Raw genomic sequence first — 144,179 nt, 5'->3', positions numbered from 1 at the left:
CTGAGGTCTCCAGGGGAGTGGATCTCATTTTTTATATTGTTCTTTATGTTGCGACTTCCTCAAAGTCACACAGATTTGTATTTTGAGACTGCTCCAGATATTGAATCGCATGACTGTCAAGAAAGGATTCTAGATCTAGGTTCACAGATATATTTCCAAATATTTATTAAAACTTTGGATGGGAAGTTATTTCTTTTTTGGGTGTGAGCCTCTGAAAGAGTTAATATTCTGAAGCAAAATATCCTTCATTCCCTGGGGTATCCGATATTTATTCATATCCTGATATGCAGAGGCAAATCAATGTAGGATGAACTAAAACTCCAAGATTACAATGTCACCCCATCATCTACCATCTTTTTAAATTTATGACTCCATGGAGGATCTTCTGGATCGAGCAAGCAAAAGGGTGCAGGGGGTGTTACTGGATCGAGTCTTCCCAAAGGACCAACATTGAATCAAGGAGCTTCGTCTTTCAAAGATATCCTAAATGGAAAACTGACTACCTCCCCAAATCCAGAATAGTCACACAATATCCCCAACCCCTATATTATGGAGTAGTTGAATCACATTCCAGCATTGCCTATAGATCTACCAAAAACAAACGATCTGCTCACAACATATGAAGCTCAAGTTGTTATATGCAGATTCAATAGTTTTTGGCCAAAACCAATGGATCTTTTTCACTGGATCTTCACAAATTGGTCAATAAACTATGAGATCCACCTCTGCTCCAAAGGCTTCTTCATAGTTAAGTTTGCATCATCAGAGGAACGAGAATATATTCTACAAGAAGGCCCATGGTTTTGGGAATCTATGAGACTTTTTGTTACTCCATGGTTCCCAGATTTTGACGCAAATGCCATGGTTGTTCAAGAATGTAAGTTTGGATTAGACTGCATAATTTACCACTACATTTCTGGCATCATAATGTACTAGAAGGTATTGGGAATCTCTTAGGGCAATACATAAAGACAGATACACAAAGAGTTGAAGAACAAATCTACACCTTCGTCAGAATTTGTATGGAGGTGGATCTCAACAAAGGATTCTTGGATTGCATCCTCCTGACTCATAACAAGCAATGTTGGACACAGGTTCTAGATTTTGAAAACATGGCTTTCATATGCTGAATATGTAGATAGATAGGAAATATACAAAATATATGTCGAGAGGCCAAAAAAGACCCACAAAGGAAGAATAAATCAAGGAAACAACCCAAAGGATGGAAATTTCCTTAGCATCTGCCCGATGATGAAGTGCATAAAGAAGAGATGGAGCCCTACCAATGAAGAAATCCAGAATTCGCAAGAAAATGTAGAAAATAAGGAAACAAAACATGAAGAGTCAATAATCCCCGCCACTGCAGCGCAGAAGGAAGGAAGACCTAAGTCTAAGGATCTGGGAGGATACAAACAACAACACGTTTTAGATAGCTCAGACTCAGGTAAGGAAGTTCCGAAAATGGATGAGGAGAACCAACTAGCTCTTGTATCAACTACTCCATCTCAAGGAGAATGGCAGAAAGTAGAAAATAAGAAATGGAGGAAAGGGTAACCTATTTCTCTATAGTTTATTTATTTTGGCTTTGTGATCACCAGTCTACTAACTTGATGAATGATTTTCAAGCATCTACAACATGTAATTTTGTTTTCATTAATAAAATTATGATTTTTCCTGGGGCAATATATATATATATATATATATATATATATATATATATATATATACACACTCTTTTTTGTTGATAATGGATCATATACTCTTTTTCTTGCATAGATTTTGATTTCAATGCAACAATGTAGTTTGATCAAATGTTGGCATTCTCAATATAGAACCAATTTGATGGCTTTCTTCATGATAGAATTTGACTTAGCATTGTGCTTTGGCTTTATATCTAACTTTGATTGATTTATTTATTGATATCTCTGCAAAATAATTATTTACAATAGTATTGTGATAGTTTAGATGCTAGATGGAACCTAGATGTCTTCATATGAATACAAACTCAAGCATATATATGTCTTCATTTAGAAATTGCAAATAATATGGTTCATATGTCTGTCATATGGTACTTCATGATGAAGGATTCTAGAAACCAGACAGAAAGATGTATAAAATTTTCTTCTCTAGGCTTGATGTTAGCACATGTGCTTGCACTTTATATATTAGAAGAAATCTCTAGTTCTGATTTATTCATAGTCCAACTGTTATCAATTGAGTACGTGAGTAATATAATATATTTTGATGCATATGTCATAAATATCTAGATAACAAATACTGAAGAAATTTGAAAAGTTCTAATGATGTACAAATATACTATGAACTAGGATCATATTCAAAATGTTTTGACTAGATATGCAAATATGACACTGTAATTTTGAAAATGCTTATTTACTTGTCATATATATACACTTTTGCACAAAACTTGAATCAAATAATAAACCTTCGAATGATGAACTTAGTTGAAGATGGTCTGGTTTTGCAAATATAAGCTGGTATTTTCGTGTTGCTTCTCTAGTTGCCTCAAAGTCTTAACACTTAAACATTGTTGCTATTCATATACTTTTTGTGTCTAATCATATGCTTCTTGTTGCTCTTATTTACTTCTTATTTATTCATGACAGGTTTTTAAAAAAGTTGTATCTAAAAAATTATACACATATAAATATTGTTTCAAAATGACAACATGATGATACCCAGCAATAAAATCACAGTGTTGATGTACTATATCAGAGAAAAATATGGATAGAGTTGTTGCATGTATAGTGCCAAAGAACCTGTCATATGATGAATGGAGGTTTTTCTGAAACCCGAGTCCCCCCATCTATGGTCTCTTGAATTTTCCATTTGCCCATAACTTGTTGAAGACCCTCTTTAGATAAGATATATGCTTGAGTGTTATGTTCCTTGTATATGTGGCAAACAGAGATGGAGTCAAAAGCCTACCCAATTAAGGACTAATTCTCACCAACTCCATTATGAAACGAGGCACTAGAAAAGGCCAAAAGAAGTGTGGGAGAAAAGAGTATGTATTTTTTGCTCTTCTGGAAAAGTGGAAAGAGAAAAGCATTTCATTTTAGAATGTGAGCCCTTCAAGACAATAGGAAAAGTTATGCAAGCATTCTTGCATCTAGCTCTCGGGATAATCTATTCATAAAATGTTTGTTGAAAAACTAAGAGCGTCTATTGTGAAACTTTACAAAAAAAACCGAATACCATAACTAGATAGAAAAACAATATGTCCTATAGACTATTTTTAACGTGATAAACATTAAAATAATTTCACTTCATAATTAAAATTTCTTTAAAAATATATATCCAAAAATAAACACATACAACAAAAACATTTTATAAAATTAAAATATATGATGTGTCATTGTCAACATACACCTACAATTAAAATATATCATGTGTCATTGTCATTATACACCTACTATGTTAAGAATTTTCGTGGTCAAAAATAGCACGGTCCCCGACTCTCAACTATTTCACGGCTTTTGGGGCCGCAAGAACTGGAATATTAAAAACAAATTGTATATTTTTAATGTTTCTTATAGATGTGTATGCTATTATGCCACTTTTAATTTTAAAATTATATTATTATTCTTTATTTCTTATTATTTTGTAATTATTATATTTTATTTTTATTATTTTAAAATGATTATATTTATTATATGATATTATTATTTTATAATTATTATAGGTATTAGGTTAATATTATATTATAATCATGGGAATCTTTATATTTATGTTAATAATATATATTGATTTATTATATTTGCTATTGGAGGTATGGTATTATATATTTGTTTTCTTTTTTGGGTATTATTTTATTTTTTATTTAAAAATAAATAAATTTATTTGTATTTTAACATTATTACAAAGCATTATGTTATGTGGATAATTATTTTTCGTAATTTTTGGATACATTGTATGAATTTTAGATATTTTTTAAATTTTTATTGTTAAGTTTTATAAGAAACTATAAAAAATGAAAACACTTGAAAATAGCTCATATTTAAGTAAATGATATACTTACCATCAAATACTACCTACATAATTTAAGCAAGTAAATAACTACAAAATCTAAATAAATAAACTTAAACTTACTAGGAGTTGTTACTACTCACCATTATTTATGTTTTTTTTAACACTTTAATAAAAGCAAAAATATAAATGTGTAGATTTTTTAGTGATTAGTACCCACCAAATTTTATGCAAGTCTTTGCCCTTTAGTAGACAATTATTTTTTTAGTTTCATATATCAATTTGCAATTTTTTTGAAAGCATAATTTCCACTTAAATGGGGGACTACAATGCTTGCAACACTTGTTCTTATCCATTATTGTGTTGGGAAGCAATTGGTGGTAAATGTGCCATTTACTTCCTTCAAAGCTTAAGAATAAAAAATCACTACTTAAATATCTAAAAATAATGCATGAATATTGCAACTATACCCATAAATTATGGCATTAAATATGTGAGATAGGTATCCACATGGCATTATTTTATGCAAAGGTTGCACTAAGATCTTCAAGTAATGGTCAAATCAAATGCTTGAAAATTATTTTTTAAATAATATTGAAAAATAAAGTTAAGTATTAAAAGTTGCATTGGTCAATGCTAAACTAATAGTCATCATCAAGACTAATAATAACAAAATGAAATCTTATTAACCATTAATTAATTAAAATATAACTTAATTATTTTAGGCCTAGTCTAAATTATAGACGAAATAGCTTTTTTCATCGGAATCTAGTGATACAATTTCAAGCAAGAATGTGATTTTTTGTTGTTTAAAATACAGTTTTTAATGCATAAACAAATTCACCATGAAAAACCCATATGGCACTCAACTTTTATAGACAAACTCAAGTTTTTTTAAATCTTCTCTAGATTTTGGTTAAAATTAACCAGAAAAAAATGTCGTGAAAATGATCATTTCGTTTATAAGTTAGACTACGCCAATTTTATAATATTTAAACTAGCAATTGCACCAGATGTTGCAAAGGGAATGTCATAAGACGGGAGCATACGAAAGAGTGGCAGCGAAGATAGGAGTGAGAATTTTACGTAGTTTTATTTATTTATTAGTGTTTTTGTGAGATAGAGTTTGAAATTGGAATTTTACAGAATTGATTTATATCATTAATTGTAATTTACATAATCAAATTTTAAACTATTTGAGGAAAAAAAGAGAAAGGGAAAAGAAGGAAGAAGATGAGATATTTGCATAATGTATAATTATATGAGGAAGAAGATGAGATATAATTGTAGTTTGGTTTAGGAGGGATTTCATTGTCCCAAGATGCCACGTGCTCAACTAATCAGTGTTGGTGTCAAGAGATAACCTTGGGCAACAGACTGCACCATTGCACTATCTGCATTGAATCTCTTACTAAGAATAATATATCTTACTTTTATACTCTCCTGGCATTATCTGTTGACTGCTACTGTGTGCTTCTCTATGTAAGGGTGTTGTAAATTGCTAATGTTGGGCCTCTTGTAAATAAGATCTCTATTGGGAAATAAGGGCAACAAAAATCTAAAGAGGGCAGGGCTTGGAAGGTGTCTTGTTGTAACTGCCTATCCACTTGTCTTTGCTACTTATATTTTGCTATTAAAAAAGATAGAAAAGTTTGTATATGTACGTAATTATGCAAGATACTTTATATGTGTAATTATGTATTGGTGGAGTTTTCCTGACTTATTATCATTAGCACTAATTCTAGTTCTCTCTCTAGCGTTGATATGACTTACAAGGTCAATTCATCTATATGGTCTGCCAATATGGTTGGCGAGGTTAGTCAGCAGGGTCGGTTCATCATAATGTTGAAGAAATTGTTTTTGAAAACAATGCAAGTGAAGACATTTGTGTTGGACAAACCAAATAGAAGCTTACAAAAGCTAAAAGAAGAAAAGAGTTGAAGCAAGCAAAACAACAGGCCAAGATACAAGCAAAAGCAGAAAGACAATATGTCAAAGAAAGCAAAGAACCAAAGTGAGCAATGCTAGAGGAACTGGAGAAGGACCTTTCTATTGACAAATTGTTTGCTCAACAAAAAGGTCTAGATAACAGAGATTGGAACTGGGCTACTTTTTGATCCAGAGAAACTTTGAAGGAACTAGTAGGGATGTGTAGTGACAAGGACAAAAACATTTTGCAACTTGCACTGCTTTCATCTGTGGCTGTTTTCAAGGAATTTATCCCAAGTCACGGAGTGAGGCTTCCCATAGAAAAGGACATGGAGATGAAATTTTCTATAGACAGAAAGTTAAAAGCCAATATGTCAAATAAAGCAAAGAACCAAAGTGAGCAATGCTAGAGGAACTCAAGGACCTTTCTATTGAGGAATTGTTCTCTCAACGAAAAGGTCCAGATATTAGAGATTGGAACTGGGCTACTTTTTGATCCACAGAAAGATATTTCAACTTTGAAGGAATTAGTAGATATGTGTAGTGATAAGGATAAAAACATTTCGTAACTTGTACTACTTTCATCTGTGGCCATTTTCAAGGACTTTATCCCAGGTCACGGAGAGAGGCTTCCAACATAAAGGGATATGGACATGAAATTTTCTATAGAAAAAAGAAAAAAAAAAAGAATAATTATTATGAATCCACTCGTCTACAATGTTAATAAACATTTCTACAGAAGTTGATGACCTTAGGAAAGGTTTCTTCCTTGCACCAAATTGCAGTTCGATGTATCTATATTTTACTAGAATCCATTCCACACTTTAATTGTCAGAACAACTTTCTAGCTGCGATTATCCTGCACATGAGCTCCATTGAGAATTAAAGAGGAGATTGAGTTGTGATGTCGTAGGATAACTTTTTTTGACTGAGGGAAAGCATTCAAGACTCAAGGGATTATCAAAGAATTAAAATGCAAATTTATGTTAAAAATTGTTTTTTATATAATAATAGGTCTCAACCATGTTGTATGAATGTACATTTCAAATCTTGTGATTTAACATGTTATTCACCTGTTAAGAATAAAACATATTTATGATGCATATTTGGTCAAGCCCATTGGAGATACCTGGTAAGCATTGGCATAAAAAATAAAATGTGGATATTCACAACTCTAAATGTGTTTACATAAGTGAAATTGTTTAAATATGTAAGAGGTAATCTAAAAGGATCATTTACATTCGAAATTTGGTAAATGTAATAATAAAATAGAGGAAAACTATGAATGCATACTGCTTTGATGTACAATTTGTTAATATATAAAAACTAAAAAATGTTTTCTTACGAGCTAGGACAAATTGTGTGGAAATGATATACCTATACCTTTCTAGGAATAAGCGAGCAATCAACTGCAAAACCAACACTTTTATGTTTTGGGGGAGCTTTATTCACATGATAAGTTTAAGGTGAGTTTACAACATGGTATTTAGCTAAGTCTTGCCCAAAATTAGAAGATATAATTTGATGACATTAGGAAAGCGTTATTCCTTGCACCAAATTGCAATTCCATGTATGTGTATTTACTGAATCCATTCCACACTTTAATTGTCGAAACAACTTGATCCATTGGGAATTTAAAGAGGAGATTGAGTTGTGCTACCATAAGATCACTTTTTTTGGCTGAGGGAAAGAATTCACAACTCAAGGGATTATCAAGGGATTAAAATGCAAATTTATGTTAAAATTTGTTTTTTATATAATAATATGTCTCAACGCTGAAATTTTCAAGCCCAAAAAAATTGTGGGACAACCATGATGTATGAATGTACATTTCAAATCTTGTGATTTAACATGTTATTCACCTCTCAAGAATAAAACATATTTGGTCAAGCCCATTGGAGATACTTGGTAAGCATGGGTATAAAAAACAAAATGAGGATTTTTACAACTTTAAATACATTTAGATAAGAGGAAAATAAATATAAACTAAAAAACATTTCTTGCGAGCTAGGACAAATTGTGTGGAAATGATAAGCCTAGACCTTGCCAAGCATCCTTGGAAGCAAGCAATTAACTGCAAAACCAACCTTATTTATGTTTTGGGAGAGATTTGTTCATGGGATAATTATAAGGCATAGTTACCAAGTTCAGTCGTATTGGCCGAAAAAAAATAAAAAATTCGTTAGTACGGTTCAATTCGCATGACAATACATTACTTTTAATACGGTACGACATTTTTTGTTTACGAAATCAATTCAAGTTTACAATGAGCGTGGTTACCTGGTTCCAATTGAACTTCGAGCCACCTATTGCGATTTTGAGCAACAAGGCTCAGCAGGGGCAAGGCTCTTTGAAAGAGTTTATGATTCTCTGGGCTCAACAAGGACATTGCTATCTTAAATAGTGATATGATTCTCCTCTGATTGATGAGTAAACAACCATAGTAGAATAGTCACAATTTTATATTTAGAAAATTATAGTTGCAAAAAATTAGCAAGTTTCTTATTAAAAGATTGTGACTTTTTTATTAAAAAATTATAGAAAAAAGTTACTATATTTAAAAAATGCAAAAACTTTAAAATATATTTTTCACATTTACATGATTTTATTGGATTATAGCCATTAGATTCATTGTAAATTGATGTCTAGAATTCAATTAAAAGGGTTTTTTTTATCCACCACAAATATTAATTTACACACTTCAAATTTGCAAACATTTCGGACAATGTTGAGTGCCAAATAGCTTTATGTGCACACAAAATCCCTTCCTTCTCTTTGGAGTATGTGAGTCACTTCCCAGTGCGATGATTTTACAAGGGTCGTCAATTCATTTATTATATCTAAATATTATCTTGGAAAATTGTAGAAACTCCTAGCCATAATATCTGATCAATCTCATCCATTACAGGTCCCAATCGGCACCTATAGCAAACAATTGAATTTTTAACAAGAAATTTGAGCAGAAAGTGAGACAATCCAAAAATGTCTGAATATTATTTAACATCAACAATATCTAAGATCATGATTTAAATATCCTAGATACTTGATCATGTTGCACAAATAAGATAAGTTTAAGGCTATATTTAGAGAAACAAAGAACACTGACATGGGGTCCTCAATTTTTTTTCTTCACTTGTCAAACAAAAATAAAATGCACAAATGATCTGAATGTCGCTTTAGACTAAAAGGAAATTTTAGAACCCTCAAAACCCTCAGTGTTAGATGCACCAAAATATTTTAAACAAAATCAATACAACTGCATTATTGAATGCAGAGACGCACATGAAACTGACATCACCAACAATACCAATAGCCATTCCTGTAGTAAGAACCGAGATCCTGCATCCTAGTCCCAATGAAAGATGTGCATAGCCATCAAATATATAATATGACTTTTCCTTGGAGTAAATTCTTGTGTTGGTAATCACATCAATAATCAAACCATAAATACCCAACACTCCAGCCATGACAAATGGAAAAATCGATTTCATCACAAGGTCTGGCCTCATTACACCCATGGAGGCCACATTGACACCACTCTTAGCAGTTCCATATGCAGCTCCCATGCCTACAAAATTTACAATAAATCGGTACCTTCAGATCAAATATGTACCGTGATTCGAACATCCGACCCCCCACAAATAATTCCATCATAAAAACTAAAGACGAGAAGAAAAAAAGGTCTATGAAGATTTTAGAAAGGGTGAATTTAAAAGGTTGGGGGGTTTACATGAGAACATGAGCATTGCGGCAACCACAAGGAAGTCAAAGGATGGAGCAGTATCAACTCCCCGAATACGTCCACCATTTTAACTGAAATTTGGGACGAGATTCTCATCAGAACATCGAAAGTTTTTCAGAGTTTTAGAGCCTCCAAAAGAGATCGAACCTCGAAGCTCGAACATGCAAGTGTCTTGCCCGATCCAGATGCAATCTTAGAGCATTAAAGCAGAGTTGATCACGTAACTATTAATCATGATATGCCATTAACGTCTACAAAATTGGTTTTAAGTAATTTATTGATCCCTTTTAGGCATGATAGTCACCCTCTTCGCATGAATGGTGGACAAGTTTGTATCCTCGAACAGACCCACAAGATAGGCCTCTGCAACCTCCTGAAGTGCCAAAACTACATGACTTTGGAATTGCAGATCCGTCCACAAAAAGACGAAAGAAACTAATTAGATAGATCAAGATATTGTTAACCACCATCAACCTTTCCCTAACACCTGTTTTTCTTCCTCCTCTAATCGGCTGCCCCTCGCACCACATTAAATCGATTGCTCAACTTGACTTTCCTTCATCTTTCGTATCAATGACCCTCCTCTTTTTATGTTAGCAATCAATGACATAACACAAAATATTGTGCAGCAACGGTTGAGATGATAATAATCTAATGGATCTTAGTAGTTTGATCGTTTAACACAATGATCCGATGGCTCACGACCGCACACAATGGCATGGGAGGGGAGTTCTTCTCAGAGGGAATGCCTTACAACGTAATTACAGAGGGAATGCCTTACAACATAATTACTTTTATAATAAATATTGTTAACTAACAAGTTCAAAATTAATAAATATTTTTTTTTTCCCAATGTGGTTCACGGACAACTGAGTGGTCACTACATCCATAAAAAATCCAAGTAGATCAACTCGAAGGGGTCTACCTGCCAGCGAAACTAGAAATGCCTAACCTCAAGGGTGTCAAGGAGATTTGACCCTGTGACCTCCCAAATGACGAGGTACTTAGCAAAGTGAACTCAACCAACTAAGCTATACCTTAGGGCTTAAAATTAATAAATACTAGCAATTGCACCAAATGTTGCAAAGGAAACGCCGTAAGGCATCAAGTGTAGAAGAATTGTGACATATATAAGATCATTGAATATAAAAGTTAGTAAAGAAAATGCCATTTAAAGCTAGAAGATAAAGATAAATCACTTACATTATGTTAAATTTAAAAATTCTATAACCTTTCCAACATAAATTGCCTCTCAATCTTTAAAGATGCTCTTTGAAGTTCCAATAGTAAACAGTTGATAAAGAAGATGCTCTTTTTCAATATTGAACCGTCTCAATTGATCAAAAGCTTACATTCCTTTACCACTTTCTCTTAAGGTGATTAGATTTTCCTTTGTTCACTTATTTTGGGCATTTTTATTGGTTTGTGACACAAGGTTATATTCAATAGCACTGGATGAACTAGTTTAAAGAAAATCTATGAAATAGATATATCAATAAAGCGAGTCACTTGCATAACAACTTTACATTGTTCGATAGGAAATAAATGGATATTTTATTGAGAATTGATTAAATAAGTATTTTATCTGACATAGCAAATTTAATTCACTATTTAGAGGTACCATGGTGAAATCTTATGGTAGCATCCATTAGCGTTCCTTTATATTTATTCAGCATGATATTCTGGGAGACTTGGCTATGTATTTGACCACAAAGGGCCTATAAATAAATGTGAAAATATTTTTATGACTCAAAAAGAAAACTATATTCCCAAAAAGTGAAAAAAGTTTGCAAAGTGTACATTTGACGTTGATATTATTTACTTCCACACAGGTTTGGTGCATATCTCTTTCTCCTCTCATAGTCATTTCTCACCATTTTTCAATATTGAACTAACTCACTTCCAAAAGATTGCAGTCTTTTACATTCTACCTACACATAATTTGATTTTGAATGTGTTGATTTTTGCATTATTGTATGTCAAGGTACAATGGAGGAGAATGATTGGTGTCATATAAAAATTTCATAATTATCATTAAGTTAATCAAACAAAATGTCTGATGCATGGAAAAATATAAAAATAAAAACATAAATGCACATGTGCATTTTCGTATCTTCTAAGAAAATATTTTTCAATTTTTGCTTCACATTGTTCAATCCACATTCTTTGGAAAAGTTATGAGCTTGCACCATGCTACATGGGGATCCATCTAAGCTAAGACAAGGGAGTCAATCTCACGAATATGCTTTGCAATTTTTTTTATTTGTAGGTTCTAATGCTTTGAAATGCCCACTGTAGGGTGGGTATATCTACTAAGAACAAACAATTGTCAAACAAAGAAATATAGATTGATTAGTGCTTCTGTAATAAGACAAGACACCTCTGCCTCATAAGAGGAATGTCTTGACATCCTCAATCTTGGCATGCATTAAACTGCATTGGGGTAGTCATGGCAGAAATCACCCCGGTAGCCTAGTTGTCTTGCTAAGCATCCCCATGAATAATATATTGATTAGTGCTTCTGCAAGACAAGACACCTTTGCCTCATAAGAGGAATGTCTTGACATCCTCAATGTTGCCATGCATTAAACTGCATGGGGGTAGTCATGCCGATAATTAATGCATTCATTGTTATGGGGTGGCAAAAATCACCCCCTATCCTATTTGTCTTGATAAGCATCCTCGTGAGGGAATTTTTTATTAATATTATTTATTTGGGTTTTGTTTATTTATTTTAATTTATTGGTTTATTGATTTATTTATAATTTTTATGATCATGTCTATGTGTAAGTTATAGTTTTTAAAATGTTATGATTTTTAATTTAAGAAAGGAGTATTAGTGATAGTATTTTTGTTTGATTCTATTATTGTTTTTAATATTTTGGTTTAAAATGTTTTATTTAATTTTTTTAATTTAAAAGGTGTTATCCATAGAATATTATGGATTTACTATTTGCCAATCACTTTCAAAGTTGAGAGTCAATTTTAAGGCTACTTTCAATACTTAGTTGTAATAGTAGTGATTGTTAAAAAATTGTACTAACATTACTAACACTTTTTTATTTGTGAGTTAATTTTAAAGTTTTTGTCAACAACATTGTGAAATTATTAATGCCATTAACAATTAAATTAAATTTATTACACCAATTAAATTTAAATAACTTACATAATTGAAGTTTAATAAATAAAATCTATGAAATATATATATCAATAAAGCTAGTTGACGTTTTTAACAACACTATTGTTTAGATATTCATTTATAAAGAAGTAAGAAAATGGAGGAAAATAGACATGAATGGGAGGTAATTATCAAAGGCACCAAACATGTGTTCACATGTCTTGTTGGTGGTTGTGTGAGGATCTTGAGTCGATCTAAACAACTTTACATTGTTTGATAGGAGAGAAGTAGATTCTTTTGTTGAGAATTGATTAACTAAGTATTTTAGCTAACATAGCAACTTTAATTCACTATTTAGAGGTACCATGGTGAACTCTCATGGTAGCATCCATGTGCATTCCTTTATTCTGGGAGACTTGGCTATGTATTTGACCACGAAGGGGCCTATAAATAAATGCAAAAGACTTTTTATGACTAAAAAAGAAAAATTATTTGCAAAAAGTGAAAAAGGTTGCAAAGTGTACATTTGATACTAATATGCTAAGATTATTTCCTTCCAGGCAGGTTTAGTGCATATCTATTTCTGCTCTCATAGTCATTTTTGACCATTTTTCAATATTGAACTATCTCACTTGACCAAAAGCTTATGGACTTTTACATTCTACCTTCACATAATTTGATTCTAAATGTGTTGATTTCTGCATTATTGTATGTCAAGATACAATGGAGGAGAAGGATTGGTGTCATATATCTATTTCATAATTACAATTAAGTTAATCAAACAAAATAAAATATATGATAGATGAAAAAATAAAATAAAATTGTACATGTGAATTTTTGTACCTTCTAAGCAAACAATTTTCAATTTTTGCTTTACATTGTTCAATCTACATTCTTTGGAAAAGTTATGAGCTTGCACCATTCTACATGAGGATCCATCTACAAGGGATTCAATCTCACTTATGAGCTTGCACCATTCTACATGGGGATCCATCGACAAGGGATTCAATCTCATGAATCTGCTTTGCAATTTTATTATATGTAGGTTCTAATGCTTGAAAATGCTCACATCATAGTGGATATATCTACTAAGAACAAAAAATTTTCAATCAAAGAAATATAGGTTGATCGGTGCTTCTGCAAAAAAAACACCTATGCCTCATAAGAAGAATGTCCTGACATCCTCAATCTTGGCATGCATTAAACTGCATGGGGGTAGTCATCCCACATCGATAATTAATGCATTCATTGTTATGGGGTGGCAAGAATCACATCGATAATGCAATTATATTATATGTAGGCTCTAATGCTTGACAATGCCCACACCACAGTGGATATATCTACTAAGAACAAAAAATTGTCAAACAAAGAAATATAGATTGATTGGTGCTTATGCAAAAAGACATCTCTGCCTCATAAGAAGAATGTCCTAACATCCTCAATCTTGGCATGCATTAAACTGCATGGGGGCAGTCATGCCACGTTGATAATTAATGCATTCATTGTTATGGGGTGGCAAGAGTCACCCCCTAAACTGCATTCAATCTTGGCATGCATTAAACTGCATGGGGGCAGTCATGCTACGTTGATAATTAATGCATTCATTCTTATGGGGTGGCAATAATCTGCTTGATATCTTTCAATCAAGTATATTGTATAATAACAAAACATTTTTTAGTTAAAGGTCTCTTTATTGATAAGAAAATTTAAGTCATTTAAACACATTATAAGTTCACATTAACATATTTTCTTATTACAAAGGGAGTCTTTTTGTTGGCCTTCACATTTAATTGAAAAAATTAGTTTTGGTATCACTTATATTTATTGCATGATATTGATTTTGGCACATATTAACAATTAGATGAGGTGATTAAAGTTGAGAATTATTCAGCCACTCACTTGAAGTTTTAGTCCACAAATCCTTTAGGATTTTGGGATCCTCCATGAGGAAATTCTTTGAACCTCACTTCACTCTATCATTAGTATAAAAATGAATTTGATTTCTTTCATAGAAAATATTGTTTTAGTATAAGTGGGATGTAAAAATGAATCTCATTCATTTCAGGAAAACAAATATCTGATGTCAACGATGGTGATTCTTTACTTAATATACAAGCATAAAGTGTCATTGTTTTCTAGTTATGATATTTGTTTTCTTGATGTGTTGATTCCATGTTGGGCCTACATAAAGTGTCATTGTTTTCTAGTTATGATATTTGTTTTCTTGATGTGTTGATTCCATGTTGGGCCTACTATGGAATTTGGAGCTTAAACTGTAATGAAGTTTGATATTTTATTAGGTGTTTATGTAAATTTCACAGTCAAGGAAAAGTATATCCAAATTTGACGGAAGAAGTATGAAGTTTGTTATTTGTAGACTATGGCTAGTTTAGTTAACTAATCTAGAAGCTTTTAAAAATCTCTTAAGAACTTCCTGTCATATTGACAAAGATTAAGATTTTACCAATTCCTCAACTAATCTAGGAGTTTTTAAAAATCTCTTAATGTCAAGATCTTCCTATCATATTGACAATATACATGAGATCGATGTCAATATGCCAAGAAGATCTAGCCATTAACATATTTTTACTGAACAACGAAGTATTTTATCAAAATGCAGGTTGGAGATATCCGATATTTCATGATTGGATTCAAAATAATAATAATAATAAAAAAATTATCACACAAACAATCTCTATTTTTATAATGAAATATTTGTGAGATAACTAAATCTCTGTGTAAAATTTAAACTGAAAAGAAAAAATAAAATAAAATAAAATAAAAAATAATAAAAATAAAAATAAATAAATAAATAATCACACAAATCTCTGTGTAAAATTTAAACTGAAAAGAAAAATAAAATAAAATAAAATAATAAATAATAAAAATAAAAATAAATAAATAATCACAGAAACAATCTCTACTTTCTCTGTGTAAAATTTAAACTGAAAAGAAAAAATAAAATAAAATAAATAAATAAATAAATAATCACACAAACAATCTCTATTTTTATAATGAAATATTTTTCAGAGAACAAATCTCATTTTCCATCTCATTCTCCTTATACATTCAGTATATTTTAAATAAAAATTTATACAAAAATATTTTGATTCATAGTTAGAATTTGATGTTTGTTGTGAACATGGAATGAATTTTATTATCGTAAAGGTAATTATTATGTGAATTGGTTAATTGTTAATTAGTCAGATTAGGTCAATTAAAATAACTTTACTTTAGTGTTTGGTTGAGATACATTCAATTAAAATAACTTTTACTTTAGTGTATATTTTAAATAAAAATTTATACAAAAATATTTTGATTCATAGTTAGAATTTGATGTTTGTTGTGAACATGGAATGAATCTTATTATCATAAAGGTAATTATTATGTGAATTGGTTAATTGTCAGATTAGGTCAATTAAAATAACTTTTACTTTAGTGTTTGGTTGAGATACATTCAGTATATTTAAAATAAAAATTTATACAAAAATATTTTGATTCATAGTTAGAATTTGATGTTTGTTGTGAACATGGAATGGATTTTATTATCATAAAGGCAATTATTATGTGAATTGGTTAATTGTTAATTAGTCGGATTAGGTCAATCAAAATAACAATAACTTTTACTTTAGTGTTCGATTGAGATACATTCAATTAAAATAACTTTTACTTTAGTGTTTGGTCGAGATACATTCAGTATATTTTAAATAAAAATTTATACAAAAATATTTTGATTCATAGTTAGAATTTGATGTTTGTTGTGAACATGGAATGAATTTTATTATCATAAAGGTAATTATTATGTGAACTTTTACTTTAGTGTGAAAGGCTTAAATCTTCTTGGAATTAAAAGATTATGTGAAAATTTGTGAAAAAAATTCAAGCATAAAGCGTCATTGAAATTAAACGAGATTTGACCCTGTGACCTCCCAAATGACGAGGTACTTAGCAAAGTGAACTCAACCAACTAAGCTATACCTTAGGGCTTAAAATTAATAAATATTATTAATTAACATGTTTAAAATTTTATTAGCCAAATTAAATAACTTTATTAATAAACAAATACATTGTGATAAACTCATTAATAATTAAGTGAAAATTAATTCAAACCATAATTTTTTAATATATATTAAAACTAATTAAACACTTAAAAATTAATATAAAAATAAAAACCATTTATTTATATTATCTAGGTATTTATTTTTTATTAAAAAATTTGGTTTAAGCGCAACATAATCTAACGAGGCTTCAAATTTTCCTATAAATTAATGGAATTTTCGGCAAGATTTTTACAAAATCCAATAGAAATTTTGGGAATGATTTTGGGTGCACCATGGGTTTCAATGGTGTTGAATCCATTTCCATTATCAAAACAAGATTCAAGCACTCCTATTAGATTTGTTGAGAAAAAAATGGCCAGATTCAAACGATTTTTTGACCTCTAGGCAAATTTGCTGTCTCTGCCAAAATGAGATGAATTTCAACAACTAAATTAAATTTTAGTAAAGTTTTTTTTATAATTTTACTTAATATCAATAAGAAATTAATAATAAATTGAAATGGTTATCAATTCAAACAGCAAATAACTATAAAGCAACTCCATTTTTAATATTTATATTTTTAAAGGAATATATTCAACATATATATATATATCTGGTAAGAACAAGTACCTTTTAAAATATCTCTATCTATAATTTATAGAGAAAATGTAGAACCATCTAGAAAACCTTCTTAACAAAAACATTAGACACTTACAATAAGACATTATTATTGTCGTTAGGTTGGATTGTATTCTCCATTGTCACAATGCAAAATTACAATTAACAGAATACCACAATTTACCAATGAGTAAAACATAAATTGATTGGACTCTAAACCTTAACACTAACTTGAATTCAATACTTTTACTTGAATTTAGCTATATTTAACCTAACCTGCAGGTACTAGCTACTATGTAGCACCAATGAGTAAAGCCTAAATTGACTGGACTCTAAACCTTAACCTTAACACTAACTTGAACTCAATATTTTTACTTGAATTTAGCTATATTTAACCTAACCTACGAGTACTAGATACTATATAGCACTTATAACATTATAGGTTCAACGCCATTATATTGAAGTTTATCATGTCACTTGTTGAAATTGAATCAACGTGGGGAGGATCCCAATCTTTCCTCCCACCATGTCACTTGTTGAAATTGAATCAAGGTGGAGAGCATCCCAATCTTTCCTCCCACCACTTGCTAGAATTATATCTATTTTATATAATATAGGGTAAATTTTTTAACGTGTTAACTATAATTTTCCCTTTTTTTTTTTAACTGAGGAATATGATTTAAAGTTAGATTTTTGCGATCCATAATGTAAATGAAAATGTCTTTCGGATTAATCACATCCTTAGGATTTGGTCAACGTTTCGAACCAACTAATGTGGTTCATCCTCAAGATAAAGGTTCAAAACATCCTTTATCCTGAGGATGAACCACATCATCCTCAAGATAAAGGTTCAAAACATCCTTTATCCCGAGGATGAACCACATCATCCTCAAGATAAAGGTTCAAAACATCCTTTATCCTGAGGATGAACCACATTAGTTGGTTCGAACCGTCCACCAAATCCTAATGATGTGGTTAATTCGAAAGACATTCTCATTTACAATATAACTTAATTTTAATTTATTTATCAATATTTATTGGGTGGACAATAGGGAGTTAACCTCAATAATTATTTATTAAAGGTTGAGATTTATGTTAAAGTAGTTATACCATTTCAAAAGGATAGTGTGTAAAGTTTTAATTTAAATATTAACCACTCTATGTCCATCTTAACTCCGAGGGATCAAATCTCTTTTCACTCTTTCAGAGGTTCCTCCTTGAGAGGTTCCCGCTTTAGAGATTTGATCCATCTTGGAGCTCGAGTTAAGATAAATTTAGGCTACTTTAATTATTAATTATAAATATAAATATACATAATTATTTTATTTTTATTTTTATTTTTATGTAAATTAAAAGAGTCAAAATGTTTAATAGAACAAAAACATTACAACATCTCATTCATACTGGCTTGGAGAGCCCGAGGGCTCAATAATTATTAGGTGGATGGTAGGATACATAAATCAATGGTTGAGATTTATCTCCAAAGTAGTTATGCCATTTTCACTCTTTTAATTAAATTGATTAATTAAAAAAATGTCATATGAACAAATGTCAAGCGAGTTATGGTTTTTTGGGCATGTGCTATCGATAAGCCATGGTATTGGCCCATGGTCTTGTAATAAAACTTATTTATCAAGAATCTCCATGGTAAAATGTGGGTAAATATCCATGGTTAATAATATTTTTCTATGTTTATTTATTTATTTTCTTATTCTTATTATTATTTTTCTTTAGTCTAAGCCCCTATATTGGATGGAAGAAGTATGAACATCCACAATGAGATGCTTATCACCAAGATTGTGTAAGACTACATTATTGTTTTGATGCTTATTATGGATTGATGACTACATTTACAAACAATTTAATTTATATGGCTACATTGGTTAAATAAATGTCATATGAAAATGAGTTATGGTTTTTTGGACATGTGTTATTAGTGAGGCATGGTATTGCTCAAACTTATTGTGTTCATAGGTGCTCTCCAGCCAATATGGAAGAGATGTTGTAATGTCATGTTATGTTATGTAAACATTTTGACTTGGTCAAATAAAAAAAATAATACTAATTTACCTTTGGTGATTTTTGGCCTCTAGGTTTTTACAACCCATGGTTTTACATGGTATTTGTCTATGGTATTTGTTATTGTGAAACTTGTTTAAAGGCTTGAAAAAATCTATAATGGAATGTAAGAGTATGAGTTTAGTTCCATCTTAACTTCAAACTTGATCCCTCTCAAGCTTGGTAGATTTGTATTTAAGATGGACTAGGATGATTTATAAGTTAGGAATCTTCATGGTAAAGTGGGGTGAATCTCCATAACTAAAAATGTTGTCATTTATTTTTTAATGCATATAGTAGTTCTTTTTATAATATTAATAATAATTTAAAGTAAAGTTATAATTTAGTTAATTTTTATATTTTTTAAGTATTGGCAATGTGAGATGTGAGATAAGTGTTTTGATACATTTAAATTATATGGTTGGGTTTGTTTTTATGACACTAAAAGGATTTTGTATCAAAGAATTGTTATACTATTGATTTGTTTAACTTCTCAACTCATCATAACTATGGTGATTTAGCAATGTTTCACTTAAAACTTTTAAAACTAAAAACTAAAATTTCAAAAGAAATCAAGTAATCTATTACCTTTTTAAGGTTTAATAAATCAAAGTAGATCTTAGGGAACTCTAAGAATCACCAGTATCAGATATAACTATGTAGTGAATTTAAAATTTAATATAAACCAATTTTCATTTAAAAATATATTTTAATTTCAATATCAATGTTTATTCAAAGTTAAAGTTGGATATTAGGGGAGGTAGTGTGAAGGCACTTATCTTCACCCTGGAGGAGTAATTGAAGGCAAATATACATGGAAAATTGGAGTGCAATCGAATAATGCAATATGTTCTCTTTTAGGATGAGGACACCCGAGCCAACAAGGCTATAACAATGAATAGAATTGGGGTTTTTCTTTCAAGGGAATATATGTTGTCCATTAAGTACTCATAATCGTACCAATTGGGGCCACTAAAGAACACTATATGTCATGTGCAACAATCATTCACCTCCCCCTGCCCTGATGGAGGAGTATGTCATCCGCAAAGGCTATATCACCCCAAGTCTCTTCTCACACTTGCTTTGTGTGATAAATTCAAGTCGATAAATGGATTTTTATATCAAGAAATTGGCTCGCAAGGGCAACATGTGCCCTGGCAGAGTAGATGTTGTTTAAGATTTATTCCAACTTTCCTATGTTTGATTTGGTCTCATTCTTCATCCTAGGCACAATCATGGATTTCAGAGAGCTTCACACCACCCACAATATCTTTAGGCAACATGATTCAACACTCAAATAATTACATATTGGTTTGGAGGTTGTCTTAGATAGGATGAAAACAATGGAGATTTCCCTTGACAAAGAATTATACATGTCGCCAAACATCCTACTTCTTCTCAATACTAGGATTGATGCTTTGGAATAAAGGGTTAGTAAATTAGAAAGTTTACAATATGTATAGGATACAAAACGAAAGGCCAATGCTTCCCTAAGTGATGGTGTATCAAACACCTCTCCTTCAGAAATAATGGCTCTTCTTTCAACAAATTCAAGTATATCCTTAGTAACTATTTATCTTAGCAACATAAAATTTGATTCCACTATGTGTTATTTTTCCTAAATTGTCTTGTATACTCAAGAAGTTCAAGCTACAACTAGTCACATGTTTTTTGTCCTGCATAATTCAATTGCATCTTTTCTATAGGTTAGTCACATGTTTTTTGTCCGGCATAATTCAATTGCATATTTTCTATAGGTTAGGCTTGGATTATTAGTCTTTAAAGCCATTAATTTTGCATATTCTACTGATTGTAGAAGTTGGGCAATCCCTATCATCGTCACTATCAAATCCCTAAGAGGTTATCTGGTATGTATGTAACCAATGGTCAAAGAATTCTCTCTTGAATTCAATAGAAGAAATTTTGGAACATCCCTGTGTGCTTTGGCCACAACCTTTATTAATATAAATATTTTTCAATGTTTGAAAAAAAGTTAAAGTTGGATACCAATGTTTATCAAAAGTTAAATTTAATTTAAAAATTTGTGAAAAATATAATATAAAAACACTCTATTAAATAGGTTTGATAGACCAATTAGGATCTCAATTGATGTCAATCAACATTGTCAATAAAAGAAAGTAAACATATGTAGATTTTCATGTAGATTCACAAGCTCATGCAATGTACTAAAGCATAGGACAAGAATCTACTTCTACTTTCAACCAGCGGAAGCCAATAGATTGATGAAAACAATATGAACAAGAAGAAGATAAATTATTGGCACATAACACAATAAGTTTCTATAGGGAAATCCATTGCTCAAAACCCTGCCTATCTATATTGCATTAATCAGAAATATGAGTGAAGATACAAAGCGTGTTCTCACAAGAACAATTCCACACAAGTATTCTCAACTCTCTGCCTCACAAGCCCATTCTTAGCCAACACTTAGCCAATTTCCACTGCCTGCCAAGTCCCTATTCTCTTGCACAATTCAGGATGAATAGGTTGTATTTAAATGGAATTCATGCTTCCAAAACTGCACAATCCTAAATTAGGTCCTTTTCCTAATTGCATGCATGATACTTACAACTCAGTAAATCATACAATAGATAGTACATTGTCCCTGCACTCTAGTCTCAACTGTGCCTTTCTCAGAACTAACATGCATGAGTTTCTCATGAGGGAATCTTTAGTTAACTGGAGTAACTCTTGTGGATGCACCAGTGCACCAACTAATTTCCAATCAAACAATCAGAACTAATTTAACCGACCATAACTCAATCAAACTGAGTTATCTAATTACAACTCAAATAAACTCATTCTGGACCCCTAAAACTTAAGGAGAACATATACATGACTACAAAAAGACTTCCAACTCAAAATTCCTAAGCTAATTAAGTTAATTAAACTTAATTAACTATTTACAAGTTACTATGAGAATAGAATTCGATTTTAATTCTCAATTTAATTCAAGGACAAATTAAACTGGAATTTCTTGTTTCCATTTCTCAACACTCCCTCTCAACAAGAAAGGGATTATCAGCTATCCTGATCCTGTCTCTGTGAAACTTGAATTTACATATTGACAATGCCTTTGTCAAAATGGCAGCATCTTGTTCCTCTGTGGGAATGTACTCTAACAACATAATCTGCCTCATTACACAATCTCTGAGATGATGATATCAGATATCAATATGCTCGGACCGATCATGAAAAATTGGATTTTCAGATAGTTTGATACAACTCTGATTATCGTTGTAAATCATAGTTGGATCCATCTGCTGACCAAACAAACCAACTAGGATCTTCCTCATCCATATGGCCTCACATGTTGCCTAAGTTGCAGCCATGTCCTCTGCCTCTGCCGAACTGAGTGCAACTGATCTCTGTTTCTTGATGTACCAAGAAACTACGACTGACCCGATACTGAAGATCCCTCTTGATGTGCTCTTCCTGTTGGATGGACTCCTTGCCCAATCTGCATTGGTGAAGCCTTGAAGCTTCACTCCCTCTATTTGTTTGTACCACAATCCATATTGATAAGTGCCCCCAAGGTATCTCAACACATGCTTTATTGCCTTCCAATACAACTTGGTAGGCCTAACCATGGCTTGACTAAGTTGGTTAACTACATAGCACATATCCGGTCGTGTGTTCACCAAGTACATGAGTGAAACCACAAGCTGCCTGTAAGCAATAGCTTCCACTGCTTCCCTTGACGTATCATCCTCCTTCCACCAGTTACCTGCTAAAGGAGTCTCTATGGGTTTGCTGCTCTCCATGTGAAATCTTCTGAGTATCTCATTGCCATACTTGCCCTGAGACACAAACAACTCCCCATCAACCTGCCATACCTCCATGCCCAAAAAGTAATGCATGAGCCCCATGTCCTTCATCTAAAACTCTCTTGCAAGGTCCTCCTTGCAAGACTTGATCAACTGATCATCACCTGTCAGTATGAGACCATCAACATAAAGTACAATGATCAACAATTTACCTTCCACCACTATGTGGTACATGTTTGCATCCGCTTCACTCTTTGTGAAGCCCTACCCGGTGAAGTAGTTATCTATCTTGGTGTACCAAGCACGAGGTGCTTGCTTCAACTAATACAACGCTCTCTTGAACCGACACACATGCGACTCACGGTTGAAGGTCTCAAAACCTTCAGGCTGCTCTATGTACACCTCTTCCTCAATCATGCCATTAAGGAAGGTTGTCTTTACATCCATCTGATGTATCTTCCAACCCATCTGCACTGATAGTGCCAATATATATCTGATCGATGAGTACCTTGCAACAGGAGCAAAAGTATCATCATAGTCAATCCCCTCTACCTATGAAAAGCCAGGGGCCACAATTATGGCCTTATGCTTCTCCACACTACCATCTTCAGCTTGCTTTACCTTGTAAAGCCATCAAGAGCTCACCACTGACTTGTCCTCTGGTCTCGGGACCACATCCCAAACATTGTTACGAACTATGGAGTCATACTCCTCCACCATGGCATCAACCCAAACTAGCTGCTGCACTGCTTCCTTAAAGGAAGATGGCTCTATCACAACACATCCGCTCATAAGATCCATGTATCCAGTGTACCTCTCAGGTGACCTCCTCTGCCTATGCTGAGATGTGGGTGCTCCCACATTCTCCCGTGCATCATGCAATAATTTGTCAGCCTCTCTGGTGTGCTTTTTCCCATCTCTAAAAGACTCTGCCTGAGTGGATGTCTCCACTCTCGAATCCTTTGCATGTGGCTGCTCCACATCAATTTGAGGCACCTCAATCTTAGGAACCAAAAGTTCCTCAACTGCATATAGTTGCAGCTCCCTCTTAAGGGAAACTCGCATGGCCTTCTGCTCATCAAACTTGACATCCCTGCGAACCACTATCGTGTTGTTGATCGACAAGTACACCTGATAGTTGTGAGGTGTATCAATGTACCCCACAAATATCCCCAACTCTGTTGTTGGCTCAAGCTTCTTCCATGCATCTTTGGTCACATGGTAATATACTGATGAGCCAAAAGTCCAGAAGTGGCCAACATTTGACCTCTTACCAGAGCAAGCCTCCTCTGGTGTCCTCATCCCAAGTATCCGATGAAAGCTTCTATTATGCAAATAAATCGTCATGTTGCATTCCTCAGCCCACAAGTGTAGTGGTAGGCCCTGATCATGCAACATCGCCCATGCTGCCCCTACAACGCTTATGTCCTTCCTCTTAGCCACCCCATTCTGTTGTGGGTTATGGGGTGTCTTCAACTCCCGTTTAAACCCTTCTGCTGCACAAAAGTTCTTAAACTCATTTGAGACATACTCACCACCATTATCAATCCTCAAAGCTTTAACCTTCTTTCCCATCTCTTTCTCAACCAATGATTTAAATTCACAAAACTTTTTGAAAGTTTGATCCTTCTCCTGCATGAAAAATATCCAGCATTTACGAGAAAATTCATCAACAAAAATAACATAATACCTATGTTTGGCCGTGGATGCTGTCAAGAATGGTCCACACACATCTGAATGGACTTGCTCTAGAATAGCCTCTGCTCAACTGTCTCTGTCATGAAATGAAGACTTGGTGTATTTAACCAAAGTACACCCCTTGCATGTATCAACTTGCTCAAGTGTACCTTTGGGAAGCCCAATAGAGATCTACTGCATGATCTTCAAAGCCCCATTATACAAGTGGCCCAATTGCTTGTGCTACAACTCACCAATGTCTCAGTCCTGCACCATCTTTGATTTTGTGCTCAAAGTAGCACAATCCTCTACCTCCAACTTATAGAGATTCTTCACCCGAATCCCAATCTTCTTTACCTGACCTGTGGCTATGTGTCTAAGGAATGCCTTTCCTTTGCTAAAGACCACATCATAGCCTCTGTCCTCCAACATGGCTACTGATACTAAGTTCTTCTTCAACCCGGGCACATACACAATATCCCTTAAGGTGAGAGGAGCACCATGCTTCCTCTGAAAAGTAATTGTGCCCAATACTATAGCACCATACCTCCCATCATCGCCCATCTCAATATGCATATGGAGTTCCTTCTCCTCCAGGTCACTGAACAAATCCTTGTCACCAATCATGTGGAATGAAGATCCATTATCAAGGTACCATACACTACCCATCATTGATGACACCATGCATGCAATGAGAGTAAAGTCCAATTAGAAGTGAGAGGCCAAAGCCTCACTCACCGCTCCTCCTGAGGACTTTTTGTTGGACTTCTTGAGTGGAAAATGGCCCAACTCATGACAATGAGAGCACTTAACTTTTGACATGTCTGTCTTCTTACCTCCATGGCAAGAATCCGATTTGAAATGGGAAGCCTTCCCTTTCCCCTTCCTTTCCTTATCTGCCAAGGTACAATTTTACTCATCATCAGTCTTTCCTGCATCAAATCCAACCACAGTCGTTCCTAATCTAGTAGCTTTTCCCTTCCATTCACAGAGTCCTGTTAGCTATTCCAACTCTTAGGAAGGCCTAAGAGAGCTAGGGTCACCATATCATCCTCAGAAATTGTTATTGTAACACTTCCAAGTTCATCTCTATAGGTTGTGAATTTGGTGAAGTATTTTGGAATGGTCTCGCCTTTCTCCATCTTGAATTTTTGAAGTTTATCTTTCAGTGCCAACTTCCTATGGTCACTGTTGTTCTGGAAAAGGTCTATCAATTCTTTCCACATAGCATACATAATTTCCTTACCATGGAGACTCGAGACAATGTGGTCTCGAACTCCCTCAAGGATTATCTGCCTCGCCTTTGCCACACACTTCTTACATTCGGTCAGATGTAGAGCATCTGATGCTGGTGGATTAGGAATGTCTTAATCAATGAATTCCTTCAAGCCATTATCCTTCAACATGACCTCCATCCTGTCCTTCTAGGCTATATAATATGAGTTTCCTTCCAAGGCATACTCAAGCTACAAACTGTAGAACGCCATCTGTCGATCTTGAAGTATGTAATGCAAATTCGAATTTCAACTGTAACCCTGAACTCAAAAATTTCAAAATATGCTCCATTATACTGTCTTTAGCTCCGATACCATGTAGATTTTCCTGTAGATTCACAAGCTCATGCAATGTACTAAAGCATAGGACAAGAATCTACTTCTACTTTCAACCAGCAGAAGCCAATAGATCGATGAAAACAATGTGAACAAGAAGAAGATAAATCAATGGCACATAATACAATAAGTTTCTTTGGGGAAAGCCACTGCTCAAAACCCCTCCTACAATATTGCATTAATCAGAAATATGAGTGAAGATACAAAGCTTGTTCTCACAAGAACAATTCCACACAACTATGCTCAATTCTCTGCCTCACAAGCTCGCTCTTAGCCAACACTTAGCCAATTTCCACTGCCTGCCAAGTCCCTATTCTCTTGCACAATGCCTAGGATGAATAACCCGTATTTAAAGGGAAATCATGCTTCCAAAACAACACAATCCTAAATTAGGTCATTTTCCTGATTGCATGCATGATATTTACAACTCAGTAAATCATACAACTGATAGTACACTGTCCCTACACTCTAGTCTCAACTGGGTCTTTCTCAGAACTGACATGCATGAGTTTCTCACGAGGGAATCTTCAGTTAACTAGAGTAACACTTGTGGATGCACCAGTGCACTAACTGACTGCTAATCAAATAGTTAGAACTAATTTAATTGACCATAACTCAGTCGAGCTAAGTTATCTAATTACAACTCAAATAAACTCATCTTGGACCCCTAAAACTTAGGGAGAACATATACATGACTACATAAAGACTTTCAACTCGAAATCCCTAAGCTAATTAAGTTAATTAACTATTTACAAGTTGCTATGAGAATAAAATTTGATTTTTTCTCAGTTTAATTCAAGGAAAAATTAAGCTGGAATTTCTTGTTGTCATTTCTCAACAACATATATTTTAAATAATATATAAAAAATGGAAATCAATTAAGGGAAAAATGGAAAATTAATTGCAAAGCATCAATATGATCAAATGGAAAGCAATGGTGAAACTCAAAAAGGAAATTATTTCACTCAAAACTTTATTTTGAAGAAGCTTTTCTATCATTTAAGGTGATAAAAAACTGTGTGATAAGTGTGATATTATGGGAGTTATTTAATCTATGATGCATTGTAGGTTAGTTATATGAGCTTGGATGTTGGTCATGAGACTTTTTTCTTCTAGTATCCAAAAGTAAGAGGGAATTAACCTCATGCATATTAGTTTTGGGAACTAGCATATGGTAAGCTATTGATAAACACTAAAAATTTATTAAAGCCAAAAGACTAAACACCTATGGTCTTCATACGTAAATCTTTGAAAAGACAAAAAGCCATCCCATGAGAGCTTTTAAATACAAATTGATCCTTAATCATAGGGTTTAAGGCACAATTTTAGCAAATATAATGATCTTAGAGTACGATGATTTGTTTCAAATGCCAAGGTGGTTGAGAGGGGCCTTATAACTATAAGGTCACTAGAGTCAAGGATGTCTCAAACATTGAATGAACCCATCACTACATTAAAAATATATATTTGATTAGAAATATTAAAAATATGCATCTAAGCAACTAAAATTTAGAAGAAATCAATATTCTAGCATATCTTAATGTCATAAAAAAATTAAAACTTATCAATATTCCAATGCATAAATATGTTTATCCACTGTTTTATAAATAAAATGAATAGTCTAAACATGTTACAAATTGGTCATTTTTCAATAATTTCAAATAATGAAATGAATTTTTTCTATATTATCTAAATTTTAATAAAAACATTTTATATTATCTAACTTTTAATAAAAGTCTTTTAAATTAATGAATTTTCAAGTAGTAAGCATTAACATTGTACAATTTAGTATTAAGGACATATTTACTTAATCAAATTCAAATAACAATAAACTTCATTCACAAAAATAGAAGTAACAAAAATTTATGATTTTCCCATTTAAAAAAGTTGTAATCTAGAATCTCTCGTAAACTTGATATGGATCACAAAAGCCTCAATACAACAAAAGTTGTAATCTAATTGTTCTATTTGTAAAGATTTTTGCATAATTTTTTTGAGCTAAATTTGTTTAAAATTTGGTAGAATTTGTTGGAATGAGATACCAACTTGACATAATACAAACACCTAATTTTTTTCAAAACCACAAAACCATTTATACATTTAAAAAAACAAATTTTAAATAATGAAAAATCAAATTTTTAGCGAAAAAAAAATATTTCACCATTTTCCCATAAAAACTCCAAACCTACCACCTTTTTCAAAAACAAATTTTATATTTATATGTAAATTTTATTAATATTTCAATACATCATTAATCTTTTTCCCCACATTTCCCCATCGTTTTACATTTGAAACCACATTCTCGCTTTTCGATTATATAAATATTAATTATTAGTTGGTTGATTACGACTTAGGCAAGTTCATTAACGATTCGATAAGCCAAGCAGGTGGGAGGTTGGGCCAACATACTCGGATTTAATATTTAGTGGACCTTGAACCACGTGTCAACTCTACAGAAAATCCAAAACGACGGTTCGTCTGCTTAGGTCCAACAAAAAAAATATGGGTTCACTAGAAATTAAGAATGTGTTCAGTTATGATGAGGTGCCACGTCTGCTAATGTCTAAATCTACATGTCCGGTATTGGCTATACAAAGCGAGACTTTATTCCACTTTGCCTTTGGCCAAAATGCAATTGTCAGAGAGGCGAATATCAGGGAAAGCATTCCTCCTTTTATTTTGTTAATGTTGGTCTTCTATGATTTGCTAGTTACAGAAGAGGAAATCGGAGGAAGTTGAACAGAAAAACAAATCACAATGAATACAGCAGCTGCAAAGAAGGGAGTTGGATTACTGTTCAATGCCACTAAGAGTGGATTATCCAGCCTTTCTAGTGGGATAAACAAAACAAAGAAGGCCTATAGTAGCAAGCATGAGGCTGATGTGCTGGCAGAGTTGAAGAACAGTGGCGCAAGCCCTTCAGAGCTTATTTTTAAAGGTATGCTAATGTTCTATTTGTCCCTTGTATTTGTGCTGATTTTGATTGAAATGGGTGTTTGGGATTTTGATTAATGTCGGTTCTGTGGATTTTGGTTGATGCTGATCAGAGTGGGTGCTTTTGTTGTTTTGATCAATGTATAACTTTTATGCTTTATATTTCAAGGTATTTAATGTTTTTTTCTTTTTATCTTGAAAAAATTATTGACATTGGTAATAGTGGATATGGTGGTTTTTTAATCCCCCTCTGTACTGGTTTTGATTGAAATGGGTGTTTTTGGACTTGGATCAAAGCTGATGATGATGGGTGCTTGTGATTTTTTTGGATCAGTGTGGGTTCTTGGGGTTTTGATTAATGTTATCAATTTGGGTGCTTTCGAAAAATTGGTCAATATATATACAGCTTTTTGAGTTTTTGGATGGTTGTTAATCAAGCCGAGTGGTTGTGGATTTTGATGAATGCTGCTTATGATGGGTGTTTTGGGATTTTAAGCAGTTTGTTCTTTCTGTTTTCACTTTGTGGAGTATGATAAGTTCTTTTTGTTTCTGATTAGTGTTGATTAGGATAGGTGTTTAGGTTTTTGATCAATGTTGTTTTTTTGTGATTATGCCAACTGTTTTTTCTTTATTTTTTGTATTGATATAGTAGAAAAGGAGTATATGCATAATGCATATATACAAAACTTCTTGGCTGCAGTTTAAAACGGTTCAAAGAAGATCATAACTGCCAAGGCAAACAAAAACCTGACAACAACGCGTTGCCGGTTCAGAACTGATAACAAACCATCAAAAAATTATTAACTAAACCAAAATCTGTCTGCTACATAATAGGGCATTTAGCCTCTCTAGGGATGGTAACAGCATAATTAGGAGAGTGCTGCAAGAATGATAGCGGAAGTGATTCAGAGCAATTGCTTTTCAGCTTGAGAATTTGGTGCTATACCCTGTATGTGCTGATTCACGAGAGGTGCATGAGAGTTGACGTCATGAGCAGGTACTACATTAGTACGGAAATAGATTAACTGTCTGGATTATCTCTTCAGCCATAAACAGGTTGCCCTTGTGTTAAAAATAATCCACCTGGTGTCCCCTATTGAAACGAGGGGCCTACTCCCATTGCCTTCTTTAGCTTGATTTATACCAATCTGCCATCCCTGTGCTGTCCTGGAATCTGCTTGAATTGTCCTGGTATCCTTGCTGATTTGGCCAACTGTTGATTGAGCTGGGAATACTTGATTTCTGATTTATGTCAGCCGAAGCTTTTCAGGATTTTAGTCAATTGGGATTTTGATTAATTATGATCAAGCTGTTTGTCTTTTTGACTTTTTCAACAATATGTTTGTGTTTGATTGAGGTGTGGGTGATTTTGGCTTCTAATGGATGTTGAAGCAGAGTGATCTCAGCAAGGCAGTTAAATTTAGGTTATTTGGGGAAAAATATGGAATATTAATTACATTAATATTAGAAAATAGACATTGCTTATGGTGCTTATGGTGTGTGTTATTGCTTCCTATGTAAGAGATGGTTATGGTGTCACTTCTATGTTCTCACTCATTGTTAGTAGAAGTAAATTTTTTGAACTTTGATAATGTTGATGCAATATGTGTTCATATTTTGATCAATGCAGGCTTTCGATCTAATCATTTTTTAATTCAATTCAAATACTGACGAAAGATAGCCAATGGGTTTGTAAAAATTACATGATATGAATGAACGTTAAAATAAAGAGAACAAGAGATGAAATAAAGCAGGTTCAAATACTTAGTACTGCAATGAAGCACAAAATAGTCCAAATGGGAAGAAAGTGGTGAGGGTTTGAAGGAGGGAACCATGATGGAAGAGTCCTAGATCACTAATAGCCAATGAAAATGAGTCCAGTACAATATCAGTTAGAAACTCTCATAATATTCAGGACCGGGAAAATGTTAGTGATGAGATTCGTTCTGGTAAATGTTTGGGGCCTGGCTATTTTTTAGTCTCTATCTGGTCCATCTCCTTGTGCAAACCTGATCATAAGGCCTTTTGGGATTTGCTAATTGTCTTTTTAAGTTAAAATATTTATATTGACATATTATACAAAAAGGATATATATGGCTTTTCTTTATATTTCCACAATGGCAAGGATTGCAAAAACTATCAGCATCCATTTTGTGATTAAACAACATGGCAGTTGCCTCATTTCTTGCCTGATTAGAAAGCTGAATTCTCTTAACCAATAATTAAACTTCTAAGTAACTTGAAATGCCAAAATGGGGTTCTATAGAAAACAGAGCCTTCGTTTTTTTATTACTTAGTGTACCTCTTTTGGCTGTTAACCCTTGTTTTAACTTTTGTTCATCAGCTGGTGTATCACTTTTAGCTTTTAAAGCCCTGATTTCCCTTTTGCAGTCCATGCTAATCTTCCCCATGTGCATATCCTTCCAGTAATTTTGGATTGCATTTTGGAGGAGGGGGAATTTACATTTGTAGTTCTGTAAAATAGATCTGTGAAAGATTGTCATCTTTTTTCCCGAAGAATCTAATTCGACTACATTTGCATCTGTTTATGACAAGTCATAGCTGTAGGAACTTGGAAGACAAGGTACTCCTTAAAGCACCAGTCTGGGAAGTTTTTATGAACATTTCAAAGTTATTACATAGTGTGATATGCCAATTATAGATGGGAAACGTGGCTCCATGGTATTATAGAGGGTGCATGGCAACCTTATAAATCTCTAATGCAATGAGAAATGGAGGAATAAATCTCCATATGCTAAGAAGAACTCATTATGTTATAATTTAATTATATGTCTTTGAGAGACTCTTGATATATGGTAATTTATCCAACATTTCTCATGTAGGCGCTAACCCAGGTTGACATTCCAGTTGAGTATTTACTTTTAATCATTGATCTGTAAATGGTAGGCTTATGGTCTGTCCATTTTGTCAACACGGATCTCTGCAGAAATAAGTGATGTTCTCTGCTGCTAATGACCAAGAGGCATAGTAAAGTAATGGCTCTATGAATACAACATTCTATACAATTTTGCACAAAACCAATTATAAATTTGTTCATTCTTCCAGTTGGCCGCTTCATAAAAAGTTCCCAATAAATTAATGGCTCACCCTCTTCCTTTGTGGAAGGAATTTGAATCATGGCTGTAGGGTATGATTACTCAGGCATCATCAAATTAACTGGTGACAAAGCAACTGCCAATTTGGTTTTATAATGTGGTGTACCCAACAGGTTTCACATTGGAAACTTAGCAAACCAACAAACAAGAGGATGCTATAGAATGTGGCTAGTGATTACTCACACACATGGTCAAGCAGCCCACAATATGAAGTGTCCAATTAATTAAGCAGGTTTGTAATATTACTATGAAACAATTTTTCAGTGTTGTAGGGAACGGAACATATGGCTGTAAGTAGTCATTCAATGCATGGCTAGCATTGTGGGTTGAGCTGTGGGTGTATCAAACAATAGACAACTATTTTGTGCTAGAGAATGAATTGGTGATTTGCTAAGTCACCTCACACGATGACACGGGACACAAAAGACATGGAAATACAAGTATTCGACACCTCACGAAGACCCACAGAATAGGACACAAAGGGCAGGTTATATATATATATATATATAACAAATTAGTGAATTACACATAAAAAATGAAATATATACGAAGATTCAATTTAGAAACTAATACATTTACATGATGATTATACATATTCAATCATGTATACAACTAGTACTACATCATTGATGATAAATTGACAAACACACAAGAAATAAAAACCACTAAACTGCAATTTTCTCACTAAGTCATCAAAATCATTATGTATTACATAGATACTGACTCACTGAGTCACTGCTACTATAGGTGGGAATGCCAATGGCAAATACAAAACAGAGTAGATACTAGAACTGTAGATCAAGATGGACGAATCTCATAGCTCATAAGTAGTTCCCCATGTCATCATCATCACTACCATTGCTCTTTCCTCCATCCTCATCCTCTATATCCAATCTAACCTCTGCATTTGCTGATGTGTAGGATGACCCTTGAAGATGATCACCATCATCAAAAGCGATTGGCTCTAGCACTCGTTCATTAAGATCCAAGTTGGCCAATGCCAACTCAACACTGTTGTCCAAACCCATATCGTCAGGAAACACATCTCATGTCTTTGTCTTTCCCTTCAACCACAACTCCCTCTTCTTGTAAATAAGACGAGGGTTGGTGTGCACATACACCATTGTCTTTGCCTTGGACTGCTCAAGTTTGTTTTTCTTCAAGCTATATGGATTCCCACATGTGCTTCAATTCCTTTTGCAACAAGAGGATGAAGTAACTTGAGAGAGGATACTCATGGCTAACTGCTGTAGAAGAAGGCATGTTGCACCATGAGTTGGCCATGAAGGATAGGGCTTCTTAGCCCCGTTGTCTCTAAGCACATCATAACCTCCAAATCTCCTAGTGCCAATGGAAAACTCTACGAAGGCCTCCTCCACCTCATTAAAGGATGCTCTATCCTGATATAACAATCTAAATGCATCCTTCCTCCCCTGTGAAATGTCACCATCCATGTGAGGAGGGAATTCGTATCAAGGCCGAAATTGCGCCAATCATTGTTGTAGTATTGGGATTTAATGAGTGAGCCAATCAATGCAAAGGTATGCAATTCTTATCCCACATACTACCAATAATATTTTGTATGGTGGTGAAAAATGTCTACAGTGATGTCTTATACTCAAGGAACTCATTTTGTAAAATACTAAAATAATGGTCTTCGCAGGCTCAATCATGGTATCCCACCCCTTGTAAACCTTTTTAAGGATGGGCTGGTCTTAGTTTGCAAATTAAAGCAAAGCAATGATAGGGTCCATGATCTTAATGGTAAGATCTACCTTCTCCCACCAACCATCATCGAACACTGAATCCTTGACCCTTTTTGAAGTTGCTTGATCTGTCTTTCAAGTTTCTCCAAAACGACACAAACTTTGAAATAACTATGGCCCAAGAGTGTCTTGACCTCCTCAACCTCTTAAGCATGATGAATGAGGAGGCAAACATTTGCAATCTTCAACAATGATAGATGTACATACTCTTTATATTGTGAGAGCCTTGGTATGGTTTTGTACAAAATTGTCGATATGGCATTGTTATCACGCAAATTTGTGTCGACAAACCTGCATGACACTTTTAGACATTCAATCTTGTCACAATTGAAAGTCTCTCCATTCAGATTGGTGTTTTCCATTCTCACGGGGGTGCCCCTAGATGATGTATGATGTTATGCACTTAATATTCCTATGTCAAAATTCAATTTAATCAGCAACAACAAAGTTTTATTTTTGACTTGTCGATGAGCAATCAAAAGTGAAGTAAGTTTTGAAATGAAATTTGTAATGGTTGAAACTTGAAATCAGATTTCTAAAAGTAATAGTAGCAACGAAATTGAAAGTGATGCAAGAAATGAATGTGCACCTCAAGTGAAATATTTCAAAACAAATGCATCTAAAGTTCAATATAACATCACACTGCATAAGAAATTATTCAATGGCTAACAATACACTCAAAGAGTTAGAATCAAACATAATTGAATGAAATCATAAATTACCCAAGAAGTTGGTTACACCATAATGAGTATTGGGTGACAAGCTACCATGAATTTGTTCACTTGCAGTGGAGGTAGCAGTCTAAAACACTAGAGCATGGAAAAGTGAGATCTCCGTTGCAACCAAAGCATCTATAAGAAAAATTGTCCAACCCTTGTACCGCTGCTCCAACATGCATATATGGAAGAAATATTTTGTCCCTCAAGCTGGTTGATCCAATGTCTCTCTTCTAGTCTCTTCTAGTCTGTGGTCACCCCATAGGTCCTTGGCCTCTTGTTCGACAGACCTTGACGCCCTTACGTCTGCTGTGAATTGTCACCAGGCCTGCAGCTAGGGCACAGGCCTGAAGCTAGGGCACAACCCTTGCCCTTGCCTTTTCTTCTGTGATTTGCTGCCTTACACAGACCCTAAACTCATCAACAGCAATCCTGGCAACCTTCTTTTCCCAATGGCCAAGCTGGTTGATCCAATGTCTCTCTTCTAGTCTCTTCTAGCCTGTGGTCACTCCATAGGTTCTTGGCCTCTTGTTTGACAGACCTTGACCCCCTTACCTCTGCTGTGAATTGTCGCCAGGCCTGCAGCTAGGGCACCGGCCTGAAGCTAGGGCACAACCCTTGCCCTTGCCTTTTTCTTCTGTGATTTGCTGCCTTACACAGGCCCTAAACTCGTCAACAGCAATCCTGGCAACCTTCTTTTCCCAGCGGCCTGTCCAACAGACCTTCCACAGATGCTCAGATGGCTTCCTTTGACTGCGATTTCCTTTCAGCAGTCACCAAAACAGTCAGTGGTTACCCTAGACAAAATCCGGCCTATCATTTGGCCTCTTATCTCCTGCGGCTAGGGCACTTCCTTTAGCCCAGCCTTTCCTTGATCTTTTCACCTGCAAGCAGCACAAAAACACAAACCCAAAATTCTCCTAATATAGCATCATTCTTCTTGCCTTAGGAGATCCAAAATCCTTGGTCCTTTCACCATAGAGAAAATGCCCTAAACGAAAACCGTGCTGCCTTAAATGCAGGTCTGTGATTTCCCCATCAAGAAAGATGCTACATTATTCTCCTCTATTGCTTTTAAGCCTCTCCATTGGCTTCTTATTTATATTTTTCCATACGCTGCAATACCATGGGTCATCAGAATATCGTGGGTTTAAACCCACACACTCATAAAATCTCTTATGAGTGTTTCTCTCTCACAAACCTAGCACCAAGGGCAAGTGAGACTACTCGATGCTACCAAATGTCAACATTATATTGCTTGCTTTTGGTTGGGCAAGAGGAAGGCATCCATATTGATGATTGATCTATGCTTTTGCATTAGCTATTTTAACTTCTATGATTTTGTTTCCTATATCCTGAAATATGTGTTACGAATTATGAACATTGAATACTGATTTCAAATTTTAATTTGCAATGGAAGTGTTTTTAGCTATGCATTGGGATTCAAATTATAATTCACTATTATAACTTCTATGATTTTGTTTCCTATATCCTGAAATATGTGTTACGAATTATGAACATTGAATACTGATTTCAAATTTTAATTTGGCAATGGAAGTGTTTTTAGCTATGCATTGGGATTCAAATTATAATTCGTGATTTATAATCGTACTGCTTCATGTCTAAATCAAATAATAAATTGTAAGTGATAAATTTTAATTGATTTTTTTTTCTCATTATTAGAAGCCACTTTGTAGCATTTCTCCATTTCCAATGGTTTTGCAAGGAGTGAACCCTACATCTCTGGTACTTGTCAACTCTTCCTACCATTTCTTATTTCCCGCCTCTGATGCTGGGGGACACATAGTTAATAAACAATTCATGCAGACATATCTAACGTGAAAAGACAACTATAAATGAAGAGCATTCTTGCAGCAATTACAACCCCTCACTATGCACCTTTATAAGTCAAAGAAAGAGTTTCTTCCTATTGAATATCTAGTATCTTTGTCCATGTTTGGCACATCTACCAAACATGGCTTTGTTGAACGCATCTATACTAGACAAGGGACTAACTGCAAGCAATGTATGATTTTGCTAGGCACATCTACTAAGCATGCCAAGGAACCTTCTCCAATCAGTATTATAAAATCCTTTTGTATTCCTTTAACTAGGATTTTTTTTTATGGAAGATGTCGTGGCATTGGGTAAATTCTTCCTCGTACAAATGCATACTTGAAGAAGATAGAGAGAGATCTTAGTGGAGAAATTTACAAGGAACGAGAAAATACAATTCCAATAGTAGTAAATGTATACTCAATTAAATGTTGATGGGATAGTGTCATGTTGCTTGTAGATTGAATCAGATTTCCTGATTTGAAGGTGGTTCTCTCTCTTTTTGTATAAAGTCGTATTAAGGTGTATGCTTTATTTGACTTCTTTTCTATCTAATTTACTATAAGTTATAATATGTGAAATAAGGCAATTTCTCTTAATAAAGGTCACACATCATATTCTTTATGTCAACTTTCCGTGTTTGTGTCTCCAAGTTAATGTTAAGGGAGGATCCTGGCTATGTTTTTCTTGTGCCCCGACGGCCCTTATATTTTATGTACTGACCACATTGGTGTGAATGCCATCTCGGCTTACGTCCCACATAAGTAACCATAACACCTAGTTACAAAAGAAACCTAAGCCTCATTGTATTTGACTCACTTGAGTAAACATATCATTACTGATATAATCTTAAGGGGTGCTTAGTATACCCTGACAATTCTTGTGTATTGGATTATCATTATATGTGATGATTATTTAGTGAATAAGGTCTAGTATGCTTAATCACACATTAATTAACATTACCCGACCATTCTTAGCAGAACCATGGTCCATCTTGTTGTTCCTAAAGTCACTTAGAAGACATGTCCCATGATTTGTTTTTTTGCATTAGAGGACTGTCCTATAACACTTCATTTATTTTGTAAAAGTTGAAAGTGATTGATAACTTCTCTGTGAGCTAAAATATGACAGCTACTGTTTCTTGTGGAGTCTACTTGCAGTATTCCAGCGTTTATACTTTTTGTACATGGCTGGATACAAGCACGAGTTAGTCGCTGCAGCTCAAATGGCTGGAAAACGCTTAGTAAGTTTATGTTTATATTTTGAATTTCCTTTTTTGTTAGATAGGAATTAAAGAAATAAGAAGAAATTGATTGCTTTGTCTTGACCCTCTGGTTGCTGAGTTATGTTTGGAATCCAACAGGCAGACCCTGCAAAAAGTAGCGTGCCTTTGGATGCAGTCATGATCCTGGGAAACTCAGTATGCAATGAATGCTCAAAATATGGAGATTTTGAGAAGGGAAGCTTTTATCAGAGCATGCAGGACTTTCTAGCAAAATCAAGAATGTCGAAAGATCACTATGACAGAGAGTCAATTATCCATGATATTTATTATGCAGTATTGATTGCAGCTGAGGTGAATAAATTTGACATGACCAAGTCTGGGGCAACTATTGTATAGAAGCACGTCTTCCCTTCTAGCATATGCAAACAACATATTCCATTCACAGATCTTCTCTTGTTTGCAATTGACTGCCTCTTGACAATAAATGTCGGAGCATATGTTGGATTTTTAAGAAGAAATGGAAAAACATAATTTATAGACTTAAGTAATTGTTAAATTGTGATGATTATAGTTGATTATGCTCCATGTAGTACAGTTATAAGCTGTGTAATGTGATTTAGTAATGTTATCTTATTTGTAATCAGAAATTTGGAACAGAGGGGCAGGCATTAGAGGAAACATTCAAGGACGCTGCCTCTCGTATAATTGGAAGTGCGATACATATAACCGATGCCAAAATTGACCCCAGGTAATTCTCATTTTAAATTCCTGTATACTGTCCTGAATGAAGTGAATATCAGCTGTAGTATTGTAGTCTTTTATAGAAATTTAATATATGTAATTATACATTATATATATGTTGTCTTATTAATTAGATTTGGGTGAGGTTTCAATTCTTGCAAAACTTGTGCTTTTAGAAAAGCAACCTGGCCTATGAGTTGCAGGTTGTAAACATTCCTCTTCTTTCCAGCTTAAGAAGATAGAAGGATAGAGAGGCATAGACTGCATTATTGGGTCAGAATTTTTTTAATTGTTTAACTGAAATTGCATGTTGTTTCCTATATTGGTTAGGGCCTGGGGGACTTTATTTGTTGTTTTGGGATCTGCTTATACATAAAAGGAAGTAGTAGTTAAATTCTTAAGCCCTTTTGTGTTTTTTTGGGCACCTGTCACTCAATGAAGTTCTTGCAACATACATCTAACCATTTTCTTAGGCATGAACATGTAATTTTGATATTGCCCTGTTGCAAACTTTACTAAATAGGGTTCCAAGAACTCCCCCTGAGGCCTAACTTGTTGTGCCGAGAGGCGCTATACAGCCCAGTATTAAGAGAGATGTGTAGGTATTAGGTGTGTAATGTAAGAAAGATCGTATGTCAACAATTTTTTAAATATTTATAAATATTTTAGTTTAATTTATTTTTCTAACACTTTTTAAATTAAATCTAAAAGCAAAAAGGTATTTGGTAGATGTAGTAGTGTAAAAAAATTAATAAGAACATAAAAACTTAATTCTTACAATAAACTTATAATATAACAAGATTCTTAACTATGTATTTTTACCCAATTTTACCATGGATATTATTAACTGGAAAATGTTTTTTTTACAATACCATGGGCCAATACCATGGCTTATTAATACTACATACTCAAAAACCATAACTCATTTCAAAATCAAATATTTTATATATATTTTATTTTATTTTTATCTTATATCTTCTAAATTAAAATCTAAAAGCAAATATGTATGGGGAGATGTTGGAATGCCTGCAAACATTTTGGCTTGGTCGAATTGCATAAAACTAAAATTAAAAATAAAATAAAAAACATTTTGACTAAGTCAAATTACATAAAAATAAAATAAAATAAAATAAAAAGAATAAAATAAAATAAACTAAAATAAATAAATAATAATTATAATTATCAATATAACATTTTGACATGGTCAAATTGCATAAAACTAAAACAAAAAATAAAATATTTTTTTTTGACTAAGTCAAATTACATAAAAATAAAAATAAAATTAAAAAAATTAAATTAAATAAAAATATTAATATAATGTAATGTAAACATTTTATCTACTTCAAAATAAAATAAAAAATAAAAATAACAAAATAAAAGTAACCCTATAAAAATAAAATAATAACAAAAATAAAAATGGCCCATGGTATTGAGAACCTATGGTATTCGTGTCGAATATAGCCTATTTAAAGGGTGAAATTAAACCAGCCTAGATCCGTCTTAACTCCGGATCTACCAAGTGCCTAGATGGATCAAATCTCTTGATATACAATTTTTTTAGAGTTACAAAGTTTTTTTTAGAGTGAAAAGAGATTTGATCCCTTTCGGCGCTTGGTAGATCTAAAGTTAATATGGATCTAGGCTGGTACTCATTGGGTTGTCAACTTCAAAATTTCTTCTTTCATCACCACTGGTTTTACCAGCGAATCACAATTTGGCTTGGGAAGAAAATAAATGATTTACTGATACATACTACGGTGGAAAATGCACAGTAAATACTGATTACATTCATAATTACATTTTTTTGCAGAATTCATTCTTTACTTCCATTTATACATCCTTTCTCATGCAACATGCCTACTATACAACTAATTCAAGAGAGTATATATGTGTGTGTATTTTCTAGGCATCCTAGAAATTACTGGTAAACCTTACAAATCTTGTCTAATTTATCCATTGCATTCAGATACTTCATAGAGATTATGATGAAAATGGTTTATGGGGATCTGCCATTTCGAGTTTTTAATGAATATGAGCCTAGGACCTGTGGGTAATGGCCCATGTCTAGTTACTCTTCATCTAGCTCATCAGTCAAACAGATTGTTCACAAAGCGTGACAAAGGAAATTGACGCAAAACCAGGGGTAGGCGGGTCCTTTATGGCTGTGGGCCACAGAGCCATACCAGGCCGAGACAGCTAGTCGATCTGACAGCTGAGGTTGGGCTGAGATAGTTGTCGTAAACCACTGTTCAAAGCCCCCCTCTCCAAATAAATAGAGGGAAACAACACTTAACAAAGGTTCATAATTTTTGGAAAGAAACACCTGAGTGGATCCTTTTCTTGTTTCACAAAGGCATTGTATGAACATTGATGTATGCACTCTACCAGAGAATTTAATGGAAGAATTGTGGTGATTCCAATTCCTTGATTTGCAGTATGTTTTTCTCTCTTAGTATTTCCATATGTGTTTGACATTTTCCTCAGATTGCATTTAAGTAGCAGCTAGATATATTTCCATTATATGTAGATTCATTTCAGTCAAGTCTTTGATAAAGAATGCCTGTATTGATATAGTGATAAGGTCTTTAAAAGGCGCTCCATGCATCTCAGCATCTCATAAACCTTTCATTGCTCTTGTTTTCCTCTAAATCCAGAGATACAAAATTCTTAAAGTCTAAGCTTTGTTTTGATGGATTTTCTCTCTATTGTCTTCTACTATTCCATCTCCATTAACAATTGATTTGCTGCGAGTTTCAATCTGCTTTGGCCACCATTGTTTGAGTATTACTCCCTGTGGAATTCTGCACACATGTTATTTCTTACATTGTGCTTTCATGAGCGGTTCTGAACCAACCCTTTTCAAACTATTTGTGACAGAAAACTATTAGTGCTGCAAGCTCTCAAGATAAATCTGCTAGCACTACTTAAGATGTCCTAGGCACTGGTCTATAATCAACCCAGAGGCTGTCTCTAGGAGGATTTTCTTATCCCCTGAAGCACTGCTGCTAGAATTAGCCACAACATCTTTTTGGCGCTGTTGCCGGGGACGGATTAGAATATTTTTGCCTGGATACGACAATTCTTTACATTCCCTCTCTCGGGTGAGCAAGGGAAGTGAGGGTTGAAGATCTCTCACCTTGGTGACTCCACTAGTTGTATTTTTATCTCATCATTCTGGCTCCTACGAGGCCCCATACTCGTGCAAACTCCTCCCAACAAAAACCCCAGCTGTCTTTGACCCAGAGAAGCCTATATCCAGAAAGACTAGCAGGGAAAAAATCCCTAATATTGATGCTGCTATGTCCTTGTGTCCTGAAAAACCCTTATCCAGTTCACAGAAGGTTGTAATCCATTGTTCTGAATTTCCTCCTAGAGTTCTGGTATATCCTCTCGAGAGTGGTCAACCCCTCAGTGCCGCCTCCATAGAGGACAAAGAAGAAGTTGAGGAGATAAAAGATAAACCCCAAAGCAACCTTACCCACAGTGTGAACAGTCCCTCATTCCATTGTCAGTCAGTTGTCTTACTAGTAATAATACCTCAAGTTCCTTCAGGAGTTCAAGCACCACTGCCCCTGATCCAAATGGCTGTCCTAGGTTTCTTGCTCAACAAGATTGCCCCCCTAAACCTAATTCAGCCTCCAAATGATATGCCACAGGACTACCTCAAGCTCCTGCCCAGGTATAATGAAGAAGCTAATGTAACAACCCAGAAACACATAGAAATTTTCTGTGCCTTTGCAGAGGCTCTAAATGTTGAGCATCAGGACGTAGTGTTGAGGCTTTTCGTCCAATATTTGGACGGGGAGGTCAGGAAATGGTTTAAATCTTTGCCAAATGCTTCCATTAACACTTGGGAAGAAATGGAGAACTCCTTTTTGCAGAAATGGGGTGAGAAGAGAGACCAGGGGTACATCCTCACTGAGTTCAATGCTATCAAGAAGAAACCTGGCGAGGATATCTCTGATTTTATTAAAAGATTTAATAAATTGTACAATAATATGCCTGCTGAAATCAAACCTCCACAGGCCGCTGCCCGAGTAGTCTTTGTTGGGGCATTTGATTTAGAATTCGGCTTTACTCTTAGAGAAAGAAGGTCTCCTACCTTGGATCAGATCCAAATCGATGCCCTTGAGGTAGAAGCAAATTTTACCTCCACAGGGAAGTCACGGAGCATATTTTATCCTAGAGAGAAGAAAAAGGGAAAAGAGGAGGTAGCTTCCCCAAGTGGAAGAGACTTTCAAGAACAAAGGATAGAGGAGATGGATAGGCTAATAAGGAGCTTATCCAACAAATTGACAAAGATGGAGCTGGAGAATAAAAGCCCTTAGAGACAGAACCTCCCAGCTGCCAATTGGGGTTTCAATCCCTAGTATAGAAGGCCTCCCCTATAGTTGATGCAAAGGGAAAGGAAAGAACAACAAGATCACGTCCATCCCCCACTATATATAGAAGACGATCTAGAGGAGCAGATGCCAGATGCCAATGAAGTCCAGGGGAATGTGTATGCCTCTATCTTCGATGAAGAGCAAGAGGTCAGATTACAAGAAGAGGAAGAGGAGGAGCTTGTTGCAACGATGAGTGACGATGAGATCGTCAATTACTGCAAACGGGTCACTGATCTCATGCATGCTCAACTACACAAGAGGTACGATCTTCGGTCGTCAAAAAAGAGATCGAGGGCACAAGACCAAGATGACGGTGCTTCTTCCCAAGAGCCTCCCAAGCTGGCAGACAAGGGGAAAGGATAGTTAGATCCAAACATTCAAAGAAAAAAGGAGTCCTTAGATTTGAGTTGCCATAAGCCCGAAGTTCACAAAGAAGAGAAATGACCTCCTCCTCCTAGACCCATCCATGAGAAGAGGAAGGAACCGATGGAGGTTAACTCTATAGAAAGAGTCCATGCTATCTTTAATCTGCACCTCCTCCTCCTAGACCCATCCATGAGAAGAGGAAGGAACCGATGGAGGTTAACTCTATAGAAAGGGGCCATGCTATCTTTAATCTTCAAATGAGCTGGAAAAAGTAAAAATCTCGGTGCCTTTATCAGAGCTCTTGAAACAACCCACCTATAGGGCTCAAGCTTCCCAGTTTATGTTTCCATTCGTTCCTGATCAATCACCCAATAGCTTGAACCTCCAAGAAGAAAGGCCAATGGTTGTCTTTGGGCCCCATGTTGAACAACACGATCCCTCCATGCCACCTTTTTATGTCACTCTGGTAGTACACGACCTCCTGCTTCACAATTGCATGTTAGACTCCAGAGCTTCTCATAATTTGATGCCATTATCCATAATGGAGCAATTGGGTCTAGAGATAACTAGACCCTATAAGGATCTCTATTCCTTTGACTCTAAGAGGGTCAGGTGCTTGGGGATGATCAAGGACATGGTGGTTAATTTGGCCCAGATCCCAGCAAAAAGTGTGGTAATGGATATTGTAGTTGCTGACATCCCAACGAGGTTTGGTATGCTTTTGTCCAGGTCTTGGGGATCTAAGATTGGAGGGTCCATCAAGCTAGATCTGACTTATGCTACCATTCCTACCTTTGGTGGAGAGGAAAGGAGACTGTACAGGGAATCCAGATTCGTCAAAACAATCACTAGAGTTGATTGTTCAGACAATGCTCTTGTGTATAGAACATAAAGAGACATCTCCTGCTTTATGCTAGAAGAAGACGAATTCATCCTAGAAGAAACATAGATACAACCTGCAGTCCAATTGGACCGACAACTCAAAGAGTGTAGCAAGGTATGGAAGCTGTATTTTGATGGGGCAAATTCAAAAGAAGGAAACGGGGCAGGAGTATTGCTGATATCTCTAGAAGGTAACTTAATTCCTCTATCCTTCAAATTGGAGTTTGAGGCCACCAACAATGTGGCAGAATATGAGGCACTGCTACTGGGCCTGCAAGTGACAAAGAATCTAAATATTGATTGCCTGGCCGTATTTGGAGATTCTAAACTGGTAGTCAAGCAGATCAAGGACCAATGCCAAACCAAACACCCTCGACTGAGGGCCTACAGAAATGAGGTTTGGGACTTGATCGACAACTTCTTCTCAGCTTTTAACATACAATTCCTGCCAAGAGAAGGAAATCGAATGGCCAATTCTTTAGCCATTGCTGCCAACAACTTCAAGCCACCACAAAATCCTCTGCTCAGGTACGAAATTGAAGTCAAATATAGACCCTCAGTGCCGGACAATGTGAAACATTGGCAAGTATTTGAGGATGATGAGCAGATCAAGCGTTTCATGGAGGTCATCAGGGAATTCTCAAACTCCGTGATTGATCGAGAAGAGGAAGAAATAATAGAAGAGCAGCCGACTACATGGGAGGAAAGCATTGCAGGACAAAAGGTTCTGCAGTTGAAGGGAAATACCATTCCACGGGGTCTAGTTCCTTTGGAAAGGATATTCAAACCAAACGACATAGCTTCAAAGCTTGTTGAACAGGGAGTTGAGGAACACGTGGAGGACTGCAACATAGGCTCAGAGGATGAACCCCGATTGATCAAGTTATCAACCAAGATCCCCCAACACTACAAACAAAGGTACTTAAATCTCCTGAAAGCTTATAAAGATGTTTTTGCTTGGTCTTATGATCACTTGAAAACCTTTGATGTAAATATTATGCAACATAAGATTCCCCTAAAGAATGATGTGAAGCCTTGTAAGCAAAAACTCAGACAGATCAATCCACTTCTCCTCCCATCCATCGAGAAGGAAGTGAAGAAGTTGCTTCAAGCGAAGATCATTGTACCCCTGAGGTACTCAGAATGGGTGGCAAATCTAGTTCCTATTAGGAAGAAGAGCAGAGAAATTAGACTATGCGTGGACTTCAGGAACCTGAACAAAGCTTCTTTGAAGGACAACTACCCATTGCCTAAAATGGACCACATTTTACAGAAGGTAGTTGGCTCTGCCAGGATGTCAATGATGGATGGCTTTTCTGGATATAACCAAGTGGCTGTGCAACCTGAAGATCAAAAGAAAACTGCATTCACGACTCCTTGGGGGACTTTCATGTACGCTAGGATGCCATTCGGCTTAATAAACGTAGGAGCAACATTCCAGAGGGCGATGGACATAATGTTTGTGGGAGAGAAAGATAAGTTTGTGGTGGTATACCTGGATGACATCACTGTTTTCTCCAAAACAGATGAAGAACACATTGAACACCTGAATCTTACCTTTGAAAAGTGCAGAAAGTATGGGCTCTCCCTGAACCCCAAGAAATCTCAGTTCGCTTTGAGCGAAGGCAAGCTGTTGGGGCACATTGTAACGCAGGAAGGGGTCAGGATCGATCCTAAGCAGGTGGAGGCTATCAGTCATATTTCCCTACCGAGGAATAAGAAAGAGGTCCAAATCTTCTTGGGGAGGATTAATTTCTTGAGAAGGTTTGTGCCTAACTACGCAGAAATGGTGAAAGGCATTACTGTTGAAAAAGGAAAATGAAGTAAAGTGGGGCCCAGATTCCCAAGAATCCTTCTCTAGAATCAAAAGAGATTTTGCAGAGGCTCCGGTGCTAGTTAGCCCAGACTATTCGAGGCCATTTTATATCTTTTCTTTTGCCTCCCCCCATACTATCGTTGTTGTATTACTTCAGAAAAATAAGGAAGGCCATGAGCAACCCATAGCTTTTTTCAGCCAGGTGCTGCGGGATGCTGAACTAAAATATAATATATTGGAAAAACAAGCATATGCTCTAGTCAAAGCTTTGAAGGCTTTCAGAGTCTATGTGCTACATTCGAGCATCGTGGCTTATGTCCCAACAACAACGGTGAAGGACATCCTAGTACAAGGAGACAACGAGGGTAAAAGGGGTAAGTGGATTGCAAGAATCTAGGAGTATGACATGGAGGCAAGACCCACAAAGCTCATCAAAGGACAAGGACTGGCTAAAATCCTATCAGAGTCAAATTGTCAGGCATTGGGGATAAATCTATTAGCAGAAGAGGGTGAAGAGGGTACACAACCCATGATCCAAACCATAGTCCAAAAGATTCATATCAAATATGAAACTTTGGCCTGGTACCAAAATATCATCCACTATTTACTATTTCTGAGATGCCCAACAAAGGTGGAGAGATCCAAGTACAGAGCATTGAGGGCTCAAGCCCAAAAGTTTGTTATATATAATGGGCAACTATACTGGAAAGACTCGGTGGGAGTGCTGCTGCTGTGTTTGGTTGATAGAAACGCAAAGAGCGATGGATGAGTTCCATAATGGCGTTTGTGGGGGGCCACTACATCTGGAAGACCACTGCACATAAGATACTTAAAGCAGGGTTCTATTGGCCCACGCTATTTGGAGATGTCCATTCTTATGTTAGGGCCTGCCAGAAGTGTCAAATATTTGTTGAGAAGCAAAAATTGGCTCCACTCCCTTTGATCCTTCTTATTATAGAAAAACCCCTCAGACAATGGGGACTAGACTTCATTGAGGAAATACATCCTCCTTCCAGTGGCCAACACAAGTCGATCGTCATTGCCAGATACTACACCAAATCTATTAGCAGAAGAGGGTGAAGAGGGTACACAACCCATATGATCCAGACTGCAGTCCAAAAGATTCATATCAAATATGAAACTTCGGCCTGGTATCAAAATAGCATCCACTATTTACTATTTATGAGATGCCCAACAAAGGTGGAGAAATCCAAGTATAGAGCATTGAGGGCGTGAGCCCAAAAGTTTGTTATATCTAATGGGCAACTGTACTGGAAAGACCTGGTGGGAGTGCTGCTGTTGTGTTTGGTTGAAACAGAAATGCTAAGAGCGATGTATGAATTCCATAATGGCATTTGTGGGGGCACTACATCTGGAAGACCACTGCACATAAGATACTTAAACCAGGGTTCGATTGGTCCATGCTATTTGGAGATGGCCATTCTTATGTTAGGGCTTGTTAGCAGTGTCAAGCATTTGCTGAGAAGCAAAAATTGGCTCAAGTCCCTTTGATCCCTGTTATTATAAAAGAACCCTTCAGATAATGGGGACTAGACTTCATCGGGGAAATACATCCTCCTTCCAGTGGCCAACACAAGTGGATCCTCACTGCCACAGACTACTTCACCAAATGGGTAGAAGCAGTCCCAACCAAGAATGCAACTGACAATGTGGTTATGAAATTTCTGGAGGAGAATATCTTGGCCAGGTTTGGGTGCCCTATAAAGATTGTGACTCACAACGCCCAAGCTTTCAAGTCTGCAAAGTTTAACACCTTTTGTCAGAAATATAACATCATAGCTGGCCATTCCACCACTTACTATCCCCAAGGAAATGGGCTGGATGAGTCTTCCAACAAAACAATGGTGAGAATCCTCAAGAAGAAAATTGCAAAAAGTCAGAGGAATTAGGATTCTCAGCTGAAATTCGCACTATGGGCAAATCGGGTCACTCCGAAAAGATCCACAGGTAAATCCCCTTTTGAGTTGGTTTATGGGAAAAGCTGCTGTATTCCCCATTCAACTTGCTATGCCAGTGGCTAAGATGCTACAAGATGTAAAAGAGGAACCCAATTCTCTAACTAGAAAGATATATCAATTGGTGGAGCTCCAAGAGATCTGAGAAAAGGTGAATCACACGCTGGATAACTACCAACAAAAGGTGAAGTCCCTGTTTGATAGGAAGGCCAAAGACAGACCTCTTCAACCAAGAGATCTAGTTTTAAGGTGGGATGCAAGAAGAGAAGATAAAGGCAAACATGGAAAATTTGACCCCTTGTGGTTTGGGCCCTTCAAGATTGCTGAGACAAAGGGAAACAATGCTTTCTTACTGGAGAACTTGGAGGGTGAAATGCTTGAGTTGCTTGTAAATGGGCAGTTCCTCAAATTATACTTCCAACACTAAAAGGTCCATCCCTCACCCATTGTACATACCGGTGAGACATTGTAAAAATTCAGTTATACTTTCAGTCCTTTACATTTCTGTTTTTTCTTTTATATACTTGAATAAAATAACTCCATGCCCAATGGATAAAAGCCACCAGTTTGCAGGTTCTCACCGCCTTTCCAACAAGGCACTGCCCCCTGGTGGAGCCAATGTTGTCACCCTTTGCAAAACTTGTCTTCAGTTGTTAAAAAGGTGTAATTGGGTAGAAAAGTTTGCAGCCATCTGCAGGGTCACAAAAGTAGTCAAAGATTGATCAGACCTCCTCCAATGGGTAAAGCTTGGAATTAGCTTTCCAATGACATATGGAACTCCTCAAATGGACCCTGGAATCAGAAGTTATAACAAATCGGAGCTGCCCTTGAAAACTGGAAGCCAAGGAGAAAATGTCTTAAGGAGGAATCTCGTAAATCAAGAAGGACCCATCGGTCCGCAAAAGACCACCCTAAAGAAATAGTCGGGAAAAGAACCAATAGTGTAAAGTGCCAGGGAGCACCTCAGAAAGTGTGACAAAGGAAATCGACGCAAAACCAAGGGCAGGCGGGCCCTTTCTCTCTCTAGGGGGGCCACGTGGTGGAATATTATTGGATCTGATAAAGACATGGTGGTGCTGACATCACCATGACGTGGCAGTACGGAGGACACGTGGCATGTTGATTTGGCACTTTCAGGGGTCCTATGGGGGCATATCCAGGTGACATGTGTCACCCCTCAGGAAGCGACACGTGGCATTGATGACGTCACCAATCGACGATCGACGATCGGGGGTAGCAGCACATTGTGCATCAAAATGGAATTCACCGATAACGAACCTCCGACTGGGGGGCTCTGATACAGGGGCTAGCCCATAGTCACAGGAGGAGCAAGAAATCGAGGGCTAAGTGTTAAGGAGGGATCCCGCAATCGACGATCGCAAGTTATGGAGGTCACACCAGTGGCACGATTCGGGAATCGCCGATGTTGGTTGCGATATCCAGGTGGGCCCAATCGACGATCGATGTTTGCAATGCTGCGAAGGTTGTCCAGTGTAAAGGTTGAGGATTCTGCCGATATGCAGGATTTTACTTAACAAAGGAATGAGCCCCCCAGACACGCATCTAAAGGCCTCAGCGCCTGGTCATAGACCTCGGTCATATGATGAAAATGGGGAAAGGGGCTAAAGTAGATCGAAAGGCGCCGTTCTGTGAGGTATTTTAATATAAAATCTTGATGGAATAATGCCGCGCTAAGGTAATGCAGAGCTTTAAAGAGGTATTGGGTTGGCAGCTGAGACATTTAAGAAGGATATGGAGCATTCAGAAATCGGCATGAGCAATGTTTTACAACTCCGACTCCGACTCCGACTCGGCCGAGGATCAACTCCGACTCTGACTCCGACTCGGTAATGACTCGGCCGGCTCGATTTCAATGACTCGGTCGTTGTAAAAAATACATTAAATATTTATTTTTTTTTATAAAAAAACATAATTTTAAATATTTTAAACATAATTTTAAAGATTTTCATTCATGTTTCCAAACACACAGCATTATAATATAGATGGAAGACAACATATGATCAAAGTAGGCTCATGGAGCTTCAATTTCCAAGAGGTGAAATACCTTCCATCTCTTCCACGGAAGGTCACAAACTTGGTATCTAGAGATTTACCATTGATCCTCTATGCAATGATTAAAGTCATTCAAAAATTCAAACCACAGCTGGCACTCAGACACAAATGACCTAAAAACCAGGTCAAGTCAAGACATATGTGGTCTGACCCACAGACCACTGTCAACTGGACACTCTCCAGTAGAATGCCAAAGTTGTCCATTTCAGCTCTTTTTCTGTTTTTGTGAAGGGATTTTTGATTGGTGAGACCAAACTCCAACAAGCAGCTAGGACACAACTACAACATACCTCTACTATTTTTAGGGTAAACTAAATACTGCAGATTTTCAACAGCAATAGCATCTCAGGCACATTTTGTGATTTTTGTTGAACTAATTTGGGGAGCTAGGGCACAAATTTGCACTTCTCAGGCTGTTTTCACCAGCTAGCTGTTAAGGCAAAACTTTATGATCTGATTTTCAAAGAATCAAGCTTCATCTTGTCACTTCAATGGCAGCTAGAGCACACTTTCAGACCTGATTTTTCACTAGAAAGCACAGCTATAGAACACTTTAAGCATATTTTCAGCGTTGGTTTCTTCACAACCAAGTTTTTCATTGCTAGGGCAGCATTTTTGTTAAGTTTCCGAGATCATTTTGAGTTGAAATAACTCATTTTCAGATCCAATATTCTGAGCAGGAGAAGGGCATTCAACTGGCCCTCAGTCCTGATATATTTCGAAAATATCAACTTCAGATTTGACATTTCTCAGACATGGCTCGTAAGATTTATAATTATCATTTTCCCATTATTGCTTCATACCATGGTTCATGGCATACTTTATGCATTGTGTACTTCATAATAAAATTACAGACATCCAAACAGATTAATTTCACACCACAAATCCAAAAAAAAATGAATAAAATTTATTTTTTACGCTGCCCAGCCGTTTTCCAATGACTAGGCCTGGTCAATACGGACTCGGCCTGGTTGACCGAGTCATTGATGACTAGGCCGAGTCATTGGATGACTCGGTCAACCGAGCCGGTTTGCTGGCCTGGTCACACATTTTTTTACCGGCTCGGTTTGACTCGGCCGTTTCCGAGTTGAGCCGGCCTGGTTGTAAAACAATGGGCATGAGTTGACCCTATAAAGCCCCTTGTGACAAGAAATCAGGGTCAACATAGACAGAGTAAATGAATGTATGGAAGCTTGGGAGGACTTAATGATTCAACATGGAGCTCCATGCAGAGGGAAGACGAAGTACTGCTCAGATGACCTTTGCTTCTATACTATGGCATTAAAATTGATAGTTTATCACTCCCAGCTCTAGAGAACAAACGATTCAAGCAGTAAAGGTAGAAGTGACGGGAACCAGTTGAGTACCAGAGGAGGCAGATCGTGGCCAAGCAGTGACCTGAGCAAAGGTGATCCCAGGGATGGGCATGGAGATATTTTGCTGAAGTTTTCATCTGTTATTGACTTGTTTTGTTATCATGTACTGTGTCACAATTTAATGAGGCAATTAATCTTTTGTAGTCTTTTTGGGCCACAGAGCCATCCTAGGCCGAGACAACTAGTCAATCTGACAGCTGAGGTTGGGCTGAGATATTTGTTGTAAACCATTGTTCAAAGCTCCCCTCTCCAAATAAATAGAGGGAAACAACACTTAACAAAGGTTCAAAATTTTTGGAAAGAAACTCTTGAGTGGATCCTTTTCTTGTTTCACAAAGGCATTGTATGAACATTGATGTATGCACTCTATCAGAGAATTTAATGGAAGAATTGTGGTGATTCCAACTCCTTGATTTGCAGTATGTTTTTCTCTCTTAGTATTTCCATATGTGTTTGACATTCTCCTCAGATTGCATGTAAGTAGCAGCTAGATATATTTCCATTATATGCAGATTCATTTAAGTCAAGTCTTTGATAAAGAATGCCTGTATTGATATGGTGATAAGGTCTTTAAAAGGTGCTCCATGCATCTCAGCATCTCATAAACCTTTCATTGCTCTCATTTTCCTCTAAATCCAGAGATACAAAATTCTTAAAGTCTAAGCTCTGTTTTGATGGATTTTCTCTCTATTGTCTTCTACTATTCCATCTCCATTAACAATTGATTTGTTGCGAGTTTCAATCTGCTTTGGCCACCATTGTTTGAGTATTACTCCCTGTGGAATTTTGCACACATGTTATTTCTTACATTGTGCTTTCATGAGTGGTTTTGAACCAACCCTTTTCAAACTATTCGTGACAGAAAACTATTAGTGCTGTAAGCTCAAGAAAATTTTGCTAGCACTACTTAAGATGTCCTAGGCACTGGTCTATAATCAAACTAGAGGCTATCTCTAGGAGGCTTTTCTTGTCCCCTGAAGCACTGCAATTACAAGTGCTAGAATTAGCCACAACCAGTGTTGTGAAAAGCGCGATCGGGAATAAATCGGCGAGGGGAACGAATCGGGAAAAATCAGAAAAATTGGGAAAAAATCGGAAAAATCGGAAAAAATCGTTTGGTACAAAAATATTCATTTTTTTCATTTTTTTTTTCAATTTTTTTAATATCTAAACCATCTACAACATAAAATAAATACATTGACACATAAATATGATAAAAAAACTAATATATAAGATGTTTAATATCATTTCTAGCGCTAAAATCACACATAACATTGAATCATGTCCTGAATAGTAAGTCCTGACTCCTGAGTCCCAACTCAGCCTCAAAATATCAACAAAAAATATGATAATGTATCTCATCATGTCATAATGTCATATACAATAAAATGAAAGTCTAATCCTATTGATTTCCTCTGCCCCTCTTGCGAGAAAATGCCACAGCTTTCCCTTTCCCTCTAGATGTAGATGCTGGTGCCCGTGCTGGTGGAAATGGCAGTGGAGTTTGATGTGCTCTAGAAGCTGAAGAACTAGAAGTAGGAGCTATAGGAGGTAGACCACGTCCTCTACTGGTGGCAGTGGTAGCCCGGGCAGGCAGTGTCACCTCCTCCTCCACCTGCTCCTCCTCTTGCTCCTCCTCCACCTGCTCCTCCTCTTGCTCCTCCTCCTCCTGCCCCTCCACTACATCCTGCACTAACCAATCATCAGTAGAATCCATGAGAGGCCTCTTGGCCTCAACCCTCCATGCAGCAGTGGTGTCAATCCCATCCAATGAGATGGCATCCACATCAGGTGTCCTCTCAAGTTGCCTCACCCACAATCGAAGATTGTAGTAGACGTAGACCATGTCATTAAGTCGCTGGGACTCCAACCTGTACAAAGATCATGAAATAATAATTAATAATTAATATTATAAAAAAATATTGTTTAATGAATTCAAAAATTTATTTGGAAATTTGCAATATTTTAAATGTTTAAGTGTTAACCTGTTGCGCTTCTTATTGTGTATTTTTTCAAATACACTCCAGTTGCGCTTCTTGTTGTGTATTTTTTCAAATATACTCCAGTTGCGCTCACATCCTGAGGCGCTGCATGTTTGGCTGAGGATGCGAATGGCAAGCTTTTGCAAAAGGGGTACCCTGCCACCATACATTTTCCACCATGCATCTACAACAAAATTACAAATAAAATTTTAAATAAACATAAGAAGAAAATGGAATTTGAAGAGACAATGAAATTTGAAACAAAGTTACAAACTAAAAAATACCTGGCATTTTAATCGTCCTATCAGTGATAGCCATCTCAAAGCCCAATGTGCCACCTGCCATCTTATATGTCTCAATTTGTTTAGAGATCTCTATACGTTGTTTTGGAGATCGCACCATCTTCTGGACATAGGATAAGAATCCATCCATGATCTCAGCATCAAAATCAAACCCACATGCATAAGAAAATGCAGGGTTCAGGAAAAGCCCAGCAGCATGAATGGGACAATGGAGTGTGTTGTTCCATCGCTCATCAATCACTCCCCATAGAAGGAGTTGTTTCTGAAACCCATCATCTCCCTTATCATCATAGTAGGCCCGGATGGCTTCTTTGGCCCTGTCCATGGCTTCATACAAATAGCCCATTGCGGGCTTCTCACCATCAACCAACCGAAGAACCTTTACCAAAGGTTCAGTAACGGCGCACACCTCCTGCACTCCCACCCAGAAGTCTTCTTGGTATGAAACTAGTCTGCATACGGTCTCTCCTTCTGGTTTTCAGCTCATTGACAAAGCACACCACTCCTCTGGAAGAAACATTCTCTTCACATCCCACATAGAATTCAAGAGGGATTGAAGAGATATGAAACTCGTGGCAAACCGTGTAATGGCGGGGCGCACCAACTCTTTGTTGTTGGTGAATCTTCTCATCAAGCTAAGCACAAATGTATGATTATATATAAATTTTGTGATGCTTTTTGATGAGTCAACAATATCTTTGACAAAGGGATTTTTCCCTATGTCCTCTAACATCAAATCAATACAATGGGCAGCACAAGGTGTCCAAAATAAAGTAGGATGCCTGTCCATTAGCATTCTACCAGCAGCAACATAATTTGCAGCATTGCCCGTTATGACTTGGACAACATGTTGTTCACCCACCTCCAAAATAAACACATCCCGCAAATCACATAAAGTTCTTGCATCTTTGATTTGATGAGATGCATCAACAGATTTGATAAACATAGTCCCCTTGGGACAACTAACCAAGAAGTTTATAAGGGTTCTCCCCTTTTGGTCAGTCCAACCATCTGACATAACAGTGCATCATGTTTGTGCCCATGATGCCCTAAAATCCTCCAATCTTTGGGTGCAGTCACGCTTTTCATTTTGAAGAATCCGGTCTCTGAAATCATGATAAGAAGGGATTTTGTACCTCGGGCCAACACTGGCAATAACATCAACAGTAGGTTGGAAAAATGTGTTATTCCTTACAACGCTGAAAGGAATATCACTCTAGAGGAGAAATTTTGCCTTCAACCTGTCAGCTTGTTCTTTATCAGTTCTTTTTAGCATTGAACCGATAGATGGTTGTGAACCAGGTGTGGTTCGAGGAACAAAAAAAGATGATGCAACTACCGGATTGACTGATGCTGCAGTAGAACCAGTGCCACTTGGCCCACTTCCTTCAGCTGACCTTTTTAGTTGCCTTTTGAGTTCTTTTTTGGCCTCTCTAGTGTGCTCTAATTCTTCCAATGCTCTCATGGCTCTTTGGATAATTTCAGCATTTGTATTTATACAGGGCCCCACATCATGTCTAGGGATTTGTGTAAGGTGAAACTTCAACCTGTACACCCCCCGTATATCTCCTTTCCACACAACTTGCAACTCAAGTTTTGTCTATCATTCGGAGCTTTAGGTTCACCATATTCTCAGAAAGGATCCAATTTCCTTGGCATGTTTGTTTTTGAACTTTGAATTTGCAAACTTAAAGTCTTGAATGGTGTTTTGGTGCAGTTGTGAACCTATGGGAAAATAAGGATTAGAATTACAACTTAGCATTTACAAAATTACAAGTTACAAATTTACAAATTACAATTTAGTATTTTAATTTTTAATTTTTACATTGATGATTGTACAATGAAAATCCAAGTTACCCATAACCCAACCTAAAACAACCATTCCAAAGTTCAAAGTTTCAAACACAAATTACCCAACCATTCCAGAATCCAAACCCAAGTTACCCAACCAAATGGCAAATGCCAAAAACAATGAAAAAAACATAAACAATGTTTAAAAAAAATGAAAACAAAAAAAAAAAATTGGTTCCCATAGTCATACCAAGTTACCCATCCCAAATCAATGAAGAAATACAATTTTTTTTTTAAAAACAATGAAAAGTTGAAAACAAAAGAAAAATGGTGCCCATACCAAGTTTCCCAACCAAAAACAATGAAAAACATACAAAAACAATGTTTTTAAACAATGAAAACAAAAAAAAAATAATCCTCATACTGTTTCTATGGAGAAATCGGTGGTCTCCTCTTGATTTTCTCCTCTAAGCACTTAGATTTGGCTAAATAGTAAAAACCCTCTTCTCCAAGAGCTCCTCTTCCCTCCGCGCGCGCCACTGTCCAAATGAGCAACTGAAAAACCAAAAAAAAGTTTATAAAATCGTGCTGCTCCGACCCCGCACGATTTTTTCAATAAAAATCGCGATTTTTTCAGTAAAAATCGGCAAAAAAGAAAGTAGGCGATTTTTTCGTATAAAAATCGCGATTTGATCGGCAAGCTGAAAAAATCGCGATTTTCACAACACTGATATTGTGCAATGAGATGGCTTCCACATCAGTAGGTGTTTGAAGCTCTCTCACCCACAATCGAAGATTGTAGTAGACGTAGACCATGTCATTGAGGCGTTGGGACTCTAATATGTATTAGGGTCATAGAATGTAAATTAGTACTTAGAAAATTTAAATATTAAAAATAATCAAATGAATTCAAAAAATTTAATTTGAAATTTTTTTACCTGTTGCGCTTTTTGCTGTGTATTTTGTCAAATACACTCCAGTTGCGCTCACACCTAGAGGAACTGCATGTTTGGCTGAGCACTCGAATTGAAAGCTTTTGGAGATGGGGTACTCTGACACCATAGCTTGTCCACCAAGCATCTATAAGTTAAAAGAAAAATGAGAAACATAAAAAAAAAACATTGAAATTCTAAACTTGAAAGTTTGAAACAAACTGAAGCTTACCTGGCATTTTGGTCGTCCTATTCTTAATAGCCATGGTAAAACCAAATGTGCCACCTCCCATCCTATAGACCTCCATTTCTTTAGAAATATCTTCACGTTCTTGCTCAGATGACACCATCCTCTCGACACAAGTGAAGAATCCATCCATCACCTCGGCATCAAATCTGAAACCACAGGCGTAAGAAAATGCAGGGTTGAGGTAGATACTTGCAGCATGAATGGGGCGATGGAGGGTATTGTTCCATCGCTCATCAATCACTCTCCATATGACCTGTTGTTTCTCTAACCCCTCATCTCCCTTATCTTCATAATAATCACGAATGGCTTCTTTGGCACTATCCATGGCCTCATACAAGTAGCCCATTGCGGGCTTGTCTCCATCAACCAACCAAAGAACCCTTACCAAATGTTCTGAAATGGCACACACCTCCTCTACTTCTGCCCAACCAACCAAAGAACCCTTACCAAATGTTCTGAAATGGCACACACCTCCTCTACTCCTGCCTAAAAGCTCTGATCATATGAAACTAGTCTGCATATGCCCTCTCCCTCTGGTTTGCGGCTAATAGATAAAGAACGCCAATCCGTTGAAAGAAACATGCTCTTCACATCCCACATAGAATTCAACAGAGAGTGAAGAGATATGAAAGTAGTGGCAAATCGTGTAATGGCAGGACACACCAACTCTTTGTTTTTGGTGTATTTTCTCATCAAGCTAAGCACAGATGCATGATTATAGATAAATTTTGCTATGCTCCTAGATGATTCAACAATATCCCTCACAATAGGAATCTTACCTATATCCTCCAACATCAAGTCAATGCAATGAGCAGCACAAGGTGTCCAAAACAAGTTAGGATACCTCTCCATAAGCAACTTGCCAGCTGCAACGTAATTTGCAGCGTTGTCTGTTATGACTTGGACAACATTGCTTGGGCCTACTTCCTGAATGAAGATGTCCAACAACTCACATAATGTACGCGCATCTTTAATGTGTGCAGATGCATCAACAGATTTCATAAACATTCTCCCCTTGGGACAACTAACCAAGAAGTTAAGAAGGGTCCTACCCTTTTGGTCAATCCAACCATGTGACATGACTGTGCATCCAGTTTGTTCCCATGATGCCCTAAACTCCTCCAATCTAGAAGTGCAATCAGTGTTTTCATCTTGAAGAAGAGGCCCTCTCAATTCTGCAAAGGTGGGGGCTTTGTACCCCGGGCCAACGACAGCAACAACATCAAACATAGGCTGGTAGAATGGGTTTGTCTTGGCAATGTTGAAAGGAACATCACTCCATAGAAGACACTTACTGACCAACCTGTCAGCTTCTGCCTTTTCCTTTTTTTTAATTGCTGATTTGATGCCAGGTTGTGCACCAGCTGTGGTTCTAGGAACAAAAAAAGATGAGATAGATGAGGGGTTGGGACCTATGGGTGAGGAAGGTGATGCTGAAGAAGCACTGCCACTCTCAATTCCCCCCACTCTTGAGGCCCCTACAAGTTGGATTTTTAGTGCTGCCCTGGTGTCCTTTTTGTCCTCTTTATCCATCAATGATTGAATGGCTCGTCGGATGATTTCTGGAGTTGTATTTGGGCAAAGGTCAACATTTTGCCCCGGAATTTGCCCCAAATGGAATTTTAATTTGTTGATACCTCCTGACATATGCTTGCCACACAACTTGCAAGTCAAATACATTCTATTGATCCCCCCAGATTCGTGTATAGTATCAGGTTCACCATATTCCCACATAGCGTCCAAAATCCTTGGCATTTTGTTTTAAACTTTGAACTTGAATTTAAACCTGGGCACAAAAAAAATTGAAACAAATTAAAAATTTCCCATCACATAAAAAGCAAACACAAATGCAATAGTTGATTTTAGATTTTAAATGCCTCTTCTCAGTCACTTGAAAACACTCAGATTCAGTAAACAAGGGTTTGAAATTTGAATTTTTGTCATTTAAAAATTTAATCTTGAAAGTTGAAGTTTTGCTTCAATCTAGAATCTAGATTCTAGGCAAAAATATGACATAAACAAACTAATATAATTTTAGAGAAATATAGAAAGATTTAAGAAATCATGTGTAAAAAAAATTATGAGAGAAATTAAAATACATACCTGGCACTGGGCAGCAGTAATTCGGCACTTTGAAGTTTGAATCTCCCACGATGAGCAGTGGAAAAATCTCCAAATCTCCACCTCAAAACTCACAAATATTCTTCTCTAACGCAATGGCAAACCCCTATGTATCTCCACAATGCCGAATGGAAGAGAAAACAACGAAAAATAAGACCATTTTCACCTTTGTGGGCTCTTTATCTGTGGCCTGGGAAGGGAGGCCAACTTTTTGGGTCGACTCCCGATTAAATTGGGAGTATAACGAAAAAATCGCGATTTTTTCCTTTGTGAAAAAGTCGCCAAAAAGTTGTGCGATTAAATTGTTTAGTTCAAAAAATCGCGTTTTTAGGATTAAATCGTGATTTTTTACGGACTTTTTCCACACTGCTCTAGATCTCTATCTCGGTCAATTCTTCTTGGACTTCGGATGTTGAATGCCTTCTACCTTTGTTGCATATTTTCACGATCTCTTCCTTTCTTTTCGCACACTTCATTCCTAGGAGCTTCTAAATATAGTTCTTCAATTGTAGTAAGCTTTCCTCATGATTCATATGAGAACACATTATGTTGATTTCATCCAGTGCGACTTATGCTTTTTTGCAATCTTTAGCAGGAGGAGATCCCTTCTTCTTTTGATCATCTTTCCCAAGATGGAAATAGTGATCCATATTATCTGCAACTATTTGATATGACTTTTCATAATATCCTATGTAAGCATACATACCTCATCTTTCCTTTCAGTCATCCAGACTTCCTGTAGCAGCTTCATTTGAGCGAAAGAATCCTTTAGACCTGCTTTCCTGATATGCCATCATACCATCATCTCTTGAATCCCACGAGTTGGAATACCTGATGAAACCCTTTCTTTCTTTCTAGATCCATGAATCCTTTGATGAGGATTCCATCAAACAAGCTTTGAGGATCTTTCATATCCTCATCCGACAAATGTTTCCTTATTGACTATTATATGATGATCCCAGTCGATGATGACCTTTACTTCTTTCTATAAGTATTAATGAGGTTTCCAAGAGCTCTCATTCTTTGTAAGTAATAGAACTTGATCCAGTCATCCTTTCTGATTTCCATGTTAAGAGCTCTTACTTCTAATGCTTCTATCACAATGCTATTTTCTAATTTGATGCATTCTATTTTACATTGCTTCCCATCTATAAATTACAAGTGAAAAGTACCTTCTAGTGAAGAAGATCATCTCAGTCATAGTAGAGATCTTTTACTTCTTCATTAAAGTGGGCTTCTTCCCTACCCCTCTTGTCCTTATTGCGTTTAGGACAATCTCTTCTATGGTGCCCAATTTTTTGACTTCGATAGCGTCTTACCTTATCCATGTTCTTCCTTTTCTTTTGAGGACCAAATTTTCCAAATTTCCCTTTTCTTCTTGCCTTAGTAGCATATGCTTGATTCTGCGCATTTGGTCCAACATCAACCTTTGCCTTCAGTTTGGTTTCTTCGATCTTAGAGAGTGACCATATATCTTGAAATGGAGTAGTCTCTTTCTTTCCATATAAACTTGAAGTGAAGTTACCCCGTTCTTCCGGTAGTGCATTTAGTACCCCACTGTGGTCATCTCTCTATCAGACATGACTTCTCCTAGCTCTTGTAGTTGATCTTGAATTTCTGATATCCTCATAAAGTATGAGGCTATTCCATCTTCCCTGGATATCTTCAGTTTGTAGAGTTCCTGCCTTAATGAGATTACTTCTCCTGCAGTACCTACGGACAACAAATCTACTAATTTGTCATATATAGATTTTGTAGTCTCCAACTTAGATACATATGGGATTAGAGAGTCTTTCATAGATTCTATAAGAATTCTTCAGGCTCTCACTTCTCCCTTCATGAATCTAGCATGTGCTTGAGTATCTTCTTTTGGAGGCTGGGTTATTGATCCCTTGATGTGATCCATGACCTCATTCTCAATAAGATTTAGGTTTGTCCCTTTCTTCCATGCAAGGAAATTGCAACCCCAACCAATTTATTGCTTTCCTTGCAAAAAGACATTTTGTTATTATCAGATATAGTCATAGACTTAATTGAGAGGTTGATGCTTGCTTCCTCCTTAATCTTGATGTTGATAGAGGATGATGCTTCTTGAGAGATTAATAAGAGAGAGCTTGATTCACGATCCTCCTTAAATGATTTAATCTACCTTCTTTCTTGAGGATGGTTTCTAGACTCTTGAAGGTGTAGATTTCTTCGATCTAGGGTTTTGAAGATCTTGACCTTGGTAGCCCTTGAATCTGCTATGATCCTTCTTCGATGCTTGATGTTTTCTTGATTGGATGGCTTGGAGTTCTTTGACTTGGTTTGATTCTTCTATGAAGCTTGATTCTCGTGTGTCAACTTGCTTTGAATGCCCCTTTCTGACTTCAACACCTAAGCTCTGATACCATGTTGAGAAATCTAGGGCATGAATAGTTAAAAGATTTCTTTGCTTGATAATTGCTTGTGATATACTTTTACTTCTTAGCTTATAGTCTTTTCTTCGTTATGTTATTATTGTATTCTTTCCATCAAGACAAATGCCAATATGCATAATAAAAGACAAGTGACACAGTATGTAGGCTTGTCAGCCAGGGCCAAAACCTCTCACCTCTTGAGAGGAAAACCCAATCAAAATTCTTCTTCTAGATCTTCAATTGACGCGTACCAAGACCATGACACAGACCCTTGACTCTAGTATCCTCCCAAGAACCTTGTCACTAACCTTGATGCTCTGTCTCTTCCTTCTCTCAACTTCCTTCTTGATCTCGAACTGCTCTTCTTGACTCCTTCTAGAGAAACTCGGCCTTTATTCTTTATACTTCTCTTTCTCGGCTTCCTCTAGAAAATCTCGGTCTCTAGGCTTTCACTGATGGTGGTGGCATGGTTGTTGCTTCATCTTCCTCTCTTATAAGTTCCGCTTCTAGTTCTTCAAGATGTATATTGCCATCCTCCAAATTACCATCCTTTGGGTGGTTGTCCCAAATTTTATATGTTGGATCCTCATAAGACCGATCACAATAATAACTCAACAACCTCAAGTTGTAGTGCACATAAACCAAGCTTTCTGCCCGGTTTTCATTGAGTCTGTTTCTTTTCACATTATGTATGAAGTTGTAGGTGCTCCAACACCTCTCTGCAGAAGAAGTATTTACAACTTGTGAGAGAATTTTTTTTGCCAATTTTGGCAAAAGTCCATGGCCGCCATATGATTCCCACCATGTGAGAGCATCAAATCTGTCCTTATCTTCCATTGCATGAAAGTACTAAACAAACTAGTGCAATTGAAATATCTGCCTATTTCAAGACGCACACTAGCACATTCCTCCCTGTCAGGTATCAACTTTTCTAATGCTTCCAAATATCCTGTAGATACCTCTTCATCTATATGGGGTTTGGCCCTAACCCCACCCCTTGGTGCAGGTTGGCCCAACCAAGATGTAGAGTAGTATTTTGGCGTAAGGATATACGCCAAGCAATGTAGTGGAACATTAAGTTTATCCCACTGTACACACACACAATCGTGAATCAGTTTGTACAAGTTGGGATCATTGTTATGAACAATATCTTTTATTTGCCCCAACATGGTATCCATCTGCTCATACACCTCGTCAATCACTGGTTTATTTGTATCTGCAAACCGAATCATGTGATAAATGGGCTTGGTGAAATCCAATACTTGCCTCACACGTGCCCAAAACATACCATCAAGAGCGGCCTCCTCCACTTGTTCAAAACCTTGCCTGTCAGCGGCATTTGTAGCCCTTTCCTTTAATGCCTGCTAGTGTGGACTTGATACCATGCTAGCCAATGACCCTCTTACCTTCAAAAGGCGCTTGAAGGTGAGGTAATAGCTACCAAATCTAGTCCTCGCAATCTTCAACAACTCCAATCCTGAGTGACTGCAGAAAAGGCCATGGGTATTGCTATGATTTGTAATAAATTCTATCATTTGTTTGTCTTTCTTGTACAAATCACCAATCCATTTGTATTGTTTGTTTTTGTTCTTAACAATATCATGCATCAAAAGGTTCATTGTGTGAACCAAACACCCAGACCAAAATATGTTGGGGTATTTATGCTCAATAATTGCTTCCGCTCCCTTACAATTAGGAGCATTATCAGTGATGACTTGGATGACATTGTATGGCCCAATACGGTCAATTGTTTCAAGTAATGGTTCTGCAATGTTGATAATGGTCTTGAACTTGTCTGAGTAATCATATGCTGAAAGAAAGATGGCACCCCTAACAGACACAACAAGAACATTTATCAATGGCTTGCCTTTCACATTTTTCCATCCATTAGATACAATGGACACCCCATGGTCAGTCCAAGAACTTGTCATTCTATTCAAAGAATGTGATATTTTTGTTTTTTCATGATCAAGTCCAACGGTTCTTGCCTTGTCATACCCAGGGCTCTTGTATCCTTTAGGGGCATCATTTATGGTAGAAACCATTTCGTGCCAATAAGGTGAGCGAAGAACATTGAATGGTATCCCACATGCATAGATAAACCTGTAAACTTTTGAATTCACATCATTCCTACACCCTTCATCAAGGAAATCTGATATGGTTCTACGCCTTAAACTTGGTGACCCTGTGCCTCCATATCCACTGCCTTGGGAGGATCTTGAAGGAGTTCTTTGTGCATGTGATTGTGAGCTTGGTTCAAAGAAACCTTTTGATTTTTAGATTTGTATTGGTCTTCCTCCTCTTCCCTTGTGTATTTGGCTCTATCTGCTGCTGACACACCTGTACAAGTTTTGATTCCTATTTGTTTATCTCCATCCAATGGCATTTTCCCGCAGAGGTGTTTTTTGGCACGGGTGTATGAACCTGTGTAATTATTGTTGCAGTGGGGGCAATGAAATTTAGTGGTTCCACCCCCTTTCCCTGCTTCAGACCTGTTAACATATTTCCACAATGGGGTTTGGTCTTGTTTAGTTTTTTGAGCTGACTCATGTTCACTCTCCTCCAGCTCCTCCTCACCGGGGTTTTCATCAAATCCACTATGTCCCCCTTCTTCATTTTCAATTTCAACCCTCCTTTTTCTACTCTCTAGCACCATAATAACCAAAAAAGGAACCAAGAAGAAGAAAATGCCAAGAAATATAACCATGATGTTTGAAATTTGAAGTTTTGAATCTGCAAAATTTAAAAAAATGGAATGGGAATGGGAAATAGAGAAAAATTTATTTATTTATTTATGAATAATTTAATAAACATTAAAAACATTTGCTAGACACTCTATTCAATATTGTAGAGCCTACCTCTTTGGCGTCCAATCTCCCCTTGCAAGCTCTTTAATCTCCCCTTGCTCCTTGCTTTCTCTTGCTCTCTCACTCTCTTGCTCCTTGCTCTCTCCTTGCTCCTCACTCTCACCCTCTCTCAATCTCAATCTCACTCCCACAATGATAATGAAACCCTCCCTCACTTTATATAAAAAAAACCAATTTATTTATTTATTTTTTGTTTTCCACCGGAATTTTTTTCTGCGCCAATCGCTCCCTTCGTTTGCTCTCGTCACTCTGGAGCGATTTTTATAACTCGGGAGCGGTCGTGAGCGGTCGCTCCCTGATTGCTCCCGGGTTATAAAAATCGCTCCCGGAGCAACGGAGTGACACTCCCTGCTTTGCTCCGCAAAATGGCAGGGAGCGCATTTTTTTTTAATGGGAGCGTGCTCCCGACCCGCTCCCATGTCGCTCCCGCCTGGAGCACGGATTGGGAGCGGGATCGGGGGGGCGCTCCCCCGCAACACTGGTGTAACCCCAAACCATTTTACATTGATTGTTAAGCATATGTTTAATGTGTTGGCTTAAGCCTATATTGATATTGATTTAATGTGCTAGTTTATGCATGTGATCTAATATTCAATGCGATTTCTTGCATATTTGAGGAACACTGATCTCTTGGAAGATTTATGGGTAATTGCATGGATTCTTGTATGCATTCGTGAGCTTATTTTCTATTTATTATCAGTCAAAGAGACTTGTAGATCTTTGGACTATTACGGGCCTAAAATTGTCGCACTGAGCTTTAGTATGAACAGAGGAACAAACCTTTGTCATATTTATTTTGAAGTTAAAAAGAATTGGCTATTAAGCCTTGTTTTAACATTACTAAGATCAGGAAGGTTGGCTTGATGATATATATATAAGAAACCAGATTTGTCCAAACCCCCCTGCGTGTCCCGAATCCCACGAATCAGACATGATTCTCTAGGATACATGTTCGATTCTTGTGTCCAACGTGTCCTTGATCGTGGGATTCTCGTGTCCAATGTGTCCTAAAGCGTGTCTTGGAGTACACCCATCTATCATTGTTGAAGATTGCAGATACACGGTTTGCCTCTTCATTCATCATGTTGAAGAGGTTGAGGGAGGTCAAGACTGCTCTTGGTGCCATGGTTATTTCAGAGTTTTGGTCTTTTTGGAGAAAGACAGATCAAGCAACCTCAAAAAGAGTCAAGGAAGAATGTCACATGATGCTTGGTGGGAGAGGGTAGATCTCATTATTAAGATCATGGACCCTATCATTGCTTTGCTACGATATGCAGACTAACCCATCCTATGAGAGGTTTATGAGGGATGGGATTCCATGATTGAGTCCGTGAAGACCATTATTTTATAGAGTGAGTGCCTGAGTATGAGACATAATCAGAGACCTTATTCACGACCATACATGATATTCTTGTCAGCAGATGGGACAAGAATTGAACACCTATGCATTGTTTGGCTCACTCATTGAACCCAAAATACTACAACCATGAGTGGTTGAATGGTGGACCTTTCCGGAGATTCCCTCCTCACATGGATGGTGAAATTTCACAGGGGAGGAAGGATGCATTGAGGTAGATATTTTAGGATAGAGCATCCTTTGATGAGGTGGAGGATGCATTTGCACCGTTTTCCATTGACACTAGGCGATTTGCAGGCTATGATGTGATTAAAGACATCATACAAAAGCCCTCCTCTACAATAGTTAGCCATGAGGATCCTCTCTCAGGTGACTTCATCCTCTTGTTGCAAGAGGAACTAGAGCACATATGGGAATATTTTATAGTGTCAAGAAGAGCAGGCTTGAGTAGCCCAGGGCAGAGACAATGGTGTATGTGCACACCAACCTTCGTCTTATTTATAGGCAGAGGAATGAGTGGTTGAACGGAAAGACAAAGATGTGGGATGCCTTTCCTGATGATATGGGCTTGGACAACGATGTTGAGTTGGCATTGGACAACTTGGATCTTATTGACCTAGTGCTAGAGCATGACACTTTTGATGATGATGAAACTCTTGAGGGGTCATCCTCCACACCAACAGATGCAGAGATTACCTTGGATACAGAGGATGAGGATGCAACAAAGTAGAGCAGTAGTGACCATGACAATGATGTTGATTTTGATGATGATGATGATTGATGACTCATGAGCTACCTACTACCTTGTAGTTGTTTTGTATTTGCTATTTCTATTTTCCTTTGGCATTGCTATTACGGTCTACCGATGTAACACATTTTGATTTTGATGACTTAATGAGAAAAATGCAATTTCTTGTCTTACTCCTATTGGATCATTGATGAATCTGTCACATTGTATATGTATGCTTAATGTTACATTATACAACTTACAAATTTTAAATTTACAATGTAGAATCTAGATCTATGTCATGAATTTGTATCATGAATGTGAATGTGTAAGAAATATCTATTTAGTATTAATTTTTAATATATATATATATATATATATATATAAAATAATATATAACGTGTCCTATTCCGTGGGGGTCTATGTGCCCGTGTTGGACACTCGAATTTTCATGTTTTGTGTGTCCCTTGTCCTCGTGTCAGGTGTCCCTTCCCTTGTCCTGTGTGTGTGTGTTGAATGAGCTAGGTTGAGCCATGTTGAAAGCTCAAGAGATATATTGCGTACATTAAGGCTCAAGAGGGATAGCTCTATGGAGCTTCATAATACATATATATGTGTGGTTGCGCGAGGCCAAACCTTAAGGCATTAAGGGCTCGATCCTCGAATCATAATAGTTCATATATACAATAGGACAACTGTGACCGAGCGCTGAGGGTGGGGAAAAGCTACAAACATACACATAGACACATATGTTACTGGTTGGAAGTTCAAGGCTCGAAGGAACAAGGAGGCTCAAGCTCTAAGTGCCATGCTATTAGCCGCCATGACCAAGCGCTAGGAGGTCTCAACAATGGACAATAGGCAAAGTCGTCAAGCGATGAGAAATTTGCTGTCCCCAAAGAATTACCCTGGAGAATTTGAGCGACGAACTGCGATGGGAATTACCAAGATTTTATTTCTAGGGTGATGTGGCCACAAAGGGGCTCTCGTGCCTCATATATATATATATATATATAGGTAAAGGGGGTGTGGTAAACCTTGTGTGGGCATTGGACCACCGAAAAGGGAAACCGCCTATATAATGTGACTTCGATTATGAATGGGTTTATAGCTACCATGTGGGTGCCATGTGGTAGGTCAGGCGAGAATTGATTGGCCAAACTTCTATTAGCCATATTTTTGATCCATGATTCAGATTGAGGTAAATTTTATATCGTTGGAAAGGTCTTGACGAGACAAACACAATGATGTAATCCATTTTAAGTTTTGAGGAAGTTGGGTCATTAGAGTAACTTCCTCCTTCTACCTTTAGTAGGGGCTAGCGATAGTAGGGTGTGTGTTATAGAGTGGTATCACAACTTCTAGGTTCAACACTTGGACTGGATGGGTTTTATCACAAAAGAAATGAAGATAGTGTTGTGACTCTATTAGAGAGTCAAGTGGTTTGATAATTGCTTGTTGTAGGTGTTGGTTATAACATTATAATCATGGCTTGTATATTAATTATTCTCATGTGCCAAGTGAATGTTGGATGTAATAGTGTAATGCATGGTTATGTGCTAACTTGGGATTGCATGAAGGTCCTATGATGCATTTTGTAAATGTGAGAATTATAAGGATGATAAATGCTAATGTGACATATGTTTTTCTATCTAATTCTCTTGAGATTGCAGATGCCATGATTACCGACCTCAGCGAAGACGCTGACCTTTGGAATTGATATTGTTGTTTAAAATTTTAGAAAGGGTTGATCTTTAAAATTTGGTAAGAGTGGTCTCAGTAGGGAGTCTAACTGTAATTAATGTTGATGGTTTTGGTAAAAGATCAATTTTAAACCTATGTAGGCATGATTACAAATGAATTGATATGCTCACGTGTATGAAAATTTTGATTTTGAAAATTACATTGAGATATAAGTAGGCCTAATTATGTCTTGGAATTTTGAGACATGTAACTAATGAATAAAAAATGAGATATGTGTGTTGCTATAGGGAAACATGCTTGGTATAGCATGGTCGAGTACTAGCCAATATATATTTTGCATTAATGATACAAACACCTAAATGTAAGTGGCAGTGCATAAAGAGATTGGTACAACAAGAAAAGAGTAGTTGGTAAGAGCTCTCAAACACTTGAGACAACAAGGTATAATGCTAGGAGAAAAAAGAAGAGGAGGGGGCATTCCCTTAAGACCCATTGATAAAGATTGAAGGATTTGTCTTGGGATAAATTGGAGGGGCAATACAAGTCCAAGAAGCTGCCATGAAATCTTGAAGAAGGCTCAGATTGAGCTTGTATTCATGAACCATTGGAACAACCATAACTCATGGGGATTGAGTTGTTGAATGTTTTATGTTTTGTGTTTCTCAATTGATTTTATGATTGATCTATTATTTTGACTATTTTGTGCATGACCATGCTACCTTGTTATGGTTTTGTCTTATTGTGATGAACTTTTATGATTCTTCATTTTTTTTCTTTTTCCTTCTATGTCTTGGGTATTGGGAAGCTTATTCAGTGTGGAGGTAAGATTATGGAGCTCTGGGGAGGAGTTGAGTGGAATCCAACAAGGAAAGTAGACCTAAATGAAGCTCGGTGTATGAATGAAAGGCAGTTGAAGGAAAGAAGGAAGAATATGATAGCCAAGTGGGCTGGTTGGGTCCATGGGAATAAATGGTCAGTGACAGGATAACCATGTAAATGGCAGGAAAGTCCATTGCTGGAAAAACTTTGTTGGGGTGATGCCTTTTAGGTTTGCAACCAATAGGAATAAAGGAATTTGATAACAAATTTCTTGGCCAAATTTTGGCACCATTGATCCCAATCACATGCATACCTTGAATGGATACAAGAGGTTCTCCTGACCTTAACTCAATTTACATATGTAAATCTATGATATGCTCATGACCACGTCAATGTTTATATACACATAGGAATTCCATTGTGACTGACAAGTTTTTTTCAAGAGTCATTCTTGTGAAAGAATGGTGGTTTCTATTTTTTTAATGCAAATGTGGATGGCATGTAAAATCCCCAATTGTGTGAGGAATCAATTGGGAAAAGGTAGCCCTCGCTGATCTATGATTTTAATATCATGTGATATAACTCTTATATTCTTCGTATGTTTACATCAGGAAGAGGAAATGCAAAAGGCTATGACCACAGATCTGTTAGCCATAAATGGGATCCTTGGTTGAAGGATGTGACACATATGTTATCATTTGCAATATATACAGGTAGACCACCCGGATTGGGGGTTGCTTGAGCTTGGAAGCTACTAATAAGGTAGGATTTAAGTTTATTGCAATTTTTTTTATGATGATCCTCATGGAAAATTGTGTGCCATGATGTAGGAAGGCATGGAAATTGCCCAGTTTGGATGAGTGGACTTGGCTGCAAGGTGAATAACAACAACTTGAAGATATCAAAGTGCGTAACCAAAGCACTGAGAAGATTGCAAAAGTGTTACTGAAGGATGGCCGGTCTAATGGGTATATATATATTCATTGAGTTGTTGGGAAAGCAACTACATATGTAACAACTGAATGTAAATGAGTTGTAAATATAAAGCTCACTGTCATTATGGTTGGGTTAAGCATGTTTTTCTTTTGTATTTTGAAATGTAAACATCGAGGATGGTGTTCCTCTAAGGGGGTGGGGCATGTGACATCCCTTGTGGGTTAGTTACGCTTGTAAGCATTGTAAATAATTCCCTGTAATTATGTAATTATAAATTAAAATGGTTGAGAGAAAGGGACTCAAATTCCATTGCTTGAGGAAGTTGGTTGTTTTAAATGTTAGTCATGGGTGGACTGAGTGGTTTTAATGGAGATGATTGTGTTATTAATTCAACTAAAAACAAGGATAGGCCCATGCTCCTGTTGGGGAAGAACTACAAGCAAGAAAAGGGCAAGTGTTAAGGAGTGTATGGGCTACGTTGTCGGGTGGTTGGTCCACATAGACCACTCAAAATGGACAGAACCATTGTGGCCAAGTTGGAAAGAGAGCATTCTCTAATCTCATTCTCACACACTGAGGGAGCACCCAATGCACAGAGAAGGAACAAAAAAGAAGGGGGAGGTCGAGAGGATCCTGGGAACATTCATTCACGAAGGGCAAGTGTTAGCATGGGGAACATTAGTTCTTCCATTCGGAAGGGGTAGAGTCAGCGTAGGGGAGAAGAGAGCGAGAAATTCCTCACTAAGAGGAAGGAAATAGGAAGAGGAAATTCGATAGAGAGGGATAACTCAAACTGTAAACAAACCAGCTGATGAAGGCAAGAGGGTTTGCTGGTGGAGGATAGAGAGCAGTGGCTTCCTAAGGATTGATGAAGCCACCAAGAGTGATTTGCCTTGGATTGAGAACCGACTGGGAAGTTTGTGGATTGATGAAACTATTGGATTGGGGAGGGACACTAAGGTTTTTGTGAGGGCTGATGAACGACAGGAGTTTCCTTGGGGCTGAAGCTCTAGTGCTTGGCTCACTGATGAAGTACTTGGAGAGATCCCATCAATAACTTATCTAGCCGATGAACCTTCCCATGTTGAATTCTCATCCTCCTGTGGTTTCCTGAGGACTGAAGAAACCACTAAGTGTGGCTTGCCTTAGGAAACCATTGGGAAGCTTGTGTTCTGAAGAAATTTCCCATGTTATAATAAGATTACGCTTATGATTTAGAGATGTAGCTCTCTATGAAATAAGAAACCCTCGAGTGAAAAGCTGATTGAGTTAAAGTTACTGAGATTGAGCAGTGGTTTGCTTAAGGCTGAGGAATACCATTGGGAAGCTTGTGGTCTGAAGAACCTACTGATTTATCAGTAGCTTGCCACTGAGGAACCTTCCCATACAATAATGAAATTATGCCCCTGGACTAGAGATGTCAATCTCTGTTCTTATAAAAGACCCTTGTGATGAAGCTAACCAAGATCAGGCCTTGTGACATGACAGTGGGAACCTGTTGAGAATAGTTGAGGGGAGTGAATCTGCGTGTAATTGGTTATTTGATTGGCTTGTGGGTGAAGGTAATGTGGCCTTATGACATCCTCTTTCAGCCTATGATGGTAGAGCTACAATTCATGTTAAAGTAACTGAAGGGTGGAGGTGGTTGACCTTTGGATTCCTTGTGGGAAATTGACCACATGAAGTAGCTGGTGGTTGGAGGTGGATGGTCCTTTAGAGTCCTTGTTTTAGTTGGGAGCATTGATTTAGTCCCTCAAGCACTCATTCTCAAGCTCTGCAATTTGGCTCAGGGGTGACTATTACAAGAAAGGCTTGGCTGCAGTGTGTCTAAGGTTGGGTGGAGAGTTGAAGTCCCACTCGTAGTTGCTGAGAACATTTCACAAGATAAGTTTACCCCTATGCCCTTGTACATTGACTGTTCAACATATGTTTAATGTGTTGGCTTCAACTTGTATTGATATTGATTTAATGTTCTGGTTTATGCTTGTGATCTAATATGGAATGTGATTTCTTGCATATTTGAGGAATGCTAATTTCCTGGTATATTTATGGGTAATTGAATAGATTCTTGTATGCATTCATGAACTCATTTTTTGTTTATTATTAGTCTAAGAGACCTGTAGATCTCTGGACTATTATGGACCTAAAATCGTCCCATTGAGCTTGAGTATGAATGGAGGAACATGCCTTTGTTGTATTTATCTTGAAGTTAAAAGGAATTGGCTATTAAGCCCTGCTTTAACATTACTAGGTTATATATATATATATCTGTGTGTGTGTGTGTGTGTGTGTTGAATGGGTTGGGTTGAGCCTTGTTGAAAGCTTAGGAGAGATATCACGTACATTAAAGCTTAGGAGGGATTTCTCTGTGGAGCTTCACAATACATATATATGTGTGGCTACACGGGGTTGAACCTTAAGGCATTAAAGCTCCAACCCTTGAATCGTAATAGGCCCACTGTGATCGAGAGCGCTCGAGATGGGGAATGGCCCTAAACATACACATACACATATGCTGCTGGTTGGAAGTTTAGGGCTCAGAGGAACAAGGAGGCTCAAGCTCTAAGTGCCATGAGATCAAGTGCCACGACCAAGTGCTAGGAGGTCTTAACAAAGGATGGGAGGAAAAGCTATCAAGCGACGTGAAATTTGCCGTCCCAGAAGAATTACCCCGGAGAATTCGAGTGGGGGCTAGTTCAGAACTTGTCAAGATTTTACTCTCGCGGTGATGTGGCAGAGGTGGAGCCCATGTTGCGAGACCGTGAGTAAAGGCGACGTAATATGAGTAGGATGGGTCCATGAAGGACACATGGTGCCATACGATTGCTTGAGTGTTTTCTCGTCGAATTGCGTGGTGATATGATAGGTGATAGTTCCACGTAGTGCGAGTAGGAGGGGTCCATGAAGGGCACATGGCGCCATACGATTGGTTGAGTGTTTCCTCGTCGGATTGTGTAGTGATATGATAGGCGACAGTTCCACATAATCCTCAACAGTTTCGACAATGGACTACGATGGGAATTCCTAAGATTTTATTTTCAGGGTGATTGGCCATAGAGGGGCCCAAGTGCCTCATATATATATATATATATATATATATATATATATATATATATATATAGGGAAAGAGGGTGTGGTAAAGCTTGTGTGCTCATTAGACCACTGAAAAAGGAGAACTACCTATATAAGTTGACACTAGATATGAATGGGTCGATAGCTATCATGAGGGCCCCATGTGTCAGGTCAGGTGAGACTTGATAGGCCAGATTTTGATCGAACATATCTTTTGATTCATGAGTCAGATTGAGGCAAATTTTATATCATTCGGAAGGTCTCGATGAGACAAATGCAACAATGTCATTCATTTTACATTTTGAGGAAGTTAAAAACATCGAAAAATTTAAACCCAATTTCCACAACTGAACTTTGGAGGTCGGCTCATCATAGTAATTGCCTCCTCCACTTATAAGGGGCTAGGAATAGTAGGGGGTGTGTTACACTATGTAGAGGACCTTTCGAAGCTACACAAACCAACACCATAAAGAATTGGTCTCAAAGTTAAAATTGTTGTAGCAAGCTTAACTATCATTCGTGAGACGACTCAAAGAATCTGGAAATTTTGTAGAGAAAAGATGAAACTTGACCATTGCTTTTAGAAATTGACAAATAAACACAATGCCATACTCAAAAAGGATCGGTTCCCTAAATGTGTTAATTTACTTCTGATACCATTCAGGTTTGTATGCAAAGCTAAACGTTGCAATGATTCATGTGTTCACCTAACTATAGTAGACATGTACATTATTTTACTTGCATATTTATGTGAGTATTTAGTTTTGGACCCCTTAGTAATATGAGTTAGATAAAATCTAAGTGCCAATAGGTAAGTGAAATTGAACCAAGAAGGACAAGCCCTAGAGGACTTACTTTAGGTTGACCCTCCTTAAGATTAGTGATTAACATTTTGGATCCATTTCTTTAAAATATGTTGTGTTAATGATTAAATTCACAAGCTTAGTTTGAGAAAAAACAAGTTATCTTAGATTAAATTTAGAGAAAAAAAACTTGCTTTTAAAAATAAATTGAGAGAGAATATAAAGTTGATAAGGAAAAAGGTAGAGTTGCCTACCATTGGGCCATGTAATCCCTTTTTTCCTTGAGGATGTTCCCTTGTTGATGTGTTGAAGTTTTCTCCCCATAGGGTTGGGAGAAAATCATCAAACTTGAAATCAAAGGCTTAACAACTCCAAGAAATGGGGTTAAATATAGCTAAAGTAAAGAACCAAAGATCAAGCAAGGTTTTCCTTAACAAATAATGAAGTAATAGGAGAAAATCAAGAGATATTTCTCCTAAACACTATCGTAATTTCATTTAAAGAAAACTTGGAGACTCAAAGATGTAGAAAAATGTTACCTATTTCGCATTTCTGCTCTTGCCACAAACTTGATCACCTCACAAAAGCACTAGAGGTAGTTGATTTCCTCTCTAAGGTATGAAACATTTACTCAAATAAAAGAGAGATGCTAGGCACAAATGGTGGGAAGGCTTCTTTACTCTATTCTCCAACAAGTTTGAATGAGTGGGATGATTTCTTTTATAGGAGTAGAGATGTTTAAAAACTATCATACAATACAATGTGCTTTGATAATACCATGTGCACAAAGGAGTGATCTTCTAACCAACGTTTAACTTCCTACTACCACACATATGAGGTGTGCTCATAGAAATTATCCACTTCTGATGGTTTGATTTGGTTAGATAAGTGGAGTGCTCTGCTATAGTGCTCAATAAGCCCCATGCATGAAGTTAAAAAAGGGGTTTGAATGTCATAATCCTCATCAATACACACTAATTCATTCACGTGTGGGCGACAAGAGAGAGATGTGTGCCTCTTCTATAAGGATCTAGATCTAATGTGTGTTGACTTGGTCAAACCAGTCAAAACTCCTAGAACCATCTTTAAATATGTAATGAAAGAGAAAGTGGATTCTAGTAGTGTCAACACATATGTATGTGATACTCTAGCTCAATAATACATCAATGAGGTCCCCAATATAAGTACAATATGTTGACACTCCATGTGATGCCAAATGCTGATGTGGACGCATTAGAGATTTGGTGCCCATACTATCATTCGATCCAAAGGTACTGTACACAAATCCCAATGTACAATGCATGAACTTCAGAGTCCATTGTGTACTACACAACCTTTGATGATAAATCAAGACTTCAACAAGTTGTTAGGCACCAAAACCTAGATAATCACATTTACCATTAATAATCCAAGCTACTTTTACCAAATTAACTAAGTAAACCATGGTTGTACAACTTTTAGAAAGATTCTAACACTCCTATGTTTTGGCTTTTTTTGATGTAATTTGACAATAATTTTTTTGGCAAAATCACGGTTTTGTTTTGATTAAAATGTGTTTTTGAATGCATAAATGGATTCAATGTCTTGAGAAACCCTTGTAAATCTTGGATTATGTAGATTTCATAGCTCAAATTTGTGATTCCAACAAATCCCTATAGGATTTCAAGCAAAATTGAGTGGAAAATATACACGGAAGAGGGCCAAGGCCCAAAATAAAGAATATTTAGATTACAAGCAAATAAAATAATCATGTTGAAATTACATTTAAGACTAGTAAGATAAATCTTTGTAACAACAAATGAAATAATCATGCTGAAAGTTGTACCACCACGGTTTACTTAGGTAATTTGGTAATATTAGTTTGGATATTAATTTGAAATGGGATTATTTATGTTTTGATGCCTCACAACTTGTTGGAGTAATCATCATCATATGTTGTTGGAAATATTGAGGGGGGGGGAGGGGTCAATATTTCATTACTTTTAACAAATTTTTACTTAGTTAATCTTGAAAATTGAATTCACATCACATAATCAATCATCCACAATGTATGAACACATAAATCAAAGTGCAAGTCAAAACTTGAAGATGAAACACTTGAAAACAATCTTCAATTTATTACAATCTTTTGTGAGGACACCAATCCTCTATAAGCGCCAACTTACAAATTTAGCAGGCTTCAACTTGTCAAGGAGATGAGGACACAAATCTTCATAAGCACCAACTCACAAATATGGCAGGCTCCAACCTGTCAAGGAGATGAGGACACCAATCCTCCGTGAGCTCCAACTTAGATCTTGTTCACTTCTTCAAGAATCGATCCTTAGTCAAAGAAAGTTTGTCTTCCTTTAGAGAAGAATATTGTCAGCACACTGAGCTTGGTCTTCAAGGCACTAAGACTTAGCCTTCAAACTAGGCTTGAACTAGATTTTTGATGTCAACCCTCAAAACTACAACACTTTTCCCTTAAACTAGACCTCGAACAAACCAAATCCCTTCCCAAGGACAATGCCATAAAGCCTTTAAAAGATGTGCCAACACCCTTAAATACAAGGACTCTCCAATTAGGCTTCTCTTCAATTCTGGCTCATGAGTTATGAAACTCAAAAATCATCCTTCTCTTCGCTTTTTTAGACAGATCCAAGTTGCTTAAGCGAGTGGCTAGAAATGGTCCTTTTCACGCCTATTATAGTGCATTTGGGGTCTAGACTAGGCTGACTAGTCCATTGGCTTAACTGTCTTCTAGGAGTTCGATGACTTGTTTGATCAAGTTAACTCACATTAAATCTAGATCCTTCTAGAAGAGGGTGCACATCTCTCTCTTATCTCTCACATGTGTGGATGGATTGGTGTGTATTTAAGAGGTTTATGGTGGTTTGACACTTTTTATTGATCCTCATGCATGGGGCTTATTGACCACTATAGTGGAGCACTCCACTTATTTGACCAAATCAAACCCTCACAAGTGGATAATTTCAAGGAGTGTACCTGACACCTGTGGTTGTAGGAAGTTAATAGTTGGTTAGAAATCCACTTCTTTGAGCACATGGTATTATCACAACACATTGTATTGTAAGATGATTTTTAGACATCTCTTCTCCTATAAAATAGGTTGTCCCACTCATTTTAGCTTGTTGGAGAATAAAGTAAAGAAGCCATCTTACCATTTGTGTCTAGCGTCTCTTTTTTATTTGAGTAAATGTTTCATATTATCTAGAGGAAAACAATTGGCTCTAACACTTTTGTGAAGTGGTTAAGGTTATGGCAAGAGAGGAAATTTCCAAGAGGTTTGGTTATTCTATGTCTTTGCATTTCCAAATTTTCTTTAAATGAATTGGTGATAGTATTTAGGAGAAATATCTCTTGATTGTCTTATTACTTCATTATTTGCTAAGGAAAACCTTGCTTGATCTTTGGTTATTCACTTTAGCTAGATTTATCGCCCTTTCTTGGAGCTATTAGTCATTGATTATCGGTTTGATGCTTTTCTCCTAACCTTAGGCCGAAGAAAACTTAAAACAAATTTATTGGAGCTCACAACCAAGTGCAAGAGATAGATGATAAGTGTGAGATGCATATTATTAATCAAATATACATATAAATACAAGTTTTTTTTGACCCATGATTTCATATTCCAAGAGGACTCTTGGACATTATTTTGAATGTCAATGTTCACTCGAGGCTTCTCGCTTTCCTCTCAAGTGAATGAGCCATAGTTACATAACTCAAGAGGATTATGTCTCCAACATTCCCCCCTTAATCCAAAGGGGTGTATGTAAGTCCAAGAAGAGAGCTGAAATATAGAGGTGGATAACAACGAATCATTGAATGTGCTCTCTGAATATGGTGGGTTAAGGAAGACCACAGACCAAATGCGTAGCAGAAGTTGAAGTCTTATACTGGTGGTGGTTTAAGGCTGACCACCAACTTTGGAACTTGGCTTGAAGTAGTTCCTACAACAATTTATAATGCTAGAAGTTGGTGTCTTCTGTGAAATGGAAGTGCTCCTCGATGATGGTTTAAAGATGACCATAAATTGATGAAATGGGTAACAAAAACTGAAGTCTTCTATCATTGGTGGTTTAAGGCTATCCACTAACCAATTCGTGCTCATGGAACTTGAGTCTGTCTCTGACTTCTGGCTTTGGCTCACTGTAGCTCTAGGCTCTAGTTGCAAGCTCTAGTTCTAACTGCAGGCTCTGGTTTTGGTTGTGGCTCAGGCTTGCTTGATACAACTTCGAAACTAGTAGTTGTCTATAAATTCCCCCTCCCAAATCAGATACAAGGTGAGAATATGAAAATCTCTCCACTGCTAGACATGTCAATACTTGAAAACAAACTCTGCAGTATGCCTGATATATCTTCTTGGATGTTGAAGACCATTGCCAAGAAGCTATCCATCCAAGGTGAATCTTTGTTCTTGCAGGAGTATTGTCTCTAGAACATTTGTTCGAATGATGAGTATGTTTTCCACAATGTTCACAAGGGTGAAGATAAAAACACTGATCTTTCATGTGGTCAACTCAATCATAATGTTGGCATTTGATAATTTGAATTGGATGTGGAGCAGGGGAAAATGAGTCGGCCTGAAGAAGCCCACCACTTTGACACTAGATTGGTTTAGAGTAGTCTAGAATGTGAAAGGTCACATCCTTTTCATAACTGAGACCAGTTTTGTATTTGTCGTTGATGACCTCTTCCCAAGGTGTGATGATGGGCTTGGGAAGTGTAAGAAGAACTTCTGCATGTTCATGTGAACTTGCTCTTGACATGTCATCATATAGCATGCTCCAACCTGTCAAGGAGACGAGGACACCAATCCTCCATGAGCTCCAACTTAGATCTTGTTCACTTCTTCAAGAATCGATCCTTAGTCAAAGAAAGTTTGTCTTCCTTTAGAGAAGAATATTGTCAACACACTGAGCTTGGTCTTCAAGACACTAAGACATAGCCTTCAAACTAGGCCTGAACTAGATCTTTAAAGTTTAAACAAAAGAAATAAGCCCTATAAAATAACAGATGTCAATGCTCAAAACTACAACACTTTTCCCTTAAACTAGACCTCAAACAAATCAGATCCCTTCCCAAGGACACTGCCATAAAGCCTTTAAAAGATGTGCCAACACCCTTCCACAAAAGGTCTTTCCAATTAGGCTTCTCTTCAATTCTGGGTCATGAAGTATGAAACTCAAAACTCATCATTCTCCTTGCTTTTTTAGACAGATCGAAGTTGCTTAAGCGAGTGGCTAGAAATGCTCCTTCTCACGCCTATTTATAGTGCATTTGGGGTCTAGACTAGGCTGACTAGTCCATTGGCTTAACTGTCTTCTAGGAGTTCGATGACTTGTTTGACCAAGTTAACACACATTAAATCTAGATCCTTCTAGAAGAGGGTGCACATCTCTATCTTACCTCTGACATGTGTGGATGGATTGGTGTGTATTTATGAGGTTTATGGTGACCCTCATGCATGGGGCTTATTGACCACTATAGTGGAGCACTCCACTTATTTGACCAAATCAAACCCTCACAAGTGGATAATTTCAAGGAGTGTACCTGACACCTGTGGTTGTAGGAAGTTAAGAGTTGGTTAGAAATCCACTTCTTTGAGCACATGATATTATCACAACACATCGTATTGTAAGATGATTTTTAGACATCTCTTCTCCTATAAAATAGGTTGTCCCACTCATTTGAGCTTGTTGGAGAATAAAGTAAAGGGGCCATCTTACCATTTGTGTCTAGCGTCTCTTTTTTATTTGAGTAAATGTTTCATATTATCTAGAGGAAAACAATTGGCTCGAACACTTTTGTGAAGTGGTCAAGGTTACGGCAAGAGAGGAAATTTCCAAGAGGTTTGGTTATTCTATGTCTTTGCATTTCCAAATTTTCTTTAAATGAATTGGTGATAGTATTTAGGAGAAAAATCTCTTGATTTTGTCTTATTGCTTCATTATTTGCTAAGGAAAACCTTGCTTGATCTTTGGTTATTCACTTTAGCTAGATTTATCCCCCTTTCTTGGAGCTATTAGGCATTGATTATCGGTTTGATGCTTTTCTCCTAACCTTAGGTCGGAGAAAACTTAAAACACATTTATTGGAGCTCACAAGCAAATGCAAGAGGTAGACGATAAGTGTGAGATGCATATTATTAATCAAATATACATATAAATACAAGTTTCTTTTGACCCATGATTTCATATTCCAAGAGGACTCTTGGACATTATTTTGAATGTCAATGTTCACTTGAGACTGCTCGCTTTCCTCTCAAGTGAATGAGCCATATTTACATAACTCAAGAGGATTGTGTCTCCAACATTCCCCCCTTAATCCAAAGGGGTGTATGTAAGTCCAAGAAGAGAGCTGAAATATAGAGGTGGATAACAATGAATCATTGAATTTGCTCTCTGAATATGGTGGTTTAAGGAAGACCACAGACCAAATGGGTAGCAAAAATTGAACTCTTATACTGGTGGTGGTTTAAGGCTGACCACCAACTTTGGAACTTGTAGTTCCTACAACAATTTAGAATGATAGAAGTTAATGTCTTCTGTGAAATGGAAGTGCTCCTCAATGATGGTTTAAAGATGACCATAAATTGATGAAATGGGTAACAAAAACTGAAGTCTTCTATCAGTGGTGGTTTAAGGCTATCCACTAACCAATTTGTGCTCATGGAACTTGAGTCTGTCTTTGACTTCCGGCTTTGGCTCACTCTAGCTCTAGGCTCTAGTTGCAAGCTCTAGTTCTAGCTGCGGGCTCTGGTTTTGGCTGTGGCTCAGGCTTGCTTGATACAACTTCGAAACTAGTAGTTGTCTATCAATTCCCCCTCCCAAATTAGATACAAGGTGAGAATATGAAAATCTCTCCACTGCAAGACATGTTAATACTTGAAAACGAACTTTGCAGTATGACTGATATATCTTCTTGGATGTTGAAGACCATTGCCAAGAAGCTATCCATCCAAGGTGAATCTTTGTTCTTGTAGGAGTATTGTCTCTAGAACATTTGTTCGAATGATGAGTATGTTTTCCACAATGTTCACAAGGGTGAAGATCAAAACACTGATCTTTCATGTGGCCAACTTGATCATAATGTTGGCATTTGATAATCTGAAGTGGATGTGGAGCAAGGGAAAGTGAGTCGGCCCAAAGAAGCCTACCTCTCTGACACTAGTTTGGTTTAGAGTAGTCTAGAATGTGAAAGGTCACATCCTTTTCATAACTGAGACCAATTTTGTATTTGTTGTTGATGACTTCTTCCCAAGGTGTGATGATGGGCTTGGGAAGTGTAAGAAGAACCTCTGCATGTTCATGTGAACCTTCTCTTGACGTGTTGTCATTGATTTGATTATGCACAGGGTGTTGATGGGAATCAATCTCAAACAAAGAATTGTTTTGAACAAGAACTAGTTTAGAATGTTGATTCCTTTGTTGTGGTTGATCTTGTTGTCGCTGTGACTCAAGCAAAAGAAACTTGATTTTGTCCTATGCATTTTGTACACAGATTTGAATATCTAAGAGAGTCATTTTGTTGATTTTGAATGTATTGTTAACATAAGAGAGTATTACAATGTTTATTAACTCTAATAATTGATGAATTTGAGCCATTTAAACACTGATGTAGACCTATAAAGTTTTATTTTTTATTTTTTGTATCTCCACCTTGATGATCCTTCAATGATCTTTGAACACTCGATTAACAAAACAACCTAATTTGCTTCATAAATAGAAGATGCCATTTTAAAATAGGACAAAGTCCCTGACAATATAACCACCGTAATATTTTTGGAAGATGCTCTAAGGAAAGCATCAATTATTATAGGAGGCTCTATCAAAGTCTCCTTTGATAGTGGGCATGTTGGTTACACCATTAACAAGTCAAAACCTCTCACCCTAGCTTGGAGTTGAACCATCAAAAAACCTTTTTATTCTAGTTTTATCAAAATGTTGGGCCAAGTAACATGCAATTTTCCTGTGTAAGAGGAGGATTTGATGAGCTTGATGTAGTCTTGTATTATCCACAAGCATCTTTAAACCCTTTCTTGTGTATAACTAGAACCAAGCAACCTAGTTGGTATAATGGATCACAAAGCCGACCTTTCTGTCTTTAGATATAATGGAGCTGATTTATAACCTTTAATACTAGGTATGCATGAAAAGAGGCTTGAGCACGACTAGCATGAAAAAGAACAAAGTTGCGCCCACATTTGGAGGACCTTTGGAGTTCACCGTGGTGTCTTTGAAGTCAATTTCCCATCATTCGAGGAGAGGTCTAGCTCCTTAAGGTTCTTATGTGCTACATGGAGGATCAAGGAAGTTTTGATTATAGAAGAAGCAAGCATTGAAGGGGCTTTGGAGGTTGGATGCTACGCCAATGATCCCATTTCCCCTCATTTTGTGGATATGGGTTACCTTGTGAGGGCTTATTCCCCTTTAACTTTGTACATGTGGCATAATTGTCATTATTTTATATAATTTATAATAATTAATTATTTAAGTGGGCCTTTTTCCCATCTATAGGCTAGAATAAGCATTATATTTGCTTCATGATCATTGTTCAACTAACTCTTCCTCCAAGTTTTTGAGGAAGTACTAGTAGGATATTAGCTCCTTCCATTAATTCATTTTAGAAATTGAGAACCTTGATTCAAAACCCTAGGTTAGTAGGTTAACTTGCCCTAGTCTTTTTGAACCTTGTATCTACTCCATGTTTTTTCCGAAATTGTATGTTTCTGGACCCCATATGCCCAAAAAATATTTTGGCAAGCAAAGGCACTAATCTTCTATCCCACATCCCTTTTTTCTTTATAATCCTTAAAATCATTTTGCTAGGGTTTCCTCTCCAATACCATATGGTAATCCCTTGGTTGTGTATGTTTTGGGAACTTCTCTTTGAACTCAAATCTTGGAATTATCGAGCCCTAACAATCCATTCCAAGGAAAATCCCCCTTGAGTAGTAGGTCAGTTGCTAGAAGAAAGAAGATGTTGGTGAGGTGGAAGTGGACCCCTCTAAGGTGTAAAGGGTTTCACACTTGAACTTTTATAACTTATCTCAAGAAGAACAAGATTTTGCTGTAACATTTTTGACGCCATTGCTGGGGAGCAGTTAAGTCCTTCTCCTCGAGATGCGAAGTCTATGCTTCAACCACCCATTTGATAAGTATATGTTAAATCCTTCTTCATTATGCTTATTTGGTGACTTCATCACCCATTTTTCTTTATAATCCTTAAAATCGTTTTGCTAGGGTTTCCTCTCCAACACAATCTAGTAATCCCTTGATTTTGTATGTTTGGGGGACTTTGACGACATTGCTGAGGAGGAGTTAAGCCCTCCTCCTCGAGATTCGAAGTCTTTGCTTCATTCTCCTATTTGATAAGTATACCTTAAAGCCTTCTTCAGTGTGCTTATTTGGAAACTCCACCAATTTTTCTGTATAATACTTAAAATTGTTTTGCTAGGGTTTCCTCTCCAATACCATCTGGTAATCCCTTTATTCTTGATGTTTGGGGAACTTCTGTTTGAACTCAAATTCTGGAACTATCAAGCCCTAAAATCCTATCCTAGGGAAAATCGCCCTTGAGCCGCAAGAGAGGCTAAAAGCGAGAAGAGGGTTGGTGAAGTGAAAGTGGCTTTCTTTGGCGTTTCACACTTGAACTCTCAAACTTTATCTCAAGAAGTGAGCGTTTCACACTTGAACTCTCAAACTTTATCTCAAGAAGTGAGCATTTCACACTTGAACTCTTAAACTTTATCTCAAGAAGTGTGATAATTTGCTGTCACATTTTTGGTGCCATTGTTGGGGAGGAGTTAAGTCCTCGAGATTCGAAGTCTATGCCTCAACCTCCCATTTGATAAATATATCTCAAATCCTTCTTTAGTGTGCTTATTTGGCGACTCCATTGGAAGAAAAAAGACCTAAGTTCACGTCATCCCCATTAAGTCATGTCTTTAACATTCGGATATGACATGAGTATGACACGTGTTGGGCACATGTTTGGCATGTGTCCTGTTCACCAAGTCAAGTCATCATCATTGTCAATCATCACCAAGAGAAGAGCAACGCCCATCAAGAAGGTACAATGCCAACCTTGGGGGCATCTTGTCATCTCCTGGGAACACCTAATCTCCAAGCAACATCCTAGGCTAGGTCACCAATGTCCAAGGTCCCAACGTTGAGGGACAATCTCATCAACTATACCAAGTCAACCTCAAGGTCACTGTCCCTCAAAAGGTGCCCAATGTTTCCTACCAAAGTCCTCAACATCAACATCAAAGTGGTTGGACATCACCTATGAAGAGCCAGAGAAGCATCATATCATCCTTCAAGGGATTTTGGTTGTACCTAGAAAAATCATCTAACACATAATCAAGGAATTAAGTAAAATCAACATCATGGGTACACAAGAACCATAAAAGCATAAATGTGGACCATTAATAGTGTCAAAGCCATCAGAGTACCTGACACAAGTATCATCTTTCAATGTCCTACTAGCCTATGATTATGGACAAGATACCATACTAGGTATAGGATGGTTATCACATGACCCTCTTAGGTGTTTTCAATTGTAAAGGTGGGATAGTTCCTAGGTCAACCCTTTCAAATGATAGGTACAAGTGATGCATGTTATGGATTGGGGTTTACTTATGAAAGGTGTCATTATACTAAGTTATGTTAGACCATTGTCCATGTATGCCTCTGTAGAGGGAGTGCTTAGTTGCTTGAGTTGCCTTCCCTTGCCTTTGTTTTTCCAAGCCCCCATACTTGCCTTTTTCTTTCTTGCTATGGCTTGTTGAACAAGGTTCATTGGTTTATTGTGTTATAATGCTAACATAATCCCCTTTAATGACGGGAAGGTTATTGCGTCATCACGGCCCATATGTTCTTTGAGTGTTCCCTTTACTATGATAGGCGTGATAGACATGGATACTCTTAGGGACGAGTGGCTATATAAGAGGGGGTAGAGCTCAAACTATATTTGGATTTTGATTGCTTTACATCCCTTGCCATTCTTTTGCATTTTGATATTTGGGTTATGTTTTTTCTTTTCTTACAACTGCATCAACCTCTTGTATATCCAACACTGCCTTCTCATAAGAGAAGGTCAATAGGGAACCAATACGAGCAACTGATAACAACCAATCAAAAGATGGGATAATGAAATGAGGGTAATGATGACAAGTATTAAGTATGAATAACGTGGAATGCTACCATCATTAGAGCCTCTTATTTTTGCCCCTCATAGACAGCGAAAGAAAGACCCTAAGGATGGTCACACTAGACAAAGGCAAATGATAACCACCAAGGTGAAATAAGGGGACAAGTACACAACCAGCGACGGTCTTGTTGCCACACAATCTAGCAGGGGTCTTAGGAGGGGTACCTAAGGGACAACTACTAGACCAAATGACAATGGGACAAAGAACTGATGTCACCCCAGTCAGTGTCCCTTGCTCTTTAGACTTTCATTGACGGGAGGAGTCCCAGTATGAGGGAAATCATCTAAAATGATGGGATCAATGACAAGGTATGAAGTGATTTCCAAGGCCCATTTAAGGAGAGACTCAATTAGGGCTTAATTCTTCAAGAGAAGCTAAGGGCCCTCCAAGAAAGACGTATGAGGAAGACCTAGGCCTAGGGTTAGGGATATTCAATGAGTATAGCTAGGATTAAGACTGCCAAGATGAAGTGAAACCTCTCTAGGGGCTTTGCAAGATGATTCTTCAAATAGGGTTTTCGCTCCACTAGAGAGACCTAGAATTGAATCCAAGCGAGACCTAGGGATTTTTGAGATTGATTGAGGGAGGGATACCTCCTATGCACACACTCGGTCAAACAAGGATAGGAAAAGGGTCAAGAATGATGAAGCTTCTTTTGGCTTATACCTGCAAAGGACCCCTTAGAAGACTACTAACCTAAGACATTCAAGATGAGTGTTCAAAGTTATAGGGCTTGAGTTTTCTCATAAATGATCTCTGGGAATTTCCTGAAACTTTGAAGATTCCTAGAGGAGACACCAATGTAGTACCTTGTCCAAATGAAGTTGAAAAATTCCTCCTGTAAATGAATTCACATGCAACCCTAGCTAAGTCGTTTAGGAAGGAGGCCAAAATTTTTGGGGGAAGAAAAAGAGAAGGGAAAAAGGGGTGATCACCAAATTTACTTGGATCAGTGCCTTACCCTTGGGCTATGGAGTCTATGTGATTCGAAATTTGGCTAAAATTTGTCTTCAAGGAGGTTAAATTGTGATGCCCTAGCTATCACTCTTTAACATTTACCCACCCAAGATCAATGGACTTTTATGGAAGAAAAACAAGTTTTAATCCACTAGGAACATTCATCTACTTGCTAATCAATGAGTAACATGCACAAATTTGCAATCCAACAATCTTTTCAATGATATTCAATAATTAGGGCAAAAGAAGAACTAGCTAGTTGCAAGATTTCCACACATTAGACATTATTACATGAAAAATCTTCAACAAAATAACTTACAAGATAGCAAGAGATATATCCAATCCAAGATCAAGATAGCGGCTCCAAGAAAGAACAAGATTTCAACTCCCAAAAATATCAAAATGCATCAAAAGAGCTCCAATAGACATCCAAGAAAAAGTGTGAATTTCTCAAGAGAGATATCCAAGTGTGATGATGATGTTTGATACAAATGAGGCTTAACTCTATTTATATGAGCCTCTAAGAGTTCGAATTAGCCTAAGATGCCCCTAAAAATATTTTAATGTGCAAAATAACATCACTTTGGTGACAAGCCCACCAAATAGCTCATAAAGTGTAAGATAAGCCATCCAAAATGAAGCCGAAATGATGTAGCAATGGTGTAGGAGGGTCATTGGAAGGCCTAGTCAAGTCCTGAAGGCGCCATGATCAAAAAGAGGGCTCCATGAATGATGGTCAAGAAGGTGGCCCCTTGATCTCCAAGTAAACATAATGTGGTGCTCCAAGGGTGGCTCTGGGGCAAAAGTAGTGGTCTCATGGGTCTCCTGGTGAAAAATATGCCTATAGATTGCCCCAAATGAGGGCACAAAAGATTGTGCTTGCCCTCCCATGTCTCAAGGATGAGGCAAATCTCCTCTCCTGTAAAGCTAGCTGGGGGCACTGTTGGTCCAAGTGCATCATCTCTCATATAATGTGAGCAATGAACAAGCTATGGAAAGTGCTAAGGCTTCCCATGGCATGAGATAATGCTCTATTACATGATGGAGACCCATGGCTCTCAATGCTTCCCCTACAAGTGTTAACATGATCCTTTGGTGGGCTTGGATCCTGTATAGGGAGGCCGAGCCCAAAGTGAAACCACATGTGAATCTTGTATAAGATCCAATGCATCTCCTCACCTTCAGATACAATAATTCATTAGTGCAATTGAGTGAATAAGCTTTTTAATCAAGGGTAGAAATGGAGACTTCATAATGGGTTTCCTTTCCAAATTTTGGGCTTTAAGCATGTAATGGTGTTAACTCCTTGGGTAGGAGTGGTTAATAAACTGCCCTATTAGGTGTTTCCAACCTCTAAAGGAAAGGACATGTCCAAGGTACATCCTTCGAGTGGTGGGTGTCATGTGGATAACGATGAATGGATTGGGACATAGGGGTCTCAAGGCCAAATGCCATGGGCTCAAGGGTGGTAATGATGAAGGAAGCCCACATGTAAGGGTGTGTGAATGTAGGAGGGAGCAATCATGGTACATGGGTTACCCTAGCCTTTGTTTTTTCACCCTTCTTTATTTGCCTTTTGCCTTTTATTGATTTTTCTTTATTTTACTGCTCGGGGCTCCGGGGATGAGAGCATGATGTGTATGATATAGCAGTGATTACCCCCTTAAGGTGGGGAAGTTCATCGCTCACTAGGGGTTAGAACATAATGAGTTCCTTAATAATGCAGGGGGCACTCATAGGGGCCCTAGGAACTAGTGTGATGGCCACAATGATAAGGGGTAGAGATCATGTTTGGCTTTTGCCCACGTGCTAAATTTTATTGTCCCGGTCATCTTTTGCATTTTGTGGTATTATTTCCTTTTGTATGTGGCCATATTATGCTTTTATCATTTTTTTTAGTTGCATCAACCTTTGGGGCATTGTTCTAGGCCCGACCTAGACATGTGGTCAAGGGGAGGAGGAGTACTAGAGCCTTCTGGACCTAGTGGCATGTGGATTCAGAGAGGCAAAATGATGAAATAGGGCATGTAATGTGCGAAGGGGAGTGAAAAATGTGGAAAGGGAAAATGGGACCACGCTACCAAAATCAGGGTTTCCCAAGTAGTGCCCATCTTGAAGCTATAAGCTAGTAGGGGCGGTCCCACGGGACTAGGGATGAGGATTAACCCCCCAGTTAAGGTGAGGGAACAAGATTACAGTCGAAACCCTTCCTTCTTCCTTCTTCCAAGTAACCCAATAATCCATACCTAAGTGTGCCCAAGAAAAACAAACATAAGCACCCAATTGCATAATGAAAAACCATACCTTTAGGATTGGATGGCCCACTTTCAAATATATGATCTTGACAGATGGGCAAAGGGGACATATGACTAACTCAGGGAGCGGAGACATCTGGCACAAAATCGGCTACATTGGTGGCTGTCAGGGGCTGCCGGCTATTGGCTGAAGACAAATCTAGGAGAAAAATACTCCTATGGGCCCACAAGTCCATAATCCAGTTTCAACCTATGATTCACATTAGAATGCCTTAAACATTAAATGAAAGCACTTGAATTCAAGAATGGTTAAGGTATCTTATAATAGATGTCCCGCCTTCATCAAATGAGTAGGCTAGACCAATGAATATACTAAGTGGAAAATGAGTGAGAGGCATTTGAGGCTGGTTATCTATGGAATCATGGTAGCGGCTGCTGGTTGGCAAGCTGCAATATAGGAGAAATTTTTTTCTCCTAGGGTCAAACATGCTTATGAATGGATAACAAATCCTATACATCAAGCTTAACCAAAACATGTAATTTTGAAGATGTATCTCCAAGTGGTTAAACTAAGCACAAAAGGTTATAAAATTCAGGAAATCTAATGAAGAATTTTTTTGAATGTGATATTTGTGTCGAGAGGTGTTCTCCAACCCGGTATGGTAGAGATGTTGTAATGTAATGTCTTGTTTAACATTTTTTGGCTCAATCAAATTACATAATAATAATAATAATATGTATAATTATGAATATCGAAAAACATTTTGACTTGATCAAATTACATAAAAATAAAAATTAAAACAAAATAAAATTAAAATAAAAACATAAAATTAATAATTATATTTACAATTATAACTATAATTAATAATTAAACCAGCGTAGATCTATCTTAACTCTGGATCAATTAACGGAAATCTAATTAAACCAGCCTAGATCCATCTTAAATCCGGATCTACCAAGAGGCAACAGGGACCAAATCTCTTGAAATGTGGAGCTCTTTTAGAGTAAAAAGAGATTTGATCCCTCTCAGCACTTGGTAGATCCAGATTTAACATGGATCCAGGCTGGTTTAATTAGATTTCTGTTAATTGTCAGACACTAATTTTTATGGGTATTATTGATTGTTCATGCCAGCCCGGTATGGTAGAGATGTTGTAATGTAATGTCTTGTTTAACATTTTTTGGCTCAATCAAATTACATAATAATAATAATAATATGTATAATTATGAATATCGAAAAACATTTTGACTTGATCAAATTACATAAAAATAAAAAATAAAACAAAATAAAATTAAAATAAAAACATAAAATTAATAATTATATTTACAATTATAACTATAATTAATAATTAAACCAGCGTAGATCTATCTTAACTCTGGATCAATTAACGGAAATCTAATTAAACCAGCCTAGATCCATCTTAAATCCGGATCTACCAAGAGGCAACAGGGACCAAATCTCTTGAAATGTGGAGCTCTTTTAGAGTAAAAAGAGATTTGATCCCTCTCAGCACTTGGTAGATCCAGATTTAACATGGATCCAGGCTGGTTTAATTAGATTTCTGTTAATTGTCAGACACTAATTTTTATGGGTATTATTGATTGTTCATGCCAGTTGTAAGCGCCATACTTTTCGTGGGCATCATCTTCCATTGATCCATTGAAAGTGATATAAGGCTGATATTTTACTAACATGATAATGTGGGCTTTTATGACTAACTCAGTGAACTGCCTTTTGTAAATGTTCTAACATGTGGGAATCTCAAAAGCAACTCATTCCGTGCCAGGGATATTTAGTTGTAAGATAGACAAAGTGTATGTAAGTTTTGACTCTTGAATTCTTTGTCATGCTTTTTTAATGTTATGAAGATGAATAAAATACAGCTACCAAACATAGCAAAACATGCTGCTTTTGAGTCAGTATTTTTGTCAGTGCTTTTGGACTTTCCCCTTTATCTGACTGTTACAATGTCCTGTTCCGCAGTTTGGGGCTTTACATTTGAAACCTGATGGTCTAATTTTAAGAATTTTGTTTATTTTTCTTGTAATATTTTCATGGTTTTATAATTTGTTGATATAAATAGTTGTCGCTAATTAGTATTTACTATTACATGAAGAAAAACGTTTTCTAAAGTTTTCTGTGAAGGATGGTGTTGTAGTTACATATGATAATGTTCAGTTTCTGACTTCTGGGGTCATTTCCTTCACTTTTTATGGAATTTTGGAAAGAAAAACTAAATTTCACTGGACCTTTGTCTTCAATAAGAAGCTATGTTTATCCCTGAGGGCAGCTCAATTGGCAAGTGCCGTGAAAATAAATCTCTGAGGGCAGCTCAATTTGCAAGTGCCGTGAAAATAAATCCCTGAGGGCAGCTCAGTTGGTAAGTGCCGTGAAAATAAAGTGTTATGTACCCAGAGATTTGAGGTTCAGATCCCCCAACTTACCCGTGTTTACGGAATGGGCATACATAGGCACCTGGGGGTTATAGTGGTAGTGGTTGAAATTGACCGTGTCATGCGAGTACGGCCCACCCGTGTTCTAAGTCCCCCCAAAAGAAAACAAAAAGTCATGTTTGAGTTCCCTGGTCTCATTCTCTCTGGGCATTCACTATTGTAGACAACAATGTGTTCTTTCTTTGCATTTCTGTACATCTGGTGTTACTGTTTGGCCTTAGTAAGAAAATGCTAGTTTTCTTCAAATTTGAATGTGTTCTTAGTTTTAACTAGGCTCACAACAACTTTTTGTCAATGTTACATGTTGGCTTTAATCTTAGAATGTCTCTGTCAAGTTCTGTTCACGTGATTTGGTTGATTTGATTTTTCCGCATCACTTCCTCAGCCTGCCTCTCCAGATCTGTACTTTGTTACATTGTCCAGGGTTTACCTAGTTTGTGTTTTAACCCCACTTTCACTTTTATCTTTTACTATGTCGTCTGTGTTTTCTTCGTTTTAGTAGGAGATGCCGTAGGCACTTTTTATTTTGCAACAATTAATTGCTTTCAGCATAAGTCCCATGGATCTAATTTCGAATTTTTGGATAATTTCTTCTTTTCTTAGCTCTGTGCTACATAAAAGGAAAATATCATGCATGAATTCTTTCCTTTTTTGCAATTCATAAACGTTTGAGTTGCTGGACAGGACCAAAGCAGCAAAAGCCATCTATCTATTTGCAGCAGAAATTACTGTTTGTGTACGTGACGCTGAATTGAAAAGGCAGAAAGCACTGGAGGATGCAACAGATTTGTTAAGAAAAGAAAAAGAAAGACAACGAAAATTTGGGCGGAGTGCAAGCGACTTGCAGTAGAGTTTTGGTCATCATTCGTCATAAATTAGGGAAAGCTAGAAGGCAATGAGAATATTTGATTACATTAACAAGTAAAGGAGATGCCTACAAAAAGAAAAATAATCTCGCATGGAATATGTATCTCCATTCTCAACGTAAGTGTTGTGTATATATATATATTTTTGATTCGTTTAATGGTTTGTTATTCATTATCTCCTTACATTCTCATATCAGTTTATTATATTGAACATTCAACGGATATGCTATAGCAAGTTTGTTTTTTTTTCAAAAAGGTCCGAGCAAGTTTATTGAGATTGAGTACAGTTAAGTAAATTGTTCTTTCATTGAACATTGGGGTTCATTATTTTTTATTTTTATTTATATTAAGATTGACTGTATATGTGAGCTTCTTTTAACCGCAACTATTTTATAATAATCTTTGCCTATGAAAAATTTGGATTTTCTCTACGAGTTTCATATTCTATGGCAATTAAAAGTGGATCAAAGTAACAGTTGACATCACTAATATAAACATTATCGTAACATGGACCCCAAAATCCGATCTTCAGTTTGCAAATAACCACATATGTGACTGGTACAGAATGTATGATGAAATTTTCCATACAAAGCAAACAAATCTACCTGTCACACTAAACAAACAAACCTACCTGTCACACTAAACAAACAAACCTACCTCAGTCACACTCATGTTGGAGTGGATTCCATGGTAAGAGTTTGTTCTTGACATCACTTGCACACTCACTTTAGGATGAACTGTTATATGCCTTAGCCAGTGATTGATTTATCTTCATCTTGCAATTCTTGGCAACTTTTGTATATAGAGAGCTCAGAGAAAAATGATGGTCAATATTAGTAAACATCTCATTCAAGAATGAGGATTCATCCATTTTTATTTGAGAAGCCATGACAATGGCAATGAATTTGTTGAGGAACGTTTACGAAAAACAAAATCTTCATTCATTTTTATGGTTAGATAGATATTGTTCAGCTGAATAAGTTAACAAAATATAATCTGGATTCCAGTACTGACTAAAAATAAGATCTGCATTTTTAGGGTTAGAATATGTCCAGATGAATAAGTGAACAAAATATAATCTAAATTCTAGTCTGTTTAATGACTTTTTTAGATTTTATTACACCTTAAAATAATAATATTTTATGTGATATTAAGATGAATTTATATTTTTGAAAATATTTATCTATAAATGTTTTGAAAAAATGATAAAAAAAAATTAAACCTAAATTACTAGGGCAGAAATTAATAGATGTTTTGAAAAAATGTTTAAACCTAAATTATTAAGACAGAAATTATTAATGATAAAAAATATTTAAACCTAAATTACTAGGACAGAAATTAATAATGATACTTGATATAAGTCATTATGGTTAAACATGGAAACTCCCATGCGTATGGTCCTCCAGGACTAACAGGTGGACAACTACAAACTGTTCGTGGGGTAGGAGGATATCAAACGAATCCTCAGGGATATCTGCTACAACCTAGATGACATTGTCACTAGGCTTTCAAGGGTGGAGAAATATGTTGTCTGAATCTAGCACTGAATCAGTGGAGGTCAATGATACTCCAGGTGTCATCAACGAACCGCCACCCAATGCTGCTTCTCCACCTCATATTCATCAGGATAATTCCTCACCCTCTCCCTTCATTATCTCAGACTGGCATGCTCAGTGCCATGGCAGTACCAGGCATATTTTGTTCTTGGGCAGATGGTTTTTCTAGTGGCGGTGGTATTACAGCCCTCCAAGATAGTCTACATGCTCTCCTTCAAGCACATTTTGGAAGTTTGGATGTTTATTAAAATCTGCTTTCATTTCTTTGGTTTTAATATCAAGGATTGGAATGATGTAAAAATCAACTCTTTTGATTAATTTTGTTTACTGTAATCTTCTAAGTCATCTTCAGAATCCTGTTTGTCAATGAGATTATAGTGTACTTCTAAAAATCAACTCTTTTGATTAATTTTGTTTACTGTAATCTTCTAAGTCATCTTCAGAATCCTGTTTCAGAATCCTGTTTGTCAATGAGATTATAGTGTACTTCTAAAAAGCCTCAATCTTTGGCTGACATCTTCTTCTAAACCTTTTTTGATGAAGCTTTTATATATATAAACATGTCACACACAATTAAATTAAATCAAACCAGATTCCATGGTAAAGCAAAGTAAGCGTAATGGTATTTTATATAAATTAAGTGTAATAAATTTTTGCTTACAGCTTGTCATTTGGACTATTATTACTTGTAAAGGTCTAAATGTTGTTTGGATTGTAAGAACAAAACATATTTTAATAAAATTCAAATTCTAATCGACATGAAGAAGTTTCCAGCTCATTATGTATTTAGTTAGTTGGTATTAAATTGATTTTTGTTATGTTTTATTTTATTAATTCATATATTTTTATAGTGAAGGCTTAAATTTTAAGAATCTGAATATTTATATTTATTAAAACATTAATTTACAATTTACAAATATATAAATTTATAAATTTTATTTATATATAAACATGTGATAATATGATAAATATTTATAGTTTTGAAAATTATCAATTATAAGTGTTTGTCTAATTTTGAAAGGTTTTATATATATATTTTTTCCAAATGAAAATAATATAATTTTTATTAAAAAAATAGAACGAAAATTATATTTTAATGTAGCTTTAATATGGTTAAAAAAAAAGTTTTTATATATATTTATTTTCAAATGAAAAAGACAGTTTTTATTTAAAAAATAGAACAAAATTATATTTTTATGTATCTTTAACACAATTCGAAAAATAACATTAGTCTAAGTCCTTTATCTCAGTTTCTATGCGACTTTTAAATTTTAGGTACTCTATCTGAAGTAGCATTCCTAAAATGTTCTTATGCACATTAGATTATCATATCTTGTGTGGAGAGGGAGATATTTTGTCAATGATGTTATTCCGGTGGTTGGGAGGGTTTAATAATAACCTCCCCATCCGGGTTCAAATAGCAGATGTGACACAATACGTTGCTGTCAGAGGATGCAACCATGATGTAAAATGATGATATAGGAACCATGTTTCTTCGAGGGGTCATACCCCTTTTTATAATCTTGTGTGGAGGGGGAAATATCTTGTAATATAATTTTGGACCTTTGCATAATTTTTGTTATAGATTTTCATCATTATTGAAAAAATGAATTAAAATATCATCTATTATGGTCTAACAAAATTAAATGGTGTTATGGACATAATTCCATGAATAACAATTGTGTTTTCAATAATTTATTAAATATTTTACATGGAACACTATGTTTGAATTGTTATTTTTTAAAGATGATAAATATGGATATTCTCAATGCTCATGGGTAAGAGAAGTCCAACATACAAATTAATTAGATGTTACTCTCTTGTATTAAGTTATACATAGTGATTTGATTACTACTATTACAAATTAGTCATCATTCAAATTATCAATAAATATTTTATACTATAATTATTTTAATCTTAATGTTGGTTTTACTACAACATTGTTCCTATATGTGAAAGTAAAAATTCAAATTCTAGCCCTTTCAAAGAACAATTGAACAATTAAAAGATAATAATTGAAAGGCATTTACAACTCTTTGTAAACAATTGATATGAAGACACATTAGTAAACTTCCATCCATCAAGATATCTAATTAACTATATCTAATTAACTAGTTGCTAGTTCTTTGGAAAAACATATAGGATATGTGGGATCAATACATTCTTCATTTCCTCAAAAAGCCAACCTTTAGTAGACTAAACAAAAAGGCTAGAAGAATTATTTAGTGATCCAAAACCAGTGGGGATCAATCAAAATGAAATCCCATGGATTCCAATTCAACATCAATTCAACATCATCAACTAGTTTAGAAACATAGAAAAACCCAATAGGAAGGGACAAAGCTTCTTTAGAAAGCTCATATGCTTTTATGTTTAGCTCGTATAGCACATGGTTGAAAGATAGTCATTTGAAGGAGAGAATTGCTTCATGAATTTCTTGCAACAAATGTTGGGGAACCACAATTTCTATTGTGATATTCTTTTTCAAAAAACCCATTAAGAAGGGACAAAGCTTCTTTAGAAAGCTCATATGCTTTTGTGTTTAGCTCCTAGAGCACATGGTTGAAAGATAGTCATTTGAAGGCGAGAATTGCTTCATGAATTTCTTGCAACAAATGTTGGAGAACCCCAATTTCTATTGTGATATTCTTTTTCGTTCAATTAATAACCAACTTCTAGTCCCTAAGCACTTGTAGCTTTTTAATTCCTTTCAACAGAGTTATGACGAGGAGCATTATGCGAGATGAATTCCTCTCTATTGTTTGACCCTTTACCACAAAGGCAATGGGGATTGGCTTCGAGACTGTGTCCATGGCGGCATCGCGTGATCAAGTCAGTAATTATTTATATTATTTTGGTCTTTCAAGGAATAACAGTGCAAATTTTCTATGTATTTTCTGATTCTTTGGTTTCACGTTTGAAATAAGAGCCAACAAATTTAATTTCTAAAAAGCTTTCAATTTTAATTTTGAATTCACCTTTAATTTCATTTCATTTTAAAATTTAAAGTTTTTAGATGGTTTCACGTTTGGAATGAATAATGGATGGAGAATTGAATTTCTCAAAGCTTTCAATCTTAATTGATGAGGGAGAATGTTTAGAAGATTTGTAATTTGAAGTGAGCATCTTCTAACTTCACGAAAAAGAGTGGACGCATCTCGTTTCGTTCTTCTACGTCATTTTAATCCGTAGCGTGAGGAAGATCGTTTCGTTTAGAAATTAGGGATAGCCCGAGGGTCGAGTTAATGTATACAATGATTATTATATATATTCTAAATTAGAAAAAGAAAAGGTTAGACACATTTCCAAGTCATTTCCAATTTGTGATTTCTAATTTGAAGTCTACAATGATTATTAATATATATTCTAATTTAGAAAAAACAAAGTGTCAACACATTTTAAGTCATTTCCAATTTATGATTTTTGAAAAATTATTCTCTGTGCCCATCCTTTCGCCTTTCTCATTTAAAAAGGAATTATAATATACAAAGGGATTTAATGCAACAGATTTGGAAAAGTTATTCCATTTTCTTGTTAAATGAAATTTTTGGCCATGATATTCCGACACATAGGAAATAGTTAAGTATAACTTGGTCTAGTATAGAGTTAGGTAAAGTGTGTTTCTTTACTATGTACATTTGTAACTTACAATCTGACTGTCATGATATGTAGTGATCCGACGGTTCATTCTCTCCTCGGTATCACTGACACTTGATCCGTGGCTTAACACCCGATTGGTTCATGATCTCTATTTAAAGAGAATGGAGGGTCATTTGTAGGTTAAAACCGTTCATGAGAGAAGCTTATGTAAATTTTTCATTCTTTTATTAATAAATTGCCTGAAGTGGCCACGTTGGGTCAGGCCGTAGACTGTTTCCCTCTTTGAGGGTTTTAACCACGTCAAAAGCACTGGTGTATTGATCTGCGATCTGTTTGTGAGCGGTGTCCTTTGGTGTTCTGTCTGAGGAACTTACCCTGTAAATTCCTACATGGTATCAGAGCTATTTGATGGCCGCGTGCATTGGTGATCCAAATCTGAAGCCGGTAGAACTGCATCTGACTACCGTTTCCTAGATCTATTGTTTCTGACTGCTTTCGGGCCGAGAGGACTGCTTTGTTGTGTTGGGAGCATCTGTTCCAGTGAGGAACCCCTTTCGTTTCATGCGAAAAGGTTTCCGGTAGCTCTAGCTACGTCATTTTTATGATCTGTACGTACACAGTGTTTATTTGTAGTTTACAGTTATTTTCTCTCTGTTTATTTCGGTTTCAGTTTATTTAGCTTTTTTTTATTACTGGATCTATACCTTTCATTTCTGCGTATGCTCTTTGCCCGCGACTCTGTGCGATCTGGCAAATCAGAAACAGAAAGGAAGGATTTTTCTCATGCGTATGCTCTTTTCCGCTGCGCCTTAGTGTGATCTCGGAAAATCAGAAACATTGAGAAAAATATTTAGTTTCCGGCTAAAGTTAACTTCGAGCTGCAAGGTTCATTTTTTTTTGTATGTCCATGTTGGGTTTTGTGTTTTTTGTTTTGTAGGGAAAAAGAGCTTTCTCAAAGCAAGCACGCAACCCAAAGCTTCAACCCCCCTATCTCTCTCTCTCTCTCTCAAACTTTTTCTATAGCTCACTTGGTCCAGAGCTAATTTATGAGAGTAGAGGTCTTGAGTTCAAGTCTCCTTTTTTTGGGGGCGGATTTTTCATTTCCACACATTCCCGCACTTCGTCGGCATCTTCATCAATTTTTTTTCAAAAAGCCATAACTTCTTCATCCGGAGGCCATTTTAAGAACCGTTTTTTTTTAAACAGCCTAATTTTTCGAGATCTTTCCATTGGAACACTTAGTTTTAGCATCTATAGCTTCAGTTTCTGTTAAAATGGAAAGTCCATGCCAAGTTATTCTTGACAGCACCAACTACTTCCAATGGTGGTCTTACATTTTGGATTTACTTAGAAGTAAAGGTCTCTACAGAATAGCCACAGGCCAAGAAACCAAAACGAAAGATAAAGATAAGGCAACTAAATGGGAAAATAGGCAAGATCAAGCACGTGGGTTGATAGGGATGTCTATTTCTCCAGATCTTATATTCCATATTGCAGAATTTGATACTCCTGATGAAGCATTGAAACATATTACTAAGTTTTTGGAATAAAAAATGAACTTAGAGCTCATCAACTTGAAAATGAGTTGCTTACATTGGACCCCAATAATTTTTCTTGCATTGAAGATTTTTTGTCCAAGTTCAAGACCCTTAGACTTCTCTTGGAAGGTGTTAAGGTTAAGAAAGAAGATAGTAACTTTATCTATTCCATTCTTACTAAGTTGGGACCAGCCTACTCTATGTTTGTTTCCACCTTCCATTCTACAAGAGAAGCCTTCATTTATCAAGGACAAGACTACAAGTCCCCTTCCTTTGATTCTTTTTGTGGTTCTTTAATAAGAGAACAAGAAAAACTCTTACACCTTGGTCTTCTTAATCTTGGAAACTCTTCTAAGAAAGCGTTAGCCGCCCAGCAGCAACCAAATCCAAAGAATCCTAAGAAGTTGTATCCTAAAAGGAATGGTCCTAAACCAAACAAGGGTCCTAAGCAATTTCAGCTTCAAAATGAAAAATCATTTCAACAAAATGATAAGACAAATAAAAACAAAGGGAAGAAGACTGATAGACATTGCAACTTTTGTAATCGAGATGGCCACTTAGAATCCAAATGCTTTAAGAAGATGGAAGCCTTGGAAGCAGCAATGAAAAAGCATAACATCCATTTGGAGCACTCTTCAAATTCAACTTCATCTTCAGGAATGGCACTTTCTGCATGTGGTTGTCAAGCATCTCGATCTGGCTATGCACTAAATGTATGTTCTTCTTCTCATTCTCATAAGTGGCTCATTGATTCTGGAGCTTCTTATCACATGGCCAAAAACAAAGCCATGTTTTCTTCTTTAAATGATTGTAACACCAAAAATATATATGTTGGTGATGATAGATCTCTTAGTGTTGTAGGGACTGGAACTGTTCATATAAACAATGGTCAGTTTAACGATGTATTATGTGTTCCAACCTTATCCTGCAACCTTCTATCTGTATATCAGATAACTCATTCAGGTGAAGGTAAAATCATTGAATTTTCACCTTATGATGTTGTAATTAAGGACCTAAGAGATCCTAGACAGATTTTAGCTATTGGCATTGCTGATGATTCTACAAGGTTGTATAAGTTTCACAAATTTGGGTCATCAAATCTTCCCTCAGTATTTGTTGCTCATAATGATGAAGTGAGCAAACTTTGGCATGAGCGATTTGGTCACTTAAACTATCGCTCTGTTCAGAATCTATGTAAAGAAAATATGGTGACAGGTCTTCCAATGGTATCTTGCAGAGATGGTGTTTGTTCCGGATGTGTACTCGGAAAACATCATCGGGACAGTTTTGAAAAACGTGCCTCTTGGCATGCCTCAGCCCCTTTACAGCTCATGCATAGTGATTTATGTGGTCCACTTCCAGTTGTTTCATTCTCTGGCTACAAGTATTTCTTAACTTTCATTGATGATTTCTCCAGACGCACTTGGGTATACTTCTTAAAACTCAAGAGTGAAGTATTTAACATGTTCTTGGCCTTTAAGGCCTTTGTTGAAAAACAATCTGGACATCAAATTCTTAAGCTAAGATCTGATAATGGCGGAGAATATGTTAACAACAAATTCGTCAACTTTTGCACTGAGAATGGAATTCAAATGCAACATACTGTTCCATATACTCCACAACAAAATGGTGTAGCTGAAAGGAAGAATCGCACCTTAAAGGAAATGGCTAATTGTATGCTTCAATCTAAAGGACTTAGTCTTAATTATTGGGTAGAAGCAATTAACTGTGCAAATTACATAATAAATTGCACTCCTACTAAGGTTTTAAAGAATATCAAACTAGAAGAAGCATGGAGCTCAATAAAACCAGATGTAAGTCACTTTCGTGTTTTTGGAAGTGAAGCATGGGCCCATATTCCATATGAGAAACATAAAGCTTTAGAACCTAAGAGTGAAAAATGTATTTTTGTTGGATATTCTGAAGATGTCAAAGGATATAGACTTATTCCACTTAAGTCCAAAAATGTTATCATTAGAAGAGATGTAAAGTTTGTTGAAAATATATCGGCCTACGAGCCTAGTTCGGCGGATGTGCCACCTCTCCCTATCTCTTCTACTTTTGAAAATATTTCTTCTTCATATGATGAAAGCGAGGATGAAAATCCTCCCCCACCTTCTCAGGATCCTCCTTCAGCTCCTCAGCTTCCAAAATGGGTCCGTGCTACTCGGGATGCAGCAGGTGATCTTGCCGGTGATCCTACAGATCAGCGACGTACACGTTCTCAGTTTGATAGAGCCTCTTCTTTACTGGCTCAAGCTTCAGTGAATTATGATCCTAACACCTTTGCAGAAGCTTCAGGCCATCCAGATTGGGAAGCAACTATGAATGAAGAATATCATTCATTATTGGCAAATGATACATGGGATCTTGTTCCTCTACCGAAGGGACGAAAACTTGTTAGATGCAAATGGGTTTACAGAACCAAGTATGGACCAGATGGGAAAGTTGATAAACATAAAGATCGTCTTGTTGCTAAGGGTTTTTCACAAGTTGAAGGCATTGACTACACTGAAACCTTCTCCCCTGTTGCCAAAATGAACTCTATCCGCCTTGTTCTTTCCCTTGCTGCCTCTTTCAAATGGGAAGTCCATCAGATGGATGTTAAATCCACCTTCTTGTATGGGAACTTGCATGAAGAAATCTATATGGAACAACCTATTGGCTTTATACAAATAGAGTCCAGCCTTGTATGTCGGCTTAAGAAATCCCTTTATGGTCTCAAGCAAGCTCCTCGAGCTTGGTATGCCAAAATGGATAAATTTCTTTTAGAAAATGGCTTTTCTAGGTTTCATTCTGACAATACTGTCTACACCAAGAAAGTGGGCAAGTCTCTTATCATTCTTGTTCTTTATGTTGATGATCTTATCCTGACTGGTAGTGATCCCAACCTTATAAACCATGTGAAGACTAGCCTTAAAAGGAAGTTTGAAATGACAAACTTAGGACACTTACGTTATTTTCTTGGTCTTCAAGTCTTGCAATCCAAGGAAGGTATTTCCGTTTCCCAGTCCAAGTATGCCTGTGATATTCTACGCCATTTTCACATGGAAGACTGTAAGCCAGCCCCTTCTCCCTTTCAGTCTGGATTCAAACTTTCAGTCACTTGTACTTCTCCTGAAGTTGATGCTACCTTATACCATCAACTTGTAGGAAAACTTTTGTATCTAACCCAGACTCGTCCTGACCTTTCCTTTGCTGTTGGCCTTGTTGCTCAGTTTATGCAAAACCCACGTGAAAGTCATTGGAAAGCAGCTAAAAGAATACTTCGTTATGTTCGAGGTACATTTCAGTTTGGGATTCATTACAGTGCCGAAGCATCTCCTCTATTGGTTGGTTTCACTGATTCCGATTGGGCTGGTGACCCTGATGATCGGAAGTCTACTGCAGGTTATGTGTTCACTCTTGGTTCAGGACCTATTACATGGGCTTGCAAGAAACAAGGTGCCATTTCTATTTCTTCAGCAGAAGCAGAGTATCGTGGTGCTGTAGAAGTTAGTAAGGAAGCCTTGTGGCTTCGTCAGATCCTGTCAGAGTTTGGCTTTCAGCAGCAACATCCGACTACACTTTGGTGTGATAATCAGAGTGCCATTCAACTATGCAAAGCTCCAGTCCAACATTAGCGCAACAAACACATTGAACTGCACATGCACTTCATCAGAAAGCTCATCCACAACCATGTTCTTGAAGTGCAATATTGATCCAGGTGGATGTTGGTGGCCACCCACCTATCCCATTTGGACCCCCACAACTGTCTCTTTCAGTTTTTCAGTTTCCTTAATTATAGCACAGTTTACTATTTTTAGCAGTTTTTCCGGTCCTAAACTTTCGGAGCCGTTTTGAGGCCTTAAACGACGTTTTTTGGGAAATCCACTGCCAGCGATTTTTTTGGATAAAAATCGTTTTTTCCGTCGTAGTCCTCGGAGAGATCTTTCCAACGGGCTATCATGCGCGTCAAACGGAGATAATACGACCAATTCGCGACCCCGGGAAGTTGGCTGTCCAACTCACCCCAAAACGGGGCCCACAATTTGGCGTTTCATCTTCTAGGGTTAGGTTTTGGAATGTGAAGGGTTTTCCATTGTTTCTCAATAATAAATAGGCCTTCGAGCCTCATTGTACACACAGTTCGAAACAGTTCAGAGGCATGTAGCCGACACATCTCTTCTCAGAGATAAGCTACCATCGCCCTAGCTGGGTTATTTCTATTTGTAAGCATATTTTAGTATTCTCCATTAATGAAATGAAGTATTATTTCTGCTGCATCTCTGTTTTTATGGCTATCGCATCTCTGTATTTATGGTTATCTCTGTAATCTATTGCGTTCCTGCTTAAATCCGGATCAAATATTGTTCAACAGATGATCAATTTGCAGACATCTTTACAAAGGTTCTCACAGAGGCGAAGTTCACTAAACTTAGATTTATGGTTGGAGTTCAGGGAGTTGTCACTAAGGGGGGATAGGCTTTAGTGCCTCCTTCCTTCTCCTATTGTGTCATATTTGTAAATCCTTCAATCCTATCCCAAGTTGTTCTTAAGGGGGGATGTTAGGATATTCCGACACATAGGAAATAGTTAAGTATAACTTGGTCTAGTATAGAGTTAGGTAAAGTGTGTTTCTTTACTATGTATATTTTGTAACTTACAATATGACGATCACGATATGTAGTGATCCGACGGTTCATTCTCTCCTCGGTATTACCGACACTTGATCCGTGGCTTAACACCCAATTGGTCCATGATCTCTTTTTAAAGAGAATGGAGGGTCATTTGTAGGTTAAAACCGTTCATGAGAGAAGCTTATGTAAATTTTTCATTTTTTTATTAATAAATTGCCTGAAGTGGCCACGTTGGCTCAGGCCGTGGACTGTTTCCCTCTTTGAGGGTTTTAACCACGTCAAAAGTACTGGTGTATTGATCTGCGATCTGTTTGTGAGCGGTGTCATTTGGTGTTCTGTCTGAGGAACTTACCCTGTAAATTCCTACAATTTCCAATTTGTGATTTTTGAAAAATTATTCTCTGTGCCCATCCTTTTGCCTTTTTCATTTAAAAAGGAATTATAATATACAAAGGGATTTAATGCAGCATATTTGGAAAAGTTATTCCATTTTCTTGTTAAATGAAATTTTGGCCATGTTATTCCTTTCTTTTTTTTCAAATAAAAGCATGGTATAAAATTAAGTTATTCTATTTTCTTGTTAAATGAAATTTCTGGCCATGTTTTTCCTTTTTTGTTTTTTCAAATAATAACATGGTATAAAATTATATTGAGGTTAAGCGTTATTTAGTTATTTTTATTTTTAATTACATTTAATATAAAGAATTAAAATTAATGTAAAAATTTATTTAAAGTTTTTTATTTATTTTTAAATAAGAAGCATAGTTTAAAATTGTATTTAGATTAATGAGATATTTCGTTATTTTTAATTATGTTCAAAATAAGGAATAAGAAATGATAATTAATGGATATATTCCATGAATACCTATAATAATTATGTTATATCTTTTAATATTTTATTAGAAATAAATATTCAATTGGGATTATCTTACATGCTTCACTAGAACTATTTTGAAAAAGCACCCTTGAGCTAATATAGTTGTGGTTTATTTCTTGGAAGCTCATAGACAACCAATTTCTACTCTTTTTTTTTTTTTAATATCTTATTATAAATAATTTACTTAGTATTTAAGGCAACTGAGTTATGAATTAAAGTAAAGGTGTAGATTTAATTATATTAGATATGGACACCTCTTTCTCACACACGCGCGCACGCGCACACACACATATATCATTTTCTTTTTGTTTTGTTTTGTTTTGCTTTGTTTTGTTTTGTTTTGTTTTTTTTTTTTTAAATTGAGAAATGCATTTATTTTGACAAATGGAATGGTTATGTTTATTATATTTCTTTATAAAAATTATTATTATATAAATTATGAATTAAAATAAATGTAATGATAATGTTTTTAGAAAATTTATAATATTATATTTTGTAAAATCGGATGGATTTTATATTTTACATCTAAATTAATTTCATATTTTTTATATTTTAAAATATCTATAAAACAAATTTATATTAAGTATGGAATGTAGAAAATTGTACACATATATTAATTTTTCCATAATTATATGGATTTTGAATTATTTTTAAATGATATTTTTAAGAAGAAAGTATAAGATAATTATTTGTATTGCTGCAATATTTCCATTTAAATGAGGAATAAATATGTAAAAATTGTGGACAAGGAATACAATAGTGAGGCTAATTTCACAAATAAAATTGATTGTTTTTTATTTTTAAAATAATAAAATTAGAAAAAACCAAACCTTATATGTAAAGAATTGGTGCAACATTCAAAACTATTAACATAATGAATATTTATATTTTTTACCATGTAGAGCTCACTATGAAGTAAGTCAAAATTTAATCTCTCAAGGTAACTATCTAGTAGCTCAAAACATAATTTTTCGTTAAATTTATAAGAGAAACATTCATCATTGGATTTTTACATTAATAATTTTATGGCAAGAAAAATAAAATATAAATTAATATCTCTTCTACAAATTACAAATTTGTTATTTATATAAACACATATATGTATGCTTGCAATTTCATCAATTATGAATATTTGTAACATGTTGTATTAGTTTGTCTAGACAAAACATATTGAAGAAAAACATGTTATTATGTTTTATACATTCATAACATTAAAGGGGCCGACCTCCAAGCCTGCCTAGACCCCGACCTCTAACATCAAGGTGGGACTAGTGCCAAGGAGAATGGAGGGATTAGAATACCATTAAGAAATTTGTTATTGTTGATTGGGAGAGCTGCCTAGGCATCGTTGTTGAAGGACCAGAGTTCTAAGGCACCTCCTGGTGGTTCAAGATTCCTCATAAGCACCTGAGTGATTCTTCCCAAATCAAATAGGTTCATCAACCAGAAGCTTCCAGTGGTTTCTTTAGCCTCATAGGCAGATCTTGCTCTCAAAAACTAATCACTAGCAAGCCTCCTGGGAGGCATTTCACTATGCAAAGAACTTCATCTCACTTTCAAGAGAAGAGAGCCCTTTAGCAACAAGGGTCAACACTATTGTCAAAATATCTATGGGTATACGTAACATATGTTCATATATAGAACTTGTGCATGTACGAAAGATGTGTAACTACCTATCCAGGAGCATTTCAAAAATGTCTAAAAAAATACAATTGAAGGACAAAGAGAACTCCCCAAGCTTGTTTCATCACAATCTAATCAAAACCATTGTCCTTTACTAGCTGGCACAAAAAGGTATGGCTTGGGAAGCCTTTTTGGAAATAGCCCTGAAATGGCATGAAGAAAATGCAGCATCTCAGTCTCCTAGTGTGCCAAAACAACAAACAGAGGTCGGGTCCTCTAGCAAAATAATGGAGAAGAATCAACTACCCAAACCTGAGGTGACTAAAGTGTATAAGAAAGGACAGAGGCTTGTGTTTTCTTCTCATGGAGATAAAGGGACCAAGCCTTCTTCATCGACAAAGTAGGAACCAGCAGCAAAAGAGAAAGACATAGTTGAGCATGAATTTGAATTGGTTGATTTAGAGGCTGAGGATCAAACTTCAAACATGTGACACACAATCAAGGATAAGGAATATCAAATCAAGGCACTAACAATCAATTTGGAAAGAGAAAAATATGTCATGTCATTCCTTGAACAGGAAAATAGTTAGCTCAAAGCAAAGGAGTTGATCCTAGAAAAGGAAAAAGCCAAGTTATTCCAACAAGTTGGAAAAGGCAAGGAGATCATAAATCAAGCGAGCTTGAAGCATACAAGGGGAAAGGAAAGAGGAAAATACCAAGAACAAGAGGCCTCAATAAAGCTTTGCAAGAAGAGAAAGAACACATTCTGTTGAATGAAAACCTTGACCTAGAGGATAGGATTGCCCTTGAGGTCCATCACGACAAGGAATTTTGGCTCAATAGGGTAAATGAACACTTGGAGAAGCTCCTTGAGAAGGAAAACATGGATAATTAGTTGCTCAGACACATGGCACGTAGATCCCTATCATGATCATAACTATGCCCAACACGTTGTATTCAGTGGATCAACGCTATTTGTGCAACTATTAATCTCCATATCCATTTAAATTTTAGGAATGGTGCAACTATTAATCTCCATCTCAATTTCAATTTTAGGAATGATTGAAAAAGGGTTAAAAAATATCCTTTATGTTCTATAAATTCAACATATTAATATAAATTCAATAATATATCATTTCAACATAGTGAGTAGGTAGTTAAAAATGTTAATATTTATTTATTATTATTATTATTTTTTTTAATGTTAGGCCTAACACCTACATATCTCCTCATAATGAGATGTAGAAAGTTTCTCCACACAACGATTTATATTTTCAAATCATAATGTAGATAATGAATAAAATTATTCATTTATAAATTACATTTTTTTTAGTTACAATTTATAATTCTTTTTAAAATTATTTATTTTTCATAATAAATTTAAGGTTTTTGGTTAACGTTGTTTGATGCCTCAAAATTCTCTCGAAAGGTTTCAGACGTCGATATGCCAAACTGGTTCCTACTGATAGAAATGGTCTTGTGAGCTGATTTCTCCACTTTTTCCACTCTAAAAGCATCGAAATGAATGAAAAACAATATAATGATCCACTCCAGGTCAACGATGTGGATGTTGAGGATTGAGTTACAATTTCCATGGTAGATGACATGGAAGTTCATATTTTTAACATACTGATAAGAAATCATTAACATCCGAAAACCTAAAAATCTAGAAGAATTGGATATGACTGCAGGAAGGATAAAATATAAACCAAGATTTGGATATGACCTAGCAAGCTAAGGTGTCTGGCTTGCAAATATGGTGCAATATCATGATGAGACATGGGTGTGAGACTACTATGTGTCAATTGTATGAATGTTGATGTGGCATAAAATGGTACATCTTATGAGTTCCACAACATTGTTCCTAGAGCTTATAACAAGATGAGAAAGCTCTCGATGAGCAGAAGATGATAATGACCTCCGATTGGGTGTGTTACGTTGTGTATGCTTTGAAACCTTGAAATCTTTGGCATTATGAAATAACAACCTATATTTGTTGGGATTTGGCCATGAACCACTTGGTGAAAATATATTATATTTTTGAGATATGAATAGACAATATGTGACTCATATTAAATTAAGGTAATCAAAAATCAACGGGGTTAGCCTCTACAACGATTGTCCTATCAATGGGAGTTATCTTCCTTCTCATATTCTGTCATAGGCTCAATCATTCCATAATGTATGTAGAACAATCTATTTGTGCACACAATAATAACTATATATGAATGATTTGCTTCAACTAAATAATTCATAATATAATTTGAGTTTGTGATTCTGAGCACAAACACAAATTGTCCACACATAATAATGCTTCTTAAAGTCTAGGCTTCCTTTCAACTATACTATGTTACCAAATAACATTATTTCTATGAAAGCATAAACTCATTCTTATAACAACTAAATTGGCTTGTTACAACTGGATAAATTAATTTGTATTGTAATTCATTCATTTGAGTAAATTTATGTCTTCTCAATTTGTTAAAAACCAAACTTCTAATATTAGTTTTGAATATCCTTTATAATGAAAACTCAAGCCATGAAATTTAATATAAGTTGATGTTTGTGAGACCTTTGTAATATAAGTTGTATTGTAATTTAATTCATTTGAGTAAATTAAAAAATTATCTTCTCCCCTCAATCACGGTGTGAGCTGGCGAACAGAGCCATTAAGGTTGTGATAATGAAAAGCACAAGAAGGGATGGTTCCACTGCCTCCCACACGTTTGACACGCAGGGCATGGTGGCCATTGGCAGGCTTAAGGCAAGTAAGAGGACGGAAGGTGGCCTTTGCATGAAATTGAGTTTACCGATTGCAAAGGGAGAGAATAATTTGGAGGGTGTAATCCCAGAGGTGACGACGATGAAAGAGGAGCGATGACTTTAGGAAAGAGATGAGATGTGACGTCTTCAAACATAGATAATCGAGTATGTTAACTGGCTCATCCTACATTCTGTTATGCTTCCCTACATTTGTTCTAGTAACTGGGGCTTTCATGGGGGCACGGGGTTTGTGTGGGTGAGTATATGCACAATTTCCGTATATGTGCAATTTCTGTATATGGAATTTGCGCATATACGATGCAGATACATGAACGACATGCATATACGGAAGATATGCACATATAGGAAAGTTAGGGATATACGGAAGATATGCGCATATCTTCCGTATATGCACAATTTACGTATATGCACAATTTCTGTATATGGAATTTGCGCATATATGATGTAGATATATGAATGAAGATATGTACAAATTCCAAATACAGAAATTGCCCATATACGGAATATATGCGCATATACGGAAGATATGCGCATATACGGAAATTACGCATATACGGAAGATATGTGCATATCTTCCGTATATCCCTAACTTTCCTATATGTGCATATATTCCGTATATGCACGTCGTTCATGTATCTGCATCGTATATGCGCAAATTCCATATACAGAAATTGCGCATATATGGAAATTGTGCATATATGGAAGATATGCGCATATCTTCCGTATATGCAAAATTTCCATATATGCGCAATTTCTGTATATGGAATTTGCGCATATACGATGCAGATACATGAACGATGTGCATATACGGAATATATGCACATATAGGAAAGTTAGGGATATACGGAAGATATGCGCATATCTTCCGTATATGCGTAATTTCCGTATATGCGCATATCTTCCGTATATGCACAATTTCCGTATATGCGCAATTTCTGTATATGGAATTTGTGCATATATGATGTATATACATGAACGAAGATATGTACAAATTCCATATACAGAAATTGCGCATATACGGAAATTGTGCATATACAGAAGATATGCGTATATACGGAAATTGCACATATACGGAATATATGCGCATATCTTCCATATATCCCTAACTTTCCTGTATGTGCATATCTTCCGTATATACACGTCGTTCATGTATCTGTATCTTATATGCGGAAATTCCATATACAGAAATTGCGCATATACGGAAATTGTGCATATACGGAAGATATGCGCATATCTTCTGTATATGCACAATTTCCGTATATGCGTAATTTCTGTATATGGAATTTGTGCATATACGATGCAGATACATGAACGACATGCATATACGGAAGATATGCACATACATGAAAGTTAGGGATATACGGAAGATATGCGCATATCTTCTGTATATGCACAATTTCCGTATATGCGCATATCGTTCGTATATGTACAATTTCCATATATGCTCAATTTTTTTATATGGAATTTGTATATATATTCATTCATGTATCTACATCGTATATGCGCAAATTCCATATATAAATTTCGCATATACGAAAATTGTGCATATACGGAAATTGCGCATATATGGAAGATATGTGCATATCTTTCGTATATCCCTAACTTTCCTGTATGTGCATATCTTCCGTATATGCACGTCGTTTATATATCTGTATCGTATATGCGCAAATTCCATATACAAAAATTTCACATATACGGAAATTGTGCATATACGAAATATATGCGCATGTCTTCCGTATATGTACAATTTCCGTATATGCGAAATTTCTGTATATGGAATTTGCGCATATACGATGCAGATACATAAACGACGTGCATATACGGAAGATATGCACATACAGGAAAGTTAGGGATATACGGAAGATATGCGTATATCTTTCGTATATGCGCAATTTCCGTATATGAGCATATCTTCCGTATATGCGAAATATGTATATGGAATTTGCGCATATACGATGTAGATGCATGAACGAAGATATGTAAAAATTTCATATACAAAAATTGTGCATATACGGAAATTGTGCATATACGGACGATATGCGCATATACGGAAATTGCGCATATACAGAAGATATGCGCATATCTTCCGTATATCCCTAACTTTCCTGTATGTGCATATCTTCCGTATATGCACGTCGTTTATGTATCTGCATCGTATATGCGCAAATTCCATATACAGAAATTGCGCATATACGGAAATTGTGCATATATGGAAGATATGCGCAATTTCCGTATATGCGCTATTTCTGTATATTGAATTTGCGCGTATACGATGCAGATACATAAACGACGTGCATATATGGAAGATATGCACATACATGAAAGTTAGGGATATACGGAAGATATGCGCATATCTTCCGTATATGCGCAATTTCCGTATATGCGCATATCTTCCGTATATGCACAATTTCTGTATATGCGAAATTTCTGTATATGGAATTTGTACATATCTTTATTCATGTATCTGCATCATATATACACAAATTCCATATACAGAAATTGCGCATATACAGAAATCGTGCATATACATAAGATATGCACATATACGGAAATTGCGCATATATGGAAGATATGTGCATATCTTTCGTATATCCCTAACTTTCCTATATGTGCATATTTTCCATATATGCACATCGTTAATGTATTTGCATCGTATATGCGCAAACTACATATACAAAAATTGCGCATATACTGAAATTGTGCATATATGGAAGATATGCGCATATATTCCGTATATGCGCAATTTTCGTATATGGAAATTGCGCATATACGATGCAGATACATGAACGATGTGCATATACGGAAGATATGCACATATAGGAAAGTTAGGAATATATGGAAGATATGCGCATATCTTCAGTATATGCGCAATTTCCGTATATGCGCATATCTTCCGTATGTGCGCAATTTCCATATATGCACAATTTCCGTATATGCGCAATTTCAGTATATGAAATTTGCACATATACGCTACATAAACGACGTGCATCGACGAGATATAGCTAAAGGAGGAACGGTGTCATCGCCTCGGAACAAATGCAGACCGGAGGGCCATAAATGTTCGCGCACACAAATGCAAGCGTATTTACTATGATGTGGTGGAGGGGATGTTTCCCTGCCCTCCCTCGCCTTAAACTCTTTACACTTGGCATCCAGTTGTCCCTGACTTGTTAGCCAGTGAATGACACATTTAGAATCGCCAAAAAATTTAATGCTTTTAATGTTTTTGAGTTTAGAGGATAGCAGGGCCCAAACTACAATCAGTTCGCCTTTGGTATTCGTCCTGGATCCGATTCCAATTTTGAAGCAAATAGATTTTGTTTCTAACAGCTTCATCAGTCCTCCACCCCCACATGAATTATATTGAGTAGCTTCATCAAAGAAGCATACAGGATGAGCATGAGGGATATTTGGGAGAGGAGCAAGTCTCTGGGATTTGGATTTTGGAGAGGAAAATAATCCTTGTAAAGAGATATGATCTTTTAGGCTTGTGGAATGATGGGTAACACTTCTATTTCTGAAGATAACTCTGTTTCTAAGTAGCTAGATGCCCCATGCCACAAAGATAGGGAGTGCTCGGATATATTGATATTTCTTCACTCATAAATGGAGCATATATGCAAAGGTGTTCTCAATCATATTTTCTCTAATGTTCATGACTCAAAGAACAATAGTCCATATTTCCTAACCAAAAATACATTTCACAAAAATATTATTTATAGACTGTTCGTTATATTTGTAGAGGCATCAACCATTTTTCCCCATGAAACCTCTTTTTTTAAAGCTATCCCAAGTTAAAATTTTATTATGGAGGATCAACCAAGTGAAACACCTTAAATTGTTGGGAATGTGCCACTTCCATATGAGATTGTTCCACCATCTAAAGATTGGAATGAACTTTGTGTGTGATATTTATTCATAAGCAAGCCCACTGTTTACCTTGCCGAATTTGGCATCCAAGCTCTAGACCAACTTTTTCTTTTGTATTACTAAGTCTCACTCCATTAAGATTCATCACATTTATGAAAGAGTTCCATTCCAAAGCTAAAGGACCCACCAATCCAAGCTCTATTTAGGTCATCCAATAACTTGAGGAGGTCTGGTGAGGATGCACTCTTTTAATATTTGACAGGTAGAAAAGCCCTTTGGAGTGTAATATTTGAATCAAATTGGGGGATAGTTTGTAGACACCAGCTCCCCCTATGAAGGGATATTTTCTAAGAACAATTTGTTTTCCATCCCCTACATTCCATGCTAATGAGTTGAAGAGAGTGGGATAGGAATCCATGAGAGCTTTCCCAACAATAAAGCATCTTTTAATAGATTTCCCTGCCTGTTTTATGAGCCAATCAACCATTCACTGCCTATTTAAATATTTTTCTTTTAAAACCAAACTTCAAAGAACTTCACCAAATAGGCCTCTCCACATATTTTTCAGTGCTAAGACTTTTGAAAACCAGTTCAAATTTTTGAACCCCCAACCTCCAAGATTTTTTGAGATTGATAAAGAGGTCCAACTTGCCAAATGAAAACTTTCTTTGCTATTTTTCCCGGTCCACAGAAATCTAAACATTAACTATCTAATGGATGTAAGGATGGCGATGAGAATCTTTACTAACGATAACCAGTAAAGTGGAATATGCGCATATCTTCCGTATATGCACAATTTCCATATATGGGCAATTTCTGTATATGGAATTTGTGCATATACGATGCAAATACATAAACAACGTACATATACAGAAGATATGCACATATAGGAAAGTTAGGGATATATGGAAAATATGCGCATATCTTCCATATATGCGTAATTTCTGTATATGCGCATATCTTCCGTATATGCACAATTTCCGTATATGCGCAATTTTTGTAATTATGGAATTTATACATATCTTCGTTCATGTATCTACATCGTATATGCGCAATTTTTGTAATTATGGAATTTATACATATCTTCGTTCATGTATCTACATCGTATATGCGCAAATTCTATATACAGAAATTTCGCATATACAGAAGATATGCGCATATACAGAAATTGCGTATATACGGAAGATATGCGCATATCTTCCGTATATCCCTAACTTTCCTGTATGTGCATATCTTCCGTATATGCACGTCGTTTATGTATCTGCATCATACATGCGCAAATTCCATATACAGAAATTTCGGATATACGAGAATTGTGCATATACAGAGTATATGCGCATATCTTCTGTATATGCACAATTTCCGTATATGCGCAATTTCTGTATATGGAATTTGTGCATATACGATGCAGATACATAAACGATGTGCATATATGGAAGATATGCACATACATGAAAGTTAGGGATATACGGAAGATATGCGCAATTTCCGTATATGCACAATTTCTGTATATGGAATTTGTACATATCTTCGTTCATGTATCTGCATCGTATATGCGCAAATTCCATATACAGAAATTGCACATATACGGAAATTGCGCATATACGTAAGATATGCGCATATACGGAAATTGTGCATACACGGAAGATATGCGCATATCTTCCGTATATCCATAATTTTCCTATATGTGCATATCTTCCGTATATGCACGTCGTTTATGTATCTGCATCGTATATGCACAAATTCCATATACAGAAATTGCGCATATACAGAAATTGTGCATATACGGAAAATATGCGCATATCTTTCGTATATGCACAATTTCCGTATATGCGCAATTTCTGTATATGGAATTTGTACATATCTTCGTTCATGTATCTACATCATATATGCGCAAATTCCATATACAGAAATTTTGCATATACGTCCGAAATTGTGCATATACAGAAGTTATGCGCATATAGGAAATTGCGCATATACGGAGGATATGCGCATATCTTCCGTATATCCGTAACTTTCCTGTATGTGCATATCTTCCGTATATGCACGTCGTTTATGTATTTGCATTGTATATGCGCAAATTCCATATACAGAAACTGTGCATATACGGAAGATATGCGCATATCTTCCGTATATCCCTAACTTTCCTGTATGTGAATATCTTCCGTATATGCACGTCGTTTATGTATCTGTATCGTATATGCGCAAATTCCATATACAGAAATTGTGCATATACGAAAATTGTGCATATACGGAAGATATGCGCATATCTTCCGTATATGCACAATTTCCGTATATGTGCAATTTCTGTATATGGAATTTGCGCATATACGATGCAGATACATAAACGACGTGCATATATGGAAGATATGCACATACAGGAAAGTTAGGGATATACGAAAGATATGCGCATATCTTCCGTATATGCGCAATTTCCGTATATGCGCATATCTTTCGTATATGCACAATTTCCGTATATTCGAAATTTCTGTATATGGAATTTGTACATATCTTCAACTGTGGGAAGACCAACTCTTTGACATCCTCGTTATGGTCGACGGTGGAAAACTAATGCCAAGATTGGTAGTCCGCGATGGTGTCCATGTACTCTATGGTGACATCCTTCTGGAAATGAACTCTTGCCTCTGTTGCATCCGAGTACACTAAATTGAAAATCATAAATCCAAATTGGTAGAAAGAGGCCTTACACAACAACATGGAGTACATTATGACATAACCTTCACCCAAATAGCAAGGTTGGATACTGTCGTAATAGTATTAGAAATAACAAGAAGAAATCATTGGGCATTTTACCAAATGGATGTCAAATCAACATTTTTAAATGGGATCTTGAAGGAAGAATTTTATATAGATCAACCTCTAGGATATGAAGTCAAGGGTCAAGAGTTGAAAGTTTACAAGTTAAAAAAGGTTTTGTATGGTTTAAAACAAGCCCCCAGAGCATGGCACAATATAATTGATTTTTATATGATCAACAAAAGATTCAAACATAGAATTAATGGACTCACTATCTATACAAAAACAACTCTGCAAGGTAATATTTTGATTGTTTGCATTTATGTTGATGATAATATTTACACATAAAATTTGCAGCTTGAGTATTGTCAAATAGATTTGGAGAAGGAATTTGAGATGACCAATCTTCATCACATGAAATATTTTCTTCAAATAGAAGTTGAATGGTCTGAAAACGGAATTTTCATTTGTCAAATAAAGTATCCAAGATACATATTGACAAGGTTCGGGATGAGTGAATGCAAGCTAACACCAATCGTCCCAAGAACCAAGTTGAACAAAGATAACATTAGTCCAACATTTAATTCCACTTTGTACAATTATCTAGTAGGAAACCTAATATATCTCACAACAAGAAGGCTTGTGTTATGAAACCAGCTCAAGAAAAGATAGAAAATATAGATCAACGCCTTAGAATTCAGCCTCTTCGAGGGGGCAACCTCCTTTACATTACATAAATGAACAATTCTTGGATGATACAAATGAAAAGACCTCCTTTCTATATATAGGAGTGTAAGGGGTCATAACATAATCAGAGCCGACATAACAATAATAATGTAAGGGCACAATAATAACAATAGTGGGCTTCTATGGGGTACATTAGTAATAATATGCGCACTACATGGGTACATCAATATAATAAGTGGGTTTTACTAATAACAATAAGGGGTTACACTAGTAGTATAGGGGCCTAAAAGCTTGACATAATGCATTTAGTCAACGTTATATCCAAGTTTCGAGAGTCACCAAAAGAAACCCATTAGAAAGTAGGAACCTCATTGGACATAGCTCTTGGGAACCTCATTGGACATTGAAGAAAAGGATGAATTCATCAAGGACAAGGCTCATCATACAAAAAGGAAACATCTACCAAATGGGCATATATAAAATCCTCAAGATTCTCTGAAGGAATCCTCATCGGAGGGTTCACTGATCTAGAAAGGAACCAAGTGTTTCGTCCGGAATTCCAACTTATGGAATTCATGAGATGATTGTTTGATGACATGAGAAATGAAGCAGATCAAGGGATTGAAGATCTTTTCAATCAAGGAATCTGTTGGAAGAAGCCTAGATGACCTAAAGGTAAAATGAGGTATGTATGCTTGTGTTTAATATTATAATGTCATGTTGTATGGTTGTAGGTAACATGGATCATTACTTCTATCTTGAGAAGCATGATCAAGAGAAAAAGGATCTCCTCCTCTGAAAGGATGCAAGAAGGCATAAGTCACACTAGATGAAATCAACATAATATGTCCTCATATGAAGTATGAGGTGGTTGACCACAATGAAGAAACTCTGATTGAAAGCTCCTGGGAATGGAATGTGTGAGAAAGGAAGAGATCATGAGATATGAAACCCTGATGAAGGAAATCAACATCCAAAATACCAAGAAGATTTGACTAGGAAATCTCCTAGAAAGATATGAAGACTCTTATGGAAGTCTGAAAAAGATGGAGATCGTTGATTATGGATATATTTCGGAGATGTGTCAACATGTATGCAGGATTCTGGTACCTACAGAAATATGTCATGATGAGGAGCCGTCTCGAAAGGTACAATTTGATTTTAATGTTATGTTTTGATTTCTTGAATAATATATGGATGAGTTCATGCAGGGTTACTGGCACAAGAGTTGTAAGTACAAGTACAACTATAATTCATGTGGAGGATGGAAATTCTTGAAATAAACATGATAAGGAAGAAGTAGCCATATGATGAAGGTTCCAAATATGTATCAAGAACTCCACTTTCCATGAAGAAAGGAATGACATGACGAACCAATAAGGAAAGTGATTGATGGTTAATGCCCTACAAGGAAAAAGCTCGACTGAATTTCATGACATCAAGGAAATTGATCAAGCAGCTGAAGGACCCACGAAGAAGAATCTACTAATGAAAAAGAGAGTCCCTAGTTAAGAGGGAGATCTGCAAAGTCCCTAATTGAGAGGGAGCTTTGGCAAGTTCCTGGTCAGAGGGAACTTAGGCAAGAGGACTGATATTATTTGAGGGTTGGGAATCCAAGATAAGAATAGTACTAGAAGGTCATACTCAGTGAACACTCAGGTGGGTATGTACCTTGAGAGACAATGATGAAGGTGTCTATAATCATTGGTCTCGCCAATGTTGTGCTCTGATCTAATGAGAGATAGAGTTGGCAGTCAAGGCCTTGATGTGGAAACAATGTTGGTTACTATGATGCTATACAAATGGGTTACCAATCTGATTCTTCTTATGAGAAATTATTCAGATTAAGAATGACCAAGTACCATCATGACATTGTAATTATGATTTTTGTAATTATAATTTTTGTAAAATGAATTTATTATTCCTTGTTGCATGGGTTTCATGAGAAAGAGGTCTATTTATTTAGTGGCTCCCATTGAGAGAATTAGGATGTCAAAGAGTCAATGTCATGTGTAGTGTATACAAGTCTAGAACAACCCTCCAAGACAAGAAAAATCCTCCTGAAGACATCAACAAGCTAAACGATGTAAATTTCAGTCATGTCGGCCTAAAAATGATCTTGGTATTCGTCAATTGGAATCTCTATAAGAAGCATTATTTTATTGTTCAAATTGTTTGGAAAATCCCTCTTAAAGTGTCCAAATTCATTGCATCCAAATCATTGAAACTTGGACATGTCTTGCTTCTTCTTGGACTTTCAAAACTTTCCCTTCTTCAACTTCTTGGTTCTTGCAATGAAGGCTTGAGACTACTCATTTGATTCGATGTCATCCTTTGCCTTAATCCTAGTTTCTTTCATGATGCATTGAGCCCACAAATCATCAAGAAGGATTCCAAGTGTTTCTTTTGTAAAAAGAAGGGACACATGAAGAAGGAATGTGCCAAATTTCAGAAATGGCTTGCGGGCAAAGGTAATCCAATTTCGTTTGCTTGTTATGAATCTAACATGGTTAATGCCAATATTAACACTTGGTGGATTGATTCTGGATCAACAATTCAGATTTCGAATTCCTTGCAGGGTTTGCAAAGCCTAAGGAAGCTAGTGGGAAGTGAGCAAAGCATCTTATCAGGAAACAAGATGGGCTCGCATTTGGAAGTTATAGGAACATGCTATTTAACTTTAAGTAGTGGCTTTGTTTTAGAATTAGAAAAGACCTTTTATGTTCCAAGTTTTTCTAGAAACTTGATTTCAGTTTCAAGGCTTGTACCTTTTAGATATTCCTTTAAATTTTCAGAAACATCTTTCAGTTTATTTTATAAATCTAATTGTGTTGGGAATGTTATTTTGTCTAATGGTCTTTACTGCATTAATTTACAAAACAATGTCACTTATGATTCAATGCATGTTCACACTGGCACTAAAAGATGTGTTATTAATGAAGATTCCTCTAAATTATGGCACTGGAGACTAGGACATATCTCCATAGAAAGAATTAAAAGATTGGTAAATGAAGGGGTACTTAATACTCTGGATTTTACTGATTTTGAGACTTGTGTGGATTGCATAAAGGGAAAGCAGACCAACAAGTCAAAGAAAGGTGCCAATAGGAGTTCAGACATATTAGAGATCATACATACTGATATATGTAGTCCAGACATGGACTCACATGGTCAGAGATACTTCATCTCTTTTATAGATGATTACTCACAATATATGTATCTCTACATGCTTCATAAAAAGAACGAAGCATTAGATGCCTTTAAGATCTTTAAGGCTGAAGTAGAGAAACAATGCGGCAAGCAAATTAAGATCGTGAGATCAGATAGAGGTGGAGAATATTATGGTAGATACACAGAATATGGACAAGCACCTGGGCCATTTGAAAAATTTCTTCAAGAGCATGGGATTGTTGCCCAATACACCATGCCTGGTTCACCCGACCAGAATGGTGTAGCAGAAAGAAGAAACCGAACATTATTGGACATGGTGTGGAGTATGCTTAGTAGCTCCAATCTTCCTAAATCCTTGTGGGCTGAAGCACTTAAGACGACAGTGTATATATTAAACCGAGTTTCAACCAAGGTTGTTCCTAAAATGCCATTTGAATTATGGAAGGTTGGAAATCGAGTTTGCGACATATGCACGTTTGGGGATGCCCGTCTAAAGTGAGAATATATAATCCACAAGAGAAGAAGCTTGAGCCAAGGACCATTATTGGGTATTTCATTGGATATGCTGAAAGGTCTAAAGGTTACAAATTTTATTATCCATCTCACAGCACTAGGATTGTGGAATCAAGAAATGAAAAGTTTCTTGAAAATGACTTGATCAGTGGGAGCAATCAAACCAGGTACATAGTTTCTGAGAATGATCATTCAGAATCTCAACCTTCCACCTCAAGTGATAGATTGGTTATAGTTCACAACACCCCTCAAGTACAAACTGGTGTTGAACAACTAATTGTTGAAGTTCCACAAGCTGTTGACGACATTCTAGTAGATCAGGTAGTTCAAGAGTTTCCAAGAACTTTTGAGCAACAAGTTGAACCACATACTTCTCAGGAAGATGATGGTACAACATTAAGAGGATCTACTAGACCAAAGAGATCAACAATTCCTGATGATTATGTTGTGTATCTACAAGAATTTGACTACAACATTGGAGCCGAAAATGACCCCGAGTCCTTTTCACAAGCCATAAGTTGCAAAGAATCAGAATTATGGTACGATGCCATGAAGGAAGAGATGAATTCTATAAAGAGTAATGAAGTCTGGGATCTTGTTGAGTTTCCTAATGGTGCAAAAGCCATTGGATGTAAATGGGTCTTTAAGACTAAGAAAGACTCATTGGCAACGTTGAGAGATACGAGGCAAGACTTGTTGCTAAGGGATTCACTCAGAAAGAAGGAATCGATTACACGGAGACTTTCTCTCTTGTATCTAAGAAAGATTCCTTGTGCGCTATTATGAAATTAGTAGCCCATTTTGACTTCGATTTGCAACAAATGGATGTGAAAATGACATTTCTCAATGGAGATCTAGAGGAGGAGGTTTACATGAAACAACCTGAAGGATTCCCCTTTAGAGATGGTGAGCAATTGCTTTGCAAGCTCAAGAAATCCTTATACGGTTTAAAACAAGCATCTCGCCAATGGTATTTGAAATTCCGTAATGTAATTTCTTCTTTCAGTTTTGTAGAAAATATTATGGATCAATGTATATACCTGAAAGTTAGTGGGAGTAAAATTTGTTTCCTTGTTTTATATGTGGACAACATTTTGCTAGCAACCAATGATAAGGGTTTGCTGTATGAGGTGAAACAATTCCTCTCTAAAAATTTCGATATGAAGGATATGGGTGAGGCATCTTATGTCATTGGCATTAAGATACATAGAGATAGGTTTCGAGGCATCTTGGGTCTGTCACAGGAAACCTATATTAATAAAATTTTAGAGAGATTTCGGATGAAGGATTGTTCACCAAGTGTAGCTCCCATTGTGAAGGGTGATAGGTTCAATTTGAACCAATGCCCGAAGAATGATTTTGAAAGGCAACAAATGAAGAAAATTCCATATGCTTATGCTGTCGGAAGCCTAATGTATGCTCAGGTCTACACAAGACCTGACATTGCGTTTGTTGTGGGAATGTTGGGACGATATCAGAGTGATCCAGGTTTAGACCACTGGAGAGCTGCAAAGAAAGTATTGAGGTACTGTTATGAAACCAGCTCAAGAAAAGATAGAAAAGATAGATCAGCGCCTTAGAATTCAGCCTCTTCGAGGGGGCAACCTCTTTTACATTACATAAATGAACAATTCTTGGATGATTCAAATGACAAAACCTCCTTTCTATATATAGGAGTCTATGGAGTCACAATATAATCCAGCCGACCTAACAATAATAATATAAAGCCACAAAAATAACAATAGAGGGATTCTATGGCACATTAATAACAATATGGGGGCAATGGGGGCACAACAATATAAATAAGGGGTATAACTACAATAGTAATGGGGTAATCACTAGTATTATAGGGACCCAACATGCCCCTCTCCTTCTAAAAAGTGTTGTCCTCAACGCTTGAGTAGTTCTGGATACTTCTGCATAAAATTCTCATCCTCCCATGTGGAATCTTCAGCGGATAAGTTCTTCCACTTGATAAGGTACTCTGAAATTGATCGATTTCGTAGCTGTCGAGTTCTTGTTTCTATAATTGCTTCCGGTTCCAATATAATTTTTCCTTCCTCGTCAAGTTCTTGCAATATTGTTTGAACTGGTAGCTTGTCGCCTATAACCTTCTTTAAGCATGAAACATGGAAAACTGGGTGCAATCGAGAAGCTCCAGGAAGCTCCAATTTGTATGCCATAGTACTAATCTTATGCAACACCTTGTACGGACCATAATACTTTGGTGATAATTTATTATCCTTCTTAGCTTGCTTGAGGGAAATTTGCTTACATGGTTGTAGCCGTAGGAATACCCAATCACCTACATCAAAACTTCTTTCATTGCGATGTTGATCTGCCTGTTGTTTCATTCTATTCTGTGCCAACATGAGGTTATCCTTTAAGAGTTGGAGGACTTGTTGTTGATGTTCGATGTGATGTTCCAATGCCTGAACCTTAGAATTTTCTCTTAAATATGATGTGATGGATGGTGGTTGATACCCATAAAGTGCCATAAATGGGGTCATTTTTGTTGCTGTATGAAAGGAAGTGTTATACCACCATTTAGCCAGAGGCAACCATTTGACCCATTGTGTCTTTTTATCAGATACAAAGCAACGAAGATATCCTTCCAAACATTTGTTTACTATCTCAGTTTGCCCATCAGATTGAGGATGATAAGATGAGCTATGAGCTAACTGAGTACCAAGACAAGAAAATAATTGTGTCCAAAAATTTCTAGTGAAAATGGGATCTCTGTCACTTACAATAATCTTTGGGTTTCCATGTAGCTTTTGAATTGTTTCCATAAATGCAGTAGAAACTGTACTAGCTTTAAATGGATGTGATAATGCACAAAAGTGTGCATACTTGGTAAGTCTGTCAACTACCACCATGATGACACTCTTTCCCTCAGACTTGGGTAAACCTGTGATAAAATCCATTGATACCTCCTCCCAACGTTGGCTTGGAATGGATAAAGGTTGTAATAGACCCGGTGTCTTAATTGTTTCAAATTTATTTTGTTGGCAAACCAAACATTCTACCACAAACTTTTGAATATCTGATTTAAGGCCATCCCAAAAAAATTCCTTCTTAACCCTGTGGTAATTTTTTAAAAATCCTGAGTGCCCTCCTAAGGGAGAAGTGTGAAATTCATAAGAATCTTTTGTTTTAGCTGGGAATTCTTACAGAGGTATAAGCGGTCTTTGTACCATAACGAATCATTTTTCCAGCTAAATGTATCAGACGTACTGGAATCTTGTTGTAGCTTTCGAATAAGTGCCCACACTTCTTCGTCATTCTTCCATTCCTCCCTTGCTTCATTTATCCAATCTGGTTGGATGATAGAAATAGCGCACAACAATGCTTCCACATCCTCATCCTTCCTTGAGAGTGCATCTGCCACCACATTTTGCTTCCCTTTTTTGTAGATGATTTCAAAGTCATAACCCAACATCTTTGTGATCCACTTTTGTTGCTCTTCAGAGGATAATCTTTGTTCTAAAAAGTATTTAAGGCTATCATGATCCGTTTTTACCTTGAAGTGTCTTCCCATTAGGTAGGGTCGCCATTTCTTAAGTGCATGGAGTATTGCCAACATTTTCTTCTCATAAATAGCTTTGCTTAGAAACTTTCCCTTGATTGGACGACTTTCAAAAGCAATGGGTATTTCATCTTGCATTAGAACAACACCAATTCCATTTCCTGAAGCATCACATTCCACAATAAAGGTTTTTGTGAAGTCCGGTGTAGCTAAGACCGGTGCTTGGCACATTGCCTCTTTAAGATGTTCAAAGGCCTTTGTTGCTTCCGGAGTCCATGAAAATGCATCTTTCTTCAATAATGTCATTAAAGGTGCTGCTACTCTCCCATAATTCTTAACAAACTTGCGATAATACCCTGTCAACCCAAGAAATCCGCGCAAATGCTTTATGGATGTGGGGATTTTCCATTCCTTAATGGCTTTAATTTTGGTAGGGTCTACCTTAACTCCTTCTTGAGATACAATATGACCCAAATATTCCACCTCCTGGACTCCAAAGAAACATTTGGATCTTTTGGCATATAATTGTTTCTCCTCCAATAGTTGTAGCACCCTGTCAACATGTTCAACATGATCCTTCCAAGACTTGCTGTAGATAAGTATATCATCAAAAAATACTAACACAAATTTTCTAAGGAATGGTTTGAAAATTGAATTCATCAAACCTTGAAATGTTGAAGGTGCATTGGTAAGGCCAAAAGGCATGACCAAAAATTCATAATGACCCTCATAAGTTCTAAATGCCGTTTTCGGAATGTCTTCAATCTTCATTATGATTTGATGATATCTTGAACGAAGATCCAACTTGGTGAAGTAAATTGATCCATGCAATTCATCCAGTAATTCATCAATGACAGGAATGGGGAACTTATCTTTAATAGTGAGCTTGTTGAGCTCCCTATAATCTGGACACATGCGCCATGATCCATCCTTCTTGTGCACCAATACTACTGGAGCAGAGAAAGAACTTTGACTCGGTTGAATTATACCAGCCTCTAGCATTTCTGCAACCATACGTTCAATTTCACTTTTTTGGACATAGGGATATCTGTACGGTCTGATGTTTGGAGGAACACTTCCTAGAATCAGATGAATAGCATGATCATGATCACGCATAGGTGGGAGACCTTTGGGAGTCTCAAATACCTTGGAATGATTGTCCAGGACTTTTTGGAGATCTGGAGAAATAGATGATTCTAATGTGGAAACATCTAGCGAACATAATTGTGCAATTACACCCCTTTGCTCCTTTTTTAGAAGCTTTGTCATACCATTAGAGCTGATTATCTTTCCTGGTTTCCCTGCAATACCCCTTAATTCAACTTCCTTTCCTTCCATAGAAAATTTGATGAAAAGTTCTTGAAAATTAAAAGCTATTGTACCCAAGGATTGTAGCCATTGGACTCCTAGTACAACATCAGCACCTCCCATTGGAATGGAAAGCATTGGGCTAGTCAATACATATTCTGATCCAGATTTAAGCAGGAACGCAATAGATTACAGAGATAACCATAAATACAGAGATGACCATAAACATAGATATGCAGCGGAAATAATACTTTACTTCATTAATGTAGAATACTGAAATATGCTTACAAATAGTAATGGAAATAACCCATCTAGGGCGATGGTAGCTTATCTCTTAGAAGAGATGTGGTGGCTACATGCCTCTGAACTGTCTTACAATGAGGCTCGAAGGCCTATTTATTGTTGAGAAACAGTGGAAAAACCCTTAACATTCCAAAACCTAACCCTAGAAGATGAAACGCCAAACTATGGGCCCTGTTTGGGGTAAGTTGGTACATCAACTTCCCGGGGTCGTAACTTTGGCATACGATCTCCGTTTGACGCATACAATAGCTCGTTAGAAAGATCTATCCGAGCACTACCATTTTTGGAACGGGCAACATCAATCCATGGACCCATGTTGCCCCTGGATTCCCCAAAAAACGTCGTTTAGGGCCTCAAAACGGCTCCGGAAGTTCAGGACTCGAAAAACTGCTAAAAATAGTAAGTTGTGCTACAATTAAGGAAACTGAAAATGCTGAGAAGAACAATGGTGGGGGTCCAGGTGGGCTTGGCAGGTGGCCACCAAGATCCACCTGGATCATTCCTCCCCCCTTAGGAAGTAATGGTCCCCATTGCGTTGAGTTCCTCCATGAGATGAGGAAACTTTTGCTGAACTTGGTCCCTGGTGAACCACTTGCCCTGGTGAAGGAATTGGCCTGCTTTGACAACTCGATATAGTTGGATATTCTGTTGGCGAGTGTTCTTGATCTGTGTGTCCATGATCCGATCAGTTGCAGCCTGTTCCATGCAATCTGGGTTTAATTCTGTGGGTGTGAGCTGCTCTACAATGTCAGATGTGTCTAGCAATGGTGGAAAGTATGGCCGAAGGCGATCCACATTGAACACTGGGTGTAGGCCAAGGAATGGGGGAATGCTGAGCTCAAATGAATTGTCCCCCACAGCCTTAGTAATGGTGTAAGGACCATATCGGAGTGGTCTCAGTTTCCGATAGGCTCCAGTAAGGCGTTCCTTTTGCAAATGCAACCAGACTTTGTCGCCCACCTGAAACTTGTGTGGCACCCGGTGTTGATCATGTCGCTGCTTGTACTTGGCATTTGATTTCTCTAGAATGTCATGGACCTGCTGGCGAATATGTTGGATGTGCTCAATGAAACTGGTTGCCTTATCTGTTTCGGACTGGACATGAGCTGAAGCTGTGTGATTAGCTGCAAGTGGCAGGGCCACATCAATGGGGCATAGTGGTTGGAATCCCAAGCCCACCTGAAAAGGGCTGTGGCCAGTCGAGCTGTGAAGAGCTCGGTTGTAGCTGTGCTAAACATAAGGGAGGCTCTCATCCCATGTGCGTGGATGCTTTGAGTTGTACATGCGCAGAATGTGTACAATCATTCGATTGACAACCTCGGTCTGGCCATCAGTTTGAGGATGGAAGGCTGTGGACTTAGTGAGTTTGGTGTCCAGCATTGACCAGAGACTGGACCAAAATGTACTGAGGAACCGACTGTCCCGATCTGAGATGATAGACTGTGGGATCCCAAAGTGCACCCACACTCGTTCAAAGAAGAGTTTAGCAGTGGTTTCTGCTGTGATATTCTTCTTGCAGGCCGCCATAATGGCCATCTTCAAGAACCTATCGACGACCACAAAAACACAATCATTTCCATGCTTGGTGGAAGGAAGCCCTGACATGTAATCCATGGAGATGGATTCCCAAGGTCGACTAGGGGTAGGCAACGGGGTATAGAGGCCTTGCTTCTTGATGGTTGGTTTGGCAATGGCACAGGCAGTACATGATCTGATGTACTTCCCGACATCCTGTCGAAGATTTGGCCAATAGAAATACTTTTGTAGTACTGCCACTGTTTTCTCAACCCCGAAATGTCCAGCAGCCCGACTGTAGTGTGCTTCCCAAATCATCTTAGCATGCTCGCTTGAAGGAACACAAAGATGACCCAGGTGGCATAATAGTGCACCTTGGAGGTGAAAATCTGGAACATGCTGACCCCCCAAGAGTGTCTGGTATGTGTGGCCAAATTCTTGGTCACTTTTGTAGAGAAGTGGCCAATCATAAGTCTCGTGCCCACAAGAGTTGAGCACAGTGGTTAACGCCATGATTGGTGGTCGACTGAAGCAATCTGCAACATGATTGGTGCTGCCCTTCTTGTACTTGATGTTCAGATGGAACTGTTGCAGATATGTAGACCACTTCTGATGGCGATCATTCTGCAATTTCCCTTGGGTCTGTATGAACTGCAGGGGTCGGTGGTCTGTGTGGATGACTGTTTCCTTCCCCAAAATGTAATGCTTCCATTGTCGGCAGGCCTGCACAATGGAGTACATCTCTTTATCATAGGTTGGATACTTCCGGACTGTGTTTGAAAGTGTTTCACTGTGATATGCCACTGGATGCCCGTGTTGAGTAAGGACTGCCCCAATAGCATAGTCAGAGGCATCCGTCTCGACCTCAAATGGTTGTTGTAAATCTGGTAACGTGAGAACTGGTGCCGTGCAAAGGCGATCTTTCAATTCTATGAATGCCTTCTGTTGAGATTCAGACCAAAAGAATTTCGCTTTCGCTCCTCCCTTGGTGACTTGACTCAAGGGCCAAGCGATATGAGAAAACCCCAACACGAACCTGCGATAGAAGTTGGCAAGGCCTAGAAAGCTACGGAGCTCTGTCAGAGTGGTCGGGGCTGGCCAATCCCGAATGACTTGGATCTTGGCCGGATCCACATGCACCCCCTGTTCATCAATAATGTATCCCAGATACTGAACCTGGGTCATGCCAAAAGTGCATTTCTCCAAATTGGCACACAGCTTGTGTTGTCGCAGTGTTTGAAGAACCTGTCGGATGTGGTGGAGGTGCTCTTCCCAACTCTGGCTGAAGATCAGAATTTTATCCAAGTATACCACTACAAATGAGTTGGTGAATGGCCGCAAGATGTCATCCATTAGCCTCATGAAGGTTGCAGGAGCATTCGTCAATCCGAAAGGCATGACCAACCATTCGAAGAGGCCCTCCTTGGCTTTGAAGGCAGTCTTCCACACATCAGAGGGTTCGATCGGTACCTGGTGATATCCTGACTTCAGATCGATCTTGCTGAAGTACTTTGCCCCCTTTAGTTGGTCCAAGAGGTCATCAATCCGTGGGATCGGGTACCTATTACAAACAGTGATCTTGTTCAACGCCCGATAGTCAATACAGAGTCTCCAAGTCCCATCCTTCTTCTGTACCAACACGATCGGGCTCCCACAAGGCGATGAACTCGGACGGATGTGACCTTTCTGCAGCAACTCCTGAATCTGCCTCTTGATTTCATCATTCTCTAGAACCGAATGCCGATAAATTGGTCCATTGGGTAGCGGCGCACCTGGGGTTAGATCGATGGAGTGCTTGACTTGACAGTGCAGAGGAACCCCTGCGGGGGAGGTGAAGATGTCCTCGTACTCCTTCACGACCTTATCCATCTGTAGTTGTCGTGTGGAGGGGTCCTGTCTGGAGGTCGTGGCCACCAGCTTCTTCTTTCCTTGAGGGCGTATCATCAGGAAAACAAACTTCCCAGTCTTGGAAATGAGCTTACTACATTGTTTTGCAGTAATCAAGGAGATGGCGGTAGGCGGTGCTACCTCTGGTATCCTGTACAACTTATTCCCCAATGTAACAATAACGGCCCGGGGCCTTGATTCATACACATCATGTCGCTTCCACAAGTATGGTTGTCCTAATAATACATCACAAACTTCAAGGGGAGCGATGTCACACAATACCTCATCCGTGAAGGGCTTGATGTTGTACGGAAGGCGACATTGTTGGCTCACGCGAAGATCCCGTCCTTGGTGAAGCCACCCGATGGTGTATGGTTGTGGGTGTGCTGTGGTCGGTAAGCCCAACCGCTTCATGACCTCCGCCGAAATGAGGTTCTTTTGGCTCCCGCTATCGACAATGAACTGTGGCGGGGAGCCCTTTACCCACATCTGGGAGTGGAAGAGACGCTCCTCCTCCTCTAGATCTTCGGGTTCACTTTTCTGGATCTTGGCGGTAGCAACAATGGCATTGGGATCCGCGTCAATGATCTGCTTCCCTTTTTCATTCCCCTTGTCGAGTTCTGACTCAGAGTCGGAATAGGTATCTGATTCTGGACCCTTTAGCTCGGCCACCAGTGACTGCTTGGCCCGACACTCACTGGTGTTATGAGTGGAGCTCTTATGGAACTCACACCATTTTCCCGTGTCCTTTTTCGTCTTCGCGGTGCCGTTCTTTGTCTACAGCTTTGGCGGGTTGTCTTGGGCTGCCCCGCCTTGGCTTTGCCCTTTGTTCTGCATTTTAGGGGCACCTTTCCCTTGCTTCGGAGTCGCAGATCCAAAGTCTCGCTTCTTTTGTTTAAACTTCTGCTCGACCTTGACGGCATATCGGTATGCTGTGCCGAGCGAGGGGATGTTCAGGAATTGTATTTCTTCCTGAATGTACTTGTGCAGGCAGCCGCGGTATTTGAGTATCAAATGCTGCTCCGTATCCTTGATACCCAACTTTGTGCGAAGGTTATGGAAGAGATTGGTGAACTCCGGCACGTCTTGGTCCCTTCCCTGCCGCAGCGTGGTCCATTTTATGTATTCATCCTCATAGCTTCCGACAGGGTAGTACTGCTCCTTGATGGCATCGCGGAATGAATCCCAAGTGGGTGCGACTGAAAATAGCGAGCCGGTAGTTTCATCCTTCTGCTCGCAGTAGGTTTCCCACCAGTCCTTGACGTGGGGGGCTGCTTTGAGAAGAGCGAAAACAATCTTTTCTCGACTTGAAAATTCATGAACAGAAAAATACCCTTCTAGCAGATTTAACCATTTATCTACCGCATCTGCGTCTATTTTACCCTCGAAGATGGGGATTTCAAAATTAACTTGTACCTTAAAGGGCGTGGCATTTCCAGAGTAATTGCTAGAAGCTGAAGCGTCGCTTTTGGGTAGCCGCTGAAGGATCTGGGCGAAACTGTCCATCATCGCGTTCCGTTGTCGCTCGAGGGCTTCTTCGAGCAATATTTTGATAGGATCTCCTGCCCCCTCGTCTTTCTTCTCATCTGCCATGGGAGGCCGTCGGGATTTGCGAGGCTGGTCTTGTAAAGGTTCAACCAGTTCAAGCCCTAACTCCTTATATCCCGACCTCGTTGGGGACATGCAAAGAAAAACAGAGAAAAAGCAGACCGCTCTGATACCACTGATCCGGATTTAAGCAGGAACGCAATAGATTATAGAGATAACCATAAATACAGGGATGACCATAAACATAGATATGCAGCGGAAATAATACTTTACTTCATTAATGTAGAATACTGAAATATGCTTACAAATAGTAATGGAAATAACCCAGCTAGGGCGATGGTAGCTTATCTCTGAGAAGAGATGTGGTGGCTACATGCTTCTGAACTGTCTTACAATGAGGCTCGAAGGCCTATTTATTGTTGAGAAACAGTGGAAAAACCCTTAACATTCCAAAACCTAACCCTAGAAGATGAAACGCCAAACTATGGGCCCCGTTTGGGGTAAGTTGGTACATCAACTTCTCGGGGTCGTAACTTTGGCATACGATCTCCGTTTGACGCATACAATAGCTCGTTAGAAAGATCTATCCGAGCACTACCATTGTTGGAACGAGCAACATCGGTCCATTCGATGGACCAAAATGGACCGATGTTGCCCTCAGATTCCCCAAAAAACGTCGTTTAGGGCCTCAAAATGGCTCCAGAAGTTCAGGACCCGAAAAACTGCTAAAAATAGTAAGTTGTGCTACAATTAAGGAAACTGAAAATGCTGAGAAGAACAATGGTGGGGGTCCAGGTGGGCTTGGCAGGTGGCCACCAAGATCCACCTGGATCATATTCTCCCATGGATAGCTTGATATTATGGTACTTTCCAGAGCAATTTATTGTTCCTCCATTTGCAATCATCACTTGACACTCTGGTGCTGGATATAGGAAGCAATTCAATTATTTTGCTACCCTACAATGAATAAAATTGTGGGTGCTTCCTGAATCAATCAACACTATCACCTTTTTCTTCTTGATTTGTCCTTCTACCTTGATGGTTTGAGGAGTGGTAATTCCCGCCAATGCATTACAAGATATGGTCGGATTTATTTGTTCTTCATCTAGGCTTTGTTCCTGGAGCATATCCTGTTCTTTTGACCTTTCTTGCTCCTTTTCTTCTTCCTCTTCACAATCTATGTAGAATAATTTCTTCTCAGCACACTTATGACCTTTAGTGTATTTGCTATCACAACTATAACAAAGCCCTTTTGCTCTTTTTTCTTCCAATTGTTGTGGTGTCAACCTTATAGGTTGTGGAAGACTAGGGGCAACTGCACTTCCGTCTTTATAGTTGTGAGTGGTATGCTACCTGGTTGCCATAATTTTGCTTTCCATTTTTCTTGCTAACTTGAATGCCTTCTCTAATGAATCAGGTTCCCAAAGTCGAACATCATATTGGATATTATCCTTTAAAGACCCTATGAACACATCAATCCTATGCTGCTCTGGAATCTCTTTTACCCTTATGTTCAATTTTTGGAACTCCTCAATGTGCTCCATTATTGAACCCTTTTGTTTGAGACTTATCAATTGGCTAAAAAAAGTGTTGGTTTTCGTATCCTCATAATGTGCTATCAATTCTTCCGTAAAAATTGACCAAGTGATAAATTGTTTACGAGAGCAAAGCCATTGATACCATACAAATTGATTTAGTTCCAAATATAAAGTTGCCATACATACCTTTTGTGTGTTTTGCACATTATTGAGATCGAAGAACTGCTCCATCTGTAATATCCATGTGGCGGGATCCTTGCCATCAAACTTCCTCATATCGATTTTTGGAGTATGGTGGGTCTTCGATCCAACATTAGAGTCTATGGAATCATGATTAACATTTCTTTTGTTCACATCATGAGTTTCCTTTACAACCTTTTCACCATTAGTAAGTATTTCTTGTAGAAAATTTGTCAAATCTGTCTTCAAATCTGCCATGTCTGTCTTCAAATCTGTCCTCAAATCTGTCTTCAGATCATCCATCTTAGCTTCCATGCCCTTTATCTTAGATTCCACGCCATTTATCTTAGCATCTGTTAGCTTTTGGGAGCGTGACATTTGTTGCACTTGTTCTTGTAATTTTGATATATCATGTAGCATTTCTCCTCTTTTTCATGAGTCATGCTAGAGCTTTCAGGTTCCTTACTAGGTGTTTGCATTTTCTTTCCTCGGGGCATCAGTTACCGATAATAATGCTTTACTATGCCCTTTGAATTCCTTCAAACCAAGCTTATGCAAAAATAAAAAATAAAAACTACACACCTTTTTTTACTTTGTAGAAGCCTGATATTGAATCTAATGTATCTCTGTAATTTCGAATCATCCAGTTCTGAAACTGTGACCTATAGTAACCTTCTATGTCCTCTTTCCAATGCCACTAGTCTGATCCAAATTGGATTCTCCAAGAAAGAGTTATGCACAATCTCCCGCAGTGACCTGATTATAGACTAGTTCAGTAGAGCGAAGTTGTATGAAGTGCCACGTGTCACTGTTTCAACCTTTGACTCTGAAAAATATATAAAAGAAAACTACAGTCCGTTCGCTTTCTGTACCTTCTTACGAAATTTCAATCTGATGCTCAGAAAGAAAGTTATGACGATTTTCCCCAGGTCACCTGTTTTGAGTGTAATTCAGGAGTCTGCAAAAAGATCCACTTCCTGAGATCATATCTCCGAAAATATCGCGCGAAAAGCTCTGAAATTCGGACCCAAGGTTCAGCGCGATTTCTTCTCAAATGGGTTTTTTTTGCGACTTCTGAAATGTCACAGAAAAAAAGTTATAGCGAAAATTCCACGATGACCTGTTTGGAGCAGCGAAACCCTAGAATCCAAAGCTCTGATACCAAATGTTATGAAACTAGCTCAAGAAAAGATAGAAAAGATAGATCAACGCCTTAGAATTCAGCCTCTTCGAGGGGGCAACCTCCTTTACATTACGTAAATGAACAATTCTTGGATGATTCAAATGACAAAACCTCCTTTCTATATATAGGAGTCTATGGAGTCACAATATAATCCAGCCGACCTAACAATAATAATATAAAGCCACAAAAATAACAATAGAGGGATTCTATGGGCACATTAATAACAATATGGGGGCAATGGGGGCACAACAATATAAATAAGGGGCATAACTACAATAGTAATGGGGTAATCACTAGTATTATAGGGACCCAACAGGTACCTTCAAGGAACCAAAAACTACATGCTTATGTATAGACGGACGAACAATTTGGAAGTAATTGGCTACTTAGATTCTAACTTTTCTGGATGTGTTGATTCACACAAATCAACATCAGGATACATTTTTATGATGGCCGGTGGAGCTGTATCATGGAGGAGTGGCAAGCAAACCTTGATTGCCACTTCCACTACGGAAGTTGAGTTCGTCTCCTGTTTTGAGGCTACTTTACATGGTGTATGGCTTAAGAGTTTCATTTCTGGGCTTAGAATTATGGATTCTATCTGTAAGCCATTGAGAATGTATTGCGACAATTCAGTTGCTGTTTTTATGGCTAAAAACAACAAAAGTGGGAGTTGAAATAAACACATCGACATTAAGTATTTAGCTATAAGGGAACGTGTTAAAGAAAATAAAGTGGTCATTGAGCACGTCAGCACTGAGTTGATGATCGATGATCCTTTGACTAAGGGCATGCCACTGTTTAAATTCAAGGATCATGTAATGAATATGGGACTTGGTTCCATTATGTAGTTTCTCATTGTATGGACAATGTTATTTTAATGAAATTCTTAATTATTCTGATGTTTTTCTCATATTTATGTGCACCTTAATTTGATTTGAGAAAATTCATCTGTGTAGGACCAAGAATAAACATAAGGTTTATTCATTAAGAAATTGTTGCCACATAAATTTTAATAGAAATAAATACATAGTAATACATGGAAGATAATACTCATCATTAGAGGACTTATCGCCATGATTCATGTATCTATTACTTAATATAGATTATCAATGGGTTGTAAGATGAGACATTAAGATTGGAAGTATGGACCAAGTGGGAGAATGTTAAGCTCCCTCTCCCAACGGTTGCCGATTTCGAGAAACCAAGTGCAGTAATTTCTGGAAACCAACTGTAGTTTTTTCCTTAAATTACGGAAATCAACCGCAGTTAAATTAATTTCTTGTTGGGAGCTCCTGGAGTGGTCCATTACTCCCTTTGCAGTTCTCTACCATGATATGTGGAACACTTGACACATAGCCAACAAAAGCTTGATGGAAGCTTGGCTATAAATACTTATGTTTGGTCCCCAAGCTCACTAACTCAATCCCCTTCAGCTTTACACCATCAAGTTAGAGTGAGCAGAGCTTGGAAGTGCCACACGGATGAGAGATTTTGGGTCACCTGTTTGTTCTTGTGCATCTCATTTCACCTCGGTGCCTCTGGTTATTTTCGTGCTCCTATAGAAAACAACACACCCTCCCTTATTGTTCATTCTGATCTAATTGTTCAATGGGTCATTTGAGTGTTGAGTGGTTTATTTGAGTGATTGAGGGACCGTAGCGGAAGCGTAGCGGATAGTCTGCCTCAAGGCTTCTCGAGATGTTGTAGACGCTGAGAAAAAAGCTTCCAAAGTGACTGTGTGCGAAATAATGATCAGAAAAGAGAAGAAGCTTGCGGTCATATTCAAGGTTTTACCGCTGATTTACAAACTTTGGAGTCTGGACATCTAATTCTTTGTGTATTTTGATTCTTTTGTTCCGAAGCATCAATGGCCAGAGGTATGTTTCTTGGGCATCAAGTTTTTTACGATTCTTTACAATTCTTTTAGGTATTCATTCCACATTAAAGAATCGTTGTTCAACTATCAGTGAGATGACCATATATATATTATATATACCATGGTGGAGACAACTGCAGAAACAAAGTTTAGTAATTCATGATAAGGTGCACACCCCACTGCTACTACACGCCTACCTGCTTGGTCCAATATGCCTAAGTCCACACAGTCCAAGGTCAACGCAGTCCCACAGATGTGTAGATGTTTTACAACTGCTCATCTCGATGTTTGAACTGGTCAAAAATATTTTTTTAAAACGTTGGAGTTTTGCATTTTAAACATATTGAGTCAACACAATATGTGAGTGTAAGTTTGTTGGAATTGACCACTCTAACAAATGCTACTTTGTGAAGAAAAAAAAACTCCAAGATAAATATTGAACTAGATGAACGACTTTTGACCTGTGCTAAGGAGGGATATGGTGACTTGTCTATGTCTGAATGAAAATTGATAGTTTGATGATTATTGATTTTGTAGTTGTGAAATGTCTTTATCAAATGGTTTCCTGTTTCTTTCAATTCTGGTTATAAAAAGGGTTGGTGGTTCTTAAATTGGAAGCCCCAGTATCCGAAACATCAATTCTTGTGTGTTAGTAAGGTCAAGTTGTTTGATCAAATTTTGAACACATTCAATATCCATACCTCCATCCTAGCAACTGATGGATAGCCGAAAGCAAAATATGTGACATATGGTGGTTGGTCCATAGGATGATTCATTACTTAACAACACTTATCGCGAAAGCCTCCACGAGCCAAGTTGTCATATTGTTGATCTTGAAAAGTTCATCAAAGATGGTCAGAGGAAGTTACATTTTAAATGGAGGTTAAGAGACAACTCGAAGATGTGGTAGTGAAAGAGTGGTGTTTGCAAGATTCCATAGTGGATGTGAGTGCTGATGAAGACTATTCAGACATATATTATATTTGTTGTTGTAATATGTGATTTTAATATTTACCATGTAAGAATTCAGGGAAGGTGTTGGAAGTAATGTTTCCATGTCATGTATAGTTGTCATTAGGAGTTACGAGGAGTCAGTCTCGAAGTTGTTGTTTCCAATGTATGCCTTGTAATCATGATTTAGATGTGTCAAAGTCAGTAATTTATGTCTTATATATTTGTACCTGGGGTGATCAATAAAATTATCAAGTGTGTTTGGTGTTGTGTGTGCAATCTCTCTCGCTCTCTCTCATTTTTTTTATCACTAATACATGCAAAATGTTCTAAAACATAATTTGACTGTATAAGGTTCCACTTCATCAAAAGAACTCAGTAAAATAGTAACATAGAAAGAGATTCGATGAATTACATGTTTATTATTCATAAACAATAAATAAATAAATAAAATTGTAAGCGTGGCAGGACTACATCATCAACATGCCCAATATATCACCTCGACAGTCTATCCAAGACCTCGTGAACATAAACAATGAATATTTCAATTAAAATACTTTATAGAATTTTTGTTTCTAAAATTTATTGTGTAATTTGAATTTTTTTATTTCTTGCTCTTTGTCATTAGATTGTTATTTTAAATTTAGATGGTGTATTATGATTTTGATATTTATATCATTGATTTTTATAGTTTAAAAGAAATATAATTTAAATATTTTATGTTTTTGTTTTTTAAATATGGTTTTTCATAAATTTTGTTTAAAATATAGTGAAATATTTTTGAAATACTAAATTTGAGTTGTTAAATCTATTCAAATCAAATATTTTAGAAAAATATTTTCAAAGTTTTAAATTCATTTATGCATTTTAAATAACAAAATATGTGCTAGATTACACTTCACTCCCTCATAAAGTCATTTTGATATAGTGATTAATAAATTTATTGTTAGTATTTTATTCATTTTAATAGAGTGATTAGTAAATTTATTTTTGGTATTTTATTAGCCCAAGATTTAGGTATCTCATGGTATTCTATATAATATAGTTTATTTAATAAATGGATGACTTCATTGTAAGATATCTTTTGGTTAAAAATAATAAATCTATGCCAACTTGATTTTTAAATTTATGGTTTTCATAATAATCATTATATTTTTGTTACTATACATTTTATTATCCTTTGATTGTGTTTTTCACATTTTTCTAATAAAATGATAATCTTACTCCCAAAAAAATCACATCATCCCATTAAAACAAAAACATAAAACATTTAAACTTTACCATCTAAACAAATTAATACTATCACCTCATATCCATTCTATAAATTTCTTAACTCTATAATCCAACCCACTTCCTTTATCTTCTATTTGTATTATATTTTTAAACTTGTGTGAATCCAAATAATCAATACTTATATCACCTTATATCCATTCTTTAAATTTGTTCAAGTCTATAATCCAACTCACCTTATATCCATTTTTTTAAAGTTGGTTGCTTCTGGATTATAGAGGATACAAAAGTAAGTTGGCTCCTCGGGCCAAAAATGCTTTTAATTCAGTGCCCCTTTCTTCTGGAATACTCTTTTAGTTTATCCGCTCCTTTCCCACATTAACTTAGTTGGCATTTGACTTTCTGTCCTTCGTTGAGCTTGACTTTCCAAACGAGACTACAACTTGGAACTTCCATAACAGAGGGACATGTCATAGTCCTGAAGTGTGCTGATCCCTGTGAATGACTATATCTCACTAATTTGTTGCTTTGTGGAGTGGTTTTCTTATACTGGTGGCGCCTTCTTTTTCGGGAAGAATGGTCTTGCGCTAGTCGTTTCTCCACCTCTTCAATTTTGATGTTTATACTTAGACTGGTTTGGATCCTCAAATTCAACGCCAGTTTGATGCGTCTATAGTGACCACGAGTCCTTAAATCCAACCCAACGAACCTGTCGAGTTCAACTATTTCTCTCATGATATTGGTACTATGAAAATATTGAAAGGGTGGGGACGAAGGATTCTGCGATGGAGATTTCGGTCAACAATCCACCACTTCACTTAAAACAAGTCCCAAAAATAATAATGGACTAGTTTTGTTTTTTTTACCCACTCAAAAAACGTTGGTATATTGTGTTTAAAATGATGTTTTGATAATCTAAACCCAATTAACAAATGATTTTTTTAAGAAGAAAAAAACTACTAGTTATATTAAAAAGATACTAGTACATATAGCTCGATCATCGGCATTTACTTGTTATCAGCAGAAATTTCATCCGAAATCTCCTTTACAAAATGTGCATTATCCACGAAAGCTATAGAAAGGAAGTTATAAAAATCCAAAAGTGAAACATTTCTTTAGAAATAAGACCAGATATTCAACTCATGATAAAATGGGAGAAAATATTGTCACAAAATATTATAAAACAACCCGAAAGAGTCCAAATAGGTGCCACTATAGAATCTGGCTGGCCTGAGAGAACAAAAGGAATCTTTCAGACCAATCACACCAGAGCTCAGTGAACAACGAATGCATTGAACCCAGTCGAAGGCAGGAATAAAGCACCTGTAGAAGAAGAGCTTGAGTAGGCACAGTATCGAAACCACGTAAGGGAAAAATGATGCATTTCTCCCATAGGGGGGATTGTTTGCGGTGTCGAATACCCAACCTAGGTTCAATTCCACAATGTGCCGCTTACTGTCATGGGCGTCCAAATCGTAGACGACGCCGTGCGGTCCGCCAGTGCAGAAATTATCAGGAAACAAGCCTCTCCAGTCGATATCAAAATTGATGGCTTCCAGAACCTTGTAGACCGCTTCTTGCTCTCTGCTATCCAGCGATGGCTCTGGCATGTAATCATCTCCATTCCCCAAAACTGACAGAAGCAGCAGCAACAAGGGGATCGCCATTGCAATTCAAAAATCTCTAAAAGTGAAAGTATTTCGGACTTGATACTGAAACTATAAATTACAGAACGAATTACAATAGGTTGCTGATATATATGTTGGTTTTTCAGAGTGATTTCAAATTTGAATTTTATTTGCCCGCACACAACTTCATGTATGCCATAACCTCCAAACGCATGGCATGCGATTTCAAATTTGACTTTTATTCGCCCGTGCACAACCTCATGTAAGCTCCATGCCATAACCTCCAAACGCATGGCGTACTGTCAACGCAATTACGACGGATCTATCATGCGCATGGTGGATCATGTGGTATCGACATAATCATGTGTATGGTGGATCATGTGGCATCGACATAAGCCATGGTTGATGAACGCGGAATCAGAATTTGTTAGCCGGAGAAATGATGCACACGGGTTGACAGCCAAAGCCGATGTCAGAACCCGTTTCCCAACACTGTCCTTAAGGTCTCTTAAGGGTGCATTTATGGAGCTATAGAGGTGAAATAGCTCTTGCCCTTGGATGCGCCCTAACTCTGATCCCTAGGTCCTATCATTTCACAATATTAATTTGTGCGCATTATCAGTACAACCAATTTATGCTCCCATTAAGGTTTTCTATACAAGGTTATTGTTATGTCAATCTCAGGATGTTTGGAGTCACATCCTCCGTTCACTTGTAATGCTTATGACCATGGATGGAAGCTCCCTCGGTTTTCACTATGCAATTGTTTTTACCCTAACCCTCGAAATGACAGTCATCGTGCTCGGCCATGCTAGGGCTCCAGCTCTACAACTCTCTCCTCCTTTTGCAAATAGAGTGCATCCTCAAGGTTACAGAATGCGTCTTCAAGGTTCTCCGCCAGCGAGCAATATGCATTTCTGGTTGTCCCTATATTCCTCAGACATAAATGGTACTTCTCATGGTTGTTTCTCGATTTCTGAGTCTTTTTTTTCCGCTTTCAGTGTCTAGTGTTCAAGGACCCTATGGCTAACTCGCCTTTGGCTTTACAGGCTCTTCACTTCCTCCAGTGACGGCGATACCTCCCCGCAGTTGGCAGATTCACGGCGTGCTCCCTTCATAGGTAATTTGGGGCACAAATTTTTTTTTTTTCTAACAACAATTTGTCCCTTCTCTTATGATTTTTAGCATAGGGTTTTAATGGGGGGGGGTTTATTCTTAGGGTTCGACGATGGTCAATTTACAACATTACCCACCCACAGGTAATTCCTTTGACTCATTGCTTTAATTTATGCCTTAACTGGTTATAAAATAACATGAATAGCATACATATTCCAGGTTTAACGATCTTTTCCTTTTTACCAGGTTTGCTCTCTTCTACAGCTCCCTTGGCAATAGATTTAATCGCCTAGCCACTCTGATGTTCACCGTGCATTTCTCTCCAGGTTTCTATTTCTACCCCTCTCAACTGATACAAGGGTTTAAGACTATTTCCATTCTGGCATTTGCAGAAAAGAAGTTTTGATGTTATGAAACCCACTCGGACCCCTCCCAGGTTGGATGGAGTCCTTCTAAAAGGTGGCCTTAGGGTCATCCGAGTCATGAATTCCCATACAAATGGGTCCAACTATTTGAGACTGTTTCCATTTTAATTGTACAAAATGTATTTACTAAATATTAGAGCGTTCCTTCTTTGCATAGGTAGTATGGTGCTTCACCTAGGTTTATGAACTCTTATGTAGGTGCATTAGGCTGAGCAAATAAAAATGATAAGTTATTAAATTTAGACCAAGAGCCTAGCAATGTGATGGATTAATCAGATGCCAAGCTTAGAACATTTTAAAGTTTATTTGTGAAATTTTTTGATATTTAGTTAAGATTAGTTAGGAACACCTAGTTAAAAGAATTGATTTTATAACTAGTAGATAATTAGAGCTAAGGGAAATTGGTTCACATCCGTGAACTCATTTCTAAGATTAGTTAGGAACATCTAGTTAAAATAAATGATTTTATATCTAGTAGATAGTTAGAGCAAAGGGAAATTGGTTCACATCCGTGAACTCATTTCTTGGATAGTTGCTTTTAGTTTTCGAGGAGGATGAACATTTTCTGGAAGTTTTTGGTGTGGGAGAGAGGTATGCTGCTCGGTTCTCTGTGTGAGACTAAATTAATGGAGATAGAAATTAATACATCCACGAGATCAGTATGTGGGAATTGATCCTCAATCTGTGTGAACTGGATGTAGCATGTGGAGTTAGTTGTTAACTTAACAACATTCTCAGAAAATTATTTTTTAATCAGCAAATCACATTTGTAAGTGTGTATGAGATAGTTATTTGCATATGCATTTGTGAGGTTTGTGAACCATAATATTAATATCTAAAGATTGACATTGATATGGTCTTTAAATTACTATGTTGAACGAGGAATTCATGCACTGCATTATCTTTGTTCGTTACATTTGGATGAGACTAAAATATAGACTTAGAGAACCATATTATAGTTAACCTTTTAATCACATTTTGCATCAAATCTTGTGTATTGGAAGGAGTCATTTACATTACGGGTTCAAGAATACAAAGCACTCTGTATCAAGCCAACAGAAGAAGGGAAATTCGCAAGGGAAAACAATCATCAAACTTGCGGATCAATTTCTGATCAAAGAAAGGCGAAATTCAAAATTTCTCCATCTGGGTTTTGTGCAGAGCATGGTCTATTTGGTAACTTGTGAGTGATTTTCCAAAAAGATCCTTGGTTGGGGAGTTCTGAAGTGATTTTTAGACTATGTTTTTAGAAACTACTTGTTGTTCCTTTGCACCAACGCCTTTGTTTGCAGAAATTGAAACTAAGAAAAAGATTTGTTGTCCCCTTGTACCAACGCCTGTGTTTTCATAAATTGAAAATGAAAAAACGGTTTGATGTTCCCTTGTACCAACGCCTGTGGTTTGCGGAGATAACAACCATCAATTTGTGGTATCAGCGTTAACGTTTGTTATGAATAAATATATAGGAAATAATATAAAATAATGTAAATGATAATAATAATAAATAATGATTAGTTAATTAGTAATTAGGTTGAAGAGTCATGTCTAAATGAGACACGACTCTCCATGAAGAGATACTTGCTTGGTATATAAACAAACCTCTCACTCTCATTGTATCATCATTCTTATTTACACATTTAATATATAATATTTGTATTTCCATGGATATTTTTATATTCCAAGTCTTCTGGAGTAAATAATTTGAAGAAGAAACTTTGTTTGCTTCATTTGGTATCAGAGCAGTTGATCTTGTGGCCGCTCCACTACTGCACAGAGCCGTGTTCTCCGATCCAGGTTTTTGACTGTCAAATTCATCAACATTGTCGTCGTTGACGCGTTTCGCTACAAGAATTTGGAGTTTCTCCATTTCGCTATCAAGCATTTGGCCATTCAATAATATATATATATATATATATATATATATATATATATATAATAGAGAGAGAGAGAGAGAGAGAGAGAGAGAGAGAGAGAGAGAAAATAAAAGGTCAAAAAACAAAGATTAAAAAGAAATGTAGAAAAAAATCAAATTAAAAAAAAAAGAAAAATAAAAAAGAAAAGAAAAGAAGTATATATATAAAAAAATTAAAATAAATAAATAAATATAGTCCGATGTAAATTTTGAAGGAGAACATTCATATGTATAAAAAGGTTCTACATTATTGATAAAAAGTGCATGATAAAGTTAAGAGAAAATCTTTCCAAATATATTTAAAACTATACATAAGAGAAGTAAAAGTAAATAATATTATTTTATTAAATGGCTTACAAGCTCGTGGTTTTAGAAACCCATGGTATTTTAAAAGTAAATGAAAAAGAAAATCAATATAAAGTCTTTTTATGTGAATGGTAAGTTTTATTTTTTATGCGGAGAACATTAATCGAGGTTTTAGAAATCCATGGTAATTGTACATGGTATTTTAAAAGTAAAAGAAAAACAAAAGGAATACAAAATCTCTTTATGTCAATGGTAAGTTTTAATTTTTACGTGGAGAACATTCACCGAGGTTTTAGAAACCCATGGTAATTTCCCATAGTATTTTAAAAGTAAAAGAAAAACAAAAGGAATACAAAATCTCTTTATGTGAAATGTAAGTTTTACTTTTTATGTGGAGAACGTTAATTGAGTCAAAAGTACATAAGTGGGCATATATTTTATATTATATCCCAAAGAAGTGAATAGCCACATTTCACTAGGGTTGTAACTTTTCAAAAAAAAAATGTTATAAATAAAAGATATATAAAGAGAAGTATTATATTATAAAGGGGTATTTAAAGAAAATTTCAAATCATAAAATTATTGAAAATATATACAAGTACAAAGCAGATATTATTATAAAAGATTATATAAAGAGAAAAAATCAGTTAAGAGTTTACGTTAAAGTGAAGTAAAATAAATAAATAATATTAAGTGAAATTTAATAAAGATAATACACCCTAAGGTTCCATTTGAGGTAATTAGAAATAATAAGGTTCCATTTGTTGTAATTATAAATAATAAAAGGTTATTATTAAACGTTAAATCTCATCAATGAATACAAAAGTAGTTCATTTCTTAAAAAAAAAAAATGGAGTCTAATTCAAAAATAAAAGAAGGAAGATTCTCCTATAAAGGTATTCTAATTCTAAATTTTAAATTATTTACATTGAAAGGGTGTATCCAAAGGAAAGAGATTAACATCGCCATTAATCGAAACATTGAAGATAATTACATTAATATTAATTTGGCAAATCAACTATTAATTCTAGAGTCAAATATAGGCAAACGAGAAGGTTTGTTTGGTAGAAAAGAATATGAAATTAATGATTTACGAGTGACAATTGATTATTATGAGTACATATCTCAATTCTGTGTCGTAACTATGCTTGACAAAGAAGTTGACATAATTCTCGGTCGACCTTGGTTCAAGTAACTAGGTATGTTCATTCTAAACACAAAAAAATAAATCTTGATGTTCCCTTACAAGAAGAAGATGGTCACGTTCGAAGACATGACAACAAAATCAAAACTGATAATGCCTTCAACAAAAGATCTTAAGGATAATATTTCGAAACTAATGTTTCAAGAGAATCCAAAAGCAATATCAAAGAAGAAGAAAGAGCTTGAAGAAGTCATATTCAACAAAAATAAGGAAAATTCATGTTTGAAGGAGCATAATCAAAAGCTACTTACACAAATAAGAAAATGTAAAGCTAAGAAACACCAGTTAGAACAAGAAAATGAAATTTCTGAAAAGAAACTCAACGAAAATCTGTCAAAAAAGAAGATGAAAGTTTATTCTCAAAGAACCTTAACCAAAGGTTATTAGAACAAGTTAAGTGTTTAAAAACTAAGAAGCTTGAATCCCAAAATAAAGTTGACTTAGAAAATGAGGAAATTTTTTGTCTCAAAAACCATAATCAAAGTCTACTCACTCAAATTAAAAAACTTAAGGATGATAGAGAATCATTGGAAAATAAGTTAGAAGAACTTATCACAAAATAAATGTCGAAGTCGTCAGTGCAAGTTGAAGGTAAAGGGACAAATACCGATCTAGTGAATATCATAACTCAAGAAGAATGCAAACTAGTTGAAGCAAAGACACACTTAGATGTCGCAGTTTAGATGATAAACACCCTAAGTGAAGATCCTGTAACCAATTCAACAAAATCGCCACCCAAAATAATTAAAAAAAATTCACACTTAATAAGGGAAAATCAAACCAAAAAAGTTCCCTATCGGCATCCGAATCATGAGAGTAGACAACTCAACCATCCTACGAATCGAGACCATTCAGAACAGAAACAACAAATTGATGTTCCAGAGAAGAGTGATGTAACCTCAATCCAGTCTTATGATGACAAATCGTTACAAAATTCTAGTGATTAGAATATTCCACAGAAGATTAATCTAGGATGGTCTGATCCCTTCTATGTGCGGAAATTTTGTTTGTCACTTAAAAGATCATATCAACTTGTATTGACGAAGATGACTATTCCGAGACAAAAAGACATTCGAACCCGAAGAAGAGATCAAGCCTTTTTCATCGACAACCTTTGAGGAGGAAGACAATGCTATGAATAAATATATAGGAAATAATGTAAATGATAATAATCATAAATAATGATTAGTTAATTAGTAATTAGGTTGATGAGTTATGTCTAAATTAGACATGACTCTCCATGAAGAGACATATGCTTGGTATATAACCACGCCTCTCACTCTCATTGTATGATCATTCTTTGTCACACATTTGATATATAATATTTGTATCCTCATGGATACCTTTATATT

The 144,179-nt window shown here is 36.7% G+C and overlaps 1 protein-coding gene across 1 annotated transcript; it reads left to right on the top strand.

Annotated features, from left to right (window-relative positions):
* Window positions 1-29,139: 29,139 nt before the first annotated feature.
* Window positions 29,140-91,781, top strand: LOC149243166 (uncharacterized). The gene is made up of 5 exons (XM_089374446.1): window positions 29,140-29,505; window positions 38,096-38,178; window positions 38,299-38,511; window positions 38,805-38,908; window positions 91,409-91,781. The coding sequence occupies exons 1-5, from the start codon at window positions 29,325-29,327 to the stop codon at window positions 91,572-91,574; spliced, it is 747 nt and encodes a 248-aa protein (XP_089230572.1). The 5' UTR covers window positions 29,140-29,324; the 3' UTR covers window positions 91,575-91,781.
* Window positions 91,782-144,179: the final 52,398 nt, after the last annotated feature.

The sequence above is a fragment of the Pinus tabuliformis genome, chromosome 8 (assembly GCF_031772625.1).
Source record: "Pinus tabuliformis cultivar Carrire ecotype Pingquan chromosome 8, CPIR1, whole genome shotgun sequence".
Lineage (NCBI taxonomy): Eukaryota > Viridiplantae > Streptophyta > Pinopsida > Pinales > Pinaceae > Pinus > Pinus tabuliformis.
This window is presented reverse-complemented; position numbering and strand designations above follow the sequence as displayed.

Bases quoted from the DNA above. Each gene is read 5' to 3' on its own strand.
- LOC149243166 (XM_089374446.1), top strand. From the start codon at position 29,325: ATGAATACAGCAGCTGCAAAGAAGGGAGTTGGATTACTGTTCAATGCC. The intron at 38,512-38,804 runs GTGAATAAATTT...ATTTGTAATCAG, and splicing joins CAGTATTGATTGCAGCTGAG to AAATTTGGAACAGAGGGGCA. The intron at 38,909-91,408 runs GTAATTCTCATT...GTTGCTGGACAG, and splicing joins GATGCCAAAATTGACCCCAG to GACCAAAGCAGCAAAAGCCA.